Source organism: Diadema antillarum, unplaced genomic scaffold (assembly GCF_040938485.1).
Source record: "Diadema antillarum isolate AM-2024a unplaced genomic scaffold, OU_Dant_1.0 scf00000024, whole genome shotgun sequence".
Classification (NCBI taxonomy): Eukaryota; Metazoa; Echinodermata; class Echinoidea; order Diadematoida; family Diadematidae; genus Diadema; species Diadema antillarum.
The window spans coordinates 442,612-582,349 of record NW_027270913.1 but is presented as its reverse complement, the minus strand read 5'-3'; the positions used below and the strand labels follow the sequence as shown (position 1 = coordinate 582,349).

The following is a 139,738-nucleotide window of genomic DNA, read 5'->3' as shown; positions in this document are numbered from 1 at the left end:
CAGTGTCTAATTAGGGAGATTTTTCTTTTTTAGGCTTGCCAGCATGCGATTTTAAGCATACTTGCATGCTCTATTTTTTTTTTTTTTTTTGCTCAAATAATTGGGGGGGGGGGGGGGGGGGAGGGCTGTACACCGGAACACTTCTGTTTGTTTTGTTGTTGTTGTTGTGTCTTTTTTTTTTTTTTTTGGTGGGGGAGGGTCAAAATCTCTCGGGGGCACATTCATGTGACGGTGTGAGATCCTCGGCGAGGGGCGAAGCGACCGAGCGGGGGAGGGTGTGGGAGGGGGGGATACCCCCCTCCCACGGTATATAGGGATTTTTTTTTTTGTAAAAACGGAGTACAAAAGTCGCGTTTATAGAGCATTTAAACAGTGGATAGAATCATTGCGAAGGACTATGATTATGAACATAAGGGGGTACATTTTTATGTGACGGTGTGAGATTCTCGGCGAGGGAGCGAAGCGACCGAGCGGGGGGGAGGTGTGGGAGGGGAATACCCTTCCCACGGTAGGGACTTTTTGTAAAAACAGAGTATAAAAGTCGCGTTTAAAGGGCATTTAAATCAAATTTCTAGTGAATTAAACATAGTAAAAAAATCACTGCGAAGGACTATGATCATAACTTATGAAAACTATTCATTTAATTAAAGTACGGACAGAGCGAGCGAGCCACCCCGGCACTTTGCCATTCGTTTGAAATGTAGTCATTAAAAGCTAAAACGTAAAAAATTATTCTTATAGGCCTATGAAAGCATAGAAGAAAAGGATAAATGTAGGGTTTTACTAAAGTTATGTTCCACGGGGCACACTCGAGGACGCGAGGCTACCGCGAGCCTATCTCTCTAAAAAAATCGAGTGAAAATATTCACTCTTAAAGGAGTGAATACAAAAAAAAAGAGTGAATTTAGAGTGAAATTGGAATGAATTTTGAGTGAAAATGTTCATTTTCACTCCTTTTAGAGTGACGTCAGGGATCACTCCAAAATCTTCGAGTGATCCTTGACGTCACTCTAAAAGGAGTGAAAATGAACATTTTCACTCAAAATTCATTCCAATTTCACTCTAAATTCACTCTTTTTTGTATTCACTCCCTTAAGAGTGAATATTTTCACTCGATTTTTTTAGAGAGGTACACGAGGCTTGATATACACTGAATTTACTCATAATAGTGAATGTTAGTGTATTATAGACTATATAATAATGTATATTGTGAGTATATTATAATTTTCGTCCCGTTAGAGGCTAAAATTTTGCCTTTTCAGTTATGAAATCGACAACTGTTTGACAAGAAAAGTGCCTGTATGTTCTTTTTGGTCTTAAAATAATAGATTAATCATTTGATGTTTGTTTCTGGTTTTTGTTCTTTGTTTTCTTTTTTCTAAATTTATTTTATGGGCAGCCCAAGGCTGCCAAGATAGAATCATTGCGAAGGACTATGATTATGAACATAAGGGGGTACATTTTTATGTGACGGTGTGAGATTCTCGGCGAGGGAGCGAAGCGACCGAGCGGGGGGGAGGTGTAGGAGGGGAATACCCTTCCCACGGTAGGGACTTTTTGTAAAAACAGAGTATAAAAGTCGCGTTTAAAGGGCATTTAAATCAAATTTCTAGTGAATTAAACATAGTAAAAAAATCACTGCGAAGGACTATGATCATAACTTATGGAAACTATTCATTTAATTAAAGTACGGACAGAGCGAGCGAGCCACCCCCGGCACTTTGCCATTCGTTTGAAATGTAGTCATTAAAAGCTAAAACGTAAAAAATTATTCTTATAGGCCTATGAAAGCATAGAAGAAAAGGATAAATGTAGGGTTTTACTAAAGTTATGTTCCACGGGGCACACTCGAGGACGCGAGGCTACCGCGAGCCTATCTCTCTAAAAAAATCGAGTGAAAATATTCACTCTTAAAGGAGTGAATACAAAAAAAAGAGTGAATTTAGAGTGAAATTGGAATGAATTTTGAGTGAAAATGTTCATTTTCACTCCTTTTAGAGTGACGTCAGGGATCACTCCAAAATCTTCGAGTGATCCTTGACGTCACTCTAAAAGGAGTGAAAATGAACATTTTCACTCAAAATTCATTCCAATTTCACTCTAAATTCACTCTTTTTTTGTATTCACTCCCTTAAGAGTGAATATTCACTCGATTTTTTTAGAGAGGTACACGAGGCTTGATATACACTGAATTTACTCATAATAGTAAATGTTAGTGTATTATAGACTACTGTAAAAGTGGATATTTTCGCGTGACTAATTTTTCGCGGTTGGCCGGGTCAGAAGAGTTTCGCGTGTTTTTAATTCCGCGGAATCGATACATCATGCACGGGAACGTATGGCAGGCGAAAATATTCGCGTGCTTTTATTTTCGCGCTAGTTTCTGGTTGCGCGAAATGCGCGAAAATTTCAACACCGCGAAAATTTCCACTTTTACAATAATGTATATTGTGAGTATATTATAATTTTCGTCCCGTTAGAGGCTAAAATTTTGCCTTTTCAGTTATGAAATCGACAACTGTTTGACAAGAAAAGTGCCTGTATGTTCTTTTTGGTCTTAAAATAATAGATTAATCATTTGATGTTTGTTTCTGGTTTTTGTTCTTTGTTTTCTTTTTTCTAAATTGGCAGCCCAAGGCCCCCCCCCCCCCCCCCCCCCCCCCCCCCGAGCTAGATCCGCTATCACTGGATCTGTCGCTCCCATGCTGCACAATGCACGCGTACAACACTAGTAATTTCACGTGGTGGATAATCGAAACCGCGGCTAGCTGTGGATACTATGTAGCATAGCGTGAGGATCGACGCTTCCGCGCTCCCGCGTCGTGACATGACTGCTCCAGAGCTAGAGAGTGCCACACGAAACCACTCGGCTTTATTTACGGCCGTGTACGCGACGCACGGCCACGGTACGGGTGGCGGGCACTATACTGCAAGGCAAGTCCCACGTACAGTATACAGTACAGTGGTAAACTGGTATTGCATCGCTGACAGTAACATCAATAACAGGCTTAAAACGTTGTTTTGGATCCTTTTCTCACCATCTCTGTATGCATGTATTTCTGCGCATCTCAAGTTCACTCCAGCCAAGAGACTGAACGAATAAGAAACATTTGCTAGGTAGGCGAGGAGTCAAGTCCGAGTGTTAAAGACCTGAACACAGTGACCACTGCTGGCACTGCAGTGACCGAGGTGCAGACTCGGCTGTATTGTGTAGTGAAGGTAAATATAAAAGAAGCATGTTCACAAGATCAGAGTCGAGAGAGGCTTACCCTTTATAGGCCGTATTCTTAATCTTAGTTGTTTCGAGCATAACATAGCAGAACTATAACTGTTTTGTAGTGAAGGTAAATATAAAAGAAGCATGTTCACAAGATCAGAGTCGAGAGTTGACCGACAAGTCATAAGTCTGTCTAATTCCGCGAAAAACTTCTCATTTATATTAATAATAGTGACATTTGCTGGGTCAGTTTTTCGCTTCTTAGAATCTTCAGACAGACACCATTGATACAGACGCCATTGCGACGGTTTCCACCGTTCTGGCAGAAATGCAACTTCGACCCAGTTCCCCCCGCATGAAAATATATGCAGGATTAATCAGTAAACATTTTGACGCACCTCTTCCACTGTTTCCTCCTGTTTTCTGGTTGTTTCCTCCACTTCTTTGCAGCGCTCCCCAATTCATTGCCGCCTTCGTTTGAAAAATGACCGCACGAACGTCTATGGCAAGCCAAATGCTCATTCACAATAGTACAAAGTTAAATAATAGCGCTCGAACAACTTACTAGTAGTAGTAGTTAGTCAATAAACGTACGTGTACCGATATAATTTAGTGATTGTATGGAGCATTTGGCTTGCCACATGTGGTCATTTTTCAAACGAAGGCGGCTAAAGCTGTCATCATCAGCTGAATCATGAACTGAACTCTGATTGGACCACTAACTACAGTGGATCGGACTTCTTCGGACTTGTGGAAATGGGTCAAAGCCTAGCGCTAAAGAGGAGTTGATAGCATACAATGTGTAGGTCTCTGTAGGAAACTTGCGCCGTGCGCCCACGTACATATTTGACTAAAACCATAAGGTCTATGTGCCTTTAACCCCTGGATTGCTCAATGCTGGTTGTAAATCTGCTAATCACCTGACTACACTGACTTACAACTGAATTGTCGCTTCTGACACCACTAGTGGCAGTATAAAAAACACTGAAATTGTAATTGCTACTAGTATACAAATAATACACAGGTGAGAGTGTGTTAGTGGAGATTTAGCGCACTCGAGGGTATTTACAATTGTGAAATTGCACTACATTGTCCTTGTAAATACCCGAGAGTGAGCTGCATCTCCACTAACGTCACGAACTCAAACCTGTGTATTATTTGATTTATAAAATGGGTCGAAAACTAACTGCATTTTTAATGTACCTTTGTGGGTCAATACCAATACCAGTCAGCTACATGTAGCACTCGCTCAAAAGTCAAGATGTCCGAAGATGTTGGTCCCAAACATTTACGCACGACGCACTCGGAAATCCCGCACATATAAGTACTGTACGTATAAGAGTATACGTACGCCACATGTTATGCACAAGAAAGGCCGGCTGGCAGCCCGAACTAGAAGTTGTTTACAGGATTGACAGCGTGTATAGTAGTGCGCGACGCACTTGTAACAACTGATTGAGTGTGTGCTGCTAGTGTAAACATTGTGACGTCAGTGACTTTACGCTTTTTTGTACGGCCGTGCATGTTAGTAAGAAAATCATGAGCGCACACGTGACTCATTTCAGCGCTTACAATTGGCTACATTCTTGAACCCATTTTATAAACTAAACTAATTGTATCTGAAAGACAAAGTATCACACAGTTTTTACCAGTGAATAGGTACAACTTAATATATAATGTACAAGTTGTTTTACAGTGTATTTACCTCTGCATTGTTGAAATGACACAGACAGATTGATGTGACTACAGCATATGTTCTAATTCATAGTGTTGTTTGTGTCTTCACTTGCAGTCTTTATGCACTTTTTCCATGACGTGCGTGATACTATTATCACTTGAATTTCCATTGCAAATTGAAGCAGTTTGCTTCAGTAGCACATGCCATTATTGACAATGATAAATTACAAAATATGTGTATGAATAATACAGAGTTCTATCTTTGAACATATATTTTACTGCAGAGCCAGAAGATAACCAGCCAGTAAGATCTGATCAAGAACTAAATAAGCAACACAGGAGGAATACAGAGAAAAATGAAGAGATTGTGTCTTCGGATCCAGTGAAGCAGCAACATTGTGATTTGTAGACTGTCTGAGAAAGGACTCGGTCTTTGGACGACTGCTCCCCATCAATGCATGCTTAACACTGAGAGAAGAAACCCAAATACCACAGCTATTATAGGGAGGAAAAAGAGGACACGCCACCATCCGTAGAGATGTCTTCCACAGATGACCCCAAATCCTCGGCGGGAGGGGACACCAAATCAGCTTCGACAAAACCACAGTCGGCTTCCTCAACGCCGTCAGCATCTTCTGGCGGTGGTGGGGCAAATCTGCCTAAGGTGCACTAGCACTTAGATTTTTATTTTGTAATTTGTAATGGCAAAAATGGAATTGTATACCTAGTACTATGGCTGGCATTGATTGACACTGATATATTCAAATATCTTGTGTGAATCGTGTGCCAGTACAATTTTCAGATTGTTCAAATTGATTGAGAATATCTTCACTCTGCTTTTTGACAAACAAAACAAAATAAAACAGCAAAGAAATCCTGATAAGTAAACGCATGTGTCGACTGTATTTCAGGAATTGCTGCTGATGTTGCAATCAAAATGCAGTCTCTACATCTGTCCTTTAATGATCCTAGTGTTTTGGAATATATTTTCTTTATGCTTGTTGCTTTCACAGAGGCCAAATTACTCACTGAAGTTCACACTAGCTGGCCATACGAAGGCAGTGTCATCAGTCAAATTCAGCCCGAATGGTGAATGGTTAGCAAGTTCATGTAAGTACATTTTATGAATTACTATTTTTAGTGTTATTACTGCTTTTAATGTTGTGATAATGATGATGGTGATGATGATGACAATTATCATTTTCTAATGTAAGTTGTGGAGTGATAATCCATACGTCTGTTTGCGTGCTATTATCAGGGCCGGCAGAGCGTTTTCAAAAGTGGGGGGGACCCACTTCCGGGTTTCATGAGCTAACAAGCAAAAAAAAAAAAAAAAAGGTCCTCGGCTCATCTCTCCCTTTCACTTCCGCATTGCTTCAGCTGACAAGCAAAAAAAAAGGGTCTTCAGCTCATCTTTCTCCTTCCACTTCAGGGTTTCTTCGGCTGACAAGCAAAAAAAAAAAAAAAAAAGGGGGGGGGGGGGGTCTTCAACAGAAAAACATAACTTTACCGCGCTCACACTTCAAGATCTCTGTCTATTTCTTTTCAGTGCCACTTATGTACTTCCGGGTTAAAAAAGTGGGGGGCCCAAAGTGATGACAGCTTATGTATTCCTTTGTATGGTGCACAAAAAGTGGGGGGGGGGGGGGGGGGGGGGGCTGAGCCCCCCGTAACCTATTAAATGGTTTCTTTTATTTGCCTGGTATTAACATGTAATTTTGCAGTACACCCGTATATCAAAGACTCCTCTTTACTCTTACTGCTTCTCTAGCTGCCGACAAACTCATCAAAATATGGGGTGCTTATGATGGCAAATTTGAGAAGACGATTTCAGGACACAAACTGGTGAGTTAAATGAGCCTGACATAACATTTTATGGAATTCGTCAGTCATGTTGAAACAAAGGATGAACTTGCATGGACCAGGTGACCAGAATGATCCATCAATGAATACTTCGGAAAGTTTCCATTTAATTATTTGCATTTAATGTATTAAAGACATAATTTACCATTTGCAGATGAAACAAAAACCCAGTATTATTGCTTAAAAATAAATCTAATATGTGAGTGAGGGATAGAAACAACCAATGTAAAAATTTGAACCAGTATAATCGATGTTTGATAAGTATTGTTAAATATACAAATGTGAACAATAATTATTAAAAAAATGTTTCCAGACTAAACCATCTACAGTTATGGTTTAGTGAGAAAAATAATGATATCTCCTTATATTTTAGGCTTTACTGCAAAACTTTTATATGGTAGGATGTTTTATGATACAACTGACCTACACATATGCATCAAAATTGATATCTTGAACATTTTTGGAATACCTGCTCCCAAAGGTAAACAGGACCTTTAATCTTTTTCTAATGATATTGCCAAATACTACTTTTGCTGTCACATGAATGTGCTGGCAGGCACCATTCATAAGGATTACTTGAATAATTGTTACATCAAAGATGCTTATCTCAGTGAATTTAAAAACCACCATGCCCTGTTGGTACAAATGACCTTTTTTGTTCTACTCATGCACAGAGTGGAACCCCGAAGTGGTTTATTAAAGGGGATGCCTTGTGGTAACACTCTTTGTGACATAATTGTGCGCAGTACCTGTTATGACAAACCTACAGTCAGACCATTAATTTATGTTACTCCCGCACGCACTGCGCACGGGGCTGCTTCGTGCGGTTGCATGCGGTTTCGTACGGGTGCGTGTGTCTTCGTGGCATTTTGTACGATCTCGTGCGGGTGTGTGCGCCTCTGTAAGCCCCCGTGCGACCCCGTGCGACCTCATGTGCCTCCGTGCGCCCTCGTGCGCCTCCGTGCGGCTGCGTGCCAGTCAGTGCGAGGGAGTATGGATCCGCACGCGGGTGTACAGATTTGCACGCAGGCGTTCAGATCCGCATGCGGGCGCACGACTACGCACGGGCCCGTACGGGGGCGCACGGAGCCATACGCACCCGTGCGAAATCGCACGAACCTGCACGCAACGGCACGAAGCGGCCCCGTGCGCAGTGCGTGCGGGAGTAAAATAACTTAATGGTCTGACTGTATGGCTTGTGTTTGACCCCTGCCAAAACAGAAATATTGTACTTAAACACACTGATTGGTGGCAAGTTAATTTGCTTCCAGTCATTGCATTCATCAGTATCTACTGTGTACGCCATATACTTAGCGAGTCTAAATTTTTGCAAATCGTGACTTCCCAACAATTTTGCGAGTAGTTAAATTCGTGATCATGGAGTACTGTACTGAACGGAGAAATGTACCACTTCTGGTATATGTATGCGTCACATTCATATCAGGATCAGAGTCATTATTTTTTAGTGTCTTTAATTTCGCGAATAGCACCTGACTCACAAAGGTTGCGAAAATAAAAACCTTGCAAATATTCGGCATATACAGTATTTGATGTCCAAGGAATTACACTATGACACTATGAAACAACCAAACAAACCCACAAACATTACATACAGCTTCAGCAGGGCTTGACATTAGCAGTGGCCTGGGGCCACCATGCCGAGGCACCACTTTTTTTTAGGAAAGATATATGTGCTGGTGGACTGATCGGGCCACCCACCAAAAGAAAATGTTAGTGCCAAGCCTTGGCTACAAGTGTCATCTTATTGTCTTGCTGAGTTAGGTTAGTCATTATTTTGTACCATCTGTCTTGAAATGGACCACAGGGCATCTCTGATGTAGGATGGTCAAGTGACTCAAGGTTACTTGTGTCTGCCTCGGATGACAAGACGCTAAAGATCTGGGACTTCAACACAGTGAGTATTATACATGTCACAGTCACTGTTAGTGGATACTGTCATAAATTTGATAGCCAAATTATTGTACAGCATGTTCTGCCTTTACATCATGGAACTAATTAAATACTCAAATTTCTCTTTCTGTTTTGACTGACATTGCCAATTAAAAAAGCATGTACATATTTGCCACATATCCCATTCCATCATATTTGTTTTTTTTTTTTTGGTATTTGTTTTCTGGAAGTTAGCAATACTTCAGAATCAATGTATAATATATAATACAAATTATTAAAGAAAACAGAACTGTAATGAATGAGATGCTTCTATCTTTAACACAATGAATTATTCCCATGAACATACTTCCTGAAGTGTGTCAGTGGAGATGTGATGAGGGGTTAATAATACACCTTAACCCTAAAGGGGCCAGGCTTTTTTGGCTATGCTCAGACTGGGGGATGGATTCCGCCCCCCCCTCCCGAGATCTCGGCCAGCGGTGGTGCGATCGCGATGAAATTTTGCATGCGTGAGACCCGCGTCATAATCTACAAGATTGTGTCATAAGATTTTTTGAAACAATCAATTTCTAATTTTAATTAATTAATTATGCAAATTAAGCTCAAGATGATATTTTAGCCTAATTAAAAGCAATGAGAGTCTAATTTCTGATCTGCAAATCTGTTTTAGCATATTCAACAATTGTACGTCACAAAAACTTCCAAAACTCATTTCAATTCTTATGTATTTTATTGTTTTCAGAATTTCTTATGTATTTTATTGTTTTTCAACTTTTGTTTTTTCTTTGTTTTTCATTTGAAATTGTCACTGACCACTTTTCTACCATAATTAGCACAAAATTAATCAATGAAAGTGATTAATTGTAAAAATAATCAGGTTTTTATGACTTTCATGACAGAGCACTGTTTTCCATAGGAAATGTACACGAAATCACAAAATTGTGCTCGATTTGGGGCGACATTCCGTTACAAAAATGGGCGTGGCTTCGCAAAAGTATGCGCGGACGTTGCAAATTTGGTCTCAAAAGTTGCGCGAGACTTAAATGAAGTAAGTCAAGAAGTCTCGCGACGAGGACTTCTCGTGTTACAGAATTATAGCGCGAAACGTTGAGGGGCGGCGGATTCCGCCCCCCCCCCCCCCCCCCCCCCCCCGGCCCTTTTAGGGTTAAAGTGCAAGTTTATTCAGGATTAACAGTCCTTTCTACAGCCATGCAGTTTAGTGGGAGTGAGCCTTTACGAATATGATAGTATGGCTGATAGGTTTAATTGCAGAAAGTGTGTTGCTATGGTAACTGCATGTTATGGCAAAAATTGCCAAAACAAAAGAACAACACCTTGTGCAGCCATTAACTTCCCCAGTGTTCATGCGCCTGAGTGAAATTGTCCATTTCGCAGTACTAATATATTATTCTTTGATTAAAATAGCCTGTGAGTGCAATCTAAATTGGATGCTGTTTGGTTATTATCATATCTCATAACACAGTTGTTCAAAATTTGCCATTTTGGTATTGCATCAGTATAGAAGTATATTAGTAATCTCATCATTCTTATTGCTCTCACAAGACAATACCATTGGGTGGGATTATTAATCGCAGACAGCAGCAGTTTTATTTTGCTATCAAATTTGGTGCACAGCTCAATGTTATTTTCTGCATTACATGTTTCTGGAGTCACCACAATGTGTTTGAGAATATATTCACTCCAAAATGTGTCCAGGGTAAAGTTGTCAAATATGTGTGACTAATTTCTATTCTCCCTTGTGTTCTGTCTTAGGGGAAGTGTTTGAAAACACTCAAGAGCCACAGTAACTACGTATTCTGCTGCAACTTCAACCCACAGTCAAACCTCATCGTCTCAGGCTCAGTAAGTATCCAGTTGTCTTTGTCAGGTTCAGAGTCATCTTCAATCAAACTCCAATAATCTAACATTGCTACAATATATTTGTCACCTTTAAGTATTTGCACTTGTCCCGTTTGCCTATAAGTCACAGCAGAATCTTTCTGGGGACATGATCTTGAATTTTATTTTAAAGTTTTGTTTATGTACAGTTCATCATGTGAACTTGTATCCACTGCATGTTCAAGCATTGAGAAACAAGAAAAGTTAAGAAATTTTAATTTCCTGAACTTTACTTGGCCAGTAGTAGGAGGTTTCTCACTCCTACCCCAAGAATACTGGGGTATTTTCTATTCATTATGTTCATTGTGAGCCATATTAGACATCATTCTGTCAAAGAAAAAAAAATCCTTTTCGTGTGTGGTGGGAATGTTTGATTTGATTTAAAAAAAAAATTATTTTGTTGTTGTTAGAGTAACATATTGCTTTGCTTTACTTAGAGAAAATAACATATTTTAATGCCAATGATTTTTTGACTACCAATAGTTAATTCTAATTTCCTCTGCCTTTGTTCCTCCAGTTTGATGAGAGTGTGAAGATCTGGGATGTGAAGACAGGGAAATGCCTCAAGACGTTACCAGCACATTCAGACCCAGTCTCAGCAGTGAGTGAAACCCTCCTTGTCTCCATTGTAAAATGCTCAAAATTACTCACAGTGGTTCAGTCTTTGAGAAGTCACCACCACCACCACAACAACAACAGCAGCAGCAGCAGCAGAACAACAACGACGACAACGACAACAACAACAACAACAACAACAACAACAACAACCTACCCTTGACAGGCTCAACAGTAGCTCGTGTCATACCCATTCAAAATTTGAGAATGGTTTTGCTAATGAAATCAGAAACTGTACAGTTGTTGATATGGTACTTCTACAGTGCACTCCTGTTACAACGAACACAGTTATGATAAAATTCTGGTCACAACGAAGTAAAACATTATCAGCTCTATATTTTTTATTGTTTATTTGTTCGGTTATAATGAAATTTCTATATGACGAAAGAAAATGGCCAGTCAGCCTCATTACAGTTATCATGACTGAATTACAGATAGTGGAACGAAAAAAAAAAAGAAGACTCACCCAGAAATGCTTGTCCAACATGGCACAGAGCCTTTTATTGTGTGAAAAGTGTAGCAACTCTCATCTATTTTCATCTTGTGTCTCTGAACCAGGTTGATTTCAACAGGGACGGTTCTCTCATTGTCTCCAGCAGTTACGATGGTCTATGGTGAGTTCTATGTCTCTGTTATCACAGCAGCTTATGTGCTGAGCATATTCAGAGTATGGTAATATTTGTGGTATGGTAATGTTTGTCCATCTCACACTAGGTGATACCAGTATGAAAGTAGAAACATGCAAATATATCATACACTGTTTTCTGTTCACATGAATTTATGCTATCGCTATTGAAGAAAAAGTCAACAGTCAGTGACATTACACAATTGTAAAGCATGCAAAATGTATCTTACTAGACTGGCTCAAAAATGTAATGCATGAAGATTTTCACTCAGCCATGAAAGGAAAAAGCAAATAGTGGCTTTCCACTGCATCACTACTGTTGACCAAACACTGATGTATAGACTTATCTACTTAGCAGTACAAGTTCAAAATTTATCATAGCCATATTGCAAACTTTTTCTTTGAAACAGCCATCGCAGGTTTTCAACAAAGTGTTCTTAACAGGATGAAAGTGATAGTGAAATACATGTTGATTCGGTGTCAACATTATGTAAGATATTGACGCAGTAAAATGTTTATCTATGTGTTTGCTTTGTCATGGTTTTGTTTCATTTGTTGTTGTTGGTGGTGTTTTGTTGTTTGTTTTTGCTTTTAAAGAGGTGTAACATGCAAAAAACAAAAACAAAAAACTCAAACAAAGAAAAAGAAACCAAGCAACAAATAAACCCTGCTTTTCCATTTTAATAAAAAAAAAAAAATATCTGTATAGTCTTTTGCTCCAAATTGTATTATCTGAATTTGTTAATACCTGCTGATCTCAGTAGATATTGCACCTTCATGCTTAAATACTATGAATGTTTCAATGTAGGAAATTTAGGTATTATCTTAACATGTTATGACCATTAATTTCCTTTTCCTTCTCTTTCAGTCGAATATGGGATACAGCTTCAGGTCAATGTTTGAAGACATTGATTGGTGAGTTGATGGAGAATGTTTCAGAGATTTGTTGTTTTAGTTTTCTTGATTATGGTTGTGATGGGATATCATTGACATACCATAATGACAACATAATTATAAATTATTAAAATTTTTGATAGATATGTGAAAAATGTGTGTTTTCCTCCTGAATGCTGCAAATAAACACCTTAACCCTAATCAGGCTGGGGGGGGGGGGCATTCGCGCAATATCTTCACAGCGCGATAAGCTCCCGCCGCGATGTTTCATGACTTTTTTCTTTCAAGTATCGCGCAACTTTTGAGACCAAAATTGTTGCGCCTGCGCGTACCGTTTTGACGTGACGCCCGTTCAAATAATATTTGTCAACCCCAAAATTGCTCCATAACATGATTGTGTGTACAAATCCAATGCAAATTGTGTTTTTTCAATTAATTCACATAAAAATTCATATCTTGACTTAGAATGGACGAAATTAATTTATTCTAGCATAATAGAGCTCCGAAAAATGTCTGTGACAAATTTAGGCCAAAAAACAAACAAAAACAAAAGGTCGAAAAACAAAGAAATACATAAGAAATTCAAAAAAACAGTCAAATACATAAGAAATTAATTTCGATAAAGATTTTTTTTTATCCTATGTCTCAGGAGAATGATACAAGAAACATTTTAAAAAAGAAATTAGCTTAATTAGAGCATTAGTAAGTGATTTAGAGCCCAAAACTAATTTTATGCATAAATTACAAATTAATTAATATAAAATATAAGAAAAATTTTTCGGAGAAAGCAACCATACATTTTGATAGTATATGTCGCGGGCGTCGCGTGTGCCGATTTTCGGCGCGATCACGCGTTCCGTAGGCGAGATCTGAAGGGGGGGGGGGGGGGGGGGCGGAATCCGCCCCCCCCCCCCCAGTGTTCATGTCATTATGTTGTACTGTGGCAGAAACTGCTTTTAGCAAGCTGCGTAACAATGAACTTTATGTGTTTAATGAGATTGATAATTAATGAATGCTATAAAGTAACCGGCAGCAATTAAGTCAGCAATGATAAAAGTGAATCAATGTCTAATTTCTTCCTTTGCTGCAAATTTACCACCCTCTATGGGTGCATTGAATTGGCACAGGAAATTAATAAGCACTCTCATAGAAAGCATAAAGGCTCTACCAATTAGTATGTGTGTTAGTATGGTAAGTATGTTTTTACCTTTGTTATTTTTTTTTCTCATAGAGAAGAGACTGAGAAAAATGTGCTCTTGAAGAGAAGGATGTGTTTGTTTGTTTTTTTCCTGAAATTGAATAGACATGTGTTTATTTACCATTTCTCATTTTTAAGCCAATATTCTTGCTTGGCATTCAGAATATGTTTTTAGTATGCATCAGTTTGTTTGTTTGTTTGATTGTTTTTGCCTGCAGGGCTTGGTAACTATGATGTAGAATTTGGCAAGAGGAATAAGTCTGTTATAGATCAGTGGATATCCCTTCATGTATCTTCAGATTTCAACATTGTGAATAAATATGCCATTACTGTTGTCTACTTTTCAGATAATGCATCATTCTTGTGCTGATTGTTAACTGTATTTGTTTACATTGTTTTGTGTGTGATAGATGACGACAATCCACCTGTGTCGTATGTCAAGTTCTCGCCAAATGGAAAGTACATCTTGGCTGCCACTCTGGACAAGTGAGTTCTCACCCAATACTGGAAAACTGGAAAGCCTGAAACTTTCGCATATTTGAGCCGACGACCTTTTCTGTGGCATGAAACTTTTGTGAATTGCTACTGGTATTCAATGTAATGTGTAGACAAAAACTTTTGCATGCATTTTATTTTCGTGAATCATGGCTCCTTTCCAAATTCGCAGAAGTTTCATGCAAAAATTTCTCGTTTTACAGTAATTGTTTTGTATTTCAGCTGAGCATTGCTGATGAAAATTATTGATTGAAGCCTGTAGTGGGATTTGATGATGCATATGCATTACAATGACTTTAAACAAAAATCCCTTGAAATGTGAATAATACTTTGTATATCGTCGCTGGGGCGACAAGACCGCGTATCTACAAAATGTCAAATGTTCAGGAGAGCCAAAAAACATGGCGGCCAAAGCACTATACCGAATGGGACAGCCGTTCCTTTGTCTTGCCATGGTGGCTTCATTTTTGGGGTAACACAGCTAGGAATTGGACAGGACATCACTTAACCGATTATTTGACCATAAATGCAAAAAAGTCGTTTTCACCAAAATTGCAGATACAAGGTCTTGTCACCCCAGCGACGATATGCTTTAGTATAATGGCATTATTTGAACAAAAACTGAAGAATGAAATATGAAACTAATAAAAGCGAAATTTCTGTTGATGGCAACACTGATTGTTGGAAATATGTGTTATGATGTGTGGAAGTTTGAAATCTGAATTTCAAATAGAAAAGATTATTTCAGATGTAAATTTGTATGCTTACCTTTGGGTGTTTTTTCCTGCTATAATGGTGAGGTAGTCTCATTCATAAGGTGTGAAACAAGAAATTAAGAGATGTCATGTTTTCATTTCCTGAAATGAAACAAACACTTTCTCATTTGTGTGTTTGTGTGTGTGTATGTGTGTGTGTGTTTGTTTTAATGTTCTGATTAGCAATATATAAATCATTTTTTGAACTTATTCATATCATATTGATGCATCCCCCCTCCTTCGTAACAGCACGTTGAAGCTGTGGGACTACAGTAAAGGCAAATGTCTAAAGACGTACCAAGGCCACAAGAACGAGAAGTACTGTATCTTTGCCAATTTCTCAGTGACAGGGGGCAAGGTGAGAGAACATACAATTGTGTACTATGTGTCAAAGTCTTTTTGTGTCTGATATATTCTCACATTGATTAACCCTAACTTAGAATATACCATGCATGCAAGTACATCTACAGAAACTGTGTCAATCTGGAGGTATGCCTGAATGGTGGAAGGCAGAGCAGTGGCACAACCTTTTGATTCTTTCTTTCATAGACCACATTTTAGCTTTGCACTTCTAGTGGATCATGAATGTTACAAATGTCTTCACAGAGAAGCTTTGTATTGCTCTAGAAGATGTGACAAATCATAATTTTGAATGACAGATGCAGTGAAGAGATTAATCGGTCAGCTTTATTGATGACGTCAAATGACTGGACAACTACTACCTGTGTCTGATGTAGGTTAGAGAACAAAGTGAGATTACCCTTATCATTTGCTTTAGATCTTTACAGAAGACATTGCTCCTAAATTTGTCTTCTTTTTACTTTTGCATTGTTTCCATCATACAGTGGATAGTCTCGGGCTCAGAAGACAATATGGTGTATATATGGAATCTACAAACCAAGGAGATTGTTCAGAAGCTGCAAGGCCACACAGGTAATGTATTTGTAGAAGTAAAATGAACCAAGTGATCTATGCTGGTGCAAATGTCCACATTTGATGAGAATTAATTTGTCTCATTCCGTTCCACTGAGGAGTAACTTTGCTCCATTTGCTTTCCATCTTTTGATGATGATGATGATGATGATGATGAAACAGCATTTGTATAGCGCCATTTATCTGTAGAAACATTCAAAGGCGCCTTACAGTGGTCTCTGCATAATGGGGTACCGCTTTATTGGGTACTCTGCTTATAATTGATGCATGGGCCGAATACACAGTTCCAATGCATGCTTTGCTTACCTGATAATCGAGTGGGCATTTCCGTTAAATGGATAGACATTTTCCAGACAAACATTGTCTATTTTCATTGTTTCCCACAGAAAATCTCGAAAATGGGTGTAAATATAAGTTCTCAAGGAACTGTGAGGTGCTGAGAAGAAATAGAGCACTGAGGTGTATGTTCTAACATGTTAAGCATGCTGTGTATGATTAATTGGATGTATTATTACAGACACATGAGTGCATGCCATGTACAAACTCTTGCACCAGCACCACACACACTATCCAAACTTCACACACAGTGGAGACGCATGAATTACTTCACATGTCTAGCTTCAGCTGTCTTTATCAGGCATTTTGCAGATTATTTTCTATAATTTGATTAAATGTGCATAATATGTGCATATTTTCCATCCTTTTTTTTCAAAACGAGGCATGTTTCCTGCTTTTCCAAATTTTTTCTTCTTTTTTATTGTGTGCCAGTGTGTTTTGTGATCTTCAAAGGTTGGTGGCCTTATGTATGTGTAATACAGAGTCAATGTCTCGAGCAATGTATCTGTCTTCACTCTCTGAACATGGTTCTGTTTTTTCTTGCAGATGTCGTCCTATGTACGTCATGCCACCCAACAGAGAATCTCATCGCATCAGCAGCCCTTGAAAATGACAAGACCATCAAGATCTGGAGATCGGATTGCTAACATCTCCTGAGGCCAAAACCCTATTCTCGCATTACATTCTGTACAGATTTGCTTTCTTTTGTACATTTTTCAATTTCCATTTTTCGTCTCAAAAGTTGTGGATGTCAGGGGCAGAACCTGTGAGAAGATGGAATACAGCGATGTTTGAGTTTCGGTGGAAAGTTCCCCTCATGATACAATACTGTCTTCTTTCATCAGAGAAATAATCAATCTGTGGAAGTTCAAGAGTCTTGTATACAGAAACGGTACACTACACAGATTAAAGTATGCGGGACTACATGCAAGAGTGTATGTTACCAACAGAAAGAGAAGCAATGCTGTCTGCATACCCTGGCTGAACTTGAAACTGCAGCAAAGCCTTGATGTCAAGTTCAAAATGGAAATCTGTCATTGACTTTCTCAGGTTTTATCTTATTTGCATGAAGAAAAGTGGAAATACTGGTGTATTTTTCTGCTCCTCCAGTCACTGTTTATTCGACACCAACCCAAATAATTTTCTAATCCACCCCCCCCCCCTTTTACACTTACATTAAACACATATAACATCCATAAAGGTAAATACTTAACAACTTATTTGCAGACCAAACTCTTAATTAATACATGTATTACTTCTGACAAGTTGGGGGAAAAAATGTAATTCATAGTAGCGTGACCCACATACTTGTATCACATTTCCGGTATTGCACTCACAAAAGGCATTATACAGGAGGTTTGTGTATTTGTGTTTACATATCATGTGTTCACCAAAGTCCAGTTTGGACATTCTTATTTTCATCAGTCAGTGATCCAGGACTACATTTAAGTTTAGGCAAACTTCTCTTGCAATATGTTGTTGTTGTTGTTGTTGTTTTTCTAAATGACTCAACGGAAACCTAGGCTGTGTGGGGCAACTATCTCATCATGCTCATGAAGACGACCCAGCTGTTGATGTAATGAGACATAATTTATATTGGTGCTGCATTTTCTTTTTTTTTCTGTTAGTGTATCATTTTTATGGAGTGAATATATTTGCTATATTCTCTGTTGATGTGCGTATCTGAGTGAAGGCTCGGTGTTCCTGTTAAATTGCTTGTGAATTCAGCCTATTCTTGAAAGATATGTAGTGAAATGATGTCACTTGTCAAAAGCAAGGGTTAGAAAGACATAAAAAGACAGAGAAAAGTTACACGCTGCTGATGTTCTCTGATACTACAATACTTGTCAACAAGAGGGAAGTTGGGGGGGGGGGGCGGTTAGGGGACCAACCAAAAGTGGATTCACGTCTTCATTGCTTTTTGGCATTTGAGAATGCAGGGAGGCATCAATTCACAAGGGCCCCCTCTTTGTCATCCTCGGGGGACATTGCAATGTTCCTGGCTTTAAACTTGAGTCTTATCGAAATAGTGAAATGCATTGCATTCTTATGTTTTGCATTCAAAATTACAACATGTGATATATTATGCTTCATTCTGGAATCAAACAAGGGTGTGGGAGAGAACACACATCAGGCTGTCAGTGATAACCGGGCATGTCGGTCAGGGTCTACTGAATCACAGGGAACCATCTAACATCAAACTTGGTATGGTGGTAGAGCTGTAGAGGGGATAAATTCTTTGTATGCCTCATCCGATTTGTACATACTTAGCAGCCAATCGACTGATTTACCGGTAATTGACTTCTCAATGGAGAAAGTGTCTCGTTATTTAAAGTTCTCTTTATTTGAGTACAGGTTATAACCACCGTCTACTGTTACAAAAAGGTTGTAACCACTATTATGAGAGTAATTGCCAGTATTTACGTAGGGTCATCTCACTGGAATCTTTTAGGGTTCCTAGGTACCTGTGGAAATTTACAGCTGTGTTGCTTCAGTCTTGCTAGTTCGCTTCTGTCTGGCCATGTTGACGAGTCTGGTGTACAAATTCTCATTTCCAACCAGAGTAACAGTGTGCTGTTTGCCAGACCGCACCGTCTCTGTACAAGTTAGACAGATTTACCACATCGTGCTACTTTCAGAGAAACCTGCCTTTAAAGCCCCGAAAAACACAAAACTTTAGCACGATTTTCAGATATTATATTGTGTTCATGCCTTATGTAGGCAACGTCATATAATTTGCATATTTTGACATGGAAGACAATCTCACAATCCAGAAGCACAGTAACAGAATTATGAATCAGTATTATTCCCAAGTGTGAGGAAACCTTGTTATTGTAGTTTAGGGTGTCAATTATAGGGAATTACATCAAGCTATGTAAGTCAGCTCCATGGCTATAGCAATGAAGTTACTTTTCACATTGAAATTCATCCTGTATATCATTAGAATATCATAAATATTGTCCAAAGTTTATGGGAGTTACGTTAATGCCCCCTTGATTGTCTGTGTTAGTATCATGCACATTACTGCAATTGATAGAATAATTTTGAGTCATGCACATTATTGGGCATAAGAAGAGTCATTACTGTCAACCAGGAATTTTAACCTTTTGAAGGTCGCAGAACATGTTGGATGCTGCCCCACTGGAGTTATGATATTTCATCTTCTGCTCAACACGACTCACAAAAAAACCTCAGCCATGAGATAAATTTCATGATTTTTAAGTTGATCTTTTTTTCAAACTCTCTGTTGGTCTGAGTTATGGGTCCTGGAGATTGGGTCTTGATGTTGTGATCTGAAATGAAACACTTTGCTTGGCAAAACATATCTTGTTTATGTTTCATGTGATTCAGCCTCCTGCAGCAAAGGATATTTAAAGTTTCAGATGGTATTCTGTGAAATTTTATTACTGTATTTTGTAGTGATCTCTCTCTACTTTTACTTTGTAGTTTGTGTAAATCATTGAACACAATATGTAAACTGAGGTTCCTTCTTTTCCAAAGTGTCATGTAGTTCAGCAAATAATGTTTTGTAATAAAGAGGTTGTACATTTCAAGTTTTAGTCTTCACAGTTTTCATATATTTGCCTCTTCCTCCTCCTTAGTAATCTGTCATCTGTGCAGTGCTTGATATGATGGCACTTTTCATGACCTATCACACACCGAGCAATTTTTAGTTAATTTAAATGCCCTGCAGGCAGTGATAATTTTTGACTTGCCTAGAGCTCATTTCACCAGTATAATTGTGGCAAAAAGGAAAAGGAAAATTTATACATTGGTGCTGTATGGAATCATATGTAACAAAATGGAGGGAACACTGGCATGTACACTAAAAGCTATGAAAGTCTGCCACTCTCAATACCACAATGGAAACTCGATATAAACAAAATACCAGATATATGTATAACAAACTAATTTCTCTGGTCCCATTGTTTACTGCATACTGATATAACAAAATATCTGATAAAAAGAACAAATTGTCATGGTCCCAAGGATCTCGTTATACTGAGTTTCCACTGTAGTTCTGATGTGTGTGAAACTCCATAAAAGTCCTTGTGGAAGTACATTGTACGGTGATTGGATAATGCAAAGCTATCGTGATGTCCCCATTACATGTACATACAAATGTATGTATGTGACCCTGCACCACAAAACCAACAAAAAGTTGCCAGACATGGATTTTTAGTTAAAGGCAGATTCTGAAAGAGTAGACTATGCTTTAAAATGATGTATAACTCAATTCAAATGGACTCCCCTAACCTATCTAAATATTTGAAAGAAAGCACACACTCTGGAAAAGTGTGAACTGAGAAAAGAGGCTCTGATGTACAGGGTCTATTCAAGCGCTTAATCCTTGGTATGTAGTGCTCCCTGTGCGATGAATGGGACAAAAAACAGGATGTAAACCACTGTGGCAACAACAATGAAGGGATTATCAAATTTAGCTGAACTTGACCATGCTATCTTAACACATTCTGTCCATGATTGCTGCCAACTTTCAAAGCAGTAGCATTATCCTTTCAAAAGTTATCAGAGTTGAAAGTGGAGAGTGTGCAAAGGATTTTTCAAGAAATGGAAAGGGGCCTCCAAGACATACCTGATCACACTACTCTACCAGAAAGGGGTTGTAGAACAATTGCTGAATACCCACTTTCCCATTCATTTTATCATTCCAACTTCAAGAATAAGGTAGAAGAAGAATAGCTCTTTCAGAAAATGTGGAAAACTAAAAATTGACTTGGTCGAACCGTTTCACGGAGTTCTCACGTAAAATCAAGTGGTGCGACTTTTTGTTGGTTTTGTGATGCACGTTGACATATTTGCTGAAGTTTTCACTGGAACTGTGACTTCAAAGTGATTTTATTTCGTGAAAAGTGTGAACATGAAGAATCTTCACATCTCTCTTCACTCAGATTCAACAACAATTTGCATTACAAGCAAAGGCAGGCATATCTCAGTGATCAATTCAGATTTATTCCAATATGGTCAGCCATCATAGCTTACACAACGTGTACACATAGGGTTACACACTATTGGCCACTTAGCTGATATTTACACAGTACACACTTTGCTACACTATGCAAGTACATTGTCCATGTATGCTAACTGATACAAACAAGATGTGAATTTGTTTCCCAAAATATGACACAAAATAAACATATGATACAAAAGCCATTTTCAACCATCATGACATTCAAATGCTTTGTGTATTTGTGTGAATGAATGATGTATAAATCAAGAGAAGGACAGAAAGGATATTATGTGAATGGTCAAGACTCTTAAATAGGACTGTATACTCTGTAAACCTGTGGACTGGTTAAGAAATTATTAGAGTTATGACACTGCCTTTTCTTTCACAATAGTGACTTCATATAAATGAAGTGTGTGTGCGTGAGTTTGTTGGGATAAGATTTATTGAAAACAAGTGCCTAACATACCCTGACACATGACGCCACTTCTTCGTAGAGAAAATGCAAATTTCATGCGAAACATGCTAAAAAAACCCAACATCTTGCTGTATAGAAAATAAGTCTCATAAGCGATAGATTGACATGAAGCACTCAGAAACATTCTTAAAGAATGGCAACATTGAATATTGATGAACATAACATTCATAAAACAAGAGCAGCATTTGCTATGAATCTTGGTTGAGTGCTCCTTACAGTCATGTTTTTCGAGGTGTAACAGAAACAGTTGTTGAGAACGGATCAATTCCACCTCATTCAGTCCTGTTCAGAAGATCAAATCATCACAAGTATTTGAAGTTAGAAAATACACAAAAAGAAGTATACCGAAGGGGCAAATAAAGAAAGATGAAATGCATTATGAAAGTAGAAAACACAGTGAATGTGTTTATAACTTTCCTATTCACACAAAATTGCCCTAACCTCGACGACAACCACTAACTCGCATCACTTCTCTTTTCTCTGATATTCAAATTCTATTAAATTGTAAGGCTATATTGCAGACATGCCCTGAAAAGTGCTTGGTTATGCAATAGATGAAACATGAAAGAGAAAATAGCTTCAAAGAGGGCGAGGGACGGGGTGAAATTATTATTTTTTTTTCTTCTTCTTCTACACTTACTTTTACATTTACATTTACATTTACATTTACATGCACTTGAGGAAACTGTCGATAGCGTAGGTCTCTGTAGGAAACTTGCGCCGTGCACCCGCGTACGCGTTTGACTAAAACACCGGGACCATGCACCTTTAAGATGACTGAATGACTGCTCACAAATGACAAAACACAATTTCTTATTTATATATTGCATCAAATATCATTTACATTTTCCTGCTTAATTACAATCATGGCACTTTTATCAAAAGGTCCTTGCAAATCCTTCCCACACATTCACTGGTATTTTACTATCTTGTACACTACTGCACATGATTTCTTCACTATCACATAGTGTTTATATGTATATGCATATTTGCATACAATCAAGTTTGGCCATCCCATGTTACTCCAAGCTCCTCTTAGACACAGGTACGTACATATTTCATGGTTGAGATGTTCATTCAGTACAAATATTAGAGTTGGTATGGTTTAACTAAAAAAACACCATATAGCACACATGACAACTAAACATCGTAAGGAAGTACACATCTGCATATTACATGGAACTGCTTTATCTGAGGAATTCGTTTGAATAAACATACACTTTTAATCACCCTATTCACTCTCCTATGCACTTGGACACACTAATTCACCCTCACACACCGACACTCTTGTACATACACTCACACAGTCTCAACATATGTCTTGCAAATCACAAATGTGATACACATCAGTTACTATAAACAAAACAGTCAGTTATGCAGAATCACATTATGCTGAATTTTGCATTGTTTCAAATTCAAACGACATGTTCCATTTAATAGCTTAGACTCGTCTGGACAGACTACGTTCAACAGTATTTGCACAATTCTATTTCAACTCATTATCAGAACTATTTTACCAGCAATATGTGTAAAAATTTCTGCACCACAGAAAAAAACCCTCCAGGCTGATTGTATTTCACTACTCTTGCCATTCTATAGTCTTGCTGGGCACATGGAAATATATGAGTGATATGACAATAACTTGACTGTCGTTACAGCCTTCAGCCCCTGCGCATATAATCTATAAACTGAGCAATTTCTTGCTCCTCTGTTGGTAATGCCCTTGACTCGGGAGAGTGTGGTGGAGCGCCCCCAGCAGAGAGATGACCAAACATACAGGAGAGAGAGAGGAGGAGGAGAGACGTAATGCATTGATGGTTCACTTTGTGCAACAGGACAAAAAAAGAATCATGTATTTGGTTGTATTATTCTTTGATGGCAGGTGGCATGCATTGATCACAAAGGGTGTACTATAGCTACAGTCAAACCTGTCTATAGCAGCCATCCAAAGGAGACGAAATAAGTGACCATTAAAGACAGGTGGCTGCTATAAACAGGGTATTCAAAATGGCTTTTCTCATGGGGGAAAACGAGTGGTTGTATATGGCAGGTGGCCGCTATAGACAGGTGGCCACTAAGGGAGGTTTGGACTGTACATGTAAAGTCTATAGATAACAGGTTGCTGGTGAATCCACTGATTTGATTTTAAATCACCAGGCATTCATTTCATAAATAAATGCCTGTCAATTCAAAATCCAGCATTTATTACTCAGATGGATTTTTGCAACGTAAACCTGAAAATCAAGAGCATCTAAAAAGTTACATGATTCTCTCTGACCAAACGCTGTGTTTTTTTTTTCTGCAAAAGCAAATTTGAATGACAGAAGAAATAATAAACAGGCAGATTCTCACAGAAACTGTTTGATATCAAAGTGCCAGTAGTCTTGAATTGGTTCTGGTCAAGTGTTGTCTGCTTTCACCAGGGCTGTGGGTCAAATCGCAATATGCAAGTGCCCTTTGTGGGGTTACCGTAATCTAAAAATGGCTAGATACCATCATGGAGTCCTAAACATTGACCACCATGGGTTTCGTCACTCCTCATCCATACTGCATTCATCACCTCTTGAAACCTTCTTGATCATATCAGCTACCTCCCTCCTTTTTAGGTGTTCCTGTAATGAAGGATTTCACAATTTACAGAGACTAGTTAGCACTGAAGGTAGGTGTGTACATGGTAACATCCGTCTAAGATATTAACAAAATTAAAGAGGAAAAATATGTCTGCAAAAAAATCTGTAAGTCATACAGAAATAAACATCCTTTACTTGTATATCACCCATGTAAGTGTGGACACCTACAAACTAGTTCTAGGCAAATTCACATATTTGTCAATCTTGAGTGTATAAATCACATTTTATAGATGTAGTACAGGTTACATACAATCTATCTGCTTGCATACTTTAATATACATTAAATAATTTGGTTCTTTTACAATTTCATCACTCATGTTATGTGTACACAGGTGCTACATACTTAAGGTGAGGTATTTTGGGCCAAAAAAAAATAGAAAGAAAGGAAAAATTTCCGTATCATCACCATTGCTCTGCATGGCCAATCATACACAAATTTCAATATCTACTTACAATCAATTTACACTTGTTGCATAATAAGTCATGCATGAGCATTTTTGGAATGACTGGTATGTATTCAAGAATTCCAAGAATGCGCTGAATGCACAGATGGCATCTCCCATCATACCTTGAAATAGAACTGTTAAAATATCCCGATAATATTACAGTCAATTGTGGAATATCAAAACAAAGCATCACAAACAACAAACATACAAGTTACATGAAAATGCAGATTTAAATGACCACTGTTATTTGTAGATGATAACTGATTTCAACAACAGAAAATCAACCACTATTTGCATTAGTCTTAAATGATCATATTATGATCATCATTATGATCACAGCATCACAGCTCTGTATTATTGTTGCCAGTGAAGCTGTATGCATCATCAAGCCATGACAAACTAGGGTCTGTATACACAGACTAGTCTTCTCTCTCTGTGTGCACATTGCAGTTTTGACAGTGATATCACATACACACAACACAAATCACAAAGTCTAAAGGCAAGAACACTGGTATGTATACAATACAACAACTTCAAAATGATAAACACACAACGGCACATTTCATGCAATGACTTGCATTCCGACAATATATATCTGTAACCCAACATTAGCAGCCGTTTCTAGAAGGCGAGTATTCCGATAGACTGAAATTATGTTTTCTACAAAATTGTAAAGTACAGTGTAGCTGATCACATAGTACTAATTCCTCATCAATGCTGATTTTCCTGTCTTTCAATGCCATGGAATGGTTGGAGACAAAATGACTTAAACTGCACACTCTTTTAGTGATACCTGTTATCTCTAAAATATATGTCACACCTGGTCTGTGAGAGAACTCAAAATCCTGAGGGATGGTGAAATAAAGTCACTGGGGTTATATCTAGAAGGAGACAAAACATAGCCATCCTTCCTGCTCACTGTCCTGTGTTGGCTTGTACTGGGGGGGGGGGGGGGGTGGACTGGTATAAGGAAAACCAATCTTGGAAGATTTTGGCACATAAGATGAGTACACAGTCCAATCATACAGCCAGCAGAAAACTATTTTCTGGTTTGGTAACTTCATTCAAGTAACAGCATCTTGTACAGTGTCAGGAGTGAATAAAAAAGTCTTGTTATTAATGGAATACAAAAACTGGTTTAACAGCCTTAATCAGTTTCTTCCTAATACATGTACTTGTGCAATACAGCAGCACAGTGAACATATCATATTTCTGGGGATTATACTTTGAAACTAAACAATTTGCATCACTGGAATCAATCAATTTCACACATTACATTCGTTAAGACATCAAACATTGTACACTTTGAAGGACTGTAAATGGTGAGTATATCACTACAAGCACTTGTGTACTCTAAGACTGGGGTCAGGATTTGGGGTGGGGTAAGAGCAAGCATCTGCTCCATTTGACTTTGTTTTCATTTGTTTGTTTGTTTGTTTGTTGCATCAGACTAATATGGGTACTTGATAATGCTGAGGTCCACATGGTCATGCAAAGAACAGTATGTGGAACTTGAAAATATTGGTGCACAAGTTGTAGCACTTTCAACCGAGTCAAGTCTTCACTCTTTTCTATTCTTTTTCTTTTTCCTTTTACACTCGTATATATATCCTGGACATTTGTGAGGTACCATTAAAAAGTATTCTATGAGGGATGATGTCCATAAAAAAAGTCAGATAAGTCAGTTGCTGAAACTCTAGAATCACATGTGGTCTACATGCAAAGAAACACGTCTTCTCTTCTTCCTTTCACCATCTCTAAGGCAGCTGTCACTCTTGTTTACTCATTTTATTCCTCACCTCTTTGCTTCGCTGATAAATATTTAGGAGTTTTTCCCTCTCTCTCTCTCTCTTTCAGAGAAGGAAAGGAAGACTACCTGTTGATTGCATGAACTGTTTCAGTGTGACTGTGCGAATGAAATACATGCAGTGTTCCAGGAACTTTGTCATCTCGTGAAAGCTCACCACTCCATTAACATGAGTCTACGTGCAAACGGAGGGAGATTTAATGGGGAAGGGTAGGGAAAGGAGTTCTATGGATGATAGTGGTGTGATCCTGACTTAGAGCCTAGAGTGACAACGAGGCATAGTTCTGAAGGACTGGGGACAAAACACATCTTTATGTGGTATGAAATATACTCACTGACTGGTGTACAATGCGAAGCTGTAAGGAATGGCCACAATCTACAGTTCAGATCACTGGCTATATATCCACATTATTACCATCTCTTTAAAATGCAGACAAGAATTTAATTCAGTGTACAAAATGTTCATGAGAATAATGACAGCTATATGATTATGAAAACATATCACCTGGTATTCTTCAAATGATTTTTTTTTTTCTATATCTTCTTGTACCAGTCTACTTTTATAATCCTGGTCCAACAGACTCTCCTATACAGTTCTGGTCTACTTACTTCTGTATGTAATCTTTATTACATATGTCTCCTTGTGGAATACTAGGGGCATAATTCTACATGAGTCTTCTAACACAACACCGCTAGCAGGACAATACACTTCATGATCCTCATCAAGAAACTGTCTAATGGTGTTGCATGCTATCAATGACAATGGAACATTAGTACCTCACACCCCTCTATCGAATCAAATGGATGCAAGTATTTCTACTGGATAACATCACACCACAGTACTTCCGCACCATGCTTCAAGCAATGTTGCACTCTTGTAATACTGTACTTTCACTAGCATCACCTCGATTGACCTACTCCACAATATGTACACACAGTAAATATATATATAATATATACACACGCATACAATACTTTATACTTTTATATATCTACAAAGGTGACAACTGTTGTCCAGTCTCAGTACAGCTCCAGCTATAGCACTTGAATCGACCACACCACACTCGATACACACAACAATAAGTTACCAGAGTACCTACTTACATGGAATTCCACACATTCACACTGACTTTCTGGAATATCGATTTCTGTGTAACATTGTTACCTTGCATTTTGTTGAGCTTCAAGAGTTCACATTTAAGCAATACGTCAACAACTACCGTCTGAATTCTGAGGAGATGATACTTCTGTCAAAAGACCATCATATCTCCAAACAAAACAAAAGAAAGCATACAATGCATGAGCTGCACAAATTAATGAAAAATCCATTGACTTTCCAATGCGGGTAGACCTCTGTGTCTTACTGTTTGCATAAAAGTGCAATTGATACCAAGGTAAATAAACTAAAAGAGTAAATGTAATAATATGTCATCATTTTGTTAGTGACTGTCACTAAATTCTGTCTCTATACAATGACTCCCTAGGGTATCCACTTTGCGCACTCCCTGGAAGCAAAAATAAACAACAAAACAATTCTATCAAGCATGTTCCTCGATGAGCATATATGGAAATAACACTTCAACAATCACCACCATCCATGGAATAGATCTCATTCTAGAGAAGCATCGAGTTATGCTGACACACACTGGTCAGTTTGAAGAAAAGTGACAAGGTAATGCATCAAACTGCCACAACTCATGACAAACCATGTTTAAACAATACTCTTCATGGCTTTGCATTCTTTGGAATGCTTATAATCACTGGGATGAATCATCACAAATGTCTAAATATAACAAACTGCAATTGTGGCTCAAAATGGATGAATGGATGGAAACCTGCCGCGCGGTGAAAAAGAGCAAACTTCATTGCCCTCATTCTTGACGGACGATTCACTGCTCGGTCTTCTTGACCACTCCCGTAGCCTCCTTCAGCGAAGAGAAGGAGGAGAAGGTCTTGGTGATCCAGCTGTTGGCGTTGCCGCCCGCCGACGTGTTCCTCACCAGCTGGAGCTCGGCGAGGGCGCTGTTCAGCTGGTGCTCCAGGTGCTGGGCACGGCACTGCGACTCCACCAGCTGCAGCTTGGTCTGTGCCAGCTCCAGCTCAAACTCACGCACCTGGTTGAGGGCCTGGGCCAGCTCGGGTTCCTTGGGTACCTCCGAGGGTGGAGGTGGGTCGTTAGGAGACCGCTCATACTTCCCTTCCTCACTGATAAGATCTCGGCAGGAATCACAACTCTGAAGTCTTTCCTATTTGATGCAATCAAAGATGAAGAGGGTGGGGTGAGGTATATAGATATAAAGATATAGATAGATAGATTGATAGATAAGACAGAAGAGAAGGGGAAAGATAGGGTGGAAACTGAATTTGTCTATCATTTACACCATAATCACACAAAAATATGAAATTATGACTTATGCATCACTAAAATGTCCTTGATTTCATAAGTCAACTAAATTCAATAAACACAAAGGAAAGAGTTATCTTCTCTGAATTTGCTCATTCAAAATCAAAAGAATAATCAAAACACTGAAAACCTAGTCGGGGACATGTTCAGTGGATACAAATCAGGCCTTAAAGCCACTATTTACCATTTGCAGATGAAAGGAAACAAGAGACCCGCGGGTCACGCGCTCACCTGAGTATCGCAATTTCACCTTCCACGCATTCTTGCACACTCTTACCTGAGAACATTGGAAACTTAGGTCTGCATATGGATCCCCCCTCAACTCGGGGGTGGGGGGGGGGGGGGCAGGCAGCCCTGGATTTGCAATGAACAAACTTGGAACTAAAGTCATCAATGTACAAACTCATGGTACTAACTTTGCTTTATCATTTCTGGTTCTAGAGCAGAAGATTTTAAATATTCCTTAATGTGGGGGGGGGGGGGGGGGGTGGGACCCCTAGGGGCCTCTCAAGAGGGACATGGTGCCCATTTGAAGGAATTGAGATTCTATCCCCATAGGGATGTTACCTGCTAAGTTTGGTCAAAATTCATCGTGAGGTTTTTCAAGAAGAAGATGATCATGTACAATTCAGGCTCCATTACAACTGTAGGACTTCTCCCCATCCCTCTCCTGGGTCGCAAGGGGGGGGGGGGGGGGGCACCCCTGATTCCGCAAACCCCATGAACAAAGTTGAAACTACAGTCATCAATGTACTAACTCATAGTATCATCTAAGCCCTATCACTTCTGGTTCTAGAGAAGATTTTTAAAGGTTCCTTAATTTTAGAGGGTTTGGGCCCCCTGGGGACCCCCCCCAGGTGGGCCATGGTGCCCATTTGAACAAATTGAGATACTATCCCCCTAGGGATGCTACCTACCAAGTTTGGTTAAAATCAGACTTGGCGATCTCAAAGTGAAGATGAAAATGTACAATTTAGGCCCCATTAGGACCCCTCCCCGGCCCCCTCCCTTGGGTCCCAAGGGGGGCACCCCTGATTCCCCCATGAACAAACTTGAAACTACAGTCATCAATGTACTTACTCATAGTATCAATTAAGCCCTATCACTTCTGGTTCTAGAGAAGAAGATTTTTAAACATTCCTTAATTTTAGTGTGTTTGGGCCCCCCTGGGGCCCCCCAGGTGGGCCATGGTGCCCATTTGAACAAATTGAGATCCTATCCCCCTAGGGATGCTACCTGCCAAGTTTGGTGAAAATCGGTCATGGGGTTCTCAAGAAGAAGATGAAAATGTAAAAAGTTTACGCACGACAGACGACGGACGACGGACGACGGACGACGGACGAAGAGCGATCGCAATAGCTCACTTGAGCCTTTGGCTCAGGTGAGCTAAAAAAAAGCTTAGTATTTCAAAATAGTTTTAAAATGTGAATTAGGGTTAGAAATAATGAATGTAAAAATATTAATCAGTATAATCAATGTTAAGTATTGTCAAATATCCAAAATGTGAACAATAGTTTTATTAAAACCATTTCTAGAATATACTGTCTACAGTATGGCTTATTGAGAAAATTTGTGATATCTCCTTATATTTGTGGCTCTATTGCAAAATTTTCATATGGTAGGATGATTTGTGATGTTACTGCACAATTATAGGCCTACATATACATCGAATGTGATAACTCCAACATTTTTAATAACTGCTCCCAATGGTAAGAAGTAAGAATCTGATGCATATGTATAGGTCAGTTGTATCACAAAACATCCTACCATATACAAATTTTGTGATAAAACCTAAAATCTAAGGAGATATCACAATTTTTCTCAATAAACCGTAACTGTATACGGTTTAATCTGGAATCCCTTTTATTAAAACCATTGTTCACATTTTGTATATTGAACAATACTTAACACTGATTATGATAATTCAAATTTTTACATTGGTTGTTTTATTCCTAGCTCACATTTTAGAATTATTTTGAAGCACTAATGCCGGGTTTTGATTTCATCTGCAAATGGTAAATTATGCCTTCAAGGTGGCCAGGAGATGAATGATGGCAAGACACTCAGTCAACTGACCCTGAGGTCCAGCATGGACTTCTTGGTCCTCGTCTGTTGGGCCTCCAGTCTCTCACTCAGCTTAGAACAGATCTGTTTGTATTCTCCAATGATGGCCGAGTTCCTCTTGGACTCAGACTCTGCCTTGGACGTCTCTCTCCTGTACATCTCTTTCACCTGGGAAATAAAACATTTCCAAACATTCCCAGCTTGAGTTTGACAAACCAAAACAGATTCACAGAACAGGCTCATAGCAGCAGCATATTCATGCATTCATTATAAGCATACCCCCCTCCCCCCCCCCAAAAAAAAAAAATAGAAAAGAAAATATCCTTGTAATCCCTTTACAGTGAGTCTTTGAACTTCAGTAAAAAATACATTTAAGCTGAACATGCACTTGTTAATTTCTGAGAAGAAAACAATGGAATATCATTTTTTCTTTAAAAAAAAAGGACGAAAGGCACTGAGAAAAAGTTGAACGACAAACAATTGGGGGTTTAATTGAGTATGCAAGAAAGTCACAGGTCTTTATGCGGTAAGTATGATCAAAGAGGCTGAATACTGATTCTAATTTAAGTGTAATGCCAGTCTATGGTCAGAGAGGCTTCAAGTTGTGGAGGTATAACAAACATTCACAATGATAAGAAGTTTCATTAAAATCAGACATGAAGTGAGAAAGTTGAGAGAATTTCAAAGCTTCAAACGTGACATGAACCAGTGATATTAGCTGCAACCACAATGGGCAAATGAAATGAGATGATACTGGCATCACCTTACAGGTCATGCTGACCCACTTTCTTCTTTCTTGTTCTTTTTTTGTGTGTGTATGGGACTATTGAAATACATCTGTGCACACTTGACAGTACAGATGGCTAGAAGACTTGGATCAATTCATTCTGATGCAAAGCAGATAAGTGTGTCTACACAAGTTTTCTATCTTGAAAGCAAACAAATCTCTACGGCATGACGAAGGACACCAAGATAATATCCTAACTCGAGTCTTCCGATTACAGATGGTTCCTATTAGACTCACACAAATAACAATTTGCAAAAGAGACATAGAATAGCATCTTTTATTTATCTCTTTGCTTCCATGTCACTTCGTTTGGATCCCTGCAAGCCTCCCACCACCTCCAGAGAGGATGTTTGAGGCCTGACGAGGGAGCAAGCTCACCTGCGCTGTCTCCGACCCAAGATGCCTCTTTTCCTCCTCCGAATCCTTGAGCTGCAACCTCAGCGCCTTCAGTTCCTTCTCCAGCTCGTCTGCTCGGTCTCGCTCCTGGCGATTTCGGTGGCAAAGAATAGCACGGGAACATTTGAGGTGTCAGAAACACCGCATGTAGACAAACACATACACTGTACATTGCTAACCGCAGGAAGTGACAACGCAGGAACACAAACAGGGGAAACATCATGGATTAATTATCTTCCAGTCATGCCAATGGGGTCAACAACTCTCTGAAAGTCTTTGATCTAACTCACGTGGGAAAATGACTCTTTCGAAAATATTGTCTGTTCTACCACAGATTTCATGTTTTACCATATAAACTGCTATTTATATTATGAATTCCAAGTAGCATTACATGATGTCAAGGAGATACCGCCTTGTGAAATTAACATAATTCAAATGGCTTCACTTTCATACCACTGTCTACGTATGCTTACATTTTCTCTGATAGAAAGCTGTTCTTTCTTTTCTGTTGTCAACATATCTTGCATATGATGTGTTTTCTTCCTTATAACTGAAGACATAAAGATATTCCCAAGTATTTCTCATGATGTAGATATCCAGGATTAACTTTGATGTCATCGGAAGATTTAGCGGGCTCAAAGGATAATGATGCATTAAGTGAAACCCAACCCTGTTAACCTGCCCAGCTCTATATCCATGATGGCCTTTACAAGCAAACGTTAAAGTTTCTCAGAACATGCATCACCAACATTACATGAGATTTTGGTTTGCTAGAAAAATACCCTCTATTGTCTCAGCGTGAGAGACGTCCAGGTTTAAAAGTTGATGGTTTCCATGACGACAGTGAGTTTGTTCTTACCGCATCCATTTGTTTCTCCATCATGAGTTTGTGGGTGATGAGTTCATGAGCCAGCTCATCATTCTCCCTCTCGAGGTGGATGTTGGCCTCCATCAGCTGCTTGTTTTCTCGCTGGATGCAAGGACAAATTATTATCAACAAAATTAATCCATCGGCACAAAGACAAAATCAGTGATGTCAAAAGAATGTCATGGAATTAAGTTTCCACGTCTATTCAAGTGGTTGTATATCAACGGAGTTGTCAAAAAACAAACAAACAAACATTGTTATGAATGCAAAGGATGAAACTCATGTCAAATTTTACAGTGGTGTTAGGTGTATCACTGAATTTTTGCACAACTTTGGTATCAAGTGCAACACTGATGACAATATGGATCTCCAGCTTCATTTTAGTTTCTTCCATAGCTGTTTGTTTTTTCTTAACCAAACATCATCACCTGTGAGACAGATACCTGACTGCTTTGTTGTAATATCGGATCAAAATCCTGCTTAAAATGTCATTAATCATATATACATGATAAATAATTCATTTGAGAAAGCTTCTCTCAGAGCGATTGATAGTGGTGCCATCCAATAGTCAAATATTCATGAAGTTATAAGGTGACCAAAACTTCAAAGTAAAAAAAACAATGACCTGTATCAGCCTGTCTTATTTTCTTCATATGTAAATAGTCCTCTACAATTCTACAAGCTCAAGGCAAAGGTAAATTCTACGAGGATTAAGATTACAAGCTGAAAAGAGAGAGAGAGCTTTTCTCACCTCTAGTCTCTCAACGGGGTCTTCTCTCTCCTCCTCCTCCTTCATGGCGTAATACTCCTTCTCATACTTCTTCAACTTTCGCTGGCTCACCTGCAAAGGAAAGGAGAAGTTTATTATCGTTTCTTTCCTCCTTGCAGTCTCAGAGTTCCCTGACAGCCACAGCATCTATCATGAACAGAATGATCATCTAAAATCAATCAAGTTATGCACTGATTGGAGTAAATCACCTTTGATCCTCTACATTCCTGTCAATTGGAATCATGGTTTCTGGACTTAAAGTGAACAAGTATAAGGGGACAATGAGTTAGGACAACTTTTCCTGTAAACTACCCATTGCAAGAGTGTCACTGTCAAAAGTACTTGAAAGGCATTGGAAATTATATGTCTATCCCGCCTCCTCAACAGCGAGACTGATGCCAACCTTGAAGACGACCGCTATGAGAAAGACCTGCGTGCCATATACCATGAACTCAATCCATGGATAGTCCATCATTTTGTCCTTACCCGCATGAGCATTGTACCCAAAAAAGACAAAGACCTCTCTACTGCCAGTGACCAGTCTCTACACAATAGCTCAAATCACTTGCCAGAAAATCGCCTTTCTCAACTCTGCACCCTTCCCCACAACTCTCCATGCCTTTCTTTGTAAGAAGTGTAAATGTTTGCCTCAAAGAGTAGACGATCTGACAATGGAATTGCGTGAGGTACAGTATGCCATTGATCCCCTCATTATAGTTGTATTTAACAAACCGTTAAAATCAGAATTGTTTGGAATAGAACACACATTTGCAGGGACCAAGTGCTATAATTTAATGAGTTGAATTATGCATTTTTGTCACTGTTGTGTATTAGACATCTGATATATTGTTCCTTATGTATATTTTTATGTTTGTATATTTGGACACTGTTAAGATAGTTTTTATGCCTGAGTGCATGACAACAAATGATTTAAATTTGAATCTGAACCTGAATCTGCCTTGTCAGACACCCCAAAGACCACAGCACCAGCCACACTCCACATGGCTCCTTAATTGCCAACTACTCATTCTTATTCAAAAGAGCCACCAATACATGTACTCTCAGGGACCTTGCGAACAGATGGACAACGCCTTCTCAAAAATCCGCCAACTTCTTTTCAGATGCCCAGGAATCGTCAACCACTCCAAACTGTCAACTAGTCACAGCAGTCTGCATCCAGCTACAGGTGTACATACCCTCTCCCCAACCCAACCCTCCAACAACAGTTCAACTCCCACATTAACAACCAGATTCCTTCTCTCATGATGTCTCATGTGTACCAACCTACCCAGCAATTCTGAAATCATGCAAGTAATGACATCCCTTGCCTCCTTTACAGTTATGCTCTCGAAAGACCATCCTACGCATCAGTGCTCCATGCCCCATCCCCACAGATGAATAGCTAAAATACAATCAAAAACTTCTATGACAAACACTGAACTAAATCTGGATAAAAGTTTACCATGAATTTCATATACTACTCTGTCTGTCCTGTTTTGTGAGCATTCTTTCCATTTCAGTACTTTATGTAAGCATTTAGATAAACTTTATTACATATCTTAAAGTGCAAATGGCACATACATGTCTAAACATGCAAGTAGTGTAACGTGCAGCTTACTTTTGTTGACATGGCAATCTGAATCAGTTCAGCTGCACTCTCATCGGTGCGATACTTCTTCGGTAGAGTGACCCGGAAGTACTTCAGTACACCTTCAAAATCCTGTCCCAGCAGTTCCTTCTTTGATGACTGCAGGTGTGTCAATCAATGATAATGACAAGTTTGATTTTGTCAAAGTCGAGTCAAAACCAATTTCATAATTTCGTTTGCTTGGATTCATAATATCTGTGCAGTACGCAATCATATCTGTCAATAATGTACAATAAAAACATTTACCAAATAACAGAAGTTATTACCAGCCAATCAGATGCTGAATTTAACCGCATTTAACATTCAGTACTTTGCTAACCTGAAGACATAACATCCTGGTTAGCTTGACTCATGGCAAATCAACACTGTAACGGATTTACGCATGAAGTTATCATGAAACAACTAAATGTGGTGAGATGCGCCATTATGAGGCATCACAAGCTATACAAAAAATAGGCTTACTCATGCACTGTGACCTACTCCAGATAAACTTCTAGTCTTATTTGGGAGTTTTAACATAAACACTGTATATGTAAGAAGAGTGACTAAAAGGAATAAAATTAAATTGATTTCCGGGTATCAAGAAAAACAACAACTTAGGGGATATTTTTACATATTCATAAAAAATTCTTGAAAAAACACAGAAGATGAAACTGATATTTTGAAAGCAATAGAGACTTCCACCGCTTTAGCTATGATTTGTCTTTTTGAAATGCAAAAAAAAAAAAAACAACCCAAAACACCCAAATAAAACTGAAAAACTGAGAACAGATCTGTGTATAAAGTACTCTGTGGTATTTCAAAATGACAATGCAACATTTCACTAAAGGCTGAATGCACCAGGTAATTAAACTTCCATGGAAGGTGTTTACTCACTTTTAAGAGGGCAAGAGCTACGTGGAAAATGACAGCCATTCCCTGGAAGACAAAAACAAATGAAACAAAATACAAATTTAGTAGTTATGGAAGACACAAATTAAAACATAAAGCTGAAAATAATACATTTGAGCTGCACACTCTGACTTCAAAAATTCAGTAGTAAGTACTTGATTTAAGTCTAACATGGGAATTACAACATTTGATAGAGTATTTAACTCTAAGCTTGCGATATGTCAGCAAAGTTTGTACCATTGATACCTGACCTGTTGACTAAATTTTCCAAGAGATAGAACTGGAACTGTTTTTAAGCAAAATTCCTATTTTCTACCTCACACAATGTCAATCGAAAGGTCATATAGACTTACACTACTTCTTGTTCAAACTGCCACTAAATGTTAATGGTAGATTGGTTATTGTTTCTACTGATTACAAGAGATAACCGGTACTTGAAAAAAAAAGAAAAAAAAAAGAATTGTAATATGATGCTATTATGCTAAGATAAAGCTTATTTTGATTAATATTCCTGTGTTGCTGTTCATTCAAACTGAACGAGCCACTCTCAATATTGCAAAGTTACGAAGAATATATATATATTTTTTCCTTTTCATTTGATTTTCTCACGTTGAGACTAATTTCTTCTCAGACGTGTTATGAATGTACGACCGCTCTGTATTAAGGTTGACTTATCAATGATTTATTATGATAGTCTGCCAAGTAGGATGATTTAAAACATACGTGTTTATACGGTGCACACAGAGTTGCATATTATGGTACTTGTGACACCTAGGTGTAATACATAGGTAATGATTGTGTTCTATTGTTTCATTAATGCAGTCCGAAGCGTGGCGCCTCCCTGTCACGTGGTTGTTTGTTGGCGCCTTTATTGAGGTACTGCTTGGCGGTCTCCTGCCTCATCGGCGGGGCGTGGCAGAGGGCACCATGCTGGTGGTTACTGACCTACGTTTCCCTATACAATTAACTCACCTTTTTCTCATTCCTTCATCTGCGCGTTTATACTGTGTACACAAAGCTGAATATGCTATATTTGTGACACCCAAGTGTAATACACAGGTGATGATTGCGTTCTATTGTTTCATTGTACATTGCAGTCCGAAGCATGGCGCCTCCCCGTCACGTGGTTGTTTGTTGGCGCCTTCATTGAGGTACTGCTTGGCGATCCCTTGCCTCATCGGCGGGGCGTGGCAGGGGGCGCCATGCTGGTGGTTATTGACCGTTCGCGCTGTGACCATACAATGGTGGGCATTCACCCATTCGCATTCAACCAGTGTTGTATCTATGTCATCCCATGTACATAAATTTGTGAATGTAAATCATTCAATTCAAGATGTCTGCATCTGGTATAGGAGAGGTGTTTTATTTTTTCCTATTTTTTTTTTCTATCACTCTCTGAAAATGGTTAATGTAATACTCATAAATGTCAAGGGACATTTTACCTAGTTTGTTTGTTTTTTTTTCCTTTTTCCTTCTGTAACCTGATTTCTTAACTGGTGTATTCTAATTCCTATTATATAGTAGAGCAAGGCTGAAGACGCTCTTTGATAATTGTTAATACGTTATTCTGTAATATATGTGGTACCTCGTGTATGGGATTAATGTTACATTGACTCTGTTTCCAACTAAGATGTAGCATTTTCTTTCTTTTTAGTCTCGTACATCACAGACATTCTAGATGTCAAAATCCCCTGTGCTGCACTCGACAGGTGCCCTCGTGGACACAAGCAATGGCAATCACGCTCACCCTGTACTACACAATCCAATAGACACTGCATTCAATTCAATTACTGATGATGATTTTTTCGATACGGTAGGACCTTCTTTGGCAGAAAGAGAAGTAAATATTGATCAAAATAATATGTTTTTCGATAATTGTGTTTCAGATAGTTTTAATACATCGTCGAAAGAATTTCATTATGACTTTGATATAGAAAACCAATTGCAAAGCCCATCTTCGGAATATCTTACTCTCAACCAGTTTAATAATGTTGTCAAGGAATATGATCACACCATTTTTTCACTCATACATCTTAATATTAGGAGTATTAATAAACATTTTGAGGAACTGAGGTTACTTTTAGATGATCCCATCAGGAAAAAATTTTCGATAATAGGTTTAACCGAAACCTGGCTTTCCAATGATTTAAGTCTTCCTTTCGCCCTCGACGGATATGATTTTGTAGTTAATAACAGACAAATTAGGGCGGGTGGGGGCGTTGCTTTATATGTTTCACAAAAGTATGATTATATAGTTCGTGAAGAGCTCAACTGTATGACTGAAGTTATTGAATCTCTTTTCATTGAAATTACAGTCCCTGGCAGTAGAAATATAATCATAGGTGTAATGTATAGACCACCCAGTGCGAATATGAAATCATTTTTGGAATATTTTGCGAATCTAATGAAGGATCCAGTTTTTATTCATAAAAAATGTTTCATAATGGGAGATTTTAATATAGATTTACTGAAACAAAATACAATCTCACAAGATTTTATGGAAATATTTCTATCTGCTTCTTTCTTACCTTTGATATCTAAGCCCACGCGTATAGTTAATGAATCCGCCTCCCTTATTGATAATATTTTTTCTAATATTCTGCCGTCTCCTGATTCTCTTATATTACTTTCAGATATTACAGATCACTTCCCCATTTCGACTAGTTTCTTTTTAAATGATATCATTGATAATAAAGCTAGTTCTTTATTTAGACGAAGAATTACACATGAAAATGTAGCCAGTCTGGGTGCTAGTTTAGACAGGACAGACTGGTCGTCTATTTTTGACTCAAATGATGTGAATTTGTCATTTGAATATTTTATGCATATTTTTACTCAACTCTTGGACATTCATATTCCAAAACGAAGAGAAAAGTCATCCAACTATAAAAAGGTACCCAGGTTACCTTGGATTTCTAAGTCACTTTTGCGTTCAATAAATAGAAAGAATAATTTATATTACAAATTTAAAATGAAACCTACTGAGCAATCAAAACTGAAATATACTAGTTATAAAAATACTTTGACGAAAATTATACGTATTGAAAAGAAAAAATATTATACTAAGCAGTTACAATTTTATAAGCATGATATGCAAAATACATGGAAAGTTTTAAAGCAAGCAATGAATATATCAAATAACAAGTCGAATATTACCAAAATTAGATTTGATGATAAAATTCATGAAGATCCTCATTATATTTGTAATATTCTAAATAATCATTTTTCTTCCATTGGGGAAAATCTTGCAAGCAAAATTCCATCTTCAAATAAACATTTTTCTGAATTTTTAGGTCCACCAAATTTAAACTCAATATTTTTTAGTCCAACATATAGTCAGGAGATAATCAATATTGTTTCTGATTTTCGTTCCAAAAAAAGTGCTGGGCACGATGACATCAGTAATTTTTTGCTGAAGGGGGTAATATCTTCAATTGCGGATCCTTTATCTCATATATTCAATTTATCTCTTTTTTATGGTATTGTTCCTGAAAGTATGAAAATAGCAAAAGTCATCCCTTTGTTTAAAAAAGGTGACAAATTAGATGTTAATAATTATAGACCAATTTCTTTGTTATGTACATTGTCCAAAATTCTTGAAAAAATTGTTTACAAAAGAACTCTTACTTTTTTGAAATTCAATAATATACTCTCAAATACTCAGTTTGGTTTTAGAGAAAAACATAGCACCTCACATGCATTATTGAGTTTTGTTGAAAAAGTAGCACATGCTATCGACAAATCTTCACATCTCATAGGTTTGTTCCTGGACTTCTCCAAGGCCTTTGACACCATTAATCATGATATTTTACTTAATAAACTACAACATTACGGAGTCCGTGGGAAGGCCTTGGAGTGGTTCAGGAGCTACCTCTCGAACAGGAAGCAATATGTCTCTTTAAATGGTTGCAATTCACAAATGTTAAATGTTAAATGTGGGGTCCCACAGGGAAGTTTATTAGGTCCGCTTCTGTTTCTTATTTATATGAATGATTTCTGTAAATCATCAGATATTCTTTCTTTCATTCTCTTTGCGGATGATTCAAATTTGTTTTTTTCGCATAATAATCCTTTTACCCTAGTAAAGACATTAAATTTTGAATTAGAAAAAGTTGCTCAATGGATAAAAGCTAATAAATTATCTCTCAATCTCCAAAAAACAAAATATATGCTTTTCAGCAACTCCATTGAGGCACTACCTGCTGATATTATTTTTGATGGCACACCACTGGAAAATGTTTCTTATATCAAATTTCTGGGAATAACAGTTGATAATAAGCTTTCATGGAAATTTCATATTGATAGTATATGTAAGATTATTTCTCGAAACATCGGTATAATCAACAAGATCAAATTTTGTCTTCCTTTGTCGTCCCTGCTTACATTATATTCATCCCTCATATTGCCTTATTTAAATTACGGTATTCTTGTATGGGGAAATACATATCAAACTCTTTTGGATAAATTACTTCTGCTACAAAAGAAGTCACTGCGTATTATATGTCACACTGCATATTTGTCTCATACTGATCCGTTATTTTTTGAAAATAAAATATTTAAAATTAAAGATTTGTATTTGTTTAATTTAGGACAATTTATGTATAATTACAATAAAAATAATCTTCCATATATATTTGAATCAATGTTTTCAAAAAATCAATCTGTTCATAATTATCCTACAAGGCAATCCAACGAATTTCATTTACCATTTTTTAGGACTTTGCTGGCTCAGCAAACCTTCATCTACGAGGGGCCTAAGTATTGGAACTCACTTCCCAACGACATAATAACAGCACAAACTTTGAATTCTTTTAAGAATAAATTAAAATTCTTTCTGTTGAAATCTTATGATATACAACCAAATTAGCTTCGGTTTCATTCTCTCAATCAAGTCGTTTGTTTGTTTGTTTGTTTGTTTTTACAAGTATTAAGATATCACACAGAAATCATCTTTTAAGGAAAACAATCTGTCTAACATAAGTTTACCTCAGATATTTATTTTATTGTACCAGTAACAGTGAGTCTATTCTCTTTCTCTTTTTTCTTATATCCGTTCCTATGCATTCATACCGGCATATGCACCCAATCAATCGCAATTTCAAACCAGGGAGCGTTGTATTGTTTTGTTATTGCATTTTAGTCATGAAGTACAGTATGCTTGTGTCCACGATGGCGCGTGTTGTACCATAGTCTTATTTCCCCCTTTTTTTGTTCTTTTTGTTCTTCTTTTTTTCCCCTTCCTAAGTTAATTTCATGTCAGTTGACATTGGTTTCTTTGACCTTGTGTACGTATTTTTTGAGGGTCCCATACCCTACAAGCTTTGCTTTTTAAGTGGGACCCTCCATTTCCATTCTAATCTTTGTATTAGGTATATACCTTAGAAACGAAATTCTGTTGTTACTCGTGACCATTTGTATGTTTTCTTTGAAATTGTTATAAATTTGTTCTGTAAATGTATTGTATATATTTTTTCTGTTTATTCAATGGAAATGGAAATAAAATTGAATTGAATTGAATTGAATTGAATTAAATGCAGAGCATTAGGGCACATATTTGAAATATTGATCCATTATCTGGTAGTCCACCAAAACAAGAAAAAGAAATATGAATATTTTCCCCTCCCTTGAAGTTACACCAATTGCATAATAATAGGTAATGCATTCGCAAACCTGGCAATGAAAACAAATTTGCATCATAAGAGTGGCTCTGATATAGGGCAGCGTATTCTTCATTTCGTTTTCCATTGAACCATGTCAATCCTTTGCCCCACTGTAAATTGCTGTGTTGCCATTTTTTAAACTATGGTACCGGTATTCTCAACAGTTCCTTATTTTGTTGCTGCATAACCTTTGCTTAGAGAACTGTGGACTTTCTTTTGTCTTTTTATCTATTTCCCCCCCCCCCTCCTTTGTTGTTTTGTGAATTACATCATTCATTTACTTGCTTTTGTTCCTTCTTTCTTTTTCTCTATCTTTGTGTTTGTTTTATGTCATGTCCCTTTTGTAAATAGTTTTTTCTCTATCTATACCCCCTTGCTTGTTATAGTTTTATAGTTTTTTTTTTTAGAAACTCTTGTATTTGATTAGTTGTTTTAATACTATGAGGACCCCTAATTTCACAAGCTCTGCTTTTCTATAGGGTCTCCTCGTCTTTCTTCTTTTTCTCTGATTTAACCAGTGTATTCTATTATATTTGTATACTTGTTATTCTCTTGTTAATTGTCAGACACATTCAATGTATTATTGTAAGGAAGGAAGAAAGATGAATAAACTTGAAACTTGAAACTGTTGCTCAGCCCTGCCCTCCCTGCAGCCTCACCCTCTCTGTAGCAACATCCTCCCGGCAGTCCTGCCCTCCCTGCAGTCCCACCATTTCTGGAGGCATATATAATCCCTGCAGCCCCACCCTCCTGACAGACCCACCTTTCCCAATATTCTCCCCAAAGTCTCAGCCTCCCTGCAGTCCCACCCTCCATGCAGCCCCGCCTTTTCCTGCTGGCCAATCCTCCCTGCAGTCCCAATCTCCCTGCAGCTCCGCCTTTCCTGCTAGCCAATCCTCCCTGTAGCCCCACCCTCCTTGTAGTCCCACCCCTCCCTGCAGTCCCATCCTCCCTGCAGCCCCATGTTCCCTGACCTCCCATTTTCCCTACAGCTCTACCCTTCCTGCAGTCCCAGCCTCTCTGCAGTCCCAGCCTCCCTGCAGCCCAACCCTCCCTGCAGTCCCACCATCCCTGCAGTCCCACCCTCCTTGTAGTCCCAACCCTCCCTGCAGTCCCACCATCCCTGGATTCCCACTATCCCTACAGTCCCATCTGTCCTTGTGGCCCTGTCCTCCCTGACCTCCTATTTTTCCTACAGCTCCACCTTTCCTATAGTCCCACCCTCCCTGCAGTCTCACTCTCCCTGCAGCCCCATCTTTCCTACCAGCCAATCCTCCCTGTGGCCCCATCCTCCCTGCAGTCCCACCCTCCCTGTATAGTCCCACCCTCCATGCAGCCCCACCTACCTTCAGCCCCATCCTCCCTGCAGTCCCACCCTCCATGCAGCCCCACCTACCTTCAGCCCTACCCTTTCTGCAGCCCCACCCTCCCTGCAGCCCCATCCTCCCTGCAGCCCAACCCTCTCTACAGTTCCACCCCTTGCTTCACACTCATCCAGCACACCCCTACCTCCTCCTCACTCAATGCTGCTATCCAGCTGTTTCACTGAGTCATACTAGGAAATCAAGAATACAGCAGCGATGCCCTCCGGCATCAAAGTGTGCAATTGTTTAAAACCTCCTCCAGCCCTTTCTTTCCCCCTTCCCTTTTTCCTCTGTGTGTACCTCTCTCTTTTATAAGAAACAGGGAGAAGTAAGAGAAATGAGCTGCCATTATAGAATCTCTCATGGGATGGCAGCAGACAGGATGCAGGTCATCGCAGAGGGAGGAAGCGTGATGGCGTGAGATGCCAGGAGACAACCAACCTGGGCTTGCAAAACATCGCCATCAAATTTACGGTCAAAATCAGTACTTAGTGATTCACACACTCTCTACTGCTTGCTGTATACATGAGCCCTGAAGAACAGTGAAAGTCATCGAAAGTTGACCATGTACACAATTTTCATAATGTGACATATTTAGAAAGTATTGAGAATTTCAGCAGAGTGATGTGATATTTAACTACAGAATGGAACACTTCTTAGTCACTCCATGATATATCCCTACCTACAAAGATATTTTTGCTAACATCCGGCAGAAACAGTGCAATTTTGTTGTTTCTTCAAAACTTCCCCACATACAATGTGAAACATGAGCAGCTTATGACGTATATTATACGCACACCCACAGATTCTTGAATGTGTACTGTAATCTCTGATGAAATCGATAGCACAAAACAACTCTTAGATACAGAAATATAAGCTGAAATCACTAAAACCTAGTGGGTTTTCCGCTCAGCTAATGTTTCAAGAGGAATTTGGCAGACTCTGGCGACAGGTGGGCACAGAATAACCTTTGACCCCGTACCTTTCAAATCCTCTAAACAGGCATCAGATCAAAGCATCCAGCATGAAATCAACTGCTGCTGTTTGATCAGAACAAAATAATCTCTTGCAAAAAAAAAAAAAAAAAAAATATCAGTGCTGCAAATGCACCAAATCCAGGCCCCATCATAAATACAGCTGCAGCTGATTACAAACTTGATGGCAACAATGACTAAATACTCTCTATGACTGTTTACAGACACTGAAAGAAGAGAGGAACATCTTTATGATCCTGTAAATTGAAGTTGTGTACAGGTTAAGTCAGTTTTTGTTACCTTATTTTTTCCTCTTTACTCAAAGCTGATATATTTCTAGACAAGCTCCTAACCCTCATGAGCACACATCTACAAACATGTACAGCGGAGATGTCATCGGGGGAAATAACTAAAGAGGCCACAGCCCAGGAACAAGGCTAGGTGTGAATGTTCCCCCCTCCCGCCACCATCTTCCCCCTCCCGCCGGATGAGGCGATTACCTCGGAGAGGAAGACGTCCATGATGTGGAATACGGTGTGGAGCGGGAACTTGGCCGTGAAGAGAGTGAGGAACCACTGGGAGGCAAACATGTGGGTCTCGATGCCGATGTGGAGGAAGTGGCTAAACAGATCTGGCACGTTGTCCTAGGTCGAGCAGAAGATAGAAGTTGAAGCAGAAAGAGGGATGGGGGGGGGGGTGGAAGGGGAAGAAATGAGAAGGGGAGGAGATCGAGGGGGAGAAAGTGAGAAAGGAGAATAAAAAGGGAGAGGGAGGGTTGAAATAGGAAAAGAGAGAAAGAAATGGAAAAGAGGGGAGGGGGTAATGTAGACAAGAAGAGGCATTATGTGAGGGCAATAAAAATACATTTGTAGATGAGATGGTGTTATGAGTAAACACGGGGCAAAGAAAAAATTGCAGAGAAGAAAAGGAGTGTGACATGTGAATACACACAGAGACAGAAACAAGAATGAAAGAGAGAGAGGAAGAGAAGACGAAGGATAGATGAAGAGAGAGGAGATATAAACACACAGGTACTGGTAATACAAGAAAAAACAAGGGGGATAACAATATTCCCAGATGGGAATCGCATTGAAAATATGTGAAGTGTTTGGAAAAATAAATAGAGCTGGGAAAAAAACCCAGGAATTTTGAAAGAGAGTGACTCAGTGTCCAAAAAAGGTAGAAATAAAAGAGGATAATTACAAAGCTGAGGGGATACCAGACAGACAAGGAAGTCCACTCAGAGTACAAACAAAACTAGCCACTGTAACATACTTTTCATGACACTTGGCATTAATGGCTCCACATACACAGCATGTTCATTACGATGGTTTTCCAAACACAAGGATAGAGTATGCTGTACGTTCAAACCTAGTGGAGAACATGCAATGGTAACAAACCTGGCACTAGCATGATACTGGTTCTCACATCTCGTTTTTATCCAAACAAATGCTTCCGACACACGAGAAGTGTTATTGGTAACAGGCATCTATCTTGTCAATAAAAATTTTATGAGGTAGTATCGCGACTGACACCAATGTAGGCAGTGTGCACTCTATCTCCTTAAGCTCTCAAAAACAATGTAGGAAAGAAAATATCAGACCGTTAAAATAAAAATGAATGACAGAACAGGGCAAAAGAAATAATGCATGTAGCATCCTTCAAAATGGAGCCATTACAACTACAAGGGAAAAATTGTAGTCACTGAAGTAATGTGAGGGAAATAACCTTTAATACATACTGGAAAAATTACTTCGTCTCTGGCCCATGGCTATGATAGGGGGTTTAGCAAAGGTTGGCAATTGGCCCAACCATGCTTGGCAATGAGTGACAAAAACAACGACAAGAGGGGTTTGCCGTAGTCTAGCCTTAGTTTGCAGGCACAAACCCTTGTTGGTCATAAAGGAGTCTGGCCCAAGACTACTACATGCACCACTGGCACTGTCCCATAGGCCCTGTATTGTAGCTTCTCCCAGAGGCTACAGTGCCAGTGGTGCATGTAGTAGTCTTGGCGCAGACTCCCTTACGACCAACAAGGGTTTGTGACTGCAAACTAGTTTAGCCTTACCTCCAGGAGGCGGTCCAGCTGAAAAAACTTGACATGGAGCTCCTGGAAGTTGTTGAGGAAGAGGTCCCTGAGTCCCTTGTCGTACATGATCTTGATGAGGACGGCAAAGGCTTGCTCCTCCGGCATCTGACGAGGAAGGGATGAGTCAAGCAGTGAAGACGTGTCATGGATATTTGAATGACAGGAAATTTGAAGTGTGTGTAGAAGTTTGTCAATTTACAATCTGCAGTTTACAGTGCTGCTACTCATAGGGCTCAGTTCACATTCATTATCTAATAGAGCACAATGTGCACATGCTATGACCATCTATAATCACTTTCTTTTCAAACTCACTCTATTCCACTTGCTTCTATTGAACCAAGAAGACCCTTTCTTATTACAGCATTACTTGACTTGCAAGTGTAATACTAGTCTTGGGAAGACTGTATTCAACGCTACACATAAGAGTGGTCTTTGGAGTATGTTTTCACAACACTCTGTCCTCAAGTGACCTCAATGATCTCAGATAAAATGGTGCTTTCACATGGGTGTAAAGATGTGACTCTCAAGAGGAATCTTGCTGCTTTGACAAAATTGTGAAATGGGTCAAACAGTATGAGGTAGTATTGTGACTGACACTAATGTAGGCAGTCGCGATACTACCTGTGTATGCTTAGACAAACTGTACTGCCCAGCATTTGGAGAATAACAAAAAGACAGACAAGTATATAAGCGTTCCAGTGGTGCCATATTGGGAACTCTTTTTTCTTGAGGCAAGAAAAATACTTAAACTTGAGTTTGGTGAAATAAAGGTAGAGGAATAGCGCTGGTAAATATCTCTATCATGTAAGTAGAATGATACACACAGAGAAAATTATGAATAGAGAACATACTTCAGTACTAGAAACATTTTTTTTTTTTGTTACAATGAAGGAAAACCAGAGTATCATCAAACTACATACCTCGAACTATCAATACTCCTGAAAAACTTTAGAACAAGTACAAATTGTAGAGTAAAGGCCACAAAATGTGTCCTCATACAAATGGGGATAAAACATCCAATTGATGCTAAAACTTTGCAACATAATTCTCTGTGAATATAAGCAGTCCAGTCATAAACTACTGGAAAGTAAGATATTTTTGAAGTACGAGATTTTCGTTAATTAGAGCCAATGGCCTCTTTCTTGGGATGAAATTTTTGCAAATATTCAATGCATATGGTGGTGTAGACAAGAACTTTTGCTTGCATTTTCATTTCATGAATCTTAGCTCATGTAAAATTTGCAACATTGAAATGCACATGAACACTTCTTGTTTTACAGTACTGTCAAGAAACTCTGGGCTACATGGTATCAAAGTGGAAACTTACATGGAGCCAAAGTACTGCAGCGAGGAATGACAGGCCCTGGGTGTAACCGACATCGTTGTCATAGACAGAATAGGCCTGAATGGATATGGAGACAAGGAATTATAGTCAAAACCTATTCTTGGCTGGAAGAGTATAAAAAATATGGAGTCAACATTCTGAGTGATTCTTACTGTGTGAGACAGACTCTACATGGAAAAAAACCAGAAAAGTTTATATCACAATATCATACTAAAGACACAAGATGTGTTTGTTGGCACAAAATTCACTTTCTTTCAAATCAATCTCTTGAATTTGTGGGTACTACTCAAAACTAAGCTGGTAAAATGGGAGAATTTTATCTCCTTTCAAAAGATTTTGCTGTCAATAATACCTTCCACTCATATCTGACATCATATTGTCACACATACTGAATTTACTGTTTAAAAGAGGTATATTATCTCCCATAGAATGCCAACTGTAAAATCCTGGACACAAATCATAGATAAATAACACAATGTCTCTGATCTTTTTATTTCACAACTATGCGTATATGCACAAATTCCCGCTTCCTGACAATCAATTTGTGTTTAGTCTTCTGTTAATTGTCAATCATTTCACCACGACTCTTTTTGACTTTGCTTGATATCGCATACCGCATGGCAGCAAACATGCATTATTTGCCAAGCTCTGTGTTTATCATGCATTTAGATTAAAAAGGCTCTCCTTGACTATATCGAGGACTTTGCTAATACATGTTGAAATTCAGAGTAACTACTTTGTGGTGCTTATGGCTGCACCAAACAGCCTTAAGACACTCACTGATCTGAATACAGATGCACTATTACTGAACCTGATGTAAGGCATGTACTCAGGTTGACCTTTCCCTAGAATACCTCACTTGGCTTGCGGTTAAGACGCAATTGAGTCACTTTGCATTATTGGTCAACGCTAATAGTGTTGACACTGGCGAGTAAATACCACATCTTACGCTGGAGCACCTCTCCTGGGTCACGCGGCACCCACCTTGCTAATTTTATACATGGCATCTTGCCCGCCCTCGTTCTCATTGTTGAATTTCTCGTGGGCCGTAAAGGTTCGACTGATGTCACGCAGGATGACCTGTTCGGCAGGAGACTCCTGGGGAGATACAAGAGGTGAGAGAAAAGGGACCATTGAAAACAACAGAACTCAAAACAACCTGTCACATGATAGGGCCAAAAACCTCTGCAGATCAAGAAACATACCGATAAACAGTAAATAAAAATACATTTTGAAAGCAAAAATACATTTTTGATTAATAGGGGGGAATCTTACTCATTTCAAGAATGTTAAATCAAATTTCAGAAAAAAAAAACATTTCATCTGAAAAAATCTTCTCAGTTTTAATGAAGACAGAATCATACTGCGTATCATAGAAAGAAGTGTTTATCATCTCCTAAGTAGTTCACAAGACCTGTAAAAACATTAAACAAATCTAAAGATATCAAAGAAAATTTGAGGAATCAAGAATGTTCATAAATAAAAAATGGACACAAGTACAAGTAACCCACACCAGTATTTGATTTTCTTGTTTCATTGGTAATTCCACACTGTTTCCATTTGCTTTTATTTTTCTTACAAAGAAATTCAATCATTTGTGCCTCTTGTCTCAACATTTAAACACATGTGAAATAGACACCAGATATTCATGACCTGTTTTAAGTGCGATCATCTCTTCACGACGGTCGTATCTATTACATGGTTCAGGTAGCTTCTATCTTAGGACAAAAGCGGAAGCCTGTTGCATGAAGACATAACTGATTTGACACAGGGTGATCGCACACCCCCCCCCCCACACACACACATCATGTGTATGTGTGTGTGTGTGTGTGTGTGTGTGTGTGTGTGTGTGTGTGGTTCTGAGAGGACAAAAGCTAAATTACATTTGACTTGGAAAAAAGACAAAAAACAAAAGCATGAAATTGAATATGCATGCAAGAGGGCAAGGATTATCTCCAGGCAGATGGATGGTAATAAATTAACCTGCTTTCACCGACTAAAGTGCACATAAAGCATATGAGATACATGATGAAAATGAGCGGCTTGATACCATGTGCTGGTGAGATTACAACACAACATGGCTCATATGACACTCCATCCATTACCCCATTAGTTTAACTCTGACTGTCTCTCATCTATCACCAGGGGGTCCTCAGAGACAAGAATTTTCTGATTTGAGGCACTGCATCCAGGTAAGGGGATCATCTATGGACAAAATGCAACAGCAGTTTCACACTGGAAACAAATTCTTGTTTGTTATCATGTTTCTAACATGCATTTCTAGTCATATTTACATGGAGTGCTTAGACACTGAAATGAGTTTCGTTGCCTGCCAAACCATGGTGAAAGTGAATACAAGGTCAGGCTATGCTCTTCCCTCTCAGTCATGTTACAGAGGTCAAACTGTTCTGTCAGCAAGCATCCAGGGTGCTTAAAACAAAACCAGATTGGGATGAATCTCCGTACATGCCTCACTAAACGTGAATTGAGAAACATGTATGAGGCCGGGGTAAAACTTTGAAAGACTTTGTGGCATGGGCATTTATGGAGTGGGACGGCTGGGCCGGTTCAGATCTATTCAAGAGTTCCCCCGTTACAAATTGTGTACAGTTTTATCACTGATCTCTATGCAAGTACACACACACCAACAGAATCTCAACTGGAGTGGACCGTTACCGATGAGCGTACAACGTATGCTTCGATGCACATATTCGCTGACCGGTGCTCTTCATGGTTTTCGTATGTACTCCAGTGGGCAGCGAATGTATTGAACCACCCATGAATCTCCACACTACCAGGACCTTACCTTTGCTTTCATAGACATGATTAAACATCAAAACACATTCACAGACAAGTCCCAATATTTGGGGTGGTAACCTCAAATGACAGAGCTGTTCTGCTTTCGATATTTCATCTACGATATTGTACATGGTGTAGCATGCATGCATTATTGCCAGGGATGCCATGATCTGATCATCAAGCTGCTGTGTATGATTCTACAAACAATGGGTTATCTACAATGAGTCTGTCCTTCCTCAACACTGACCTCGTGAAACTCGTAAACTCTCATATGTTTTGACGTCACATGGGCAATCACACTGTCAGTACGAAACTGCAGAATGTATATGTGACACCGGTGACAGTAAGTTTTGATAAAGGATATTCCCATTTCATGCTCAGTGCTTTATATCACATGCCATGACCCTGGTCACTGGAATCAAACCCACATCTACAGTTTACTCAGTTCGCATTGACTCCCTGGGAAGCTTTACTAGGAAAATCTGGGAAATTTTCCTAGCATGATGAAAAAGCACTTGACTTACACATGGTGCACCTCTTTTAGAAAACAGAAGGAATTTTTTACCCTTAGCCCATTTGGTACTGAATTCTGAAATCCCCATAGACTTAAAGGGACTGTAGGGCCTACTGGTTGAGGTGAGGATTCAGGTTTATAACATTTTTTGGTAAGATAATGAGAAACCTCTTATGAAATGTGAAAGGGCATGTAATTTCAAGAAGGATTCAATGTTTATTTGATGAAAATTGGCCTTGAAATGGCTGAGATATCCAAGAAGCGATCCTAATAAAATTGACAAGCCACAACTTTTATTAGGATCTCTTTGTGTTTCCTTGTTTTTATAGATATCTCATCAGTCATTTCAAAACCGATTGTCATCAAATAAACTTTTGATTCCCCTTAGATTTGTATGCTCTTCAACATTTCAGAGTGGTTTCTAAATATCTCGCAAAACGTTACAAGCTGAATCCTCACCTCAACCAGTACTGTACAGTCCCTTTAATACGCAGGCCACCAGGTTTCCATATGGAATGGGTTAATGTACATGTACAAAGTGTATGTCAGTATTTAAGGACGTAACATGCACTTTCATTAAAAAAATGAAATGTTGTGGATTTCTCTTTATACTTTCTTTATTACATTGTAAATACATGACAATATGACCTGTTGTAGTCATCTCATCCATCAATGGCAGAACCGAAACTTTAAGAATAAGGGTCTATGTGAAGGTGTGAAGTCCGTTCTTTGTTCTTTTTGTGATGTTAAGTGACTGTAACCTTTAGCAGAATACTAGCAAATCTCACACCCTAATTCTTTGCAGGTATAAATAAATAAAGAAAAGAAAACAACCAAACACTAGTATAGAAGAATAATGATTTCTTGTCACATCCAAATCTCATACGTTTGTAATACAATGAAATCCTGTCATGATCTATTCACAATGCTGTAACTTTCATCTGACTAGGTAAAAGATACCCTGGAAGAACACATGCAGTGTGTTTATCACGCCGCATACCATTTTCTTCTCAAGATGAGAGGTTAACAGCCTCCCAGGCATCCAACGTCTACACGGATTTTGTCACTCATTAAACTCGGGCAGAGTAATAAACTCCAGTCTAAGCAGGGGCTTGCAGTGCTTGTAATTTCCACCAACAGCTGTGTCTCCATTCTCCGCTAATGAAAGTGCAACATGCAAGCAAAAGAATGCACAATGTTGGGAAAGAGTGGGAGTACATGTGTGTATAATATAGTGAAAGAACACTGCTACAAGCACAAGTGTGTGTATGTGTGTGCGAAAGGGCATTATACACAATGAATTAACAAGAACATGGGCCTACATGGTAGAGATACATGTGCCAAACCCAAGGACTTGAGAAAAAGTGAAGACAATAGTTACATTGTAGGCACACAGAAATGAAGAATAATCAAATAGATAAAAAAGAACAAGAATAAGTGCATCAAATGTGGTAGTCACAGATTCAAATAAAGAGTAAAAAATATGTACAAATCTAAATGAAAAGTATTATATTTAACACAATCAGTACAGTCAATGACATTTACTTTTACACTCTCAATCAAAAGTGATAGACCTAGGACATTTCACCGAGTTCATGATCATCTCGTTATTCTTTAAGTTGTAAGAAAAATGTTTTCCTTATAAATGTGATCTAAAGATAGTGCTGATTTCACCTTATGCTGTACTTGATATGAACCAGGAACTTTGTGCAGTTCTGGTGAAACAGTTCCTGGCAACAAAATGCATCAAATTTCAATAATATAATGTTGCATGAGATAAACCTTGTAGTTCCATGAGACAAACCATTCCCCTCATGCAAACTTGATCCCAGCATACAAACTTGATCCTGTTTTGTCCCTTCATTCATACTATGCTATCACCCCACCTTCCATAGTGGATCAGTCTCATTCCATTCAATAACAGGCTGTACACAATCCAGTGCATTCATTGGCTGTGTACGTCATGCTTGTTAACCAATCACAGAGCAGCATCAGTGTTCACTTGGTGACTGGCTGACCAAATATCCAAGCTGACTCAGAAAGTTATTGCAGAGATGTACTCTATGAACTTCTAGACTGAGCACAGAAGTGAGTATGGTTCTCCACTTCTGTCAAGTAAGGATGAATCTTAGGTTTCTTGATGCAAGCTTGGATATTAATTGTCTTTGGAAGCTTGCAGCACAATAAATACAGGTAAGCAACTATACATGCATTCATACTCTATATTCATCACACGTATCTTGAGATCTGCATCATGCTGAAGGGACAACTTTAATTTCTCTCAACAGCTCATTATTATCAAATCAAGTAATTGGGCACAGAACACACTTGTCTATCAAGGTAAGTAATGAATCCTTCGCAACCACAGTGATGTATCATGATGGTAACTCTTGAATCATTCAGGATTACCACAGCCTATGACAGTAAGGGTTGATTGAGTTCAAGAAATTGTGTCATCACCGAGTATGATTTAAAGATGCAGTTACCTGGTTTTACCAATGTTGGTTGCAAACATAAATCATAAATGTCTTCTCCTTCTTTGACCACTGCACCATCTGGTCAAATATAGAAGGTAGGGATCTGTTCCTAAGGAAAATATCCAGGTCTCGAGGCTTGAACTTAGCAGACAGAGTGTGTGCTTGTATGTGTGTGTGTGTGTGTGGTCTGAATTGATCAGGTAATCCATGTATTATTTATTAGTAATACTATACAGTGTTTTGTCTATGCCTTATTGGCTTAACAAATCATTACACTTGTTGCAAATTTCACAATTTTTCCCTGTGTAAGACAAGTCATTAATTCCTTGCATACATGAAAAGCTGCAGAACATGCAGTTTGTGGGGATCTGTTGTTCACCACTCACGAAAGCGAAGCTGTTCTCAGCTTTTTGCTATCAAAACAAGCATAAACAGTTTAGTGTGCTCTGTTTCTATTGCTAAAATAAGTAAACAGGACAAATCTCTCCCCCCCCCCCCCCAAAAAAAAAAGTCACCGTCTCTGAACCCTGTCATCTTTGCCAAGTAACGGTTCCCTGGTCACTCCATGAGACAGTCTCCATAGGGAGGGTGAGACGGATTAACCCGTTGAGGACGATTTGAGAGATTTTGCTATAACACACATTTCCCATAGACACCTTCCTGAGTATACACAGGACTTGACTTCAACAGGTTAAAGGAGCAAAGTCAGCGACTGCCGCCTTCCTCTCAGGATGCTGCGGTGGCCCTTGTGACGTTTGCATCAAAGAGGCAAGATGTCAACCCCCTTCCTCGCCCCCACTGGGCCAAAGTCCCCCCTCATCCTGCAATATTCCTAAAAATACCGCCCATGATTCATGCTGCCATTTCTGGGCTCCTCTGAGCCAGCGAAGCTTCCGACACAAAGTCTGCTCACCCAGACGAACCTCGTCAGCCACAGCATTTCTCCTCGTCCCAGTAAGAACCATGAACGATTAGCGCAGGGTGGAGCGCTTCCACTCGCTTTAAAGGTCAAATGTCACAATCACGATCCACCTTGAGCTGAGAAGGATTCATTTTGCAACTACCATTTTGATAATATTTCTTCAAACTAAAGCCTAGTGAAGTCTAGGACAGTTCTGAAAATAACTTTGTAACCCTCTTGTCGTATACCCAGGGCAAGCGTGACGGAGACCGGAGTATTTCTAACAAGGAAAGCAGTTCATACTGGGCCAACTATCCATCACTTGTGATTATACAAAGGTGAGCAAATTCTCCTGTGAGTGCACCACTGATCATCTTTGTATCATTATCAAATTTGATTGATGTATCTACTCCTGCATGAGATTCTGTCAGCAACCTCATAGACTATTGAAACTTGAAAGTGTTGCACAGCCTCTTCTGAGGCTACAGTTCATGATAGAAATATGAAAGAAAATCAAATTATGTTAGAAGTAAGAACTTCAAAAATTCTTTTCAACTCATATTTTGACCAATCATGGTCCAGGTGTTATCCAAACAAGTTTTTGCTCACTCCTGGAGACAAATTTGCAGTTTTGACTGCTTAAAGATGATCTAGGAAGTAGAACTTACCTTGACCTTTTATTCACTTCTACCATAATACTCGAGTGTAAGTACATTGAGAGTTGCATGTGTGACTGACATGTCATAAAGTTTGCGACACAGTGCGGGTATAGACTTTCATTTTCAGATAGCAGTTAGCAGGAAGACTCGCTGCAGTGTAAAGAATGGCTCATAAATGTACAGTACTTAATAAGAATTACTTCTCAGGCCACATCCATGATTTCAAAACAAGATAGTATCAGAGATATATTTCTTTATTTAATAGTCTCAAACCCCTTATTCGGCATCTCTACACTATCATGTCAACATGCAACAATAGCTGCTCTCACACTGCCATACAAATCTGTAACAAGCTGTTTGAGTGTATCGGTGTCTCAGTATCACCCGCTAATTTCCCCTGAGATGACTGATAACAACAGTTTAGGTACAAGGAATTGCCGACAGCTATTCCCCTTTCATTCTCTGCCGTATTCTCATCGGCCATCTCTTTCTCTCTGTCTCTTGCTGTTATACCTAATACTTCAATTTTCTTCCTGATCTTTTTTGCATTACCCTTTCTATATTTGCTTTCTCCCCCCGCAACAGAAGTATGGTGATGAAGCTTTTGTGGATTTCTTGCATTTGTGTATACATAACATACATTGATTAAAGGACTGAAGACTGAAAGAAGGAGGAAGCTTGGGATGGAGAGGGAGAGTAATTACATTTTCTAGGTTTTTATTCACTAAAAATCCAATGATACCTTGTAATTCACTACTCTTTAAAAGAAAGAATTTCAACAATCCAACTTCAATTTGATTGCACAAACATTGTTCAGGCCGACTGAATACTTGCCTATACCTGTATAATGTAGTGTACTAACCTCATAATAACACCAAGACCTGTGTGAAAATATAATTTGATGACACACTGTCAGTCAAGTCAGTTCAATTGAGACTATTAAAGTAATGAGCTGAAAAAAGGAGGGGCAATATGACTTCGTTAAATTACACTACAGGCAATTTTATGGGCTCTTACACAACAAAAACCTCTTCATTGCAAAACAATAAATATAAAGATATATTTTTGACATCTGGAAGCACTTCAGAATCAAATTTCTCTACTAAAATTCACTAACATGTGATCCACAGGTGTTTTCCAATCAAGTTTCACTAGATTTTTGTACATGTTCGTTAAGTTAGTAGGTGGTACTTAAGGCGGGAAGCTTAGCTTCACATTTCACTTCCACTGATAACATAATTGTTATACTCTTCTGAAAGACAGAAAATCATGCACATGAACTGAGATATATCCTAGTAGATTGTGAGCTGTGTGTTTAATTGACTACAAACAGAGTTAGTGACATGCTATCCTATGGATTGCAATTGCTGTTTGGTGTCTGCATGCGGAATATTTTTAGATTCTAAACAGCACCTACGTCTAACGATTCGTATGAAACGTGTCTGAGATACTGTGATTATACACTAATCTCTTGGCACAATAAATTTTTTTAATGACAGTGTTACATAATATGGCAATAGGCTGGAACACATTTAGTTGGCCAAGATTACACTTACTGCACCTGAATGCACTACACTTGATAACATGAATACCAACAGAAATACAATCTTGAAGATCATCCGTATAACAACACAAATATATTGTTTGACATGACATGAACAAGTGCATCCCCCAAGAGGCTATGGACAAATTCACCTGCCACAAGTAATCCTGGAGGAATCAAGAGGGTTCAAGACATTAAAGTAGTAGGGCAAGGCACATTCTCCTAGTGGCAGATGTGCCCATCTTTCAGCTGCCAAGCTTTGCTTTTCTCATGGCAGCATTCACATTGCATGACAAAGTCAGCAAACATGATGACTTTGAAAGATGCTTCGATGCTCATGGAATAAACCTACCAATCCACCTGGTCCATTCCCCCAAAAAAGTATACCCAAGGGCACCGGCCATGGCAGACAAATGTACATTTCTATGGTCACAGACATTTCAGGATTTCACAGGATTTTGTGGGCTTTGTTTCATGTGCTTTTTCTTTTTCGTCCTGAAAGAAGTACGAACCATTTGATGGTTGTCAACATTCCCCCATAACAGCATAGACTCTTGGGGAGACTTTAAGTCCATGAGTGCATGCACTCACTTCATTTGTTTGGATTATTGCTATGAGAGTGCCTGCAAATGGCTCATACATCTTTTGGGCGCCATACAAATATGCAATGGCAATAGATAAGAAAAGAGAGATACAAACTTATGTCTGCTGCTCCTTTATATGCCACTCACATACAGTTCTGAAATTATCATTTCTGGACTGGAAGTCAGGGAGACATCTGTTCCTTTAATGCATGGTGGCATTCTTGCAAAGTGATTGGAATGAATCAGCTGCCACATGTACTCTGAAGGGATGGCATGTAGCATGACAGAAATGTCTCTATAAGGGGCTAACATGACGCAAATGACACAACCTGAATATGATGTTGGCCCCAGCGGAGATGACAGGATGGGATTTATTGAAAGATTCTACCTCTCTGAATGATGGGGAGAGCTTCTGATATTGCTAGACTCTATAAAACAGAATGCATCTTCACTATGCAATCTTACTGTGTTTTTTACAATCTCCCTCCTCCTGCCTGACTGCTTTTGATTGGCTGCGGACAGGTTCTCCTCAAAGTCATATTTCTTGAGTGATGATGTACATGCAGATTCAAATAAGACCATGTTTGAAGGTACAAGTTGAGATGTAGACTACACTGTAGATCTTCAGGTAACATGCGGATGAGTGCACACACACACACATATTGACATTAGATACCACATGGAGTATTCACCAAAGTTCAGCCAACAGGATATCATCAGCCTTTTTAATATCCACCTACCTACTGTGTCATATATTACAGATACTTTTTTTTTCAGAAAAAACAAACAAACATAATTTTTATCATACTTGAATGCTAATGATTATGTGGGGATTTTTTCAAACCAGGTATATTTTACCTTCACAGAAAATGATTTATAGTAAAAGAGTACTGCACATATGAAGGGATGAAAAGATGAGCCAATAAATTTCAATGTCATTCTTGATATTCTACATCTTGCCATCTCTTGTTCTAAATATGACATTTGCACATGTGCAAATGACTCATTAGACATGATTTAATTGTGGCACTCTGGACTGATTAGCACCTCAATTATGAACTATCCTCATGTTAATTACATGACATAGCCAGGACCTGTGCATACTCAAGAAACACAAGATATTACAGCATCATCTACATACACAGAGTCTGCACTCAAGAAAAAAGAGGGGGATTTCCCTACACATATAATGTACAAAGTGCTAAAGATAATTTCAGAATCTTGGCAATTTTATGCAGGCATCACATTTTTAATTTCTTTTACAAGCTTGGTCACCAGCCATTTGTCCTGGCTATTGTAATTAGGTTAAATCCTGTTTTGCCCTGCAAAATAAATGTTTTCATGACCTTCATGTCGGGTACATGTTGACTACATTGGAATTCATGTGTGAGAGTCTTATTACAGGTGGAATCCTGCTGGTAGTTATAAGATCAGCTCCAGAATGATGGCAGGTCTAGTAGAGGTCTCTATAGCAGATGAAAAGGATCCTTATTCATTAACCACAGCACATTGCCTCTCTAACACAAAGATTGAAGTAAAGAGTGAGACAAACTTGAGAACTATCATGTAACAAACTTTGGTGGTGATAAACACATTGGGCCAGTACAGGCAAAAAAAAAAATAGTTGAAGTAGAGCCCAGTAAAAAATTCCCCTGTGTCCAACAGGAAGTACTACAAAGTAGACTACAGAGAAAAATGAAGATACGGGTAGATTTAAGCGCTGACTTCCACATTCAAATCTCTGCTTTGAATGTCCACTTGTCCAGAAGTTAAACATGCACATCAGTGAAAACTGATAACTCCAAAAGCCTGAACTTAGATTGAACTACAAAATAGATAATAGAAAAAAAGGGTAAACCTAGACAAAGACAACAAGTAAAAACGACTTTGGGGAACAACTTCTCTCAGTAATGTGAACTAAAAACAAAACAAAACTGGGAGTCACATATTATGTTCTTCTGGCTACATATTCATTTCATCGTTTCCGTATAAGGAGTTATCCCCAGATAGACTGACAAACTTGGGTCAAACATGTTGCTGCTGTGTCTTGGGACATCACAAACAGTATAACAACCACACACAGTGGGGACAATTCTCTTCCGCAAATAAATCCATTCTTTTCTTTATTGAGAGAAGGACTTTGCAGCACATAAAGGCCTGATGTGAAACAGATTGCTAGAGACTGGCTTTATCAGAAACAGGGAAATGAGATTATGGGCATCAGTCTCTGATGAGACCCATTTCCCTCGCTGACAATGGTTTGTTCTATTACGGACAGGATGAACTTTGACAAGGAATTATCATCCAAATCACGAAATACCCACCAGTTTGCCTCCCATGTATCAGAAAGATAAACATTATGTAGCAAATCACCGAGGGGGTTCTATAGATGGCAGTAGGCCTCTTGCAGTCAAAAAAGAGAAAAGAATGATTTCTCTTAAAATGTGCTCACATACAACAGAGCTACCAAGTCTCAGGCATTGTGAGTGAGACTCAAGCATTTTTTTCTCACGCATTGGGAGCATAGCTTAAAGGATTAAAGTGGGAGTTGCAATAGAAGGCATATTTCCCTTTTGTCTTTCAAAATAAGTAAAAAATAGTCACTTAAGCATGCACCAGCTTGCACCATTAAGAGCTAAAAATTGAAAAAGCTCCCTACAGTGGGAGGGCGGACACTCCCTCCCCTCGCTCAGTCGCTTCGCTCCCTCGCTCATGCACATATGCGCGCGCGCAGAGATGCTGAGCCATGAAAATCTTACTCATAATTTTTTGAACTTGGCATCTATGATACAGCTTTCTGCAGTCCTGACGAAGAAGTGTATTGTCCTTATCTATCTCCATAATCAGAATCAGAAAGCTTGTGCCAATCAGCAGAGAGAGTGAGAAAGAGAGAAGAGACAGAGCTCCAGAGGGATGTGTCCATTGCCCAACATGGCATGGTACAGTTTGCACTAATTAAAGGAGAATTCCTGACCAGTCAAAAGTTAGTCTGGTAAGAAAGAGAAAAATCTTTTAACAACAACAGTCAAATTTGATAAAAATTGGATTAACACTAAGGGCATGATGAAATTGTGAAACAAAATACAGTATTTATATGCAAAGGAGTTGATGATGTCATCTCCTCACAACTTGCATACAGTTTGCACACGAAATCTTTCATTTTATTCTATTTTTTTTTTGTATTTTGCAATTTCACACCTTCTTGGATTTCTAACTGATTTTCATTAAAGTTTCACTGTTGTGCCTGTAGTATTCTACTCTTTCTTATGTGGCAAAACTCTTAACTGGTTCAAAGTTTCCCTTTAACCCACTCTAGGTTATTGTGTCTCTCCACTGCCAGCATGGAGACTGGTGGTTTCCTGACATAATGATGAGCACTTCCGGAAAAGGAGACACTTGATTATTGAACACACATTTTTGTCCCCAATAAAATCATATATATATGGTCTTTCATCTAGAGAAACAAAATTGAATCATAAATATGCCTCAACCTTTCTGGAAAAGGGGAAAAACATCACCCTGGAAGCAAATGAAGGGCAGAAGGAGAGGAAGCTAGGAATAACGTCCCAGATAATGACCCAAGCCAGACGAGTAATGCACTGACAATAGGACCTTCCCTTCTGAAACATCCTTTCTATCAGATTTAGACATCAGATGGAGCTATTTTTAGCATCATGACCTACTACTCTAGGCCACAAAATGAAATCAATACATGGTACGATTGTGGATACAAATTGCTTATCTTCTCCATCAGAAAGGGTAGGAAGCTGAGTTAATCCTGCTTGATTGCTATTACACTGACCTGCAGAAACTGCATTCTCCTTCTACCCCACCCCTCTCCTCCCTCCTGCACCTCCCCCCCCCCCCCCCCCCCCCCTTCAAGCTGAACATTAATTCACTGGATTTACAGATCTACAATTCTTTGTATTCATGACTACAAGTGGGTACCATGGGCAGGGGAGGTCAGAAACAGTAATACATAAAGCATCATCATTTAGAACTGAAACATACCAGTTGTTACTTGTAACTTCAAGTGAATCCGTGTCTACTTTGTACATGTATGTCATTTGAAGCCTAATATGGTACAGACCTAGATGCAGCTATGACAGTACTGTACCTGGAGTACAAAGTACACATATTACTTGTATTTCTTACTATTCAAAGGCTGACAGCTCTTTGTTACCTTTTAATCTTATCCGATTAATTTAACATTATACTGTTTGAATGTTTGATTTCATCATTACAACATAAATTATTTTTTTTTAAATCAACCATAGACATTCTCACTTTCTATGGGATTTGGTTTCCATAATAATTCATAATGTATGTTCAACAGTGCTTTTTTTTAAAATACAAGTGTGCTTCACACTGCATCATACAATAAATTGTCTTCCAACAACCTTTGCTTTAAGCCAATTCTTTATTCGCCACATAATACAAGCATTAAATTATAATAATGACAATGAATGACAGCTCTAAATACAAAATGGAATTGGATGTTTGTTTTGGTTTTGTTTCCTCACACAGCTATTACATACCTCGCCTCATATCATATGAGAGGTAACAGCATTTATAGGTGTTACCTGTCGGGTTCATGCTATGTCGTGAGGTTGCACAATGCTTTTCCACATGATTAATCTCTCAAAGCTGTCAATCGCATCATTTCACTTCTTGCAGGACGATGAAATTCATGTGATGAGTTACGCTTCACCATCTGGAGAGATGATCTTAAAGACCTAATGAGCATTTACAGAACTTCGACAGACATTTTTTAGGATTTTAGAAAGTTGCAGAAGTAGGGAACACTTTAAACCTATTGTTGCCAGTTGTCTAAAAAAAAGGAGAAAAAAAAAAGGAATTCCAACGAAATTTGGTGAACTTTCAGACAGAATCTTCAGTAATTCATCCCAAGACAGCATTAACACCAAATGATATGGGACAAAAAGGAAAATATCATTAATTTTTCTCTCATGAATTAAGCCTCAGAAAATGCAGCAGGAATCTAATTCTGTGCAAAAGTGCATAGCATCACATTTTACTCTGAGCAATATTGTGGTAATAGGACAAACATAATTAACCTATCACAGTGCAATGACCTCACTAGCTTGAAGCCCTGATCAAATGGAAATACGATCACAATTACCTGTTTATGCTCCTCCATTAGACTTACATATGGTTGCAGTCAAAACACGTGGCTATGCTCATATGAAAGACAAATAACTCAAAGTGACATACAAACAGCTATCCAAGCGATCCTAACCATGGTTAAAAAGGCAAATTAGTGACAAATCAGAGATAACGATTGAAACATTGCTGAGTATACAAAGTTAAACTTGCCAAGCAACAGTACAATTGTATGCATGTGTATGTGTGTGTGTGTGTGTGTGGGGGGGGGGTGCTATGAATATGTCCTTATTCTACTTTTGTATATATTTGTGTGTGCATTTACTCACCTTACAACATAGATTCCTAGCTATAAGCATAGTTTTTAGAATTTCTCTCACTTTACCAGCTTTTAGTACATTACTAGGAAGCTAAGAAAAAATTCCAGTAATTGGAAAAAATATCAAAAATCTATTTGCAGCATGGAAGCATTTTACCAGATATGTTATCAGAGTCCAAATGACAGTGCCACTTCAGGCTGCCTAAGACTGATGAATAGTTATGACCAGACTATTTGTGATGGAACAGCTATGGAGGAATGAGGTCTGGAGATAAAAACTGAGGGTAATGGAGACAATGAACTGTGTTTCCAAACAACATTGGTTGGTCAGTATCAGCGTTCCTCCATTACTGCAGATTTATGGCTTGTTTATAAATCATCCATGACTCTCAGACAGTATACAGTTTACATTTTGCCCACAGGGATGACTGCTTGTACATCAAGTATGCTGTACTGTTCAAATTTTCATGACGCTATACTCCAAGCAAGTTTAAAGATACAAATCAGATGTTACATGCTCCAAACAAGTGCCCTGGGCTCAACATGATATTCTGTTCCACTGAACATCAGAAATAAATTTCTAAATGAATAGCTATTTGAATTAAAAAAAAAATGTGCATGTTTCACTTTTGAACTATTATAAGAAAGAGAAACAGGCACACTAAAGAAGAATTCATCATACACTAAACACTAAAAATTTGTGAATATTAAAGAAAAGCAGATAAGGATACACATGGTTTTGAACTTTCATGTTGTAGTGAAAGTTGACTTGTGAACAAAAACACAAAAATACAATATTTAGGGAGAAAGATCACTTTTTGAAATCCTATGGATTCTGGGACAAGCTAAAGACCACCAGTCTGTAGAACTGTCTCCATCTATTGTTGCATTCATTCACACTTTTCATTTGTTTTGTACATGAAAAATTGTTCATTTACATTCTCTAAGATAGCTGGAATTCAATTTCTTCATGTCATCATATAAAAAGGAAATCTTAAGTTAAAAAAACAACAAACAACAACAACCAACAACTGAGGGCCACACAGGAATCTTCATCAATACTGGTCACATGATAACAGGAGTTTTTTTTTCTTCAAATGATTAACATGTGGCTTTGCAAGATGATAACTGAACTTTCAAACACTCATCATTTATTTGTTAGCTTCATTTTAATCCTAAGATTTTTGTTAATGAATTTGTTGCTTTTGAGTGATTTCTTTTGCTCAGAACAACTTTCTTCCCTTCTAAATAAATTCTTCTGACTTATAGTCATCATCACACTGCTTACTCATTGAATTCCCCACTCCATTTCCAACTGTTTGAAATAGTTGTATCCTGGTTGTATCATAATTTCCAAGTGAAAACACATTTTTTTTTTGGTATAATTGTCTTTTTAGATGATTACATAATGTGGGGATGTTTCACTATTACTGAAACAAACAAGGAACTAAACTACTTTTGAAGGCAGAAGAACCCCATCACCAACAAAAAAAAAATACTAATCACTGGAGAAAACACAACCCATATCACTATCAAAGAGCTTTGCAGAAAAGAGTAGTAATTTGAGCAATTGTGTCAATGCACAACTCAGATTTTGTTTTTATTGGTGAAGGGCTTAATATTTATAACATTAATATTACAGCATTTGAAATGCACCACCTACCTAGTGACCTATTCTGAGGCGTAAAGGGACATAATTTGTAATTAGAGCAAGTTACTTTTACGTACAAATGTGAAAACGAGAAGGGAGATGTGATACGTGAACAAAGCTAACAAATAAAACACACACACACACACACACACACACAAATGAACATGTATGTACAATAATAGATGGGGATGTCTGGATTTACACTTTCAATTACCTTACCTTACAAGAATCAGTAAAATGAATAACCACAAAGAGTATGTCTGACAATACTTAGAAAAGGGGTGTGGAAGAGAGTTGAAATATACACATATACTAAGTATGCCTACATAAAATACAGAGTAAAAGCAAGTGATGGATAAGACAGCAAAGGGGATGTGAACTGCCAAAACTGTATACGACACAGGAGGGACTTGTGCTATCTTCAGTTATAATCAACTACAAAATGATTACAAAATATCTGAGTGAATAAGGATATGAATCAGACATGAAATATTGCAAAATTTGACAGGTGTTTGCTGGGACTAAGAAGGAGGGGGGAGGGTGGTGAGGATGAGATGGTAAGCTTTTGTCTAGTACGTGATTCTCTTTGTGTGATATATGGAGGGGGGGGGGGGGATAGTCTAAACTTTGCCAGGCAGTATGAGGGCAGTAGATAAGCTAGACCTGATTTTCTATTTTTGTCCACTTTCACAGTTGACAATGGAGGAGATCGGACATGACAGCCAAGACTTGCCTACTCTCCAGTGAGTCTGCCATTAGCTGCAGTTACCTCCTTCTTCAGCACTGACCTACATCCACTACACCTCGCAGGAATCCCTGACCGATTTGACTGGAAACCTCTCATTCCCAATCCCACTTTTCCCCCCTATCCCCCTTTTCCAAATCAACCTACTTCACCCCTACCACCCCCACCTAATTCTCCCCCCCCCCCCCCCCCGAATCAACCCCACCTCCCTCAATCATTACTACCTCGTCTAACCTGCCCCCTTTACCCAATCAACCCCCTCAGCCCTCACACCACTTATACCCCTCCCAAAAAAAAAAATCAAACTCCTCCACCCCCTTCTCCGACATCGTCCTCAACCCCCACCCCCACCCCCTCTTCCTCCAATCCAGCATCGATTGTCTCACAGCCCATCGCTCAGAGCCTGTAAACCTGCCACATGTACTGCGCCAGTGCACCTCGTTAGGGAGAACCCTCCACCACTACAGTGAGAGTGCATGCTCTATGCTACAGCTCTTCGAACCCATCTCCGATAAATGAATAGTGAATGGTGCCAGAACGTGTTGGGAAGACCATGACGTGAAAGGACATTTGTCAGCGAATCAAGCAAGCTGATTCATCATTTTTCTATCAAGGTAGGAAATTACAGATGATACTAGCAAAAATAACAATGTACACAGAGTGCTTTTATCACTTGTACAAATGTAAGGCAGCTAGTCCCCTTCACATGAGCTCTTGCAAAAAAACAAAACAACAAGTTTCAAACATGTTTAAAATGTTGCTTACATTTCATATTGTTGTTGTTTTTTTCATCTTGCAGTACACTTGGTAATTAATGACTTCATAGTAGTCATGGTGTGTTCATTGAACTATGTCATGAGTTTCCATTTTCATTCATTTCTATTCCTGGATTGTGAATAAAAGATCAAACATTGTCAAGTATTTCTCTGTTGTCCCAGAGTGCAAGGTCCTTATCATAGGAAAAGCAGAAGAAGAGACCTCAATACCAGGTCTATATTCCAGTCATATCTTCAATTCTATGATTAAGCTACTTTTTTTTTTTTTTTACTAATCAAGGCACCAGTTGCAAAATGAGCTAAAAAAAGCAGCCCCCCAAAAAGTCTTTTTCTTTCCACTGAATTTTAGAAATGTGGAAATGAGATTTAAATAGCCTTTAAAAAACAACAACTCATATTTGTGTACTGTCAGTCAGCATATTCACCAGTAAGGAACTTACATGTCTGTAACTTTGTAATATCTGCTTGACTTCTTCAGTTCTTTTCTTCCTGTTACCTCCGCTTCACTACAAAATTTATTACACTGAACTTTTTTTGTGTCAGAGTAAATCCTCCTTTTGAATTGACAATCACATGACACCATGAATGATTGAGTCTTTGCCTTTATGTACATGAATCCCTCTCTGAGGACAATTTTTGACAAGCAGTGTAAATGATATGGTCATATATGCTAATACAGTCATAGGATACTGACTCCTGGCTCACATTCACCCAGTCTTGAGGTAAATGCCAATGACTCACATCCTTCCGTATTTATACAAACTTTGAAATACATGTATGTCATGAATCATTTCAATGACATTAAGTCATAAATTTTATTTCAGTGGAGGTTATGAAAAGGGGAAAGAACTGAAAAGTGACCGCCCACCCCCAAAAATATTACGCATGATGGGAAGTTGATCTAATTGACATCATCATATATTTTCATTACAAACACCTGTATTGAAAAAGGGGCGGGGCAGACTGCTATCAGACTTTTAACATAAACATGATCGCAACATCTTCAAATTACAGAGAGTGTGTTGTAACGCACAGATCTTTGGGTGTCCTGTTTATTATGTGATATGTCTAGGAGAAACGAAACTACCGAAGGCCACATAAACAGAAAAAAAAAATTTGTTAAACAAATACAAAATCTGTGAGGAGCTCCAGAAGGAAATGTGAAAATTTTTTTAATATACTAACTTCATTAGACAATATTTAGTGAAAACTGGGAGATTTTGACAGAGAGGAGTAATACGTAAGTTAAAAAAAAATTGAGAGATCAACTTTGGCACGTAGGATGTACAAATTATGACAGATAAGTCTGACAGACAGTAACCTTCCTGTCTAAAAGATGGCTTGACATTATTAACAACAAAATATATGAACAAAATATTCGAACATTGCAGATTGCTCAGTCGTAAAACACAGTCACAATTACTGCTCATCAGCAGTCTGATATGGCTTTGGCTGTGCACCAGACCAACATTAGCTTCCTTTTACAGAGTGTAGGGGCATAATGCCACTGTGTTTTAGTATATGATGCCACCATCTAAAGGCCAATGACCTCGGCTATTGTCTATGATTAATCTATTTCCAGGGCACATAATTGGACAAAGATTGTTCAACTTTGCAACCTAACTAAATGATTCAGAATTCAAGTCTGACAAACAAGTGTTCTTTGCTTGAGAACAGACATCAACCATGCTAAGCCAGAACTAGGACAAAATCAGACCGATTAGCTGGATGGAAGTTCCAATCAAAATCGTAGCCAAACATTTAGGGAGGCCTGATAATTGCATTGAGTGAAAATTCTTTGTTTGCCTGAGACAAATCAGCTCTTCCCACCCACCACCCGCGACTGTCATAAAATCAAAGAAACTGACGTCAGTGACCCACATCCAAGGATATCCCTTTCTCACCAGGCAAAAGTTTGATCAGTTTTCACAGTGTTCTGAGAGTTGGGCTCACATTGATCAACACCTGCTCAGTTCACCACCTTGACTCTTGCGGCTTTTGCTGACATCTCCCGCCGATAGTTATCGCTAGGTTCCTTTTCAAAACTAGATTGCTACTCACTGTTGTGTCTTTTTTTCCTTTCCATTTTAACCTTAAAAAGTGGCACAACGAAGGTCTTTTGCAGTAATTGTAACTTTTTTTCTGCAAATTGTTTTTGCTTTGTCTCATCTCTCCACAGTGAAGCATCTGCTGACTGGAAGGTGAATATCATTTTGGATGTGTCCAATGGATCGGTCTTCTGCGCTCACTAGAAACAGAGAAGTGGATTACCTGTACTGCAAAGCATAAAAGCTAAAACTGGCCAATCACATCCACTCATCGCTACCGAAAGGATCACAGAATCATCGCAAACTGGGCAACACTATAGCTCATTGCTAGAGAGGCAGCATGCACACAAACAAATGCCAGAAAGTTTGGAATATCTGACAGGATTGGCACAGTGGATTTCACCATAGTTCAGTTCTTTGTGGGAGGTGGGACTACCCCCTGGTAAGGTTATTGTTGTCACCAGCAGATATGTACAAAAGGCCAGCAAACAAGGTGATCTTGAACCTCACAGTGCTCGTCCCACATGAGTGATAACGCAAGCAAAGGAAGAGCTTTGTTTGGTCTCACAGCAAATTGCCTTCATCATCACATTCATATGGTTCCCTACTGACAAAAGCTACTACAGCACAGCAGATAAGACAGCAATGAGTATGTGCTTGTGAGAACTACACGTCCTCTATCACAGAGAGTAAAAGGAAAAGTTGACTAACTCTTGACTATCTATGAATGCTGTGGGATGGAATCTGTGACCATTGGAAGCACTGGTATCTGGCTGGCGGACTCAGTGAGTCCAGTCATGGATTACGTCACGCAAACACTGAACGCGACCAGCCTCGTGTACGACAGCGACATGAGCTGGAGGCCAAACATCCTGAGGGCCACAGCCGAATCCCTGATATCTGTTGAGACTGACCTCCTGACAGTGGACAACTGGAATACTACGTCCACTGCTGTTGCACCTATTGAGAACAGGGTGGTCAAGCTGCTATCCCTGCTGATGATGATTGTGACCTGTATAATGATAATCATTGGGAACATCACAGTGCTCATTGTCTTTCATTACACCAAGGCGCTGGACAATGCAACAGGTATCTTTATCAAGTCTTTGGCCTGTGCTGACCTTGGAGTGGGTGTGTGCTGCTCCTTCTCCATCCATTCCTGGTTTGTCCAGGAGTGGCCCTACGGTAACATCAGCTGTGCAATGGTAGGCTATGTTCTGGCGGTCGCTGTTGGTGTGTCAATCATCGGACTCGCCTGCCTGAGCATTGACCGCTACATCGCCATCAAAAAGCCGCTGCGATACTGTACGATTCTCACCAAGACTAAAGCCAGGATTATCGTCATAGCAGTGTGGGCCATCAGTGCTGGTATTTTCATGCCGTCTCTCTTTGGTTGGGGAACATTCCACTACAACGATCACAGCTACGAGTGCTCGCTCCACTGGGAAGAAAATGTGGCGTTTTCATTTTTCATTATCTCGGTTCTTGTCGTGCCGGCCCTGGTTACATCAACGTTCTGCTATGCCCATATCCTCAAGGTCTGCTTCGACCAAACACAACAGATTGAACGCTCGGAAATGATGTTCAAGTCTGCACACCACTGCGAGGGTAGCAGAGGAAAGTATGAACGCCTCCTTGCAAAAATTTTCCTGATTATCATCAGCGCATTCTATGTGACTTGGCTTCCTTTTGTTGTCACAAAAACCCTACGAGGTATCATGAACATCAATATTCCACCAGGGGCCGTATTCTTCTTTTCATGGCTTGGCATCGTCAACAGCTTCTTGAACTGTGTGGTCTACAGCATTGGACACAGATCCTTCCGCGTCGGATTCTTCGTAGTTCTGCGCAAAATTCGCAGGAGTGTTCTATCAATGTTTTCACGCACCTCAAACAACTTTCAGAAGAAACAGAGGCGAAGCCGTCTGGCTAGCGGACATGAGAGGTATATTGATGCTCAGCCAAAACATATTCAGATTAAAGAAACTTCAATCTAGGATGGTATCAGTAGGACTCCATGAATACCAAGGCTCACACTTAGTGTCAGACCTCAAAATATGATTGGACTTTGTGAATGGTACTCCTTATTTTCCTGATATGTTCACTATTAAAACTGTCTCCATATTCACTTCAAATGTTTTCCTTCCTTACCTGAATATTGCCAGAACTCCCAAAGAGATGGAAATATAAAGAGAGTACAATTTTTATTGTAAATCAGGGACATTTTTATTATTGTTTTGTGTATAAGTAGCAGATTTTAGCACATCCCTCTTATCTCATTTTTCACTATTTTGATTTCCCACAAGACTGTTATTACCCCAAAGCAGCTCGCTGTGTGCTGGAATATAATGTCATTATTTGAGCTGTCCATTTGACAATACACCAGTGTGCTATCCCACCCATACACATCACTACAGGTCACATGAATATGACTGTAAAGGAGAAAAACATACCTATAAGAATATCAAGGATGACATTTCATAAGAAATGACTAGAAATATACGTTCTTTGATATGAAAATAACACCATTTCAATGATATAAAACTTCAGATTTTATTGCCACATACTAACAGAGACGTCATCTCTCACTTTTTTTTGCAGTACTCAGTACTGTTTTTCTACCAAAAAATACTACAGGTTTTATGGAAAATACTGTTTTTCCGAAGTTATATTCCTTCAAATGTCTATTGCTGGAAAGGTGAAAATACTGTTTATCCACCAAAAATAGCCTTTTCAGCCCTCAGAGTACTGCAGTGCTGCTTACAAGGTAGGCAACCGTGCACTTTTAAAGGAATAGCATGATTTTTCACGCTCTATGCAAAATTCAGGTCTGAGTACAATTTGTATGTGTGTTCTATTTTTTCTTTTTATTTCAGCATTTGCAATCTTGCACACTTTTATTGGGCCCACATGAATTCTAGTCATGTTAATTATGTTTAAAAAAATGACACTGGAGTGAGGAAACTTGTGATCACTTTGCATAGTGCACAGAAAACTGCAGTGGGCAAGGACAAAATTAGCAACATCTATTTTGAGTTACAAGGTCGTGCCATTTTAGGGTGTGGGTATTAAGCAGCGATTCATACTCTGATACTCCTCAGGACTGCGGTAGAAGCAAAAGGGATGGCTGGCTGTCTATTTTAGACAGCAGTCACTCGGCAGATTACCTTTAAAGGTCATATATCCCTTTTGCAAACATCACAAGTTTTATATTGTTGGAGAATGTCATCCAACATGGCATATGAAATCTCACGGAAATACACATGTGAGTTTTCAAATAGAAATTCAAAAAGAAAGAAAAAAAAACAACCAGATGTCACTCAAGAATATGCCCCCTTTTTATAGAGAATAAATGGTTGGAATTCTTTCGGATCTAAATGCATTCACTGGATCTATCGTATTATTTCCTTCTCCATCATAAAGAAGTTTCCAGTTCTTTCATCTTGAGGAATGGTCTGAATTACCTACCTCTATTTTAAAAAGTTACTAGGAAAGAAATCTAATTTTCAGGGTTGCAAAAGAGACATTTATCAAGCATGCCCTTTCCTGCTGTAGAGGTACTGGTTATTTACGGCTGGCAGAATGCAGTTCTGAAAGGAGCGCGATGATTGATCGAACAAATCAAAGTGCATTCATTAAACAGCACTGTATATAATTTATAAGAACACAGGAAGTACACTTGGTCTTCAACAGAGAATCTTTGCAATTTTAAGCTTTAGAGTCAAAACTACTCATGGCACAGAACCAAATACGGTCAACCTCGCCAAAGTCCACCTCACACAAATAAAAAAAAAACTGGTTAATCGAAGAAAAGTTATATACCCCAAATTGATATAACCATGTGTTAATTCTATTGCGTAAGGTGAAATTCAAGTTGGTCGAGGAATTTTCTCCAGTCCCTGTAGCTTTGACTGAGGTGAGCTGACTGTACCACTATTAATTTCTTAGTCCCCATCCATTGTTGATGCATACATGTTAAGAGTATGAACTGCTTCCATTACTTAAAGTCAGGAGACAAGAAATGATGTCACTTCTGATATTGACCGATTCGGGTTCGTTGAGGGCAGCAGACATTTCATGGCACTGGGCGCAGCCATAGTGGGTGTCTCAGCCGACCCCCCCTGCTCTCCCCCACCCCGGGGCAACATGTTTATCACGCACTTGTAACAAAGGTTCGCGCACTCAGTACGAGACGCCTATTGGCTAAAGCAGTTTTTCATTCTGCGCGCGTGCTAATGTAGGGAGAGGGGTGGGGAGTGGGAAGGGGGGGTCGGCTGAGACACCCAGTAATGGCGCTGCCCATGCCAAAAATACACATAGCGCTTTTTCAGTACCATATTAAATCCTTATCCACTGCTGTTTACAGGAACAGTCTGACACACCAGCCAAAGGGGCACCTCGTCTTTGATTTAGATAATCAATGCCAATTTCGGCATTCTGTGATGAATATTATAATTTCATGCGTGATATTGATAGAAATGAATGAATCACACACACACACATACACACACACACACACACACACACACACACATGCATACATGTAATTCTTTCGAAGTTTAAATACATAAAACTAATACCAAATCATAACTTTTTATGCAGTACCAAAAACAAGCCGAGTGCAGAAAATGAGAGAAAGAAAAAGAAATTGGATGCTCGCTTGGAGTGGATTTTTACCAACTATTTTCAGGTCTCTGTATCACCAGAATATTGCTACTCAACTGATTTCAATCTCTGGAAGCTGCAGGACATGTCTTATGGAGGATTATGATTGATTTTACCAGATAACTGGTATTCTGTTTTTGCTGTTACTCTTTAAATGACTGGTCTTGGTAGCCATAACACACAGAACATTTTTTTTTTTTTTGGGGGGGGGGGATGAATACCATTCAGCACAGTAATATTTCTAGTTTGTATGTACAATAATTCATCTGGTGTACATGCTCAATTTGAAATTATTTGTATAGAGTTTTTTTTTTTGTGTGTGTGTGTTTCAACTATTCCCTGATGCGCTTCCTTAGGTTGGTTAGATAGGCCCAAGGGCCATCGTGATTTTTATTGCTTTTTTCCAACTGGGCAACTTAGGGAAGCACACCAGGGAAAGCCTGACATCTTGTATCCTTGTATTTGCTTGTTTGGTTTGTTTATCTGTTACCACTTGCATTGTCTTGCAAATGCCAAATAAATGATAATAACAATAATACAAGTAAGTCATTGTCTAAGCCAGATTCAGTAGAGCATCAAATAATGCATGAAAAGCTTTTATCATGCACAGAAGCAATTTCAATTGAATCACACAGCATTTCCAGCTGTCTATGACAACAGAAGTAGTTATCTGTTGAGTTTATCGTGACTGCATATTATAAATCACTCCCAAGCAGAAACTGCGGAATAAACACTGATAAGTCTATTTTTGACAAGGCATACAGCATGATGTATATCTAAGGTCAAGAATGGCATTCATCAGTCATATACCATTGGGGAAAAGAAAAAAAAATCAAATAAATGTTGAGGAGTACACATTCTTTCACAATACACAACTTGACAGGAAATAGCTAGGCCCTACATAGTGCATGACCAAAATGTTGGACAATTTACTCAGTATTCACATCATCTTCAGTGAACAGAGAACTAAATGATCAAGTCTCATAATCCCATTTTTGTGCTGGTAATTTAGCGAACAAGGTCTTCCTCATACATGAACTAATGAACTATTCCTTTCAATCTTGCGTGTTAAAAAAAAAGATCAAGCCAATTTTAGGTATTTGCACATTCAATCATTTGAAACGATAATGGAATAGCTTTTATTGTAAGCAGTTTCCCGCTCAAATTACAGAGTAGGGCTAGAGAGTTTTAGAGACTACTTAGCTTTGGTACCACTTAAGAAAGAGTACAGCTATGAGCATTTCTTGATGCTGAGTACAGTGCACTCCTGCTATAACGAACATGGTTATAACAAAATTCCGGTTACAAGGAAGTAAAAAATTAGGCCAAAACATTATCAGCTCTGTATTTTTTATTGTTTAGGTTATAACAAAATTTCGATATAACAAAAGAATACTGCTAGTCCCAGGCAAGAACTTCGTTTTAATGGGAGTCGACTGTATTGACTGAACCAGGTTCACTGTATAGCTTTGGCTGGAGGATTCAACAAATTACATGCTAGCATCTCAGTGAAACATTTGCATGACAAAAATCAGAGCCCCATTTAGCAAACCTTTTCTCAACTTTCACCAGACTTATAACCTTGGAATGCTTTAAAGACACCCAGTCGCGAGGATACATGGACATATTTCAGCCGCGGGCGGCAGCACGTAAACTCGCTTCCGAAGTTGCTACGAAGCGAAATGTGTGTGTGCGCAAGACATCCCTAAAGCAATGTATCGCGCTATAGTATCTCGATTGCTCGCGATCGCTTGCTGAGCGCGGGACAGTACGTTTTGTGTAATGTGAGTGATATTCGCATGAGCTAGTAGCTAGCTGCGTATACTTCGTACGACTACGCATTCTCTTCATCGCATCGTCGATCGTCGTCACTCGTCAACTATACTGTAATCATCAGATCAGATCAGATTAGTGAGTGCAGACCACATTATAATAGATAGGGTGGCCATCATGGACGATGACACATCGTCATGGGTAGCGGATATTACCGCCGAGTTGTCTATTCTGAACGCGGACGATTGGGTCGGAGACCCTGCCTGTATCATGTACTTGCCCTGGCGTGTGTACATAAATTCAGGACGGGGAAGCGACTGTGCCCGTGCAGGGCCAACGGCCAACGGCCACAGTTGCACTGCACATTTATGCAGTATTTTTGCACTCTTCATTGTTTTACTAACTAATATGAAGAAGGTGAGCGTTGTATCACCTGCCTGGAATATACTATATGTAAGAAGCAATGCCGAAACCCTTTCATTTGACTAGGTAAACTCACAGTTATAGTTCTGTCAGCTTAGCCTGGTGTGAATAATCTTTAAAAAAAAGACACACACACACACACAAAGTGAACATTAAAACTCATAGATAAGTACATGACAAATAAGATGTAATGCCTTCTTCAGACAGGAGCATAAAGAAATTATTGTCTATCTCCCTCTTACACAAACAAACAGAACACTATTGTCTCAACAATACAGTGTGAAGGATAACCATTATATATAAACCTATCACAGGTATCAGTATTTGAGGTTATGTGTGAAAAATGCCCTACAAATTAATGAAAATCGCGGACAGTAGACCTTTGTCCATAGTCAACTCAGTGTAACATCGCAAAGCCATTGTAATGGGTTAGCTTTCTACCAAACACTGATTAAAATACCAATCAGAGGCGTACCTTTGATCAACAAATAAGGGATGTGCCACAGATACCAATTAATCGTACTTGATGAAGCTCATACCTGTACATATTAGCATGTTACAAACTGATAGGTTAATATTGCCCCTTGACCTATGACCAATATCTGTATTAGAATTAAAACAATGGATTCTTATGAACTGTTGTTCATCAACAACTTCCACACCAATCAACATCCCTATTAGACACTCCTATATGAAGATGTGAAGGTAAATAAAACTGTAACTTTCACGTACAAGGGTATTGTACGTACACTACTGTAACTCTGTAGTTACTACCACTGACCTGACACTGTCGGTGTAACCAAACTTTAACGAATTTCAACTGTAAAGGATCAATTTTTTTTTTCTTCAGAATTTACATTTCAACATACTTGTAGAAATTCACATGAAAAGATGTACACTTCACTGGATCACTTGAATTTGGTTTCAAATTATTGGACCAAATGCATTGGAAGTTTGACTATAAATGCAACATAGATGCCTGAAACTTTTGCCAAGCTTATGAAAATTACAATCTTTATCAAAATTCCTTAACCAAACTTAAAATGTAGGGCCCCTAAATATGATGAAAGAGGAGACTTTGCTATACAGTTAAATCAATGGGGACAAACAGTATTTGAATCGCAGCCATGAAATCTGGCTATGCAAATTTAACCTGGATTGTAGACGCTAGCTGCTCAGGAAAGTGACCTCTCTGTATCTATCTAGATTCTACATTTGCACATGAAATACTTTAAATTCTCAATACTGTGATGACAAAAAACTTATCACTACTTGCGATTCCCTGACTAATGACATTTGCTGCCTACTGCTGGGTCAGTTTTTAAGAAGCGATAAACTGACCCAGCAAATGTCATTTCGATTACGGCGTTATCATAATTTGACATAAATGAGAACTTAGAGAAGTTTTTCGCGGAATTATACATAGAAAAATAGGCCTACTTGTCGATGAAACGCAAAGGCCCTAGCAGTTAAAGATAGATTAGAAAAAGTCATTCCACTTCAATCATTGATTCATGTAATAGACTTCTAACGTTACTTACACATCATCTGGATCTGGATTCCTTGAAGTTGTTGACTTGGTCAGCTGGGGTTGCTTGATTGGCGTAAGCCGTGGCATTACAATTCCACCGTGCATGCCGTAACACGAATTTGCACATTCTAAATTCCTGCAAAACTGTTCATGCAACTCCAGCAAGTGGAAAGCAAATTTTTCATCAGCACGCTGACGCTGAAGCTTCCCCCTCTGCCACTGGTCTCTTACTTGTCCTAAGCAGGGAGGTGAGAGGAAACCTCCCTGTCCTAAGCATGCTAAGAACACGTCTCTCTGCGTTCTCCACTCGTCGATAGCGTCAAACAAGTAGATACGTTTTACTCGAGTTGGACGGCTGTTTTGATCTCCATTGTGAGGTTTCATTACTAAACCAAAGCCAAGGCTAATCCGAAACAGTACACGCATACCACACACATTATTGATATTGACATACCGGTACCGACGACTTTATACCAACTTTGTTATGTTCCGATCCGGCCCAACATACTGTAACACAGCTGACGCAGCAGACAATTGCCAATGAGATCAAAACAACCCGCCATATGGCCATGAGCATTGCAACTTGCTATACATGAAGTTTAGAGTTTTAATATTTCTTCATCAAAGCATATTTATAAATACCAAATATTAAACAACGTAATATATGAATGATTTAAAATATTGTTATATAATATTTTCAGACATTTTAAAATATTATTGCTTAGATTGCTGAAATTGGCACCATAGTGCAAATAAACAGAGACTGCAGCCAGATACGTACGTACACAACAGTGTACACCACACAGCTCTACTGTTGTGTCGCGACGGGGACCCGTAGGAGAGATTTTCATGCACATGGCTGTTGTGCGGTTTTGTGCGTGCACCCATTCGGCCCCATTCGGTAGGTATTCGGGCGTCCATGTTGAAATTACAGTGGACGGCTCGCACGGCTCTCGTGCCCCATCTGGTTTTCGCTGGTGCGCTGCGTAGCGTCGTGTTCGCATTCGGTACGTACGGGGGTACAATAACGGGAGGAGCAGCTTGTCGTGCTTTTCTACTGAGCTGCGAATCGCCTGCGACGACCGATTGCCTTTAAAGGACAAGTTCACCTTTAATATGCATATGGACTGAGAGAGAATGCAGCAATTTTAGTAGAACACATCAGTGAAAGTTTGAGGAAAATCAGACAATCTGTTCAAAAGTCATAAATTTTTGAAGTTTTAGTACCACCAGTAGTGCTAGTTGAGAAGACTACTGCAGCATGTGCTGTCACATGTATAAAACAATGTAAATAAATAAATACAAAGAATTATTAAACAAAAAATAAATTTTTTGATATTCTCTTCACATTTTCCTTATATTATTCTACTCACGTGACATCATAACTCGGAGTTCTCATCCAGCAGTGACTGCATAGAAACTATAGAAATTCATAAACTTTTAAATGGATTGACCAGTTTCCCTCATACATTCACTGGCATGTTTGGTTGATATTGCTGCATTCACTCAATCCACATTCCATAAGATGAACTTGTCCTTCAAGCATCTTCCTGTCCCTATGAAGGTCACCTAGGTTGTGTTCATCAATGACAATTTATATTACAACCTCAAATGGAATGTATTGAAAGAAAAGAAGAGATTCCATTACAATCTCTGAAGAAGAGATCATTTTCTATTGAAAGCCCCTTTGATGTGTTTGTTTGTGAAGGCTTTTACATTTGAGCTTGATATCACATTGACAGATATTGAGGAGCTTTTTCTGTTCCGACTGCTGAACTTAAGTGGTCGTTTGACATGGTATTTGACATATAATGTACTCTGCTGTAAATTGCCTTGATGAGATAATGCCTTTGTCAGGGACTGGTAGGCTAATGCAAGAAAGGGACTTGATGGATTACAAGCAAGTGCATTGCCACAAAGTACATATCATCGGCTGACAACCAGAAAGGCACTATTGTGTTCTAAGATTTTGAGCATAAATAAAAATGAAACAATCAATTTTCATGAAATAAAAAGTTTATTTTCTAAATCAAGAGTGGGTAGATCTATTATCACTGTTCCAAATATAGGGTAAAATAGCACCCCCGTGGATTTAATTTGCAACATTTTGCTGAAAATGAAAATAATTTGAAATTGCCACCATTATGTAGAAGAGATTGAGCTGTATAACATAACTGTATACTGTAAAAGTGGAAATTTTCGCGGTGTTGACATTTTCGCGCATTTCGCGCAACCAGAAACTAGCACGAAAATAAAAGCCCGCGAATATTTTTGCTTGCAATATGTTCCTGTGCATGACGTCTTGATTCCGCGGAATTAAAAACACGCGAAACTCTTCTGACCCGGCCAAGTGCGAAAAATTAGTCGCGCCAAAATATCCACTTTTACAGTACATGTACCAATACCTCAATACCCCCCCCCCCCCCTTCCCCCACCCCATTGTGATAAAGCCCTGTTCTGGTTTTCAGCCAACGATATGTGGAAGCTTTGCTTGTACGCAAAACAATCAACAACATGAAGACACAAATAATCAGTGTCTGATGTTAAAGGCTGAGGGAACAATGATGTCGATGTCCTGCACAAATTCATTGAATATTATCTGTATTTGAAACATTGTATATAACCATGTTTGTGTTAACAGTCATGTGAGATTTGCAGTGTATAGTATTATGTATTCACACGATACTTTATCAATGCGTATAAATATATATATGAAAGAAATGTAATACAGATTTTGATAGACATATTAAAATTATTGATGTGCTGAAATCGAGTGAATATACTTGAGTTATATCTGTCCTTATTTGTAGATGATGTATATATTGTACAGCTAAGATAATGGAAACTATAGCTCCGGTCAGACAATGTGAAATTTCGCATAATTTCTCTTCCCCGTATTTTGCTTCTTGCAGTCTTGACAGTCTGATAACAAACTTCTTGAAACTTTCGAGCAAAACTTCCTGCTTACTTTTGGGAAGTTTTTCACTTCTCGAAAAGTCCATGTGCACATAGTCTTGATCAGTGTGGCCATGCACGGCTAAAACTTCGAGATGTTTGTCACGTACAATGTAATTAGATCCATGTCGTGTACTTTACGCACATTATTTTGCTCCCTGTTGTGTGTTTGAACTTTTGATATTCAAAGAGGGCATACAGTTTTTGCCTATTAATATGTGGAACATATGCATGCTAGAGATCGACACTACCAGGAGTTTCATGTTCACACTATGTGTGTAGTTTTGTCAGTAGTGTAATCACATGCTCAAACGACAAAAAGTTAACTACGCACAATTTCACAAAATCTGACCAGGGTTATTCTGTCACGTACTGCACTTGAAAGATATAAATGTACATTCTAAAACTGCCAAAATGTGCAACTTTCCTCTTTGTATGGACTCAGCTTAACATATATATCGAAAACCATGCTTTAAATTGCAAGTGTATAACATTCTTCATTCATGAATACAATCATAATGTACATCTGCATGTGCTGAGATACAATGAACAACAAAACAACTACTATCCCACACATACACTGTAAGTATACAAACAGAAGGAAGACTTTAATACAGAAGAAACACCATATATTACTGTATCAATAATGAGAAAGAGTCCACAGAAAAATGCACCCTAACTTTAGAAAACACATAATATTTCAACAACAACAACACCATCACCCCCCCCCCCCCCAAACACCCATGTCTTTTTCATGGTACTACTACAATAGATACCTTCAAGACAATGGTGAAGAAGTGGGTACGATACAGTCAAACACTGGTCAAACAAACAAACAAACAAACAAACAAACAAACAAACAAACAAACAAGCTGACCATAATCATACAGTACACATGCACAGAGAGACAGACAGAGAGACAGGTCTGCAAATTACAAGACATTATGCAGACATGCACTATACATAGGACAGGGAACAATACCTCCACAGATTTGACTGAGAGAAAATGAATATTGTCTTGACCATGAAATAAGTGTAAGGTTACTGGAACATGATGGAATTTGTCAGACTATGTCGCTAGGGTGGTTGCCATGACATTTCACCCAAGTCTGATCTTGAGCTAGCATCTGTCCTCTCCTTCACCCCAAATTTTGTTAAAAAACTGACTAAATCTCCATCTTTTGAGCTCGAAAGCTGCCACAACCACCCATGGTGAGCTCCAAACTTTTCCCCCTCCTCTAAAGATGACTGGAGTCTTGGCGACAGATCCGTCTCCACGGCGACAGATCCGTCTCCACGGCAACCCAGCTAACATCATCATAGACATCATAAGGATGAGGAGATGGGGAAGGGGCGAGAATTAGACCCAGCATGAGATACTGGTGACAACATTCCTCACCCTCTTGTATTGCACATGAGGCACTCATCTCACAGTCATCTCACCATTTTAAAGGCATGTCATAGCTTTGGTTGAGATGGAGGATTCAGATTTTAACTTTTTATGAGATAATGAGATACCACCTATGAAATGTTAACGAAGATACAATTCTTAGAGGTATTCAAAGTTTATTATTAATGAAAATTGATTTGAAATGGCTGAGATATCAATAAACAAAGTAAAACAAATTGGTCTAAATATAAGGAAGGTCCCAACCTTTATTAGGACCTCTTTGTTTTCTGGATATCTCACCCATTTCAAAACCAATTTCAAGAATTGTATGCTCTTTCCTATTTCATAAGAGGTTTCTGAACATCTCACAAAAAAGTAGGAAACCTGAAGCCCCATCTCAACCAAAACCATACCATCCCTTTAAAGTGCAATGCTACATAATTTTCACATTTACTTTCATGTGGAGAATCATGGAGATTTCCCTGAAAGGAGGATGCAACATGAGAAAGTTATGGAAATTGAAGTCTCAACTAGTTAAAGAAGATTTATAAGTAATGCTGGTCATAACCACATAAATGTATTTGTGTGCCAAATAGCTGAAGTAATGATGTCATCACATTGCTAGTCTCCAATTGACTCACTGAAAGATATTCACAGAATTTCTTTTCTTTTCTTGTTAATTATACAAAGCGAAACTAGCAAGAATGTTCTGTGTCTTTTGCATAAAGCAATGGCAGTATTATGGTAGTATCGCAACACTCTGGCAATAACTTTGTAGGTGGGAAGTTTTTTTTTCAAATCCTAAGGAGTGATTTGAGGCTCATGACATCATCATTTGTAAAATTCAATATATGATTACAACCAACTGAACTTTTTTTTGGAAAAAATTCAGTTTCATCTCAAGCATGTACACTTTTTTACTTTTGTCTAGTTCTAGTGAATCTTGAACCATTCTATTTGCCTGATATTTCTCTAGGCCTATTCACACACATACACACACAAATATATTTTTCTTTAATCGATTTTGCAACATCATGCAAAATTAAATAATTCATGTGTGTGGACACAAAAATTTCTCACACTGTTATGATATGCACTAATATGCATCACAATATGAAAAAAAAAAATCAGTCCACCCTCATTTTCTTTAAAACTCTTACAATGAATAATTTGCCTCATGCAGTGTGTGCGTGAATAGCACCTGAATAAGAAAAAAAAAAATCTTTGTAATATTTTATGATGCAACTCCCCATATAAAGTGTGGGGGTGTACTGTAGATGTCTAGAGTCCTGCTCTGGTTATTGTTTAGGTAGGCACAGTTCAGAGCTCAAATGTTCTTTGCTTACAGCCAAGGGATTTACCTCTTATTGTTTTCTTTCCTTTTCTTCTTAGCTATGAGTAAAACAGTGGCAAATAAGTAGATTTTTGCATCACAATCCAAAAAGGGATAATTCCACTTTAATCATGTCATTACATTGTGCTACAGGCATGGAAATACCAGCTGTTTAACACTCGTTTAAGGGTCATTGGGATTTACTGAACAGAATATCAGTAGCATGAGCATCACACAATCTACTCACTGTACATTAGCATACAGACAGCCACACAATTTCACTTCACTTCTTGATTTATTATTCTATACCAGTTAATGTGACTCTTGGCAGATCAAATTATCATCAAGCAACACGTATATCCACCAAGCAACTGCTTACAACAGTATTAATGGAATTGTATTCATTTTCAAAGTTTGGTTAAGAATATATCTATGTACTGTAAAACGAGGAATTTTGGCATGCATTTTAATTTCGTGAATTTCGCGAGCGCGAAAATTCGCGAAATCAAAATGTACGCGAAAGTTCTTGTCTACACTATATGCATCGAATGCCAGCAGCAGTTCGCAAAAATTTCATGTCACACAAAAGGCCATCGGCTCCAATTCGCGAAAAAATTCATGCCGCGAATATATAATGTTTTACAGTATACTGCTGTTTTCATTTGTTTATCAACTGATTACTCTGTTGTTCACATCATATTATTGCTATTAACATATCTTTTGAAATAAATGCAGGAAAGTATCTGTAAACAAATAAACAGACAAACAAACAAACAAACAAATTGATATATTTGTTTATCTGTCACTCGTTTTGTCCGTCATTCTATCCACACTACTTGTAGCTTGTAAGATCTATATACGTAATACAAAACTTGAAAGAAAACTTGCCCCAAATCAATCATATTCTTCAGAGACAAACACAACTGACATAAAACAACTGACAACTTATCAAAGAATTAATCATACCAGTCTCTAAACACATGGGTCAGATACAACAAACACAGGTCTCCCAAGTTCAGGCAAATAACCAGCGCTGGACAAAGAAATAGAAGGGACCACTTTCGGTCGAACTTTCGTCGCCCTCTGCGTTCTGGGATGCGATCGGGTATTTGGACACAGTTGTGGCTATTTGATCTCCCCCCAGTCAAGTATAGCAATACCATGGATACATCATCAACAGGACTTATTGGTGGAGGTTTGTTCCTCTGACCTACATTCAGCCATGGATAAATGGTCATGATGTCACAAGATGAGACAGGTGGGGCATGAGATTTCGTAACGTACATTCTTTGATAAATTCCCTGCTTAACCCACAGAAGACCAGTCCAGAGTATACTTGGGCAGGTGTCTATGGGAAACGTCTGTTGTAGCAAAATCAATCCGTCCTCAATGGGTTAAAGGAAGAAACCTTCATTGATAATAACGTCACAAGTACTCTCAAGTATTGTGTTAGCATTACAAAAATATAGATCTCATCCCATTTCTTTTCAAGGTTAGGGATGAGGTACATCATTATCGACACATTTGCTTTCTTTAAATTCATTCCATTTTCTCTGAAAGCACAAAATATTTTCCTATTGGCTTCAAAACACAAAAATGTCCATTAAAATATCCTGAATGGAGGAGTGATAGAAAACTCAATATCTACTAGAAACGACTTAGGCTGCACTTATTTACTTTGATGGAGGGAAATGTGTCAATCTGTTGCAATTACTGAAAATTTAGACAAAATCAAAAATAGCTTTTAACTAATTGTAAATCAAGCACATGCAGTCCAATGGATGGATATGGGCAAAATCAGAATAAAGACCTGTATCATAGATGGAATGAGGCAACAGAAAAGACCGCTTATGCCTGAACATAATATCACGTACCATCTCACGTGTTAGCTAAAGCTCGTAAAATTGTCTTGGTTGTGGTCATGTTACCAGGATATCTCCCTTTGATTTGTGAGACTTCTCACGTGCAATGCATGAAAAACAACAAAAAACTGACTGACACAAAATTGACTTTATACTATTGGCTTCCTTGGTATCCAAAGATGTAGAAAAACACTGTCCTTAACCCATTGAGGACAGGCTGATTATGCTATCACCAGCAATTCCCATAGACACTTGCCCAAGTATACTAGGGACATGTCCTTGAAGGAGTATATTGAAGGAGAAGAGAAGAGTACTTCCGATAGAAAAACATGAAATTAAAGACATTTTATGACCAACAAAAATGCAAAGTGAAGTCACTACAGAGGACCAAAGGTTAGCCGACTTTATCAATGACATTGAGACTCTCATAGTATTGTTTTGAGTAATTGCAGATCACTGTGAACTTCTTCTCACCTTGTTAGCACCCCAGTCTGGCTCAGCAAAGATAGTGTTTATAATCAATGATCAACTAATCAATTACTAACGGTAGCTTCAACCATACATAAATGTCCTGAAATATGTGATGAACCTTGAATTCCAAAATAAATTTATAGTATATACTTTGATATTGCTTTAAGATATCATGTGATTTCAAGTCATTTTAACTCAAATTCTAAGAAACATGGACAATATACCTTGTGAAGTAATGTTTGGCACTGTACTACAGAAGGACATCATTTTTAGCTTCAAATGTCTATTCAGGTGGCTCTCACAGAATGGCAAATACTGGTACATGTAACTGCATTTTCCTTATACATTGTCAGATATTCCGGCGAACCGCAACCCCGCCCCCCCTCCCCACCCCCAGATGTGACAATGTACCTTAATATTCCATGATTCCAAAGTTGACAAAAATGGACTACAAATATTATTGTAATTAAAGAAAAATCTCATGCCTCATATCAACTTATTGCCAGTGTTAACTTATTACTACCTGTGAAGATACATGTAGGTGTGAATATTCCCCCCCCCCACCCGCCCCCGTCCATCAAGGGTACAAATGTATATTACGGTTGCTAATTTCAACACCTCCCCTTCAGCAGTCTGTAATAGCGTAAATTAAAGGCTTTTCTTTTCCCCAAAAAATGAATGCATATTCATGAAATCAAGCTCCACACACAGAAAAAGACTAGAGAGGGGCCGTCAAAGGCGGCAGACCCACGCCTTGTACAAAGTCGGGGTAAACATAATGTGCATTCGGTCATCTACCAGAATTCGGTCACTTAATTGCCAGTGTGCTTTATCACCAGCCAGTGAGTTCTACCAAAGATCGTACACTGAAGTGTACGATCTTTGGGTCTACAGTCACATCACACGCAAATCACATCATTTCACATACGGTAACACTCATTCACAGCAGGAAAGTCCTTTAGTCTCCTCCAAAAATCCATCGAAAATCCCAAATACCACCGTCAAAAGTGCAGAATCAGAACTTTTCCAAACGCGCGCGAATTAAGTCCAGTTTTACGAGTATAATTATTGTCTACGCGAAGGGTCGCCGAAAAAGCGCTAAAAATCAAGAAATATGCCGTTTTCTTGCGGGATATTTTGCTCATAGCAAGCCGAGAGTGTGATGATATCAAAGGTCGTACGAGTGTATGATCTTTGATGGTATCCACAAAAGCGCAAAAGAAAAATAAAATTTTCGTACTCCCTAGGCAATTACCCCTATGCCTATGATTAGTGTCTACGGAAATTATTCAATGCAAGGGTTGAATGCAAATGTCTACTGCACCAGTATTCGGTCACCAACGAGCGCCGCAACGTCCCCGATGCAATTTTGCACCAACAGTGTACAGCGCGATGCATTATCAGCGGCCTTGCACACGCATTGACATTGAGCGTGCATATCGTGCAGTGTAACTGACCGAGCAAATGCTCCCCCAATGAAAAAAACAATCAATGTTAATTTGAAAAATCATCAAAATACGGGCCAGTTTGTGACGACGGAGAACGAACTTTCATAAATCTAGAAGGACATAGTCCCTCAAATAGGCCTAAACGTAAATTTCGGAATTCTTACGAACATTTGAGCAGCGAAGTCGGATCGTTTGGGAGTTTATGTATTCGTATGGTAGCGGAAAATCGCAAAGTGAGAAACGGGAAATTTTCGGAGTGGTCACTATATCATGGGGTCAAAACTTCAAGGTCACACAGAATTTGCAAGGGTCAACCGATTATCACCAAAATCTAATCAATTCTTTCCTGCCATTATCCAAACATCCCCTGAACATTTCGTGCAAATCCATTCACCCGTTCTCTTGTTATCTTGTACACAAACAAACAAACAAACAAACAAACAAACAGACAAAAAACAAACAAACAAACAAACAAACAAACAAACATACGGAACCCTTTACATAACCCCCTGCCGATTTTCATCGGCGTGGGTAAAAAAGTCTGAAAACATCAGGCTATGACTGGTTAGGGTGACACGCCATACATTGGTGGGTGACGCCAGCTAAATGGGAGACGGAGGGACGGCGACTGGTATGAGGCACGTTTGATAGGACTCCCTCAAGGGATAGCTTGGATTAGTAGGAGCTGCTCAATATGGATGGCGGAGCTTGGGCTGCATCTGTTTTCTCCTCAATGCTGGATGGCACACCTTACTTGTTTTGATGGCAAGTCGTCTCTCATTTGGTCAAAATTCATCATCGAACAGAAGCCCTGGGGGTTTTCCTCACGTTCCATCATCTCTTTAAACATGCATCCTAAACTCCAAAGTGACACACATCAAAAAGGGCTATGGTAAACACAACCTATTTGTGTTTGGGCGATCCTGAGCCCCCCCCCCCCCCCCCCCCCCCAAGGGGAAAAAAAAATCAGTGTCAGTGAGAATATTTTGCTTGAACTACCACTTCAGTGAAGGAAAAAGAGATGTTTGCATACGACAGCATTCTACAAGATACCGCACACTGGATGTTAGAGGAGCTGCTAAGAGAGCTAAAACTAGTCAATATCTTGGTTGCGTAAATATTTATCCTGATGAAATCAAACACCTGTTGTTATTTGCTATTGATTTCTTAAGTGAATTATGAGTTGAACTTAAGAGAATGTTAATTTTTACCCGAAAAATGAAGAGTGACTACAACTGAGATCAAAATAAATCAGAATCAAAATGTCATGATTGTTGCCATAGTAACAGTTACTTAAACACACACTTAAAAGCCTACATTGCCTTCCATACCCATAAAAATAGAAAATCCCCACAAACTTATGCAATGGTATACTATTATATTTGCTGTTAAATAAAAATGTACACTGTATAACAATTGAAAATGACGATCTATTCACCTCCTTACATGTAGATGCAAGAATTGATATGCCTGTTTTAATGTCTTCTTTTCAACATTTATTTCTGATTGTCAGGGAAGTACAAAGTGTGTTGTGTGTCTTTTAAACAAGTTCTGCAAATTCATATCTTGTGAAAGTAAGTACCACTGTTCCGGCACGTGATCGCATCCCTGACACGAGTTGGCAAAGGAAGAGTTAAGATAAATTCTCCGCCCGATGTAGCACCTTCTGAGAAAATAAGAGCGAGCTTTGAACTCTTGACTGTGAAAAGGAACCCGTTGAACTTCGTGATATTATGATTTGGATCATGAACACATGTGAGGGGGTCAAAGTTCTTGGCCAAACCCATACCGACCCTGGGAGAAACAAGAAGCTGATTTGCACGTACACAAGGCTGGGTATGACCTTTCACCCCAGACAGACCCCCCAAAGAAGTTGTGAATGATGTATTTTTCAGTTCCATTAAATTTGCAAACATGCTCATTTCAATCCTTCAACGCTCCTGACTAAAATTTTATGTGTGGAAGAAATCCCCATAAATTCAGGTGGATTATGTAATTTCAGTCAATCATATGAGTGTTTAGGATGCTCTGAGCTCTAAGATTTCAAGAAAGGGTCATGCACTACGACATAGTATTAAGATGTTTATAACTCACAACAGCTCAATCTCACATGTCCATTGCATTTTGTTCTTTTTTTTTTCATTTGGACATATTTCTTACAGATAGATTGACACTTTTCTTTTAAATTTGCACTTTTATCCAGAGAGAAAAAAAAGAAGAGAGAATTTAAAGTCATTTTCTCTGCATCTCAAACTGATTCAAATTATCTGTTTAAGAGTCAGAAAAATGCTGCAGGAAAAAAAACTTCAAGTAAATTTTCACTATATATGTATATCAGCAGAGCACTTACATTTCTGCACTATGCGTTTATCCTGCATACTTTGTAGAAAAAATGCAGATAAACTTTTCGATTGATTTTTTGTCAGCATTCTTGCTAACCACCTTCTTTATTTTGTACGCAATCATAACATGTCTGCTGGGGAAACATTTAGGAAGCCTATTATATTCAATGGTGTGATTAGAGACAAATTTCTCCAGTGTCTACAGAAATAAGAGTGATTTCTGATCTTTAAAGCATTCAGACAATCTCACATTACCACCACCAGGTGCTGTGGTAAGCAAAATAAATACATGAATGAATACAAAAACCTAAAGAAGAGAATTAGGACACCACTTTCTACGAAGGCTGAACGGAGGCGTGAAAAAGTCTGCAAAGTGGAAATTTCCAAGTTTACATTAGGCTCGCAACCCAGAACGTGATGGATCTCCTAACATTACGAGCCACCTCCAAAAGTAAGGGGGTAGCGTGACAATGCACGTGATCACCTTTATACCACATCAAATGGTAACAATGGCACCAAGATTGAGGAGGATGACTGTAAGACTCGGAAAAGACAGAGAGAGTCAAAATATCAGCGATGCAGTGATCGAGTATACGGTGTTTGGCATCCTCATTGCCATAAAAACAGATAACTCTGTCACAGTAAAGATGAAGAGACGAATTACAGGACTGAATAAATTCTATGAATGATGGGGATGAAAAAAAAAAAGGTGATTGCGGATTACAATGAGAGCACATTGCTTGATATTTGATTCAGCAATTAAAACAAAGGACAAAAACAAGAAACATGCAAAGAATCATACAAATATCTTTGAAATTATCATAATACCATTGTAATGAACTATACGCCATATATTTTGCGAATCTAATTTTTTTGCGAATCAGGACTTCCCGATGACTCTGCGAGTGGTTAAATTCACAATTTTGGAGTACAGGTCACTGAGCAGAGAAATGTATGCATACACATCACATTCATGTCAGGATCAGAGTCAAATTTTTCATGTGTTTTTAAATTCGCGAATAGCACCTGACTAGCAAAATTAACACAAATAAAAACTTAACGAAATATTTGGCATATACAGTAATAGACAAAATACTGCAAATGTTCTATTAAATAGTCATAGGTAATATCATGATTCTACTCCACCATGGCTATAACAAAATTTTCGGCTGTTCACACTCCTCTTTAGCTTTAATATGGCCAATTCTCGACTTTGTTTGTGGATTCAGGAATAGACATCTTTATTGTGGTATTTTGAGCACCGTTCAGGTCGTATCTAAATCTGACAATCTGTGATGATGAGTGGGTGGCGGAAGCAGCTAAACTTGGTAACAATTAGCATTGATGACAGATGGGAATAAAGTACTCCAAAGGTGAACCAGACTCAGCTTAAACAAAAAGATGCGGACATTTCCCATCTTACAGCCTCCTTCATCCAGAAAGAAACTAAAAAAAGAATTCTTTATCTTGGAGGTTTGAGGTTTGAACATGGTGTAGCCTGTTACAAAGTGGGGGATTTATCAATCTAAATGAATGACTGCTGCACAAGTAATGACAGACATTCAACGTAAGAAGGTACTTTAAGAGGTTGACAAATATGCATGTTTTCAACCAGACTAGAGAGGATTTTTTTTTCCCATCATAGAATTACTCACTCCCACCCCTGCAGCTTTTTCTTGTTGTTGTTGTTGTTGTTGTTTTTTGATCAATGGACTATCACGTAAAGACAAGTGACATTACTGTTCACTATAATCCATTTTCCACTTCTGTTGCTAGCTCTAGGGCCATTGATGTAATCAGCAATGAAACCATTCAAGGGAAATTTCATTCTGACGTTATGTTGCTTTGTATGAAAATGGAAGAATTACAGGCTGATGTAGATCAGTGAAACTTGAGAAAATAATCAGACACATGCATGTAAGCACGTCATCAAGTTCTTACGAAGGCTGTATTTTCATTTTTTTTTTAATGCACAAAAACTCTTGTATTTTGAGTCAAAAAAATGAGAGGGTGAAAGTAAAGTGTACTCATACTTCTAGGTTAAAATGTTTACTTCCATGCAAAAACATTTAGGGACTCATACAGATTTCTCCTCTTTATACAGGGAAGGGACAGAGGCTCCAGAGAGAATAAGAAAAACTATAAATATGAATGAAACACTTCAAAAATAAGTTGTTTGCTGATTGCAGGCATGTTGAGTGCTATCCAAATATCTCCTGCAGCAATATTTAGCTATCGCCACTATATGACGCAATGCCAACATTATTATTCTCTTTATGGTATACAGATTGTCAGACCTGATCCCCCCCCCCCCCCCAAAAAAAAAAAAAAAAGAAGAAGAAGAAGAAGAAGAAGAAGAAGAAGAAGAAGAAGAAGAAGAAGAAGAAGGAGAAAGATATGATGGACAAACATCAAGAATACAAACTTGTATCTGAAGAAAGATTTATTCATCATTGGTAATCTTGAGGAAAAAGAAACTTGTTTACTGCGCTAGAAACATATAACAAACATTGTATACATGACAGGCACATCATAATATGGCTTTTGGGATGAATTGGGGCAATATCTTTTTATATCAAATGGTCTCCATGAATACAGGTCGGTGACTGGTCATAACACAATCACTTGATTAATGCATGAGGATAAAATTGTTAAGCTGCGAGCAGTGATGTCAAGTCAGGTAATATAATTCCACAAATTGATTTGACTGCCAATGGGGTTAAAATGAATTGACTTACATTCATGTAGACCATATTATAACAAATTGCCTTGTCTATTGTTGGGATCCACTTGGCAGTCCCTTGGGAGGTACATTTTCCCCCTGAAGCAATATTTTACCTCAGCACTGCACACTTTTGGACAAATATTATCTCTTGGGGAAAATAAATAACTCACATGGGGATGTCAAGTGTTATATTTCACCTCCAAAAAGGCAATGTCTGTATGATATCCTCCACTCAAATGCATACCTGTTAATGACAATTTATCATAATTCATATCATACTCTCTTTTTAAGAACAGAAAAGAAGGAATGAGAGTGAAGCGGTATTACGGTTTCCTTCTACAGTACAGCAGTGTGTGAGACATGAATGATGATATTATATGGTACGCGGCTGTTTCTTCTCCTATTTGAGCTGCTATCACACCCAATTCTGTATATAAACAATGGAAAAATGATGAGAGGACGTTGATTGAAGAGGCGGGCACGTGTAGTAATTCGGCACTGTCTGAAACGAATTCTGACCGACATAATGCCCGATATGAAACCTTTATTCTCAGTCTACAGCAGGGTTCACCTGATATGGGGCTGAGAGGACCCTGTTTGTTTTCTCTCTTATAGCTTAGACGGAGGCCATCTGATGGGAGGGTATTCTGGGAAAAGCAAACAGGTTTCCTGATGAAAGATTGCCAGCTCCCCTTCTCAAATCCACTTTTCTCTCACTTTTTCTTTTTTAACCCTCTGCACATCCCTCCCACTCAATTTTCTGACTTCACCCTGATTCTCCCCACCCCCATCATCTTCCGTTTGTACTTCCTGTCAAATATCCGATCACTCTCTTCGACTGCACTTTCATTTTGTCATCTTCTGCGGCAGAATCCTTCCATTCAACTTTTTCCACCCTCGCTCCCTCATCTTCTTTTGCTAAATATAGGCACCATTATTAATCATCCATTCTCATCACAGCCTTTCAAGCAACTCTCTTAATCAATTGGTCCATTTCTATTTCTGAATCCTCAGACTTTCCCTCTCCCTCCCCACTCTCTATCTCACATTACATTTCTAATAAAAACACGCATTCCGTTATTCCTCCCTAAACTTTCCTCCTCGTGCCAACTCAACTGCTCCACACTGTATTAATTATCTCCCTTTCAGGTTTCCCCCTTCTGACTCACTTCTAAACTTGCTTTTCCTTCCCCCCCCCCATAACACTGTAGCAAGTTATCTTCAATCTATTTCACAATGATTCCATCTTTCTTACGATCTCCCCTCATATCTTTCGTAGTATCTCTCACTGTATGTGGGTGTCTGTGCCTACGTCAGTAAGTAAGGAAGTTACCATCTCAATTACTAGTTTCATACCCTTAAATGGACTGGCCTTCAAGTCATATAAAACATACTCAAATAATTTTTGGCTTTCCTATTGATGGGGAAATTAAAGAATGCTAAGAAATGCCAGCTTGACATTCTCGATGACTAATTAGTTGTACTTGACGAGGGAGAATTCCTCTACAAACTTTTTTGCCCCCTTCCATTTGGAATTTGCACATAATTTGCTTATGATAGATTTAGATGGAGTTTATTTATTTCAGTGGAGATTTTCAAAACACACATAATATTTCTGTGTGTGTGTGTGTGTGTGTGTATGTGTATATGATGAAACCATATACACGTAGTCTTCCTCTATGGACCTCTGAATTAAAGTTGAGTAGAACCCTCCTCCCCCCCCCCCAAAAAAAAAAAAATAAAATAAAATAAAATAAAATAAAATGAATAAAAAATGCAGGATTGAGTAAAGCAAGTCGCTTTACACTGAGATACAAAATCTTTTGAATCATAAAATCATATCTTTATCACATACTTCCATGTGATATCATTTATAGGTGTGAGATCAGCGTAAGACATGTAGTGCCCTCTATCTTGAAGGTGAACACACATACACACACACAAAAGGTGCAGAAGAATTGGCAAAAACTGGTCACAAGGTGGCTCACATCCATCCTAACAAACTGCACTCATGAATTCAGCACAGCTGATTGTAAAAAAAATCATCAAGAATACTTTTTTTTATGGTTTTCATTTTGTGTGTGTGTGTGTGCGTGTGTGTGTGTGTGTGTGTGTGTGTGTGTGTGTGTGTGTGTGTGTGTGTGTGTGTGTGTGTGCATGTGTGTAAAGCTCTACAACTTGATATCAACTTCATTTCAAGCTAACTAAAATCAAATAATTCTTAAACAATCATGTTCTTCAAAAGGATACATGAATAATGCTACATATAACAGCACTCTGGGAAAGGCAGATAATGACGTCTTTTTTTCTCAGCAAAGAGAGTGAACTTACAACTACATATGAAAAATGAACCAAGCTAATCATATTTTTCATCATTGTCCCAATTATACTTATGCCCTTCTTTAATTTTGTAGGGATCCTGAAATTTCATTGAGTGCCATCACTTACAAATAAAACCCCCCAATGTTTTTATGATAACTTTTGTTTCAATGATATGTAACATACGTAGCACTGTGGTCTTATATGGTACTGAGTAATAAATTATTACCCTGGTAATTGCAGAGCCCCATAAAAGTTCTAGAAGCAAATAACATTTCACAAACAACCAGCTTGATTTTGATCTTTGCACTTGGTCAATGTACAATTTCTGACGCTGCCAAACACACTAATGACCAAAATCAACAGAACACTGTTTAAATGCACCAAAACACACACACACCAGCATGCATGATATACAAATGGTATAAATTTTACATGACATAAAATATGTATAAATCTAGATTGTACTTGCACAGCTTCTTGTTTTATATCTTTAAAAGAAAACTGCATTTTGATGCACCTTTAACTACATTTTGTCAACCATTTCTCTGCACAGGTCAGGTATGGCATATTCTCCATGATTTCTACTCAGCGATGAGTCTCCCTGTAGCTGCAAAGTTACAAACTACCCTACAAAAATGCAGAAACAGCATCAACTTCCACAGTATGTCTTGTTGAGGAGTAATACCAAAAGTGATTTGTCACCTTGGGGCTTGAATCTCAACTCTGAACCACAAATCAGAAGTGATGAAATATTACGTGATACCTTGACTTTGAGACCTCAAGAATGACTGAAGTCATGTATTGATTTAGAACTTGCAAACATGCATACATGAAGCAACCTATGAGAGAGAGAGGCACCAAATGACAATCGTGACACAAGAGCCGCGGTCACACGGGCAAAAGATTGTGAAGTTTAAGATCGCGATCATTAAGATCTCGAAGTTTTGCCAGTGTGACCGTAAACTTCTCATGAAGCTTCCCAACTCAGGACATTTACCCACCCCTGCCAATCTTCTCAATCTTATGCCAGTGTGAAAGCTAGAAACTGAAACTTTGTGAAATTTGTCAGGTGACCAGTCCACCACCTGTTTTTGGGCAGTGCCTGCGAAGTGCACAGTCATTGTGATGTAGTGTGTGCATTGTTACATCACAATCACCAGCTGTCAGACAGCTCACTCTATCTTCTTCCTTGTGCATGCGCAATAATGACCAAAACTTCTCAATCCAAAAAGTGAAAAGTTTGGCTATCAGTGAGAATGGAAGACCAAAGACCGTGAAGACTTCGTGATCTTAAACTTCTCCATCTCTTGTAAGTGTGACCGCGGCTACTGTCTGGACTCATTATATAACCCCTCAAAATTTACACTACCCTGATGCCAATGGACATGCACCATTCAACACTCACGATGGTAGAGAATTCTTGCATGTTGAGTGCTACTTACCTTTGTGATGAGGAGACGATACTCTTCTAGCAGGTTCTCGCTCTCATGTACCCCGGCCAGGAGCTGCCACACCTCGCCCCGAAGGGCCTCGGGGACCCCCTTGCGGACGTAGCTCTTGAGTTGCTTGGGGCGCACACTGAGGTTAACCCTCCACTTGGCTAGGAGTTCCCCCCAGCCCAGGAGGATGGATTCCTCACAGTCCTTGCCAACGCTGCCTGAGCCACTCTGCAGGGGCTCATCATCATCTGGTGGGACGGGAAAATGATGAGAGATAATAACACACAGGTGTACTGGATGTCACTGCTGATAATGACTCTATCTTGACCTCTCTTCTCTAGTCTATTTTACACTCTACCTCCTCCATCAGATTCAACCTGAAGGGTCTGTCATTGCCTTGTGAGGAAGGTCAAATACAAAGGGATGATTCAAGATGGTAAAGGCAGTGGTATGAAGGGGCAGGTATAATCCCTTCTGGTCTTGAAACCTGGCATCAGTTCTTTAACATTGTATTTTGTATAAATGTTATCTGATTTCTGCAGAAGCGACACATGCTATTTTCATAGCTAATCTTTACCCACTTTTCCTGTGGTAACTTTTCATCACAGAACAGTCCCAGATTGGATTTTGTACGCATCAAAGATTGATCACATACCAACAATTTTCAGGGGCGCTTTTGAAAAACACTCTTCCTGTAATGTTCCCAAGTGAAAAGAGATTGTATAAGTTCATTGTAAGAAGACCCATTTTAAGGCATTATGCAGAAAGAAAACTTCACACCTTGATATTCATGAAGAGAGTAATAGTTCTCTCTAATAAGTGCCAGCACTTTTTATTAACTTTAAAAATTGAAAATATAATTTAATACTAAATACATAAATAATATTTAAAATATAATTTTGGACCAGACTAATATGTGCAACATTTCTGCTCAAATTCCTTATAGATTACAGCCACCCCCAAACAATATGCATTCATAGAATATCCTTATTTCTTTTAGAATGCCTAGGGTGTCTTCCAGTTACCATAGGCTTTCATGGTGGTTCCAAACTCATCAGGTACAGTTGTATGATGCTTACACAGGTAGTATGAGAAGAATGAATCCTACTTACCTTGCACAGTCACATAACACTGCAACATACAAACACATCTACCCATATGTGCACATACTGTTCATTTTTTTTTTTTCAGGAACCTTTATTTCTGACTCCATGTAACAAAAATGACATTTACAAAATCATTTTTGAATGTAGTAACAATACAAACAAAACACTTGGCATTTTTTCTTTTTTGACAATGCAATTTTTTTATTAACTAATTACTCACCACTCTCTTCTTCCAGCATTGAGCTGAGACTATCCGGTGTGCGGACTTGGTTGATGCTGGACTGGCGGATGGGAAGATGTCTCCTCTCCCGCTGGGTGTCACTCTCCAGACTCAGGACTCGATAGGCCACATCATTCTCGAGAGTCGTCTCTATCTGTGAAACACAATGAAGACGAGGAAGGATGCTTGTAATTACTGGGTCCTGAGGCATCTTTCTCGTGGTTTCATCATCACCATAGCAACCTGAGTGCAGCGCACTAGATTATGTTCTCATTTAGTTAAGTTTCAGTTTTGAAAGTCTCAAGGCGAAGGAAATGGGAACTTACATCTGTGTGTCTTGAGTTGGTTTGATTGCAGAGGAGAGCCAGAGGGTACTGGTATCTTACCGTTTCCCAGCTCTCTCAAAAACATTTTCAGCTTGATAGACAATCAGCACACAATATAATTTACACCATTATAATTTACATAAAAGCACTTCATCATTCACCGTGATTTCCTCTTGTAATATCCTAGTACTCTTCCTTGGAAAATTCTGCTCAAAATATACAAGACTCACTAGCTAGTATTGGGTAATCTGGATATGAAGTGATATAATGACAAGAAATACTCATAGCTGTCAATATACTCACACAAACAACACAGCTGTTACTGAAACCTGCCTACATTCATAGTGTTGTAGTTAGTCAAAGTCTAAAAACAAGCATTCCCGCTTGTCCATTCTCAGTGCCAGTGATGTTGATATTCTCTGGAATATTGTCATTCCAACGACTTCTGCTAAATCCAACTAGAGCACGTTTCTGACATCAGAGCATTCGTTGCACTCTTTGTAATGAAATATTCCACGCATACACAATATTCAAGTAGACAGCACTGCTTCGAATGATTATTGGAAATGTTCCTGACACTGAAAAACATCTGCTGATGTTTCCAACTTAAATTGCCAAGGCAGTGTTATCTGGACCCTGGATAAATCACTCAATATATCAGGGTATGGTGGATGCTAACATTTTACTGCACAAATCCCTTTGACGTGAAACGACAATCATAATCCCACCAAAGGATTTCCAACATGTCATAATAACAGCTCAATCCATATCTGTCCTCACAAACATATTCAGATCATCAACTGATGTGATATACACAAGCTTGTACATGTATACTGCCATGTCATATCAGAAGCTACAACATTGGAAATATACCAGCACTGAATGTAATATGAACCAACACTCAAAGGGTGATGAAGCCTATAGAAGCACTCTACAAAACTCCTGGTAGCATCATATTACCAATGGGAGAACTTAATCATCCTGTCATCTTAGGTCATTTTGTACAGCATAGCATGCTTGATTTCACCACTGTTCAAAGAATGTGGCTTAACTCTAAAAGTACATGATGGAAAAAAGAAGCAGCAATTACAGAGATATTGGCATCAATTAACTTTGATTCACAACAATGAATCACAGAAAAGTGCTACCTAGTATATTATGAGCTACATGTAGTTATCCACAATGTGCTATCACAATGAAAAATATCTTTTTTAATCTTTTGTTTTGGGAGATGTCCTTCAAGGTGAAACAACACAACAAGAGACCCGCGGGTCTAGCGCTCACCTGAGTATCGCAAGTTCACTTTTCACGCAGTCACTAATCTAAATTATTCACAGCTCTACCAAAATTTGACCAGGCATTCTCAAGTAGAAGATGAAAATGTACAATAAGGGCCCAATTTTTTAAAGATTCCTTAATTTGGGGGGATTGGGGCCCCCTGGGGCCCTCTGGGTGGGGCATGGTGCCCATTTTGATAAATTGAGATCCTGACCCCCTAGGGATGCTACCTGCCAAGTTTGACAAAAATCCATCATGAGGTTTTCAGGAAGAAGATGAAAATGTACAATTCAGGCCCCCATTTGGACCCTTCCAACCACCCCTCCCCCCCCCCCCCTACCCAAGAGGGGCACCCCTGGATCTCCTATGAACAAACTTGAAACTACAGTCATTAATGTACTCACTCATAGTATTATCTCAGCTCTATAACTTCTGATTCTAGAGAAGATTTATAAAGATTCCTTCATTTGGGGGGTTTGGGACCCCTGGGGGCCCCCTGGGTGGGGCATGGTGCCCATTTTAACAAATTGAGATCCTAACCCCCTAGGGATGCTACCTGCCAAGTTTGGTGAAAATGGGTGATGGGGTTCTCAAGAAGAAGATAAAAATGTACAATTTAGGCCCCATTAGGACCCCTCCTCACCCCCTCCCCTGGGTCCCAAGGGGGGCACCCCTGATTCTGCCATGAACAAACTTGAAACTACAGTAATCAATGTACTAACTCATAGTATTAACTTAGCTCTATCACTTCTGGTTCTAGAGAAGAAGATTTTTGTGGATTCCTTAATTTTGGGGGGTTTGGGCCCCCTGGGGGCCCCCTGGGTGGGGCATGGTGCCCATTTTAACAAATTGAGTTCCTAACCCCCTAGGGATGCTATCTGCCAAGTTTGGTGAAAATGGGTTATGGGGTTCTCAAGAAGAAGATGAAAATGTACAATTTAGGCCCCATTAGAACCCTTCCCCACCCCCCTCCCCTGGGTCCCAAGGGGGGCACCCCTGATTCTGCCATGAACAAACTTGAAACTACAGTCATCAATGTACTAACTCATAGTATTAACTTAGCTCTATCACTTCTGGTTCTAGAGAAGAAGATTTTTACAGATTCCTTAATTTTTGGGGGGTTTGGGCCCCCCTGGGGGCCCCCTGGGGGCCCCCTGGGTGGGGCATGGTGCCCATTTTTACAAATTCAGTTCCTAACCCCCTAGGGATGCTACCAGCCAAGTTTGATGAAAATCGGTCTTGGGGTTTTCAAGAAGAAGATGAAAATGTAAAAAGTTTACGCACGACGCACGACGGACGACGCACGACGGACGACGGACGACGGACGACGGACGACGCACGACGCACGACGGACGCCGGACGAAGGGCGATCGCAATAGCTCACTTGAGCCTTTGGCTCAGGTGAGCTAAAAATGCTCCTGCGACAATTGGTCAGGTCTTATTTTCTCCAAGGACTTAGGGTTAGGGTTAGGGTTATGGTTGTGATAGGGCTTTACGTTTAGCTTTATGTGAAGATTAGGATTAGGGTCAGGGTTATGTTTGTGCGTAGAAATTATGTTGGGCTTAGCGTACAGATATTTCATGGGAGCAATTGTTGCAGGAGCAAATGTCATGGAACTATCCTTCAGAGATTAAACCCTTACGTTATGTCTCTTTCCATATGAAGAGTAAAATATCAATAATCAGACTGTCAAACTGTCAGAAGGCAAGGGGGCAAGTCAATTTACCTCTTCGAGGAGCAAGCTGAAGTTCTCCTGTAGGGGCTTCTTGGTCGTGATCTTGTTGTACCAGAATTTTTCTGATGCAGCAAAAATACGCACTTTGGTCTCGATGACAAACCGGACGGGCTCTTGGATGCCCAAAATGACCAGATCAACAGCGATGGTCATAAACATACCCTTTTCTGCGAAGGACAGTATGACAGATGAAATGAATTACACATTTATCATGCAGATCTACCGAATTGCAAACTTCTCTTTGCCATGAAAAAACATTATGTCCAATTAGATTGAGTTTATCATTTTTTTTCTAAGAGTTCATGGTGACCAATCTATCATGAGGTATACAGAATTAATTGCGTTGGACCAGAGAAAGCAGAGTGATAATCAAAATGTCCAAAACAATCATGTTGGGTTTTACGTTAGTTTAAAGGGTGTGTACAGTCCTGGTCGAGGTGAGGATTTAGCTTTTAACATTTTGTGAGATATTCAGAAACCACTGTTAGAGACGTCAAAGAGCATGCAATTCTAAGGGGTATCAAAAGTTTATTTGATGAAAATTGGTTTTGAAATGGCTGAGATATCCCAAAACAAGGTGAAACAACGAGATCCTAATAAAAGGCGTGGCCCGTCGCCTTTTATCATTGCCACTTTTTGGGATATCTCAGCCATTTGAAAACCAATTTTCATCAAATACATGTAAATGTTGAATCCTTCTTAAAATTACATGCTCTTTCATATTTCATCAGAGGTTTCTCATTATCTCACTTAGGAATGTTCAAAACATGAATCCCCACCTCAACCAGTACTGTACAGTCCCTTTAAACATACACAAGATAAGCACAGATTGACAAGGTTTAAATCCTTGGTTTCTATCTGGCAATATTTATATGCAACTTTCTTTTAAAAAACAGCTACACTTACACTTTGTAAGTTTTTCATTCTTTAAAGATTACTGATGGCAACGCCTTCTAATCATTATCATCAATGTCTTCATCAATACATCATTATTGCCATCATGGTCAAATCTTGAACAGTAACATCATGTTAGAGCCACTGTCAACTTCATCACCTCTCTTCCTTCCTCTACATCATCATCAACATCACTTCATCATAATCCTCATCATGATCATCATCACATTACACCACATCATTTCATCATCACCATCATCATTATCACCACATCATCATCACCACCATCATCATCATCATCATCATCATCATCATCATCATTATTATCATCATCATCATCATCATCATCATCATCATCATCATCATCATCATCAATGTTATCATCATTCCCATCATCATCGCAACATTTAATCCTTATCATCATCGTCATCATCATCACTTTCATTGTCATTATTGTCATCATTGTAAACAAGCATCACAATAGCAAAGTTTTATTCTCACCCAAGCCAGGAGGAGATTCCGTGTTCAACACCTCTAGCTCTGGGAGGTTTGGTTCCCACCGACACACCACTGTGTAATTCCGACAGTCATAGTTCTTCTCCATGTTTACCTGCAACCAAATATGTACAAGAATGGAAAGCCGTGAGGTAAAATTTTGCTAAAAATCTATTTTGCAGTCAATGCACCCACCACTCTCACAGAATGTCTTGAGTGTACTTAATTCAACATGACATTGATCAACAGGAAGTGAATACTATCTCTGAAAATAACAAGTAAAAATGTTTCTAATTTGGTCAAATTTACAATTCAAACATCACACTGATGAATTAATCTATATCACCAAAGTCCAAATAAAATACAGGACTTATTGTGCTTCAAATTGAGGAGACAGAAATTGTTTATACCTTTGACGTTATGTTCACTTGGACTATTTAGTCAACTACATTCCTGGCTCATATTGTTTTAAAACTGACCGGGTAATTCTACAATCATGTTTCTGTTGCTCTCTGTCAGAAAGACTTCTTGAATAGGATCACTACCAGCAAGCATCATAAAATGTATGCTGGCATTAAAGGGTCACATCAAGGTTCATGATTCCAATCTCTTGTCACCTGTCAAACATATTATGTCCATCAATTTGATTTTATTGACAGGTGTGAGATTTCTATTGAGGAAGAAGAGACAGTCCCTGTCTTGGCATATTCTGTCATCTAATTACAGTATAAAATTACTGCACCATGGCAACATCACTACACACAGCGTTCAGCACAAGTGGCTTAATTTCCAGAGAGCATTATATTCTGTGTTACGGTAAACTGGAATCTGGAATGAGTCCTAGTGTTTTTGTTTAGTTTTCCTGGCAACTATATGAACCTCACATCATAGAAAAAAATCCAGTAGCAAACTACGGTTACTTGTATATCTCACTAAATCTTTTTGACATACTCCTAAGCCTTGGCTTTCGCGTTCACTTGATAAAACCCAAGCATGTACATAAAGCAAAACAACATTTTTGCAGTTCCATGAACATTTCAATGTTTTTACTAGTAAACTTACTTGAACAAATGTTTATCGATCACAAAATTCAGTGAATATGAAATGCTTGTAGAAAAATAAAAGGGATAATTACATTCTAACGAATAGGATATAAGCCACTAATTTTGATCTTTAATTAATTCTATTTGTTTTATTTTTATTCTCATTAAGTGTTTGCTGTTCGTCTGGAGGTTCTGTTGAATGGAATTGTTACATGCAGCTTTATCAGCTCAATATGGAGATCTCTTGTAATCTGAAGGCAGCTACTGTAGCATTCCTTTAACATAGAAATTACACAGGTATTGGTATGACTTGTACAGTGGCTACTGTGCCTAGATGCTAAACTGAGATGATCTGATGAAGCAGAGTTCATTGACAGTTTCCTCAATCACAATATCTACAGAACACTACGTCTAGGCCAGCTATATTTTGTGTGTACAGTTGGAGTATGTTCTACCTCGAGACAGGACTAAACTTTTTAGCTCATATTGCAATCTGACTGATTATATCTAAATACAGATATAGCAGAGTCCAATACGCACCTTCATACCCTTGCAATGAAGGAATTTCATCGTGCAATGACAATGCATGTGATACATGTGAGAGAAAAGCAGAGTCAGATAAAGACTGAATCGCTAATGACCCAAGAAACATATCTTTCATTTTTGACAGACAGACACATTCTCAGGGTAGGGTAATGAGTAATTAACACATACAACGTATAGCAGGGTATAATAACAGAAACTAATTCTACCATCAGGAATACAGAACTGAAATCCAGGAAAGGTAATTGGGAATGTCTTGCTCTTTTTTCTCTCTCTTTAAAAAAAAAAAAAAAAAAAAAAAAAAAACCTTTTCATAGTAATTCCAGCACTAGAAACATTGTAGGATGGTCTTATTAAAAAAAAGTGCCGCAACATGAATACATCATGAAGCTCCTTGTATACATGTGTATACACCATATACATGTAAATAAACTGCTGTTGCTATGAAATTCTCTGTAAATAACCGAATACTACATATTACGTACTGGCTTTGACACCACCGCTAATGCTTAAAAATAATGGCTAATACCTTTGGTAATACTTGGAGAACAAGGACACACAGCAGGTGGCAAGAAGTAGCTATTCACAGCACTTAGGCATATAATTAAGAATTGACCATACAGCTACGACTGTTGGCTCTATACTGGACCTTCTAAACATCTCCGTCATCTGCTCTAAAATTATTTTCTGTATTTAGGATTAGCCACATCAACAACGGATGTTGACTTTGAAGTGATATTTTCTCTCATGGCCATTAAGTATACATTTTCCTCATTGCAATATTAATTTATATTCACATTATGAATCTCTCCTCTGATGTGTTTAATACCAGATACTAAATACTGATGGATGAGTATACAAAAAACAGACACTGCAAACAGGTTATGATGACTACAGGATGTAAAGAGATAAATTTCCCACAAGTCAAGAATGCCACAGAAGATAGACATGCATTCAATAATTGGCAGAAAACAACAACATCGGTTCTGGTAGTACAGACAGTCATCATAACTTGGTGTGAACCAAACAAACAATTCATGGCATAGGGGCACTTGTCCTCCTTGATGAGAAAACTACAGAAAGGACTAGTAACAGATATATGGATTGCATTTTAGGGCCAAAAGGGGGTACTGAGACAGAGCACTGCATACTATAATGTTACTTGAGGAAATGAAAGACGAGATTGTTATATAGCAGCATGACAGGACAATGCAGAGAGTTACAAGCTACCAGGTTAAGCAGGTTACAAGCTATCGTTTGAGCAACAATTTCCATTTCTACGGAATCTCTAAATCTCACTGTTGAAATTTATGCTGTAATGCTTGAAACCTTTACTATTAGAATCAGTATTACTTTCACTTTTAGAATTAGTATCACTTTGACATTGCTCTAAATGGTACTCATTACTTATGCACATCCTGGTAAAGAAATATGACTTCGTGTGTAAACTTCCTCACTTGCATATTATTTCATCAAAGTCATTTAAGTTAACAGCTACAGTGCAATTCCATCCACCTACAGACACCATGGTCTACTTTCAAGCAAAAGCATCAATATACATCTGTGAAAATATACATGCAGGCTTAATCATCATCCAGATAAATAGACTTTCTAAATACTTGTACGTAAAATCATTTTTTGACAATGGTTCTTACATTCAAAATATTCAGATGCATCACAGTCTATAATATGGAATAGCATATTCATTAATTTCTTTGAAAATATATCCTTCAGAAGTAAAGAAAAGTTCCCCCAGCAATCAAATTTGTTTCCATAAGAACTGACTAAATATGTTACAGGAATAACATGGGAATTGAGGTAATTCCTGCATTCTCTAGATAATGTTATCAAGCAAAATTCACATCAATTTCCAAAAAATCCCTGAGCATCACATCAGTTTAAAGTGACTGAGATATTCCATCGTACACAAAAATGGGCTAATCATATGATTATCACAGTTTGATATAAACAGACCTTTGTTTTCTACATTGCATTTATAGACATTACTATATGTATGTATGCTTAATATGATCCTGGGAAAGAATTGATAATGTCAAGCCAAAAGATTGAATAAAAGAGTCTGTAATCTGAGTTCAGAGAAACATTCTAAGCATGTACTCACAGCATCCAGTAAATACATTTCTCTATCAGGGACTTCTCTTCCAGGACAAATCAGGACACCAAAACATCTGAAAGAAAGGAAAATAGAAGATGGATGACTGTAAAATCTGTATAATACATATCTTGCAAGCAAACATTCGGAACAATCTTGTTGCATGGTCTTGATCTAGTGTTTCATTGCCTGAAGTACAAGTTAGCACAGTTGCCCCTGCACATACAAACATAAACTGACTATTATGTACGGATATGATATAAAGTGCTAAGTTCTCAAGATGAAAGTATCCACTACTTAAGTGAGAATTTCTAAAACCATTATTTATTTTGTTAGAATAGTAAAACACATTAAAACGTGACAAAATGTTACAAACGTTCAGTAATGACGTGTGCGAAAGTAAGCAATGGCATATTAATGCCTTCCAATTCCTGAGAAGTTTTGCTTGAAATGCTCCTTTTAAAGTACTCATCCAGTCATCAAATACTACATTATGTACTGGACTTGCAGGTCTTACTAGGCCCCTACTAGACTGATGTGTGGACTGGACTACATATCATGCAATAACTAGCCCTTTCTGTGGCTGGGATTAAACCCAATGCCATAAAGTTTTAAATTGTCTGAGTTCTTACAAATCTATATGACTGCTCTGTCTCTAGTTTTACAGGCAAATCACACAGTTAGTTTCCAGGGTGATTCGTAGAAATGCACTAGAAATAAGAAATTATGATTTAACTTAGTTTCATCATGGGCACACTGGCTATTTTCTATCCTTTCAATGACAACAGTGAGTGATACCAGGGGCGGATCTAGCTTTTTATGAAGGGGGGAGTTTGGGGCGGTATGCGAGGGAGCGTAGTAGCGACCGAGCCTGAGCGAGCGGAGCGAGCGAGGGGGGGGGGGGGGGAGGGTGTGGGAGGGGGGTGTCCCCCCCTCCCACAGTACGGAGAATTTTTGAAAATCTGTGTGTGAAAATGGCATTTTCTTGCATCTAAAACACCACTATTTTTGGTATAGAGGTCATTGCCAAATTAAAAATTACAAGTTTAAAAAAAAAGATAAGATTTTTAAAAAAATGGTCCCCGGATTTTTTTTTTTTTTTTTTTTTTTTTTTTTGGGGGGGGGGGGGGTTGCAACCCCCCCAACCCCCCTTCTAGATCCGCTTCTGGACACACTTTCAGCATTTGTATTAGCCCTGCTAATTTCATGGAACATCAACATTTTTCAAAACCACAGCTGGAGGAAAAAGCGCAATGCAAAAGTTCTGATGCAAACTGTCATCTACACAGCATATTTGGTACACAATTGGTGGACAAAGAGAGAAGTTTTCTCAATGTGATGAGAGACAAAATACCTTTCTATGATGAGCATTTTATGATGCCCTTGCTGTACTGTGATTCCAATCTCCTTCTGAACACCCTGTCGCAGCTTAAAGCAGCGCTTGTCCCGCGGGACTGGTGAGAAGTTCCCTTTCCCGCTGTCATCCTCCCTGATGTCTACTAGAACAGGGATGTCCAGATGGAGGATGCGTTCCCGTGGCGACATGGGCAGACCAGGGACACTGTCAACCACTCCTGGACTCTTGGGGACTCGGTGGAAGGCCTGCCCAAAGCAGGTCAAGATTCGTTGTACCTTAAGGTGGAAAATATATGTGACAATATCAAACACTGATATATTGATATCAAAACACACAGTCAAAATCAAATGTACACCCCTTTTTATTTTGTCATATTTATTGTTCATTTTGCAATTGCATGACATCATTCAAAAGATGTTCTCTGTAATGGTAAAACAATTCTACTTATGATAATAACAATTAGCAACAACAGCATCATTTAATTCATCGTCATCACCATCATCATATAAGCTGGAACATCATAAACCAAGTACTACTGCCTCTAATGATTTGAAACAAGAATAAATTCACAACATCAACTCATAATTGTTAAAGCTGAACACTGGAAAGTACCTAACATTTCGATTGTAAAACCATAATTATCAGCGGTAATGAAGTCACAACAGTCATTACACAAAACTTGATTATTGTGGAACCAGATCACTCTACACTATAACAAGTCTTGCATGAAAAGGAGGGCTTCATACTCTGGTAAGAGTCTTGACATTCTGTCTGAAAATAATATTGATAAAAGCAAAATCATACTTTTCCATCATTGTCTATAATAATGCGAACCTGGAAAGTACACACACACACACACACACACACACACACATTAAGTCAACTGCAACTAACCTTTTCATAACTACGACTAAAGACATTGAAATAATGGTGTCTTATACTGCTTAACCTCTCACATCTTGGATTGCTCTTCCGTTTTAACATAAGGATAACCTTTGGAAAATGGTAGGTTTTAGTAAACTGCATAGAGATTTAAGTGAGTATCTTTATGTGTCAAATCATTACTATGTGACAAAGTATGAACAAACTTCTAATTCTTATTAATCCACTCCTGTATGGCCCACCAAGGGCTTGAGTAAGGGTACAGGTAATCCCCACAGTTGGGTGCCTCTATGTGAATTCAGCAGCACACGCCTTATACTCAGCTGACACATATTGAATTCCAACATGGCTGCATCCCCACCAAAGCCTAATCAAGCACATACTAGGCGTCCAAGGCCGTGGAGGCCCAATACTCACGGCTTCTATGACTTCACATCGGAAGACATGACACTGGAACAGCTGACTGTCCTTACTGCCATGGCTACACGTGAATGCAAAGCAGTCACTCTCAGTCGTGTTGGCGTGTCCACGGCAACAGAACAGGATGCGAGTGATGCGGTAGTGTGCGATCTCCGACTTGCCATCCACTTCGAGTAATCTGAAGAAAATGTGAAGGTCGGTGATGAATACATAAAAAAGTGACGATTTTGCAATGCCAGGCTTCGCTGGCCAGATAAAATGATTCATTTTGAGCCTTGCTGCAGAAACCAAATGAGAATTCATTATACAAAATGGATTTGGGCCCTGTTGCATAAAAGTTGAGATTAAACATTAGTCACAAAATGAAACATAAGTCTCTGAATACTCAATTCTGATTGGCTGATACCTGACTTGTATTTGATATTATACAAATAATGAATGTTTATGAGTGTAATGGACAGAATATTTCATAAGGTGAAAGATGAAATGATCCATTCAACGAGGTGCAGCCGAGTTGAATGGATCAAAGATTTCATCTTTCACTGAATGAAATATTCTGTCCATTGCATGAATGAAAAACATTTATTATTTGCTTTATATAATGCCTAAAATAGATCCTTGTCATTTGATGTTTTATTAATTTAGAAACAAGAGAGGATCTGAGATCAAGAGAGTGCTCGCTGAACGCTTTACGCTAACGCGCTGTCGCATACACACACTGCAAACGCAAGCGTCTTACATGCCTAGTGTGTCAGGCTCTCGGCGCGCGTGCAACAGAGCAAATCGTATGGATCCAAGATTGCACGGTAAATGGAGCCACAATTGCACGGATGATGACATCATAGCGAAATGGGCAAAATGATCAATGTCAAACAACCAATCAAATGACAAGGATCTATGTCGGCATTATATCATCCGATCTATGTTTGATTGCTTCTTTACATTCAACAGGGCTCTGGATTTATCACGACCTCATCAATTCAGAGAATTTGCCAGTCTTGAGAGACATTAAAAATCAGCATCAAAACCCTCCTACCTGACGGATCCCTCGGCGGTGCGGGGGACGGAGAGGACGATCTCCATGGCGTTCTCTGATTCCTGCTCCTTCAGGATGGTCATGTTGCGTGTGACTTCCACTTCACTCTTGGGGGCATTCACCGTGGACGCACCCAGGTAGAAGATTCTGCTAAACAGGGTGCACACCTTGTCGATGGGAGTGATGGCTGTCGGGGTGACAGGGGCTGATGCTGGATCTGACAGTACAAATGACAGTCACCACCATATTGAATAATCTCCATAAATCTTATTGAGCAAATACTTTTATTGATGGATTTTGCAGGAGAGTAACAAAAGACATGATACAGTCTGTTGAGAAACTATGGCGTCATCACTTTTATATAAGTTCGTGGAGTTATGTTCTTTTGCCTACCATATGACACTGTAAAATGTAGGCTCCAGTAGCTGAACATGAAATTAATAAAGGAAAGCACTAAAGCCTGCAAGTTTTTTGTTCATTTTGTATGTATGTTCTTTTTTTTCTTTAAAAATTCTGCACATCTCAATAGGGAAATATACCAAAGTGTAAAGTGACACACTGAATATAATTCTATTTCAAATGGACTGTGATGATGAAAACTTGAAGAGGTCTTAGTGGTACACACATGTAGCATTTCTAAACGTGTCTGATTACCATAGAATTGGACATAATCTTAACTGATATCTACACATTGTATACATCTATCATTTCAAAACAGTGACTTGACAACACTGATTGCTAGAGTTATTGTTATCATTTTTGTTTCAGCTGCTAAAGCTTTACATTAATTGCTTTGCTCTAATATAGTAGAAAAGTCTTCTTCCATGAATATTCACAGCCATGTGCTGAAGCAAGCTCTTCACATGAACTTAACCATAAAGTTCAGGTATATATTGGGGGAGAAAAAATCTATACCCTGCAGGGTATGGATTTTGAAAGGGTAGTACTGTAGATAGATTAGCACTTGAAAAGCAGCACAACAGAGTGTCACGTCACACAAATGAACTACCATGGCAGCTCTAGTGAAGGCTTAGAATATGATAATGAGTCAGTTGTTACACCACAAGACCACAAAACCTAACACTCCAAGTTTGAACTGTGAACGAAGAGAACTTACTAGACATGGGAACCCAGGGATCTGCCTGTTTGCTCCCATCCTTTGGAGTGGCACTGTCCACGTGCCCGCTCATCACCATCTCCCCTATGTCTTCGATCTTCTCCTGGGGTGACTGCGGCGACCCGAGCTCCCCGGAAGACCCATCCCCCTGTCCAGTCCCAGCCGGAGCCAGGTTCAGCTTGATGCTGGGAGGAGGCACCTTGGTGTTGGTGGCAATCCCCCCAAGGTGCTCCTCGAGCACCTCCTCCAGGTTGGACTTGAGTTCGTCCATGTTCCCGTTGCCGGCGATGCGCAGGCCCGTGTCGGAACCGATGGATGCGCTCTCCTGCTGGGCGGGGTTGCTCTCTGGCGATTTGTCCTCGCTGGGAGTGACGACCACAAACTCGTCAGTGACAGAGAGCGAGTCCATGGAACTGCGACTGACCTTGTCCTCCATGGAAAGGGTCAGTAAGCAGTCGGTAGTCAACTGTTCTAGGTGCCTCTGTGACCTATCACAAGTGAAGGCCTAGGATGGCTATGACAACTTCAGTGAGTGCAATAGACTATGTGACGAGGTCCTAATGATTCAATCATACATTTTTGTCAGCTGCACAGATTGTGTCGATGTGCTAAAAGAACCTCCCTCTATTTTCCTGCAAACACGTTCACTTGCTGTGAGGTCGCTGAAAAGGTCACTGGGTCACCAAAAAGGTCACATTGGCACAGCTAGGATGTGTGGTAATTATTGGTGCTCCTGAATCAGCTCAGTGGAAATAAACGTCTGTTTTCCCTCCCAGTAGATCGCTGTGGATTATTCTGCATCTCATGAGATTATTGGCAAGAGTGCTGTGGCCAACAAGATTACACCCTCAATAGGCAACCTGCAAGTACACAAACATAACAGAGTGGTGAGCTTGCTATCACACTGTACTAATCTATACACACTTCAGAGGAGAGGGAGAGTGTATCATACCCATGGTGATCATGACTCCCTAAATATAACTTTTAACTCCCATTTGCAAAGCATTGTGGGTGTCTGGAAACAAAATGGGCACATTGCACCCTTACTGATTGCTCATCTTGCAAATGACTCATAAAATCATTCTATAAGAAGTAATCATGCCAATTCAAAAGGATGACAATAGATGGAATTTGTACTAGATCTCAAGCTCAGTTGATTATTTTCTTTTCAAAGAGAGGGGAAAGGAAGGGAATGAGGAAGGGAGGAACGAAGGGAGGGATGAAGGGAGGGAGGGAAGAATGTTTAGGGAAGAAGGGAAGAAGGGAGGAAGGGAGGAAGGAGGAAGGAAGGGTGGAAGGGAGAAAAGAAGGGAACGATGGAGGGAGGAGGGAGGAAGGGAGGGAGAGAGGAAGGGAGGAAGGAAGGGAGGAAGGGAGGGAGAAAAGAAGGGAACGATGGAGGGAGGAGGGAGGAAGGGAGGGATGAAGGGAGGGAGGGAGGGATGGAGGGAGGGAGGGAGGGAAGATAGGGAGGAAGGAAGAATGCCTAGGGAAGAAGGGAGGAAGGGAGGAAGGGAGGGAGAAAAGAAGGGAACGATGGAGGGAGGAGGTAGGAAGGGAAGGAGAGGGATGGAGGGAGGGAAGATAGGGAGGAAGGAAGAATGCCTAGGGAAGAAGGGAGGAAGGGGGAAGGAGGAAGGAAGGAAGGATCAAAGGAAGGAAGGGATGGAGGGAAGGAGGGAGGAGACATTTTTCCTCATGATCTACTAACCAAAATAATATTGGTCCTTGCACATCTGTCCTACTGATATTTGTAGCAGTTTCGTTTCTCAAATGGAAACAGTAAATTAAAGGAAAATAAATGACGGTCCTGCAGATAGTGTCCACCACCAGATCACATGAAAAAAAAAATGCTTTCACTATCTAACCAAAGAAGTGGAAAAATGAGCAAAGAAAATGGGATTCACAGATTACATAAATGCACTTTACCATCTACAGATAAAACTCTACTACAATCTAAATTCAGTTGGAAATTCAAAAAGCCATAGTACCTTTTTATGGAGAATTCATCCTTTGTACTATAAGAATAGTGATATGACAGCATATAATTATGTAGACAGGAGAAATTGTGAAGAACCCACTGAACATTATTAACTACTCTTTCATGGTTTAGAATTAGATTAAACCTAGCCATGGTAACATGTTTGACAGCCAGGTTAGGCTGCCTCAAATATTCAACATAGCCCAAAGTTTGTAGGGTATGTAGGCCACACTTAGGAAGTGATTTATGAGGAGACACATCTGTTCAGATTGGAAAGAGAAGGACCTGGCAATTCCCGGAAATATTGTTTTCTACAACTCTTACATGCCTTATACCCCTTTCAGGTAATCGCGGTTCAATTATCCGCATCCAAATAATGCGGATGAAGTAATCAAAATCGCGTTCATATATCCCATGAAGTGCGCACTACTTTTACAAGCGCCCGTTCATATAACGGTGCGAAAGACGGGAGTATTTGTCATGGTTACTGGGCACGCCTCTATAATGACGTAATGTTTCCGGTGATATATACTCACGTGTATGCACAGCTCTCGCTCAAGCTCAGCAATCAGCGGTTGTGCGGTGGGAAATCGAGTGACCTTTGACCGAACTGTGGAATGTTAGTGCGCATAAGTCGTAAAACGCGTTCATGTATTCTCGATCAACTCTTCATGCTGCAATAATGCGCATAATAGCAGCATCAAAATAATGCGCACTTTTTTACTCCTCTCCGTTCATGTAATCAAAATTTTACGACTTATTGCTCCTATTATCCGCATCCATGATTACCTGAAAGGGGTATTAGAGGTCAAATAGGTGTTTATGTCGATCAGTTGCAGTTGAATCTCCCACTTCAACCCACCCTACATACATTGTATGCACTGTGTTCAAATTTGCTACCTTGACAAATGTGCATCATAATATTTTGCATTTACTGTATACGCGGTTGTTTTTGCGAGGGTTTCATTTTCGTGAGCTTCGGGCTGATCGCGAAATTAAAAACGCGCGAAAATATTACCCCGTCATACCTTATGTACAAATCGATGACAAAATGCATCCAACGCTAGCCAGACCAACGCGGCCGTTACACCAGCCAGTACGTACACATACTCCTACTAGTACATTACCTATGGTGGAAGTGCAGCACGATGCTAGATATGTGCAATCTCAGTGCTACGTAACTGCGAAAATATCTGTACGCGAAAATATTGGCGTATACAGTATTTCATATGCACAACACGTAGGTGTATATACAAATCAATTACAGAAAGACTTACATAGTAGAAGTACTTTTTCAGAGTATTTTCCTTCATGATAACAGATGAGTGGATTGAAGAAGAGAAGAAAAAACTGAAGCATTGAGGTGGAGTGCTACAATTGTATGTACATGTAAGCCTACATACAGTGTGCAAAATTCCTATGCTACACGTAACAAGGAGTTCATCAAATAATGGAGTGTCACCCATAATATTGAGCAAACTTTAAATACATCTCAATGACATTTATTATACAATGTAGCATGCATACGTACATTGTACATGTACGTGTACAATTGTAAACATAAGTTTGTACACATTGGAAAAGTGCATTATCATTGTACTGCTCTTTCCAAAACACAGCTGGCAGTGACGGCACACTCTATCCCATGCAAACTGAGCCCTCTCCCAGTGTTAATCTGGTTTGTTGTTATTGTTTAGGTATGCCAATAAATATTTTACGGCAGTGCCACACAAGTGAAGATTGGCATTTATAGTGTACAGTGTACATGAAACACAGCAAAAAGGTATGAGAAAATTGATATCTAACTCCTAAAATTTACAAAATATGGCCATATAACATTTGGCAAACTTTAAGCTTGAGGTCAAAAAATAAGCTGTACGATTAAGTGAGATCAATGCATACTTTATTGGTTGGTAGACAGTGACATACACATTGTACACTGTAGACATGTACAGTACTGTAGCTGTCTATTTAAGACAGATCTTTGTTTCTGTCTATAATCTACTAAGTCTGCTCATGACTATTTTGAAATGCTTCTTCAGCATGAAAAGGGCATGACCAATGTTCGATGAGATTTAAAAAGTTCTACATCTTTTTTACTACTTGATTTGGCTCAAATTACTGTCTTACTCTCTGTAATATCTGAGTAGGTTTTCAGCAAAATAACAGCTCAACACCACTCTTTCTCAATAATAACCGTAACCAGACAACCCTGGTGGTTTTGGAATTCCTACGGAGAAAGAATGATGTTACACTGATAACAGCCTATTCAGCTACAACTACACAGTACTGTTGATCCATATCTTGTCTCATATTGGCAAGGATGAAAATATACCTACCCTTTTGTGACTTTGCCAAGACTGTACATTGAAGCTAGAAACTATTGCATACTGTATACGCTATAATTTTCGCGTACATAAATTTTCGCGAATTGTCGTTGTCACACATTTTCGCGAGTGGTTAAATTCGCGATTGGGGGACCAGAGAAAATATGAAGTGGCAAAGAAAGTGTGAATTTTCAACTTACTAGCAAATAAGAATGACACTAGTTATACACTGCATGAAAAAGACTTGCCAAACTCTGCGAACTAGTAAGTTAGAATTCAACATTTTTGAAGTGGTTAAGTCCATCGCGCTAGATTTCTGACGAGTGGTCCCCTTGCGATAATGGATTGGCTCTCTACAGTATTCGTAAGTAGACGTGGACGTGCGTAAACAAGCTTAGCCAGTATGGTCTGTTCGGTAAGCCGTGACATGGTATACTAGTACTGAAATGTTCGTATCACCAAGGCAAGGGATTCATTTTGGAAGGTAATATTTTCGCGTGTTGTTAATTTCGCGAATAGCTCCCGACTCGCGAAATTCGCGAAAATAAAACCCCCGCGAAATATATAGCGTATACAGTATTCAGTTATTGTTAATCAATGATATTAGATTGCTTTCAGTTTCTCTACAGCTGCATTCACACAAAGGATTTGTTAATTTTTTGTGTCATGATGCGAAAACCAGTTTTGTATCTGCTTCCATTTATAGACAGCAAAAAAAAAAAACAGAATAATAAACAAATAAAAATAAACAAATACTAGACTGCAAATGAAGTGATTTGATTCTCTGATTATCAAATACCTGAACAATGACTGGAGCATAATTCTAGAGTTGATGATGATGATGATGATGATGATGTGTGTGTGTGTGTGTGTGTGTGTGTGTGTGTGTGATCATATAAGAATTGGTGGTTTCACATATGATTGCAAAAAAAAATGATTTTAAGAAACTGAATCAATTTTGGGTGTGTGTGTGAATGCAACTAATGTATAACCTTGTCAGTTAATAACCTCAGTCATTTCAGCAAATGGCCAGCAAAGAGCCAAATATTTGCTTTGGGCATGAGAGTAAACATAGCTGTACTGAACATGTACACCCTTGAAACTGCTTAAACACACACTTTGAAAGACTGAGAAATGATACTTTTAAAAGCTTACATGTAGGGTGCAGTTTTCCCCTTCTGAATATGTGTCCCTCATCAATGACGGACAAAAAGGGGGTGGAGCTATAACTCGACTTAGTATTATGGCAGGATATTGAGTGTACAAAATGCGAGTCACATCTAAGCTGTGATTGTATTATAGATTGAGATCAAGTTTACTCAGTCCTTTCTTTCTTCTGTCTGAAATAAACACCAAATTGTTAAAGACTGTAGTTTATCAAACTGTGTACTGCGCTATACATTGTACTTCTAATATAAACAGCAAACATAAAAAACACCAAAGCAATAAAATGAGACATCTAATGCTGCAAAATCCATGCAAGTTTTCTGATGTCCTTCATTTTTATGTGGATTATCTTATGATACAGGAGGTCCATAAAAATCACCAGCCAGAAGGATGCACGTCATCTGAGGCTTGGCTGCAGTATATTATGGCAAACAGCAAACATGACAGCATTAATTTAAACAGACAAAACAGATTCCAGAACATTCAGTAGCATGGTTATGGAAAAAAGACACATCTCTAAAAACATTGGACCAAGCAACATAAGTGACTTTGAATACAGCATTCTGTTCCTACAGTTAAACATGTATCATGTCATTAATATGCTGGCCTCTGAGGTGGTATGAGTTTGGTAGTGGTCACAGCTCAAAGCTTTGGGAAGTTAGAGAGAGTTCACCAAACTGTTGACGACGACAACGACACTGACAGAAAAGTGACACCTACACTATGCTATGCCACACTATGCTACGCTATGTGGGCGAGACAAAATCCCCTCCCCCCCCCAAAAAAAAAAACAAACAACATAAATAAATAAATAAATGAATAAATAAAAATACAATGTTCAATAGTGTGTGTATATGACCTTTGTGTTGGAGCATGTATCCATACTGTACATCAGTAATCTTAGTTTAAACACTTACATCTCTAACATCAAGTTGAATTGGTCTATTGTTAGCTTCTTTGTTTATTTTACAAAGCTAACAGAAAGATCATCACCTGGACATCTTACCCTGACCCCTGTCACATGTAAAACTTGAAACTCGTATTTGGGGAAATCATCTTCTAGATTAAAAGTAAATACATTTACTTTTTTTTTTTACTGTACATTGTACATGATAACATTACAGGAATGACAATGTTACGTATCATAGGACATTCCTTAAAATAGAAATGCTAAGTTTAGACAACATGTACCTGAACACCTAAATTTAACCTTCAAAAATTAATAAACTAATAAGCATGTATCTGCACGTATCCACACACTCGGTACTCTAAGATGTGCTATCCCTTTTGCATTCCTTCCCAAATAGCACAGAACATGATATATTCCACCAGAATGACAAGACTATTGTAAAGCTATAACATTTCTGTGATATTTGAAGGTTGTTAGTTGTTAAAATTCAAATAATGCACCAAACGCTCTCTGTAACATATTCTGTGTACTAGGCACAGCAGCATACATTAATCCTCCTGTGGTTGTAATATGATACTTACTGTATACTTTGAACAAAAGATAGATCTGCATGTTAAAGGGACTGTACAGTACTGGTTGAGGTAGGGATTCATGTTTTGAACATTCCTAAGTGAGATAATGAAAAGCCTCTTATGAAATATAAAAGAGCATGTAATTTTAAGAAGGATTCAACGTTTATTGGATGAAAATTGGTTTTCAAATGGCTGAGATATCCAAAAAAGTGCTAATAATAAAAGGCGACATGCCCCAACTTTATTAGTATCTCTTTGTTTCACCTTGTTTTTGGATATCTCAGCCATTTCAAAACCGATTTTCATCGAATAAACTTTTGATACCTCTTACAATATTGTAGAACTGCATGCTCTTTGACATCTCATAGAGTGGTTTCTGAATATCTCACAAAACGTTAAAAGCTAAATCTTCACCTCGACCAGAACTGTACACACCCTTTAAAGCTGTCAGAAAGAAGAATTCACTAGCTTCTCTTACTTTGTTATCGATGGCAAATAACAACACACCACTTACATTTATGACTACTTAAGTGCATCACAGGTCTGTAACACTAGACTAGTACATGAAGTTTAGATTTGTACTTTTTTCATAGTACGACAAAATTATTCAAATCTTAACGGTCAATTTAACTAAACAAATAAAGACCCTCTTGAGTTCAAAATTTACAGGAGGTTTCCAAATAGTGTTTTCTTCAATACCCAAGTGTTCTCACTAATTTTTCAAAAAATTGCATGCAAAAGGGATGGCTTACGTACATCTTCACTTTTTCGCGACCACATTCTATTATGCATACCCCACCGCCAGGAACACCTTAAATTTGTGCAGCAACATGCTAAATTGCAAACTGGTTTTCAAGTCGAGAATACATCTTCTCACAAGGCACGAATGAGAAAACTTCATGTATAAAAGATGATCTCTGATAATCATATTTTCATGCCATCAGCTTTATTTTACTCTGGAGATGATAGAAAAATTAAAAATTTAGTCTAGACAAGAAATGTCGCTATGGCGACTGGTATGCCTCCTCTATAATGCATGATTCTCCTAATAGGTCTATAGTACACGTGGACAATGTGTGATGACAGTTTCACATGACTGACAAAATATCAAAATGATATGTTTGTCACAAATGTGTTGAATGTTTACCTTCCTTGATTTAGGTTTAATTGGATGAATGGGAGAGCATGTATTTGGGGATTTGAGGACTTTTCCTTGACTTTGACCCTTTAATAAGTTTATGCATAGAGTAATTTTCAAGGTATGGAATAAAAGTGCAATTTCTATATTGAATACTAAATTGTTACCATTTTCACCTGGCCTTTGACCCTTGACCTTTGACCCTACGACCCTAAAATTCATTAGAGAATCACTGTCAGGCAGAACATGCATAAGTTTCAAGATAACTTGAGCCACTTCCGATATACATATGTATGGAAGAAGTAAAGTTTTGCATTTTCATTTGATCTCTGACCTTTTTACCTTTTACCTTTTTAGCAAAAAAAAAAAAAAAAAAAAAAAACCTTCCCAGAGAATCTCTATTGGGTACAAGTGCAATACATGTATTGTATACGGGTACCAAGTTAAAAAAAAAAAATCCTGCAGGCATTGCATAAATATGAGGATCAAATAATAAAAAATTGAAGAGTTGACCTTGACCTTTGACCCCCTGACCTTCGACCCATGAGCCGAAAATTCCCTAGATAATCACTGCCAGTCAGTACATGCATATGTTCCATGCAGATAGCTTGAACCATTCCCAAGATATGGAAAAACAAGGAAATGTAGAAATTACGCGGTGCGTAATATATGTCCGCGCCGGAAGTAGCATTTAGTAGCAAAATGTACAATGTAGGTAAAAAGATCAAGGTCAAAGGTCAAAGAAGTCAAAGGTCAAAATTCTATGTAGAAGTTTTGAAGCCCTCACCTAGTGCCATCACATAAAGCAAACGGAATCGAAATCGGGTTAGAAATGGCGAAGGAGTAGCATTTTGTAGCCAATGTACAATAAAGGTAAAAAATCAAGATCAAAGGTCAAAGAAGTCAAAGGTCAAAATTCTGTGTAGAAGTTTTGAAGCCCTCACCTAGTGCCATCACATAAAGCAAACGGAATCGAAATCGGGTTAGAAATGGCAAAGGAGTAGCATTTGGTAGCAAAATGTACAATACAGGTCAAAATCAAGGTCAGAGGTCAAAGAAATCAAATGTCAAAATTCTGTGTAGAAGTTTTGAAGCCCTCACCTAGTGCCATCACTTAAAGCAAACGGAATTGAAATCGGGTTACAAATGACGAAGGAATAGCATTTTGTAGCAAAATGTACAATATAGGTCAAAAATCAAGGTCAAAGGTCAAAGAAGTCAAAGGTCAAAATTCTGTGTAGAAGTTTTGAAGCCCTCACCTAGTGCCATCACATAGAGCAAACGGAATCGAAATCGGGTTAGAAATGGCGAAGGAGTAGCATTTTGTAGCCAATGTACAATATAGGTCAAAAATCAAGGTCAAAGGTCAAAGAAGTCAAACGTCAAAATTCTGTGTAGAAGTTTTGAAGCCCTCACCTAGTGCCATCATATAAAGCAAACGGAATCAAAATTGGGTTGGAAATGGCGAAGGAGTAGCATTTTGAAGCAAAATGTACAATATTTAGGTCAAAGGTCAAGGTCAAAGGTCACAACTGAAATTCTGTATAGAAGTTTCACAGCTCCCATGTAGTGCTATCATATAAAGCAAACAGAATCAAAATCGGGTTAGAAATGGCGGAGTAGCATTTTGAACATTTTGATCACACACGGATGCACGGACGGACGGACAGACGGACAGACGGACACACACACGTACGGAGCCCGTTTCATAGTCCCCTGCTCAAACTCGTTCGGCGGGGTCAAAATTCTGTGTAGAAGTTTTGAAGCCCTCACCTAGTGCCATCACATAGAGCAAACGGAATCGAAATCGGGTTAGAAATGGCGAAGGAGTAGCATTTTGTAGGCAATGTACAATATAGGTCAAAAATCAAGGTCAAAGGTCAAAGAAGTCAAAGGTCAAAATTCTGTGTAGAAGTTTTGAAGCCCTCACCTAGTGCCATCATATAAAGCAAATGGAATCAAAATTGGGTTGGAAATGGCGAAGGAGTAGCATTTTGAAGCAAAATGTACAATATAGGTCAAAGGTCAAGGTCAAAGGTCACAACTGAAATTCTGTATAGAAGTTTCACAGCTCCCATGTAGTGCTATCATATAAAGCAAACAGAATCAAAATCGGGTTAGAAATGGCGAAGGAGTAGCATTTTGAACATTTTGATCACACACGGACGCACGGACGGACGGACAGACGGACAGACGGTCAGACGGACACACACACATACGGAGCCCGTTTCATAGTCCCCTGCTTGAACTCGTTCGGCGGGGACAAAAAGTGATATTTGAACATTTTTACTTGATCTTTTGAACTTTGACCTTTGACCTCATGACCCCAAAACTCTCACCATAAGGTCTTAATTGGGTAGTACATATACGCTAAATTTCAAGAAAATATCCTCAGGCATTGTATAGATATGGAGGAAATAGTGAAATTTTGAGCATTTGACCTTGACCTTTTGACCTGTGACCTTGAGCATGTGCGCCCAAAAGTTGACTGGCACAACTGCATCCCCTTATACACATACATGCCAAGTTCAATTAGGATACCTCAAAAAGGCTTTTAGTTTACACTGTCCACAAAATTGATTACGCACGGATGGAAGGACGCTACAACGGACGGACGGACAACCCGAAAAATGCCTCCGGCACCACTTCGTGGTATAAAAATCAGAATTGATCCTACACATTATAGCTAAACATATGATACTGCAGCTCTCCCATAGACTCACACTTAATTACGTTACACTCGCGAACCACAGCGAGTAGGGGCTTGCGATGAATTTGAGTGGAAGGAGAGTTCTGTTGACTGAACGAGAAATTTTCCTGTACAATAGATGTTCTCTGATAATCATATTTTCACGCTATCAGCTTTATTTTCCTCTAGCGATGATAGAAAAATAAATATTTAGTCTAGAAAATCCGAAGTGACTACATTGTAGCTAAACTTACGATATGGCAGCTCTCCCATAGACTGGAACACATAATTACATTACACTCTGAACCACAGCGAGTCAGGGCTTGCGATGAATTCGAGTGGAAGGAGTTTCGTTGACCGAAGGAGAAATTAACTTGTATAATAGATGTTCTCTGATAATCATATTTTCACGCTATCAACTTTATTTCATTGTTGTTGTTGTTGTTGTTGTTCATTTTCCATCTGTGAAGATGGCTGGATAGCCCATATTCAGCTACACTAAGCTGGTCTTCCATGGGGTCCAGTTGGATGTGGGGTGGGACCACTTCACCGGGTTAGACACCCTGCTCTTTGCGATGAATGAAGTGGGATCTTTTACGTGCATGAGCTGTGACTCTCTCATACACGGGACCTCCATTTTATGTCCTACGTATCTGAGGGACAGAGTGTTTTGCCTCTTGCTAGAGGGGACGGTATGTTTACACACAACATTGCTCAGTCCAGACTCGGGTTCGAACCCGGGCCGCGTGATCGTGAGGCAGACTCTTCATTCTGGAGACGATAGAAAAATAAATATTCAGTCTAGAAACTCAGAATTGATACAACCTAACCCTACGATACTGCAGTGCTCCCATACACTTACACATAAGTATGCAATTTACCTTGAGCTACGTTGAACATTTTGTGATGTCTTTATCGCAAATCTAGCGAGATGTGCATGCATATCTTCTGCGTTCCGCATGCGCTGTACTTCACAATCGCGAATTTAACCAACCACTCGCAATATTGTTGTGAAGTCAGACTCGCTAAATACACTACTCTACATTCGGGAAGCAGCGATGCACTAGAGAGCTTTAATGAAAGTTTTCTCAAGAACTTTCAATGGTACCCCCTATCATATTTGGTATCTACATAAAGTGGATGCAGTGAACTCACGAATGGCGAACTTTCACTGCATGAGGGCAGCATAAAGAGCTTTCATTCACGATCAAAGACAGGCGTGTATTTCGGCAAGTTAACTCGCCCTTGGGTTGGGATGCGGCGTGGAGCCTGGCGAGTTAAGTCGCCGTTGGTCGCGAAAGGGTTAAAACATCAAGTTGAATTGGGCCGTGGTGTTTTTCACACAGCAAACCTACAGATGGTCACCGTGACATACTGTATGTATGCCACTTGTGGTTACTATCATTAGCTCCTGGGGATTATCAAATTTGTCACTTCAAGTATTGAATTACAGTACACATCATCATTCATTTCGTCAAATAAATATGAGAAAGAATGTTGATCTACAAATTGTAAATCATGGAAGTGAGAGAAAACCTACGTGTAACTTCAGCTTGGGTCATGATCATACCATGGGAAAGGAGCAGAATATGATATCACAAAGGCACTACAAAACTCATTGAAGACATAGTCTCCTTTTTTTTTTCCAGGGTAAATAAAACGTCATACTGGATAGCACTCTATGTCTTGATTAGAACAACTATAATAATAATATAGTCTAGGATTCTACTATACGTGTGTACATATGGCATTACACTTACAATGTAAACAAACTCCAGAGACATTAAAACTTGACAGTAATAGCAGTCACTGAATTTAGCATCAGAGTCACAGGTCAGAGGTAGCTGCAGGGCAACAATCTATAAACTGTGATATTGTGTTCACATCCATTACATTTAACAGAGCAGTGTAAATGCAGTACACAAGTTACATGCAGTTCTTAAAATAATCATTATACAACACCTAAAAAGATTCTAGCTACACTGTATTTGGTTGAATGCTCATCACATGACATGCATTTAAAAGTACCATTGCATGCTGTCACTGTTGAGCCGTGAAATGTCATTCAAGCAAAAATGGATATTGCATCTAAAGCTACAGTAATGTCACCAATTAGGCCTAACATTGACTCCCATGTTAAACTCACGATCAAGCTGTAGTTTTTGCACCATTGCACACCTCTGACATCACATGAAACATACCTTTGCCATACACACTACATCCGTGACAAGCACACATCAATCAATCATTTTACTGTCAACAACTTTAACCAATCATTTTCACGTACGATCCCCCTGGAAAACAGTACTTGATTACTGACGGGGCCACCCTGTATAAATAAAACGAAATAATAATAATGATAATAATACAGACTGACTGTACTATGCCACCCATTTGACTTTGAAGGACAATTCCACCTTCATAAACATGTGGATTGAGTGAATGCAGCAATATTAAACACATCAGTGAAAGTTTGGGGAAAATCAAACAATCTGTTCAAAAGTTATGAATTTTCAATATCTGCGCAGTCACTGCTGGATGAAAAGACTACTACAGTGTACAGTGCATAATGTTCTACGGGAGTGTCGTAATTTAATCTTGTCTTCTTTCGTCGCAACTCATTCCAATCCATTTCACTCCGTGAAAACTGTAACAGAGAATGATATAAACAAAGGCATATACAATCTAATTAATACCTGTGTTAACATACTGGCATAAATGAATGGCTCATTTCATGTGTATGCATAGAAAGATAAGGCGCTGTTTGTACCAATAAATGCATCTTATAAATTAACACTCAGTATCTGATTCTTTACTTGTGTGTCTTGTTCGCATTTATCTGACTCGAACCTCAACTCTATCTATATCGTTTCCATAGTAAACCTTTGCTTTCTCTCAGAAAACTCTATCATTATCAGTGACACCGATATTAATGAATGAATGGGAATTTCTTGTCCCGATTTAACTCATATCAGTATGACTTGAATGAGCCCTTTAAACTGTCGCAATCCTTTACGTCCTTTGTTTGAACAAGTTTCTTATTAACCTTCATATGGTAATCCTTTATACTAAATCATGCATCTTTCACTCGAGATACCAATAAGTCAATATTACTTGTCTCTTTTTACATAGATGAATATTCATGATTTAAGAATCAGAGTTGCCAAGTAAGGGTAGCACCAAATGTTTCAGCATTGGCAGCTGAAAATGTTATAAAAATAAAATAAACCTATAACAGCACCATAAATTGCCTTTGAAGACCAGAACTTCATTACGGCCTTCATAATTCTTCTCAAGTTAGTTAGAATAATTTCAGTGCTGTTTTACTTGGCAGCCTTGACATGTACAATCTAAACAAATATCTGTATGTGACTTTGGCTTGACCTTGAGCCTGATTCATTTGACATTCAACTTTCACACATACACAAACGTGTTCTCCAATTGAAGAAGAAACTTTCACTTATCTAGGTTTTACCAACCAAACTGCAAGTGCTGTTGCATAATCGTGTTCTTACGCTCAACCTAAATTTCTGTAATGTACAATGTACATAAGCGTACTTCGGTCAAGCGAAGCACATGTGTAGAATGAAGGAAAATATAAAGAGAATTTCACCATTTTTTGGGGGAAAAAAGTGTATATTTCTTCGACTTATCACTGAGGCATGTTAAGGGTAATATTATTCTCCCCTGCTTTCAAAAAGAGGCAAGTCAAACATTCTTTTATTATGCGAGAAAAGTGAAAATATGTTGAATTCTCTTTACAAATGTTTTCTTTATATCGTTGTACACATGTGACATCAAAAGCTGTAGTCGTCTTCTCTTCAAGCAATGACTGAGCAGAAACTTCAAAAATTCATAACTTTTGAATGGATTGTCCAATTTTCCTCAAACTCTCGGCCAGATGTGTTCTAAAATATTGCTGCATTCACTCAATCCACATGTTTATGAAGGTGGACTTGAAGTTTAACAATCTTAATAAAATGGTTGCCATTTCTTTTACTAAACTTAGGGATTGGTGTGGACCACATCTGTTGATGTTAGAGGGGCAATCCAGGGATTTAGGGGCCTTGTACTGTTATGACCTTACAATGACTCTTTAGGTTACAGGATTTTTTTATTTATGATATCTTTTTATTTATGATATTTTCTTATTTATATTTTAGGTTACAGGATTGCATTCTGACATGCTCCAACTTTTGTTATTTCTGTGTGCACAATTTGGCAATGTTTATTGCAATAATTTCAGTATTCATGGCCAAAGTTGCATGGTAATGACATATAGTTGAGAAGCTAAAACCTGTGAGAACATAATTCTGTAACCCAAAATATCAATTACAGTTCCACGGTAATTATTCCAGTTTGCAGCATATTAACACTTTAAATAGCAACACTGAAAAATCTTCCACCCTCTCTGAAAGAGTCACAAGAAATAATGAATACTATCACTAATTGTATGACTTCAACAAATGCAAAGTTCTCACTCAACACGCAGGGCACCGGGCACCCATAATAAGCTCAATGGGGTTTGCATGGTCAGGTACTCGAATTTGCACACACTGCTCGATTAGGATAAAATCTCGCACCGATAATTATTGATCCCCTGCTTGAGATAACAACCGCAGCGTCCATTAATTCAAAATCATGAATGAAGGATTAAAGTTACCAGTTACCACTGGTTGCGTTCCGTTGTGTGCCAATGCCACAGCACACCGTTTGTCTCTTCTCAATCACGCCACGCAGGGAAGGGCGTTAGAGCGTTCATGTGGCGTACCGTAAGTACTTTCATTATGCACACTCACATACAACATACACACATTGCATCCATCCCAACACAAAATCTCACACACATGCACACAGCACAGTACCACGGGCACCAGAACATGCTGTCGAATCTGCGGTGCCGGTACGTGCCTGGGACCGGGTAAATTTACTCGAATTATGATGCACTGCTCGCACCGATAATATAGGGCCATAAACATTGGTAAAGCGCACAATTGCCTAGATTTCTAGCTGTACGATACCTGACATTAGATTAAAAAAATAAAAATATTTTACATTGTATTTAAACGTTAGATCTCAGTCAGCAGGACACTGACCATGGCGGCTATTCAATTGGCCATTCGCCCATAAGACCATGCTGACAAATATAATAGTAAATTAGAGTCGCCAGTAACAGGTAGAGAGTTCCTCATTCATTCAGACAGGCTTAAGTCAAGTTTAGTTCTTTTATCACCAAGAAAATGTAAACCTCTTGCTCTACAGCTACTGTCTCGTCCAGTCTCGATTCATCATGGACCCAATTTATACAGCGAGCGTATGACACACACACACAGTCAGCAGTCACACCACAGCACAGGCATTTAGAATTGTGATGATGGATACTCTTCATTTAGTACATACCTAATGTAAACCTGGATGGCTGGATCACCGTAGCATCGCATGCTAAGGATGATACCTTTCGAGAATAGAGTTCTTTCCCAAATATTAATGGTCTAGCATGTAAGTTTAGTCTAGTCGATAGATCCCAGGATCCCCTGCCCTGACCTGTCGCACATAGCACAACACACAACACAATCTTCGCAGCCCGTGTTATTTCCACCAGGCAGAACTACACACGACGTAGGATTCGTTTTGACCTGATGCACCACTTCCGGGTTACACAGCTGGATTTATGGTAGAGGGTGGGGTAAAGGCTTGCGACCGAGTTTGGCTATTTACAGTGCTGGCTTTACTCCCCTCCCTATTTGTCTGCTGATTTTATCTGATCTATCATATAGAGTAAAAAATACTTTGCTAAAACTTCTTATAATTATAATGAATCATTTGTTAATACAATAGGCATTGTACTGTCCAAAGACTTATCATTCTAAGTCTTCAAAAGACTAAAAACTTGTATATCACACCACTCTATGACGTTCGTAATTACAAGGGAGTGAGAAAAATGAATCAACGTTGAGCGTCGAGCTGTATTATCCCTGTAGGGAATGAATATGTGCAATCTGCAATGTAACGTTTTTGCATATAACATCACCTAAGAACGTTCGGCAGGCCAGGTCGAATGAGAAAAAGTGGTTCACGTTTGATCGGCGGTCTCTTTTTCGAGTAAACTTAAAGGGCGGTAAGTCTTTATAAGTACGAAATAATGTTTTCATGTGAGCAAGGCCGACACTTTCATTTTGCCGAAATGTTGCAGTTGAGATCGAGAGATGCGTGACTTTCAAGTTGAAATTTCGTGGTCGTTGGGCGGCTGGTCAGTCGATAACCGATATTACTCTGGAGTCTGCGTTTGAGTCGGCTCGACTCCTCTCGTAACTCACTGTTGTTACTGTTAGCACTCTGAGCCCGCGACCGGGGCCAGCTCCTATCCAAATCCTACTTTTAATACAGTTACGGTCTCTAAATTACTTCAGGTTCTTTCAGATGAGTAGTTTTCCTTATTGGGACACGCATTTCAGATCAGAAGCACAACACAGCAGAGATTAGACGACAAACGAACGCTACTCATATTAAAGGTAAAAGTTGATGAAAACAACAACACAACTCCTCAACTGAGGGCGCCGATCTGGTACATTTCAAGTACAATGATCAAGTCATAACGATAGCATAGATGGGTTGCTATAGTAATTTGAAACTGTTGCCACCGCGACTTGAGATGCTCACAAAAGGAAGTTCTGTGCAGCAAATCAGCGCTGGGAATCCGTGGAAAAGAGTTTATTGATAGTGTTCACTGCAGTCAGTGTCAGTTTGTGTAAAATATATTAGACAAGAGTGCATGTTGAGGGAGAGTGATGATGCTTGATGAGGATGTATGATTTTTGGTATGTGTCTAGGTCCTAACGTTAGTAAGAAGTAAAATGGTGCATTTTGCATTTTATGTGATACTGTGGTCATTGATCATGGCTGAACAGTTTTAGACTATTTGTAGTATTTGACATTGGTTAGATGTCACAGCAACTTACATGTAGTTTCATGAAGTTGTTTTACTGTATATGAATCTTATGATACAAGGTAAAACATACACATGACATACTTTTCAGAGCTCCGAGGCCTATGAAATTAAAATCACTTCCGGAATTTACTCACAGGTTTACATTATATATCAAAATGGTGCTTTTGAAATTACAGGCAGTCTGACTACATTATGACATCATCGTATCAATCAGTATAGTTACAGTGATTGAATAGTGTCTAGCTATCCAGACATAAGGGTAGAGTGCTAATATAATCATAACTTAACAGTTGGAACAGTGTAAATTTTCAAAGAGAAAGGACACGTTCAGAAAAAGTGGCTTTCCCCCTAGTATCTACAGAACTGTCTTTATTTTCTCTATACCGGTAATCTCTATACAAACTCGTTACAATGACACTCAGATGTGCAATGCTACTGCTCTTTCATTATGTATACATGTACAGTGTATGTACGTACATGTGTATTTTTATTTTGTACTATAACAATTGGAGAGATTTTAGCACAGAAGATTAAAAATGTCATATTTGCATTGTTTTTAGAAATGCAGCTCTGTGGCATCAAAAATCTTTCATTATATGTGAAAGAGATCAATAGATTGCCCCTACTATTAGCTATTTTATTCTTTTTATAGTGAAAGTGAATGTTTGTACACGTATGTATGTACAGTACATGTAGTTCAAACAACTTTTTAGTTTAGAAAAGAAAATCTCCAGATACAAAATTGTGCAATTAATAGTATCCCATTTTAAATGTGTTATACATCAAAGCATGGATTGTACACTGTACCATTCATGCTTTGATACAATCACATGACCTGATTATGCTTACACGTATGAGAACCATACATTTTGTATACTGCATGGTCATGTGACGACTGTGAAGGCTTGTTACTCGTGAAATGAAAAGGTGATTTCCATAGTTGAGGAAGATACTTGTAATGTGGAGAATTAATTTCAGCAAAATCAACAAGGTAGACCTGTTTGAACTCTAAATGCTGATTTTGTAAACTTCCTTTAATACAGTGGAACATAACAGTACCATACACAGAATTTTACTGTGACAGGATATTTAGTGTAGAAAGGATGCCCCATGTACTTGTCTGCATGTCATTCAGATGACAAAGATTATACTGTATACGTTATAATTTTCGCGTACATAAATTTTCGCGAATTGCTGCTGTCACACATTTTCGCGAGTGGTTAAATTCGCGATTGGGGGACCAGAGAAAATATGAAGTGGCAAAGAAAGTGTGAAATTTCAATTTACTAGCAAATAAGAATGATACTAGTTATTGTATACACTGCATGAAAAAAACTTTACCAAATTCTGCGAACTAGTAAGTTAGAATTCAACATTTTTGAAGTGGTTAAGTCCATCGCGCTAGATTTCTGATGAGTGGTCCCCTTGCGATAATGGATTGGCTCTCTACAGTATCCATAAGTAGACGTGGATGTGCTACGTAAACAAGCTTAGCTGGTTAAGTCCATCGCGCTAGATTTCTGATGAGTGGTCCCCTTGCGATAATGGATTGGCTCTCTACAGTATCCATAAGTAGACGTGGATGTGCTACGTAAACAAGCTTAGCTAGCCAGTATGGTCTGTTCGGTAAGCCTTGACATGGTATACTAGTATTGAAATGTTCGTATCATCAAGGCAAGGGATTCATTTTGGAAGGTAATATATTCGCGTGTTGTTAATTTCGCGAATAGCTCCCGACTCGCGAAATTCGCGAAAATAAAACCCCTGCAAAATATATAGCGTATACGTATACAGTAAATGTCTTTGATTAGAATTCCATTTGATGTACGTGTATGTATACATATTTTTTTTTTATTCACTTTTGGAACGTGTGTACACCTTGTAATGTGAGTCCGTAAACTTTTACATTCTTTGTAATATGCTTTGTATTGTTTAAAGGTAACTGTTCTGCAGTTGTGCAAAAGTTATCCACACAGTTGTACATTGTATGCTCACTTTATATGGTATAATGTATTTTTTGAAAGGAAAATATACAAGCACATGATTATACAGACTTACATGTATGATACAGCCAGATGAACTAGAGTCAGTGTGAGATGCTGAAATAGTGTGAATTATACTTTCTTGTGTATTCTGCACTTCCTGTCTTGTGCTATGTACACAATGCCTCATGCTACAAAGGCCCTAATGTGCAGGTACAAATATGCAAATGATGGGAAATTACCCATTTCCTCTCAAGCTGTACGGTTGTATGGCACAAAGGAGAGAGAAGAGTCAAATAATGAGGATTAACCCTTTAGCTCCTGCTCAATGGAGCGTGTGTACCGATACATGCAAATTATGCATGTTCTTGCAGACTCCCAGTTTCCAGTATTATGCCTTCAAGCAGCAAGTGTGTTGAACCGCAAGACTGATGAGGCAATGATTCATGCAGTGTAAAAGACAGGCATTTTCAAGAACGGCGCCAGGACTGCTCAGTCGAGGATATGGTTCTGAACAGAGCCGTCACCTGACATTTGTGACGGTGACTAGTATAGAGCTTTCTTAACCATATGCCTTCCTGATAATACACTCAGGGATAGGAGCTTTAAATCTGGTTAAAGCCAGTGAGCTGGTTCATTTGGTTTATGATTGGATGTCTTTATTTCCACCAAGTCACAGAAGTGTCAGGAGCTGAGAACAGGTAATACAGTGTACATGTATGTCAATGATATGTGTTGTAATTCTTTGCTGCGGAGACACATTGAGTATATTTTACATATTGTGTTCTTGTTTTCATGCGTACATGTGTATTTTGCATCACTGTCCCCTTTTTAGATTTTTCATGGTAGTTTTACCAAAAATTATGATGCTATGTACTGTAGATCTTTTATAATTGCTTCTTGTTGTTCCATGTACACAAAAATTTATCTACCGGTAAATTCGTTTTCTTCCCCTCCTCCTCCTCCATCTCCTTTATTTGTCTTCTCTCCTGTGCTTCCTATTTTTTTTTTTATGAAGATTCTAGTTTATTTTGTGCAGTTGTACTGAAATTGATGCACTACATTCAGTTTGATCCAGGTCTATTGCCATGATGCATTTTGTGGCTATCAGAGGAGAACAGGTACAACAAAATTATTGTATGCCTGTGAAACTGCTGTGCAGTATTGTACTTATGCTTAAAAAGCCAAGCATCATTTCAAAACCTGTAAAAAATTCTTTCTCTTTGCAAGTCTCTTAACAATTTAATCACTGTTTATGGTGGTATTCATTTTTATAGTGGAAGATTCAAATACACTGTAAGATAAAGTTTCATGCTGCTACATGCAAAAAGTATATTGTTAGAACTATACAGTACATGTATGCTGTAATGGAGAGGAGACTATACTGAAAGGACGTGGTTAACTGGCTCATTTGTATTTATGATCCCTGAAGTGATAGATTTGCAGAAATGTAAATGTCATACAATTTGTACATGTACATGTATATGGAATGAAAGTAAGAGAGCCAGTACGGTAAAACATCTGACTTGACCCAAATATTAATTGTTTAAACCATTCAAAGTTACAATGTACATGTAGTTGTATGTACACTGTAGCTTTGCTTTTCTCCAAATAAGAGCTATATTGCCAATATTGCCCATGTGTACTTTATTCTTCAACTACATTGTATGTTGTACATGTGTTCTGTAAATAATACACAAATTAGTAAATAAGTTTACAAAGGAACTTAAACCATTCTTTACAGCTGAAATGCGGCTGATCAGTGGAATTTTTGTACTCAAGGAATAACAATTTGAAAATGAAATGCTATTTTTTCAAGAGCATTTTCTATGAGAAAACTTTCACAGTGCTAGAGACACAGCAATACATTGTTTTGTACAGTGCACTAATGTGTGTGAACATGACCATGTTTTCAAGGAATTTTTAAAGCATGAGAGTACAAACAAGAAAAGCACTCGATATCGTGGACCTCTGCCAAGCCACTCACACATGCTGAAAGTCACCCTATTTCTCAATGATAAAGAAGCCTTTCTAGTGTCTAATGTCTACCTCATTTAAGCTTCCTGTTACACCTTGAGCATGTGCTCATCAACAGCGTGCGTATGCACACCTCAAATACTATGTACGCACAGCTTGAACTCCTTATTTGTTTGCCCAATTTGCCAATGATAATCTTTCAAAAATAGTAAGAGAAAAAAAAATTCCCGGATCCAGATTGTGGGCGGGATCTGTACCAAATTCAGCTATCGGTTTCTTGTGTCATTATCAACTTTTCCTGTAAGATTCATCCAAATTATTTTGTGAACGGACAAACCTACAAAAACATAACCTCCAGAGGTACATGTAATTACTGACAACTTGTGAAGATAGTCGTGTACATTGTCAGAGAGGATGTCTTGGAAATACATTGTACATGTATGTTAACAACTTTTTCTACACAGGTACAGTACATGCATTTGTTTAATACAATTGATTCAGTATTCAATAATAATCATTAGTTATTGAAATATTTTTGTACACATCAAGAATTATGCACTGTGTGTAATGAAGTGCTACCATCACACATTACACAGTGGTGTATACACATGTAGAAGGGGTGCTGCTGGTCATTATTGACAGTGTGTTACAACTGTTGCACTTGCACATGTTTTTTTGAATGTCTTATTTACTGTAAAGAACATATTAGATTTAGGCACATAGGATTTGTTGAAATAATGTGACTGATCCATAGTCCTGTGTTATTTACAGCTTCACAAGTTTTTGGTTGGACACTGGTAAGAGGACAAGTTCACCTCCACATACATGTGGATTGAGAGAATGCCACAATATCAGTAGAACACAGTCAGTAAAAGTTTGAGGAAAAATTAGACAAGCCGTTTAAAAGTAATGGATTTTTAGGAGTTAATTGCTGCCATCACTGGATGAAAAGACTACTACAGCTTATGATGTCACATGCGGAGAACGATACAAAGGAAATATAAAGAAAATTCAGTTGACATGTTTTCACTTATTCTCTCATAGTAAAAAAGCACTTGTCTTGCCTCTCTCGGAAGGCAGGAGGATTTATATCACCCTTAACATACTGTATGCCAGTGACAAGTCGAGGGAATGTGTACTTCTTTTCAAAAAATTGATTTTCTTTTTTCAAAAATATGCTTTGTGTTTTCCTTGTGTCGTTCTATGCAAGTGACATCTTAAACTGAAGCAGTCTTCTCATCCTGCAGTGACTGCATAGAAACTTTAAAAATTCAAAACTTTTGAAGGGATTATGCCAGATTTTCTTCAAACTTTCACTACTTAATGTGTTCTACTAATATTGCTGCATTCACTCAATTCACATGTGTATGTACTAGAGTAAAGTGAACTTGCCTTTTAAATGTACATGTACACCATCTGTGTGTTCTCATGCAGAGAGCAAATGAAGTACAATCTGTACTTACACGGTATTTTCAAACTCTGTAAGACCTTTAATGCAGGAGATCACCGGTAGTCATGATTCCCTTCCTTTTTCTGTGTGTGACATTTATAATGTAAATGTACACAGATTTATAGTGTTGCGTCTTGTGTGTTAATTTAATTTGTATTGGAGCGATGGTTGATAGGGCTTTTTTCCAGTAGTTCCGCTGTGCAGAGCCATGGATTTCCATGTGTTCTTGCGTGAAGGACAGTTTGTGTGCCTCATTTGAGGTAAGAGGAACACTGTGGCCAACCATGAGGCGGTGAAAGCCTGACGTCATGGTTTCCATGGCAACAGCATTAGCACTGAGCCCTCACAATTGCAACCCTGATATTTTTCCCCTACCTGCCTGTGATGTACAACTTGTATCACTGTTACATGTACACTTGTTTCTCTTCTATTTCTTCAGTTTTGCTCTTCAGTTCTTACTTGATATTTGTCTTTCTTTTTAATAATTTTTTTCTCTTTTCTCCCTTATTTTTTTAAAAATGACTCTTTAATATTGTAAATCATGTTCTCTAGATTTTGTTACTGTTGTAGAGTAATATACAATGTCGTGCATAAAGTACAGTATGTGCAATGTGCAATACATGTATGTACCAGTGCTTTAAGGTATTAGGAGAGGATCGTAATATCTTGAATACCAGTTACATAAGATTCATAATTCTTTCATACCATACACTGTTTAGTGTGTTTTTTAAAAAAAGTCAAGGGTACATCTCCATTGTGGAAGTTTCCACTTCGTTGATGTCATTTATTTAAAGCATCGTGTAGAGTCTTCTCAGACAAATGCTTTCTTTGGTTGTTTAGTTTTCTCTTCTCCTTTCCAGTACATGTAAGTCACATAATATCCTTGTCATTCCATGTCATCCACTTTGCTTTCACTGCCACAGAGCTTGGCATATCTTGACCTCGTTTCCTTAGTATTGCATTTTGCGTGTTCCAGATACCGCACACCCTTGCCATCTTCTAAAGGCTGAGTGGTTTTCCTATTTTTGTCCTCATTGTGAAGACATGGATTTTTATTTTCCTCTCTGTCTTTTTAATCACATCATCCTGAAGTCAGTGTGTCTGTGGCCTGAATTCAGTCGTGGCCTTCATCTTTCTTGCTCTTTTCACTTGGATGATGCAGTTCTGGGCCAACTTTGTGTCATTTTCATCAGTTCTCCCTCAATTTTACCTCTCAACATACCTCTTTGTACATCTTCCTTTCATGTTACACACCAAACATCTCTTCACATCTCTTTGTTGTTGTTTTGTTATTTACTTAGTAATGTCTCTTCTCTTTTTCTCTCCCTGTATGTCCTATTCTCTGTCTAAGACCTTTTGTTACTTGTCATATCTTCCCATTGCCTGATACAAGATCAGGTTCACTCTTACTCCTTCTCACATATCTCCTTTCGCCACACACATTCAACACCATCCAGTCGCCTCTTCTGCCTCTGACTATTTTAGGCTCCTTAAACAAATAGCGCACATTTAAGTTCTCGAGGCGCAAAACAATCGTGATCTGTGTGGAATGCTGGCGTGTGTAGTTCATTATAGCTGCAAAGCTTATTATTTGCATTTGTCGCAATTGGGTGCATGATATTGTGGAGGAGAGTGGTGATGGAAAATATGGCAGCATGAGAAGGAGAAAGAATTAAGGAGACTGCTGGAGATTGCCATTGATCTACGTCTACCTCAGCTTCAGCCTTTGTGAGCAGATAAAGTGTACTGATCAGGAGGCAGAGAAGACATTTGTTTGCGTTCAAAGCAAATGCTGCCAAATGAAAGAAGGAGCAACAGTATTCACTTTCCTCTTTCGCTCGCATCGTGTAGTTTAACCACAACCCATGCCAAGCTATCGATTTCTGGTGCTGTAATACATGCCATGTGAGGAATGTGACTGACTGTGTAGTTGCTCTTGGTGAAGGGGAGGGGAAAGTGGCTGTTATATAATTGAATCCTGGCTGTTTGATAGGATCCACGTCACACATCCTGCAACATGTGATCTTGTCAGCTGGAACCGGTGGCCACCAAAGAGACAGAGCATTTATCAAGTGCATCATGTATACAGTGAGCCTCCAGGCTCATTAACATGTCTCGCTGGTGAGGCTGGTGAGAGACCGAAAGTAGATGCCGGTATTCCACCAGCAAAAAGAGGAGAATGATTCTACAATGGACTCACCTGGCAAGGACTATCCCCCAAACCAGCAGATTCTATAATGGGTGAATTCTGCTCCTCGGAGCTATTTTCTCTGTAACGCTGAGCATCTCTTTTTCCTGTATCCAAACTCTCCCACCTACCCCCGCCCCCGTCTCATTTTCCTCTCATCTACTTGTTTCCTGCTTATATCTCTTCTGTCTGCCGCACTGATGCATCACTGAGATTGAGTGCTGCCTGCTTCTGTTTTTCTCTTTGGAGCGTTGATACGAAGAGGGTTATGCCAGTTTGCCCATTTCTAGACGACCATCCCGATCTCTTCTTGCTGCTGCTCCTGTTCCTTGGCACGCTGTATGCTCTCTGTTATCTGCTGGGATATCTCATCCTCTATCTTGTAGAGCAGAAGAGTAAGTCATAAAATGTACCGATACACCAGAGATTGTGCAGTGTACCTACCTAGTTTGATAACCAAATAGATATTGATTAGCCATATACAAATGTAACTACAGGAGATGTAAGTATTATAGATGACAGTAAAATATACACATATACATTACATTACTTACAATTCTTGAGAGATTGTTGTATTGCCTTTTCACATTGTATTCACCTGAGTAATTACTAATTGTAGGTAACAGTGGGTTTTTTCTTTTCTTTTTTCTTCTTTACTGTTTGTAGAATACTGTAAAAGCTGTTAATTTTGCAAGGGTTCAATTTTTATGAATTAAATATGGCCATTGATTTACCAACATGCAAAAATATTGCCATATACAGTACAGTAAAATTGGCAAAGTAAAAGATAGCATACAGACTGTAATTATTATATGATGTGTCATTGAATCAAGAAAACATCTCTCGAAAATGTATGTCAAAATATATACAAATGTAAGAGCTTTTACAGTATGTTTGATACCCAAAATGAATGTGTCTTAGTTTTAGTCGAGGAGCAGAAATATTGAGAATGCACAATGGAATGATAGCATGGTTTATTTGAGTACTGTATACGCTATAATTTTCGCGTACATAAATTTTCGCGAATTGCCGCTGTCACACATTTTCGCGAGTGGTTAAATTCGCGATTGGGGGACCAGAGAAAATATGAAGTGGCAAAGAAAGTGTGAATTTTCAACTTACTAGCAAATAAGAATGATACTAGTTATACACTGCTTGAAAAAAAACTTACCAAACTCTGCGAACTAGTAAGTTAGAATTCAACATTTTTGAAGTGGTTAAGTCCATCGCGCTAGATTTCTGACGAGTGGTCCCCTTGCGATAATGGATTGGCTCTGCAGTATTCGTAAGTAGACGTTGACGTGCTACATATGTACGTACACAAGCTTAGCCAGTATGGTCTGTTCGGTAAGCCGTGACATGGTATACTAGTACTGAAATGTTTGTATCATCAAGGCAAGGGATTCATTTTGGAAGGTAATATTTTCGCGTGTTGTTAATTTCGCGAATAGCTCCCGACTCGCGAAATTCGCGAAAATAAAACCCCCGCGAAATATATAGCGTATACAGTATTTTCCATCAGGCATTCCCTTGTACAATGTACAATGAATGTACTACATGTATGCAGTCGTAGTCTTTTACAGTTTTACATACTGTGATTACTCTCCTATGAATATCGTGAACATTGAAAGTATACATTTTTACTAATTCTAAGTGTTCAAAACATGACACAAGCATCATAGATACTGTATGCATGTTAGTACCATGCTATAAGAATGTCATAATTTTACAGTAAATATGATATGTGCATTAGCATTCTGCACGACTGCTGATGGCAGATGTTTGGTGCTTCATGCTAGGCAGTGGTTATCCACAGTAGATGTAAAGTAATTAACGCTACATGTCAGTGCAGTGTGTGTGTGATGTATATTTCCTGTGCGTACATAACATACTGTAGTGTTGCTGTTGTGATAGTGATGCCCAGTGCCATGTGTTGAATACCGATGAATGACTGAATCATGTGAATGTGTCCTCATGTGATCAGGGTGACTGGATCAGGGCCCCTTTCTGACATGGCCATTATTTATGATAATGTTGATATCATAGAGGTACAGGTGTATATCTGCACTAGAAAACATTATTTGGCCTTTGACATAACATGTCTTTTATATTTTAGTTGTCACTGTACATCAATTGCTGTAGTGCAATATTTGCATTGATTGTGATTTGCCTGTTATGGAGACAGCCATTTCTGTGCCGAAAAACCTACAGATAGACGATAAGTTCTGTTCATTTTTGTAGACCTTCAGCAAAGTTCTTATAGTATATTGAGTGATAAGAGCTCTAGCAAGTGTGATCAGACAATGTAGAATGTTCAAGTTACGGGTCAGCATTGCAGCAGGAATTGTAGTGTGAAACTTTCATAATACATTACACCATCCACTTAATTACAAATTGGTAGTGAAATTAAAAGCAGGTGCAATTATCAATACGTATTCAACTTTAATCAAGGGCTGTTTCCACACGTTAACTAATCTGTCTAAAACTACAGAGCATATAAAGTTTGTAATTAATTCATAAAATAGATTTCTTGCATTGCACATTGAGATACTGGTTCTGTTTTTCATAGAGGTGCACTGTTCACTCTTTACTGTGCATTTTGTTTATATCAGGATAAAAATTTATGGATTCTTAACATTTAAAATGTGGTATAAATATATTTTCTCTCACTATATATGTGTCAGATTTTAATGCTGACTGCAGTCTGTATACGGCACAATGCCTTTGTGTATACATCTGTACTAGCAAACTCTTCAGTATTTATTAATTATCTATTTTTAAGTGTGTAGTTATATCAAAGATTACTGTCTGCAACATATAATTTGTAAGTGCAATATTTTGTGACTTACAATGTAGGACTTTTGTCACAGTCGAGAACCACATTGACAGAATGGGAAAGAATCATATCCCTTTTCAGGAGAATAGTTGGTGATACCACATTGGAGATGATGCACAGTGCATTTACAGTACGTTTGACTTGATAAAAAATGAAAACACCTCAAAGTATATGCCTGTAAAAAAAAAGATGGGAGATTAGTAAATAATAATTATGATAATGATAATGATAATAACAGTAATGATAATAATAATGATAATAATAACAGCAATAATAATGATAATAATAACAGTAATAATGATAATGATAATAAAACTGATGATGATGATAATAATAGTAATAATGATAATACGAAGAAGAAGACGAAGAAGAATAATATCTTATACTGCACCAAATCCGCTCTGCTGAGTGCTCAAGGCATGTGAATATAGAGCAAAATGAAGTCAAAATAAATATCCTACGTTCAAAAGTATAATTTGTAAAGTTAATGCTTTTGGCCGTAAAAACTTGAGGAAAAATGTTGAATGTACAGGAAATGGAAACATAATTTGCAGTGACCTTAGTGAAGCAAATACACATTTTAAAATGTGTAATGATGAATTACTAGTGGTCATTAGTACAAATTGTAGATGCTGTAGTGTTAAAAAAAAAGAAAGAACAGACACACAGTCCTCATGCATGTTTTGTACCAAGGAGCTTGAAGTTCCTTGGTTGTATAAAAACACATGAACAGTATGTAATGAAATGTTTTGGAAGTTTAAATGGCTGAGCCATGACATTACCTTACACATCAGCAGTTGATATCCTACAAAATCTCATCCCTGGTGGCCTTAGTGTTCACTCCATATTCAGTGAATGAGGTTCAAATATCACTGTTGTAAACTTTGTACATATATCTCATTAAAATCTTTAGATGGGTAATGATTCAACAGCTTGTAAGTATTCTTTTGAATCAATTAATCTTCAGTCATTTATTTCTATACCAGTGATACTTGAATTCTGCAGTGACTGACAAATTGTAGTCATCTCTTATTATCACCATTTATAATTTAAAAAAAAAAGGACAGAAGTCCCTCTGGAAACTTTATGAGCAATGAGGCAACAGAGCAGTTACACTGTGTAAGAGTTACATGTTATGTACAGCATGTTTAATGTTTCTAAAAAGACCACCATCTCTCTTTTCTGTGGCTTAATGCAGGTTATAGCTCTCTATCTGATATGCAATGGAAGAAAAAAAATGTATGGAGGAAAAATGTTACTGATGTCTTGAACAAATACCACGTTGCCCAACCCTGTGAAGGTAATGAAATTCAATTCACTGACCTTTGATTTCTATACCTTGGGACAACAACAGTGCCTAGTCTGCCAACTTCAGACCCATTCATGTTGAATTTGATGTGTACGGAATGCAGCCCCACCAGTTTTCATTTTCAGTATTGATGATGCTAATATTTTAAGAGTCATCATAGTGTGTAATGAATTTTGCATACGTTTTTATACAGTTTGTAGTGTTGAATCTCCAGTCTCCCCCAGTCTACAATATCTGTAGTTCTACAATGATGTCATCTTTAGAAACCGTCATCTGACAGCAGATTTGAAGTATTGTGTACATTCCTTTTTAATTTACATAAATCACTAAATGTAGTACAATTTTGTAGACTGCTTTGTTTACAAGCCTTATACAATGAAGGCCACCCAGTACTTGTAAACGTTGTCCTCAGGTGTGTCATGACACATGATGGACAGTGTATGCAATGTGCATAATTATTGAAATGATTTTAAATTTCTGTTGGTTCAACAGATTGAGGTACTGGTATGTAGATTTGTTTTAAAGGACTGCACGTACAGTGAATGTCATGACTGCTAACATACAGTTAGCAATTTAATACAAGCTGTACAAAATATGTGAGAAAGGACTCAAGGTCATTTGTAATCAATGGAAAACATAAAATATTCATTTCTGATTTTTTAAATTACAAACATTATGTACATGTTCAATGTAGATCTTTAAGTATCTGTCTTTTTCTTAATTTCTCAGAAACTGTTCTGTGACATTCTTAGATACTGTACATGTTGCTGATAGGTTTATGGCAAAACATGAAGATGAGTCTCCACATGCCACATGATGCATTTTATTAGCCTGAGGGAGAGAGAGGGCATTTTCAAGTCTCTCCTGGAACACA

At 38.6% G+C, this 139,738-nt stretch overlaps 3 protein-coding genes across 3 annotated transcripts; 2 read left to right on the top strand and 1 right to left on the bottom strand.

Moving 5' to 3' along the window:
• Nucleotides 1-2,929: 2,929 nt before the first annotated feature.
• Nucleotides 2,930-18,269, top strand: LOC139732831 (WD repeat-containing protein 5). Its single transcript, XM_071643676.1, has 13 exons — nt 2,930-3,219; nt 5,179-5,558; nt 5,908-6,004; nt 6,666-6,739; nt 8,583-8,672; nt 10,442-10,531; nt 11,085-11,168; nt 11,741-11,796; nt 12,676-12,722; nt 14,310-14,385; nt 15,399-15,507; nt 15,995-16,082; nt 16,965-18,269. The coding sequence occupies exons 2-13, from the start codon at nt 5,433-5,435 to the stop codon at nt 17,063-17,065; spliced, it is 1,038 nt and encodes a 345-aa protein (XP_071499777.1). The 5' UTR covers nt 2,930-3,219; nt 5,179-5,432; the 3' UTR covers nt 17,066-18,269.
• A 9,853-nt stretch (nt 18,270-28,122) lies between these two features.
• LOC139733261 (rab GTPase-activating protein 1-like) lies at nt 28,123-125,714 on the bottom strand. The gene is made up of 21 exons (XM_071644103.1): nt 125,574-125,714; nt 109,390-110,249; nt 108,273-108,489; nt 107,234-107,414; nt 105,932-106,209; nt 104,587-104,653; nt 100,885-100,993; nt 99,481-99,656; nt 96,150-96,303; nt 94,827-95,071; nt 48,989-49,102; nt 47,987-48,061; nt 46,639-46,764; nt 45,071-45,214; nt 36,558-36,599; nt 35,652-35,780; nt 34,016-34,105; nt 33,256-33,366; nt 32,379-32,483; nt 31,226-31,381; nt 28,123-28,991 (listed from the first exon to the last, which is right to left on the bottom strand). Exons 2-21 carry the CDS (start codon nt 109,823-109,825, stop codon nt 28,635-28,637), a joined length of 3,312 nt encoding a protein of 1,103 aa, XP_071500204.1. The 5' UTR covers nt 109,826-110,249; nt 125,574-125,714; the 3' UTR covers nt 28,123-28,634.
• LOC139732822 (G-protein coupled receptor 52-like) lies at nt 65,722-70,167 on the top strand. The gene is made up of 2 exons (XM_071643667.1): nt 65,722-65,934; nt 68,276-70,167. The coding sequence occupies exon 2, from the start codon at nt 68,882-68,884 to the stop codon at nt 70,139-70,141; it is 1,260 nt and encodes a 419-aa protein (XP_071499768.1). The 5' UTR covers nt 65,722-65,934; nt 68,276-68,881; the 3' UTR covers nt 70,142-70,167.
• Nucleotides 125,715-139,738: the final 14,024 nt, after the last annotated feature.

What these genes read in the sequence shown, in the direction of transcription:
- LOC139732831 (XM_071643676.1), top strand. Translation starts at nt 5,433, where the DNA reads ATGTCTTCCACAGATGACCCCAAATCCTCGGCGGGAGGGGACACCAAA. An exon ending in ATGTTTGAAGACATTGATTG is followed by an intron (nt 12,723 to 14,309) that starts GTGAGTTGATGG and finishes TGTGTGTGATAG; the next exon opens with ATGACGACAATCCACCTGTG. An exon ending in TCTCAGTGACAGGGGGCAAG is followed by an intron (nt 15,508 to 15,994) that starts GTGAGAGAACAT and finishes TCCATCATACAG; the next exon opens with TGGATAGTCTCGGGCTCAGA.
- LOC139732822 (XM_071643667.1), top strand. Translation starts at nt 68,882, where the DNA reads ATGGAATCTGTGACCATTGGAAGCACTGGTATCTGGCTGGCGGACTCA.
- LOC139733261 (XM_071644103.1), bottom strand. Translation starts at nt 109,825, where the DNA reads ATGGAGGACAAGGTCAGTCGCAGTTCCATGGACTCGCTCTCTGTCACT. An exon ending in AAAATGCTCATCATAGAAAG is followed by an intron (nt 104,654 to 105,931) that starts GTATTTTGTCTC and finishes CCTTTCTTTCAG; the next exon opens with ATGTTTTGGTGTCCTGATTT. An exon ending in AGATTGCCATGTCAACAAAA is followed by an intron (nt 34,106 to 35,651) that starts GTAAGCTGCACG and finishes TTTCCTTTGCAG; the next exon opens with GTGAGCCAGCGAAAGTTGAA.